At 50.1% G+C, this 143,283-nt stretch overlaps 1 protein-coding gene across 2 annotated transcripts; it reads right to left on the bottom strand.

Moving 5' to 3' along the window:
- Positions 1–43,931: 43,931 nt before the first annotated feature.
- On the bottom strand, positions 43,932–107,759 carry FAM241B (family with sequence similarity 241 member B). Of its 2 annotated transcripts, XM_064594742.1 has the most exons (5): positions 107,660–107,758; positions 106,276–106,424; positions 62,875–62,948; positions 53,673–53,789; positions 43,932–46,628 (listed from the first exon to the last, which is right to left on the bottom strand). In XM_064594742.1, the coding sequence occupies exons 2-5, from the start codon at positions 106,366–106,368 to the stop codon at positions 46,439–46,441; spliced, it is 474 nt and encodes a 157-aa protein (XP_064450812.1). In that variant the 5' UTR covers positions 106,369–106,424; positions 107,660–107,758; the 3' UTR covers positions 43,932–46,438. The 2 variants fall into 2 exon arrangements, with proteins under 2 accessions (XP_064450812.1, XP_045732180.1); XM_045876224.3 differs by lacking the exons at positions 43,932–46,628; positions 53,673–53,789; positions 62,875–62,948 and adding an exon at positions 104,784–105,584 and having other exon boundaries at positions 107,660–107,759.
- Between the last annotated feature and the right edge of the window lie 35,524 nt (positions 107,760–143,283).

Genomic DNA, 143,283 nt, shown 5'->3' with positions numbered 1-143,283 from the left:
TGATTAGAAGGTCCTTGGGGCATCAATGTACACATGAAAGAGTTACTTGTGGGTTGGAAGGACCTCCCCGGAGGGGGCCCAGGAGTCTCCTAACACCAAGATTCTTCCTGTTCTTTGAGCAAATCGGCTCCTCAGGGCACCCAGGCTCCCAGGAACTCAGCCCGCCCCTGGGGATTTCAACCCTCCTTTTGGGAGCACATCTGGACCCCAAGAGGCAGCTGTTTCAGGGACTCCCAAGGAGTCCCACAGACCCCACCCTGACTCCAAGCCCAGCCCTTGCCCCCGCTGGCCTTGCAGCTCCTTTGTCCCTCTGCTCAGATCCCAGCTTCTGGGGAAACACACCCATCCTGGGGTTTGGGAACAAGACGGCCTGATTCATGCCAGGCCTCTTGTGTTTACATTCCTCTGGTCTTTCTCCTCTTTGAAAAAGAAAGAAAAGAACAGAACAGAAAAGAAAGGAAAAGAAAGGAAAGGAAAGGAAAGGAAAGGAAAAAGAAAAGAAAAGAAAGAAGGAAGGAAGGAAAGGAAGGGAGGGAGGGGAGTAAAAGAGGGAGAGAGGAAGGAAAAGACTTGAGCTTTGGCCAAAAGAGTTTAAAATGGAGTTTTGCCTCTTTCTTTCTTCTTCCTTTTCTCCCCCAACAGCAAATTACCAGGCTCTGAAAGGAAAAGGTAGGGAGGCCCCTGGGTGTTAGAAGAGAGCCGGAGGCCAGCCCTGCCTGGGCTCAGGAAGGGGCCTGAGCCTCCTGCGCTGTCCCAGGGAGTGGGAAGTGACTGGTTTGGAGGCGCCCCCCTACCCCCAGCATTTTCAGAACCTTGCTACCACCCCTCACTTGTCATCCCTGCTGCCCTAAAATCAGGGGAGGGCGAGGACAGCGAGCTCCACTCCTCCCGCACGGCCCCAGGCACGGGGCCATGTTCTTCCTGTCGTGGTCTGTTCTCCAGCTCGTCTTGTTGGCAGACCCATGTGTCGCCACGGGCACCGGGAGTTGCACGAAAGAAGAAATGGGTCTTTCTCGTTCACATTGTCACCACAGCACCCAGAGCAGCACCTGCAAGACAGGAGGAGAGGGGAGGAGGCCAGCTCAGCCCACGACCCTCGGCTTGTTGCTGCCAACACCTACACTCGCAAGTCCGGGTCTCCAGACCCTTCCCCACACGTGTTCACACACACATGCTCACGCACACACTCAGGTGAGCACACACACAAGCACACACCCATGCACACGCCTATGCGCCGGCATGGAGAGGGTCTCCCTTCTTCAGAACCTCTGAGCTGGGGAGGGGGCGGCGGGTTTCTCAGCACCTTGGGAATGACCCTGAGGCCAAAGCCCCCCCCCCCCCCCCCCGTTCCAGACCTTTGCATGAGGAAGATGAAGGCAACTCCATTGTGCCTCCCTCGGGGTCCCTTAGCTCGAGGACAAAGGTGCAGAGCCATCTGAGCTGCTGAGAGTCTGACCAGCTGAAGGCCGAGAACGTGCTGGGGATGCATAACTCTATCCCTGCCTCACAGACGGCAAAGCTTTGGCGGGGAGACTGAGGCAAGGGCAGGCAGGAGCCAGGAAGTCTCCGTGGCGCTGTCAGCTCCCTGGCCCACCTCCTGCTGCCCTTGGCTGGAAGAATGACATTGTTCAGGGAAGAAAGCAGGGTCTCTGCCAGATCTCATCTGGCCTAGGCCCCCCGGGAGCACCCAGCCAAGAGGGGTCTGAGAAGCTGCCAGCTTTCACCACCAGGGCACTGGGGAGACTGGACAAGTCCTGGCCCCTGCTCCCTGTCCCTCTTCCCAGCCGGCCTCCGGACAGACCAAGCTTCCATCCCCAGGCTGAGCTGACCACACCCCACCGTCCGTGGTCCAGGGGCTCCCTGAGTGTCTACTGCATCAGGGAGATTTTCGAATCGCCCCAGTAGGAATGTAGAACATGCATTGCTTTACAGATAGTGAAACTGAGGCTTAGGGATGTTATGTCGAGTCCAGGGAGGTACAACTAGTGAATGATGGGGTCAGGAGTCAAGCCTAAGTTGGTGATGCCCCTCGGTCCGTTCTTCTCTGGTATAAATGCCTCCTGCCCTGGGGGATTTCACACCCGACCCTAAACTAAGACCTCACCAGCCTTCCTCGGCACAAGCTCATGGCCCTCATGCCCCCTCCCAGCCCCACCGGGCCCAGCAAACATCTGCAACTTGTCTCTCATCCAACCAGACACCAAGGTCCAGAGAGATAATCCTTTCCTCCTATGTCTACAAAACATACATTGCCTCTTAAGTTTTTACACCCAGAAAAAAACCGTTGTTTAGGCAAACAGACTGTGGCACACCCAGCCCACCACCCCAGTCTCGTTCCCGCTGGAGGTCACAAACGCCCTCCTCATAGGGCTTACGGCACATGCCCCATGGAAGGCTCTAAGGCTTGGCTCTGGATAAGTCAGTGAATCCCCACGTCATCATTGGACGGCAAGGTGGCACAGTGGAAAGAAGGCCAAGCTTCCAACCCCAGCTTTCTCTGTCACGGGCTGGGTCTCAGTTTCCCCACGTTTGAAGTGACGCAGGTTCGTCAGATGCTCCTGAATGCCCATTCGGTTCTACGCTTCCGCGTGCTCTGAGCTGCCCAAGGCCTGACCCTCCTAGATGACATGTATTCCAGGCCCTGCGAGTGAGCATCTGGTTTCCCACGTCAATGTTTTCCAGACACACTTTCCTCATCTCCACAAAGCCCAGGGGGAGGCAGGGACCAGGAGTTCCTGAGGACAAACAAAACAGACAGATGCCCAGAGAGGTTATGTGACCTGCCCAAAATCACACAGCAGACTCAACACCAGGACCCGGCTTCTTTTTATTGCCTTCCAAGGGACACAGTGGCTCCTTTCAAACTGAGCCACAGGAGAGGGCACCCTGGGGAGGGGAGAGCAAGGGAGCTGGAGATTGGGAGCAATGTTGGAGGGCCGAGCACATTCCTGTCCCCTCTGTCCGCAAGGCTTACCAGCTCTTTGAAGTAATGAGGGATAGGCGGGCAGCAGGAGAAACCCCCCGAGTCTGCAACCCAGCTTTCCCCGCAAACAGTGAGCAGAGAGTGCCTAATGACTCCAAGCTGTGCTGGAACCTTCTCTTGGCCCCAGGGAGCTGCCTTGGAGTCTGGCTGCTGTGTGCGGCCGCTGTGCGAACTGCTTGCCGGCAGCAAGCCTGGCCACCAGCAGCCACCAGCGGCCACAGCCACGGGGCCACTAGCAGGGGGCGGGGGGCGGGGGAGGGGCAGCTGCCTCTGTCCTCAGCACGGATCTCCAGAGTCAGCTGGCTTAGCAAGGAGCAGGTCTCCGTGGCCAAGGGGGCTTCGGCTCCTGCTGTCCCTCCTTTCCTGCAGCTGATGGAATGGACCCGGCCTGGGGGGTCAGAAGGGCACTCAGGGCACGTCTCCCATCCCTGCCAGGCGGTGCCTAGGGGTCAGGCAAGAACAGCTCAAGCTACGATGAGCCAAAGGCTCTAGTGTGTGAATGCCCGTCCCACCCCGCCCTCCCACCAGCAGCTGAGCGCTTAGCCCTCGGTGCTAACCCAAGCTCTGTCACTTATGGGCTGTGGGACCTTGGGCAAGTGACTTAACCACTCTGGGGAGGTTACTTAACCTCTGAGGCAAATACCTCTCTCATAGGGTTATTGTGAGGGTAACTAAGTAACACAGTTCTGGGCACTGGATAAATGGCTCTTGTTGGTATTGGTCCCACCATCACCTACCCCCCTGCTCTCCTCTGCTTCAGCCCACCCTGGTCTTGTCCCACCCAGCCCAACTCACTCTCTCCTGGTGTCACAGAACGGGCAAGACCGGGACCTGAGTGATTCAGTCAGGAGAGACAACAAACCACTTTCTGAATCAGACAGTTTATTACTCCCATAGACAGCAAATGGAAGGGCGGTCAGAGGTGCCAGCTCCCTGGGGTCCTTGTCCCACACACTAGAGGATGACACCAAAACAAAGGGGGCCCCATGAGTGCAGTGCGAGCTGTGAGATGCCCCGCTGCCGAGGAGCCCGCTCTACACTGCCCCTGAGCCGTTTTACTCTGCGCAGCTCTCCCCGGAGGGCGTGGGACGGAAGCCCCGGATCTCACCAGAACCCAGGCGGCAGTGAGAAATGTCTCATGGCAGCTGACCAGGGGAGACAGGGAGGTGAGCGGGAAATGGCCTCGCAGTGGCTCCTACCAGGGGAGGGTTCCGGGAGGATCGCAAGGTGTTCCTCTGACACTTGGGTGACAGGTTTGACCTTGGCTGAGTGGCCCGCTGTCTCCCTCTCCTCTCCTCTCTGCGGCGGTGGGGCCCCAGGCGTTCATGGCGATGCTGATGACAGCCAGCATTCGTTGGCGGCACTCTGTCAAGCCTTGGGCTGAGTGTTTTGCATGTCTTGATTGAAATGGGCTCAAACCACCCCCGAGATGCTACTACTTTCATCATCTCCTCATTCCCATTTTATAGAGGAGGAAACCGAGCCCCAGAAACACGAAGTAACTTGCTCAAAACTAGTGGTAGACCTGGGATTCTGACGGGCCGTCTGACCCCAGAGCCTTGAACTTTTCCTTCGGCTCATTTATACTGGTATCCATTCCGTAGTATTTCATGAATATCTGTCTCCCCCGTGAGGGGACGAGGGCCTTCCCCGGGGAGACCTGCTCTCCCTCCTTCACTCCTGGGTCTCCAGGAGCCTGGTGCGTGCAGGGGCTTCTGGTGGATGCCGCCAGTGCCCCCCCACTCCGGGAGCTCCCCCTGCCTTCCAGCGCCTGTGTCTCTTTGCCCAGGGCGTCTCTCTGGCTCCTGGAGTCGGCCCTGCCTGGAAGGAGCCCTCAACCACTGACCGACAGGAGCTGTTAAATGAACACCCCAGGTCCCTTGCCCTTTGGGGGAGATGACTCTGTGTCACGGGCTGTACATTGGCTCCCAGAGTCCCCCAGCAAGATGGAGCCCCCATTGCCCATCGTGGTGCCCTGCTGGAAACATACATCTTCCTGGCTTCTTCCATTACCCATCTTACTTCCCCATTCAACTACCAACTCATCCCAAATAAACCTCACACATAAGTTACTTGTATTACATCCTTATGTCAGAGTCAGCTTCTAGGGGAGCCCAGACAGAGACAGTGTTTTGTGTTTATAGAAGAGACACTGTGGGGTTATAGAGAGGTAAACCGCTAGCCTCACAGTCCTCTACAATTTTCATTGTTATGATAAACATTTATTTCTTTGGCCATTACATTAAAAATACATTTATTTAGGGGTGCCCGGCTGGCTCAGTCACTAGAGCATGTGACTCTTGATCTCAGAGTTGTAAGTTTGAGCCCCAGGTCGGGTGTAGAGATTACTTAAAAATAAAAAATACAATAAAATAAATATGTTTATTTAGAACACTGTAAACCCCACATTGCAAAGACAAGCTCCAGCCAAAGGGGAGGAGAAGCATGCCCTGGATCCCCCGGACAGGAAGGCCATGAGTGCGTGCAGGGGAAAGAGGATAGCACGAAGGCCTGGGAGTGGCAGGAGTGGTCAGGGAGGGCTTCCTGGAGGAGGGAGCAAGGGAGCTGGGCCTTGAGGAAGGTTTGGAATGAAATAGATGGTGAGTGGAGCTGTCAGGTGTTATTGAGAGTGTGAGCTCCCTCTCCAGGAGGGGGCAAAGGAGGGATGAGGGTTGCTTGTGGGGTGCTGGGAAGCCCAGCTCTGCTGTTCACTAGCTGGTGACCCTGGGCAATAACTCAGCCTCTCTGAGCCTCCCCTCCTCATCTGTACAGGGCATCACAAGCGTGCCTACCTGAGGGGGTGGCTTTGACGATCAGACAAGGTGATGTGGGCAAAGAGCCTGACACGGAGCGTGGGACCAGGGCCTAAACACTACCGATGCGGGGACACCGAGGGTTCCTGCCTGACTCACGGTCTGCAACCAGACAGCCCGGGAGGTTAGAGGATGACATCTGGAGAGGCACGGTGCCGGCTCCTCTCACTTCCGGCCTCTGCAGTCAAGCCCTCAGGTAATCTCATGCAAAATGAGATTTGCACCTCAGCTCCACTTGCCTCCAACGCGCTAGGGCGGAACTGGGTGAAGGGACAGAGGGGAACACGGTTTATAAACTGTTAAGTAACTGTACTTTGGAGAGATTAGAGTGATGGCACCAGGGACTCAAATTCAAGATGGGACTCCTCGTAGCAGAGATTTTATTACAGGGCAGGAAGTCCTGGAAGTTTCAAGCTGGGAGTGTTTCTAGATAGAGTAATCTAGTTCAACACCCCCACATGTTGCATTTTAAGAGGCTCAAACCAGCCCAGGAAAGGAGGACAATTTACCCAAGGCCAGACACAGCGGTGTCAAGACAAGGAACAGGGTAAGGACTTGAAGCAAGGACTCTGGTGGCCGGCCGGTCCAGGACACCTTGCTCCCCACCGAGCTTGCCAGGAACAAGGCCACCTTCGAAGCAACCCCCCTCCCCCCCACTTCCGTCTCCGCTTCCCCTTTCCAGGCTGTGCCATCTGTCTGGCTTTGCCCTCCCCTGCCACCTCCTGCCCCCACCTTCCACCCCGCCCGAGCTCCGCATCCGCACCACTCCCTCCGCTCCCACCTGGCGACTTGGCTCTGGGTGTTGATCTTGGAGAAGGAGCATTGGCATGGGTCTGTGTCTGTAAGATTCCCCACCTCTGTTTATTGGTGTTTATCCAGTCGTGTCCTGTCTGCCCTTCTAGCCTGGAAGCCAGCGCTGCTCATCCTGCCTCCTGGTACCATCACTCACTCCCTGTGGGCTCTGACCTCTGTCCACAGTGGGCACCAAGAGACGGCCACCAGCTGGCCGACATGGTGCCCAGCCCTGGGCAGGGTGCAGTGGCTGGCACAGGTGGGGATGTGAGGATCCCCCAGAGAAAAGGGGGCTGTGTTTCTCTAAGCATAGGAACAATCATAAGTTTTTAAATGCCAGTTTCCATTTATTGCCACGTGCTCTATGCAGGGATTATGCTAAGTCCTTCCACGTGCCATCTTGCTGATGTAGTTAGATGTAGTTATCTATTGCTCTTATTTTTCAGATGGAAAGGTTTAGAGAAGTTATATTTAGCTGCAGATCGCACAATGCGTGGGTGGTGGAGCCAGGATTCAAACCCAAGTCCTCTTGGCTCCCAGTCCACAGCTGGTCATCACTACACTATACTGCTTGACCCACCTACAGCTGGAGTCGGCCCCCGCACACTGCTGCAGAGGAGGGAGTTTCCACGATGCCTGGAGGCTCCTCCAGAGGCGAAATGGGTCCCAGCCATCTCAGAGCCATCTGCCAGGAAACCGGGACCCAGACAGTCGGGGCAGGGCTCGGGGGGCGGGGGGGAGGGGAGGACCGCTACCTCAGAGTCAGATATATGACTAATGAGAGTCTAAATGGATTCAGCCTTTTAGAGGACAATTTGGCAGAAGCTAGCAAAATTAAAACATGCCCCACTCTCTGACACAGCAATTCCTCTTCTAGAAACAAATCACCTGTAGGCACAATGGTACCCAGACACGGCTGTTCATCACAGAAGACCTACGGGCGTGGTGGCACCTATCCACAGATGTTCACTGCAGATGACCTATGAGTTCCTCCGTGGGGGGTGGGTGTGCAAGCTGCCGGGTGGCTGTGAGGCAGCCGTTAAAATGAATGGGGCAGACATATAAGAACTGATGTGGGAAGATCTCCAAGACATCTGGGAAGCAGGAGAAAACAAACTGCAGAACACTGTGAGGTGGGTATTTAAAAAGCCCCAAACAGATCCAGTGGTATGTAAGTGCAAATAAACGCTAAGAAAATGGGCTGCAATGATACATAATAAACCGTAAACACGAGTGACTCCAGGGAGAGAATAGGTTGGAGAGGGTGGACGTAAAGCAGAAAAGGTAGAATTGTTACCGTTTGCTCTGAGCACTTGTGCATTTTTTTCCTAACGAGAAGGCGTTCATGAGCCACTTGTGTGACTAAAATCCAAAGCCAAAGCCCAGATGCAGGCAGCTCTCCGTGGGCCGCTCAGGGCTGGGAGCACCAGACGCCGGCCTCCCTGGCCCCCTCTCTCCATCTCCCAGGTCCCGGGGATGATAGTAATGCAACTGTAATAGAGAAGGGTTTTCACCCTATGTGCGTGTTTCCATTTCAGCCAAACGACCGAGATATTTCCTGGCATCTGGGCCCCCCATTGCAGGCAGAGGGCGGTGCTGGTGGTGGTGGAGGAGGAAGAGGGAGAAAGCAAAGGCTGAGGCTTCCCAGCTCCACTGTGGCTGAGCCCGAGCGGCGCGGTGCCCTCTCCCTGTGGGGTCACTGCAGCCAAGACCGGCCCAATGATGCGGATAACCAGGGTGGCGGGGGCACTGCGTACCCGGAGGCAGGGTGCCGTCGGAGGCTGGGCTGGTCTGCACGGGACGGTCGGCTCAAGCGGAGGGCTGATTTTTTGGCAGCGGCAGCTGGATACTGTAGAGTCTCCTGGGAGGTAGACCGTGCGATGAATCCTCCCTGTGAGCCTTTCGGCCTCGGGAGAGTGTGCTCGGGTCCCCCTCTGGGGCCTGGGCAGCCTGACCTGCCAGACCTGCACTCCCCATGGGAAGGTCCGGGAGGCTCGGACACCAAGACCGGATTAAAAGCACCGGTCTTGTCCCAAGGGCAGCCGAGCCTGTGCCCCAAGCCTGCCGCACCACAGCACCCCGGCCCCCGCCGCCCCCAACGTGGAGAGCAGCCGTGGCTCAGCTCCTTCTGGGACATTGTGTCTCCCTTGCTCTACTCTGAACTATGAGCTGGTGACCCCTGACTAAGGTCTTTACTAACCCAAGTCCAACCTGCCCTCCCAGGCCCACCCACGTGAGCTCTGGCACACGGGGGCCGCTGGTGTGGCATGGTCTCTAAATTCACGGGCTCCGAAGTTCCGGGCCTGATTGTGGTACGCCCTGCTGTGCTGCAGACTTGAAGTTACCCGACTTCTCTGCGCCTCAGTTTCCTTGTCTACAAAGTGGGCACGCTAATAGTACCTTCTCACAGGCTCGTGGGAGCTAACCGAGCTCACTTACAGTAAATTCTCTGTAATCAGACAAGCCAAAGATGAACTTCTGAGAATCAACGGGACATTCTCCCTCCCTGTGCGGACGAGACTCCCTGAGATCCAGACAGGGGAGGGAAATCTGTTAGTGACGGAGCAGGGACAAGGTCCAGGCCTTCTTCTCAGGCCTGTCCTGCTCCCTCTCGCTCACCTCTGGCTTGAGTCTGTTCCATGCCTCCCAGAAGGCAGGTGCTTCGCCATCCCATGGAGCAGCGCTTACCTGCCGTTAAGTGAAAGCAAACAAACAAGTCTCTCTGAAAAAGTGGTACTATCTTTGAAAAAATATATGGATGTTACTTATGCCCGCACATGCTTAGTAAAAAAAGTCTGGAAGGAAATAAACCCAATTTAGCAGGGAATGAGTACTCATGTTTAATTTTATATTTTTTTGTCATGATAAATCTTTCCTTCTGCTTGGGCCAGCTTTGTAAGATAGATGGGTAGATGGATGATAGATGATAGATAGATGATATAGATAGATGATAGATAGATGATAGATATAGATGATAGATAGATGATATAGATAGATGATAGATGATACAGATAGATAGATAGATAGATGATAGATAGATATTTGCACATAGATATCCAGTTGTCCCATCTTTTGATGTCCTATCTTAGGTATAATGTGTTTATAATATTTTATTTTAAAATTAGTAAGATAGTAAAATTAGTAAAATTAGATAGATAGATAGATAGATAGATAGATAGATAGATAGATAGATAGAATGCAATCCTTTAGAAAAGCTTCAGGTGGCTGTTCACAGAGGGCCCAGCTTATAAGCATGGCCCAGGGGCCCCATGCCTACATTCAGGATCACTAGGATCAGAGAGGTGGTGAAGGCGGACACGACTTGGCAGGGGTAAGCCCAGGAGAGGAAAGGCGATGTCTAGGTGAGGAACTCCTGAGCCCCTGGGGCAGCATGAGCCGGTGCCCCGGCCTCTGGCTGCCAGCCGATCGGGTGTATCTGCAGGGCTGACTTAACTAGGGACATTCCAGAGCCTGTTCACCTCGGGGTACAGATGTCACGTGTTCCCACAACAGGGTTTGGAAAGCAGAACTAGACCGGGAGGAGCTGGTGAGGGGGTCCCTGTCCCTTGCCATTCTACTTTGTGGTTGTCTTAAATTATCTTTCGTTGTCTTCTTTTTTTGTTTTTTAATTATCACTTTATTGAGTTATAATGCATGCACTGTATAATTCACTCACTTAACGTGTACAATTCGATGATGTTTAGTATCTTCACAGAGTGCTGGAACCATCACCATAATCAGCTTTAGAATATGTTCATCACACCAAACAGAAACCTCATACCCAGTCACTCCCAATCTCCACCCACCTGCCCCCCTAGCTACCTTCCGTCTCTGTAGATTTGCCTCTTTTGGACCTTTTATATAAAAGGAATCACACAATATGTGCCTTTTGTGACAGGCTTCTTTCACACAGCAGAATGTCCTCAAAGTTCATCCACGTTGTAGCAGATGAATTCTTTATTACCAAATCATATACCCTTGTGTGGATAGACCACATTGTGTTCGTCCATTCGTCGCTTGACAGAACTTTAAGTCCGTCTCTACTCTTTGGCTCTTACAAATGATGCTACTATGCACTTTCATGTACAAGTATTTGTGTGGATGTCCATGTTTGTTTCTCTTGGGTATATCCCTAGCAGTGGAATTGCTGGCTCATATGGTAACTCTGTGTTTAACCTTTTGAGGAACTGACAGACTGCTTTTAAAAGTGGCTGCACCATTTTCCATACCCACCAAGAGTGTATGAGGGGTTCCAAGTTCTCCACCTCTTGGCTAATACTTGTTATTATCTGTCTATTTGAGTATAACCATCCTAGTCATAGATGTAAAGTAGTCATTTATTGTGATTTTTATTTACATTTCTTTGATGGCTAATGATGTTCAGCATCTTTTCATGGGCCTATTGGCCATTTACAGAGCTTTTTAGAGACATGTCTGTTGATATCCTTTAACTGGGTTATTTGGGTTTTTTTTTAATTGAATTATAATAGTTGTTTTATATTCTAGATTCAAGTCCCTTAATAGATACGGGATTTGCAAATAATTTCTCCCATTCTATGGGTTGTCTTCTCACTTTCTTGATGGTGTCCTTTGAAGCACAAAAGTATTTAATTTTGCTGAAGTCCAATTTATCTGGGTTTTTTTTCCTTTGGTTGCTTGTGCTTTTAATGTGATATATTAAGAAACCATTGCCTAATCCAAAGTCACAAAGATTTACAGTCATGTTTTCTTCTCAAAGTTTTACAGTTTCTAGTTCTTTAGGTCTTTGATCCATTTTGAATTAAGTGTTGTATATGGTGTGAGGTAGGGGTCCAACTTTCTCTATTTGCACGTAGATATCCAGTTGTCCCATCTTTTGATGTCCCATCTTAGGTATAATGTGTTTATAATATTTTATTTTAAAATTAGTATGTTTGGGATATTAACAAATCCTTCCATACTCCACAAGATCAGAGAGATATTCACTTATATTTTCACTTAAAAGTGGAATTTTACATTTCATTCATGTAAAATGTATTTTTGACATTTACATTTTTAAGCTTTTCATTTGAGTATAAGGTGGGGACTACAGATGGTTCCCCACCTTCTCCCATCACCACCCAGTTACTCTGCAGCATGTAGAGAACCACCACGCCCTCCCCCACTGTCCTGCTATGCCACCTGCATCATGTACCAGCAGGACCCTGGGGGTGGAGTCAAATCATGCAGGTTCAATTCTCACTCCAGCTACATGCCTGGCGGCAATCTTTGAACCTCTCCAGGCCTTGGCTTTTCCCAACCTGTAGATGGAAGCAATCATCTCTGCTTGTCTGTTTCACTGGACTGTTGGAGACAAAAGTCATTAAGAAGTTGTAAAAAGCAAAACCATGATAGTGTGATGACGGCAATAACAAAGAAGATTCTGAGTGGTCAGACGTGGGCTTCCCCCATTCTTGGCATTCGGGGGAATGATTGCTTCCAATTGGCTCACTCAGTGGAGCCTAGGGAGCCCCTGGGGCTATACAGAGAGGGGTAGGCTCTATAGGGAGGGGGCTCCGGAGTACAGATGCCACAGTGAGTAAAGACTAGACTGGGTGGAGAGTCCTGGGAGTCAGGGCAGTAGGGTCCTGGTGCTCAGGCTGGGGCAGAGGACCTGGAGTGGGCAAGAGGACCCACCCTGAATGTTTGGGTGGGCCATAGAGAGGGAGAGTTAAGGCCAGCTCGTGGGAGTCTAGGAGGAGCCCAGAGGCTGACTGGGTAGCTCTCTCATCCTCCGAAGGCCTCACGCGAAGCTGGCTGATGGACAGGCCTGACAGCTTCTGTCACAGCGCCTGAGTGAGAACTGATCTGCCCAGATTGTACTGCTCTGTAGTACTGGGAGTTTTTATGTAAGTCGGGCTCTCCCGCCAGCCTGGGAGCTTCCAGAGGGCAGGATGTATAAAGCCTGACACACAGTAGGTATTCAATAAATGCCTATGAGTGAAAGAAAGAAAAAAATGAATGAATAACTGTGCTTAAGCAACATGCATAGGGATTCTGCTAAGTCAGGCTCCCTGGGCCCCAGAACGATCCATCCTGCTTCTGAGGGGAGGTTTGCTTCTTCCCTGAAACACACGCCATCTCTAGGCTTTCTCTCCTGCTGTTCCCGTGGCACCACCTTCCCCAAACCCTTTTTCTCCTCAAATCTTGGTATCCAGCCTCCCAGAACCTGTTCTCGGAAACTGTCCTCTCCCCTTCTTCCTTCTCATCCAGAACCTCAGACTCCTTTCTCCAGAAGCTTCTCAGTTCTCCCAGAATCTCCTTTCCCTCCTTCCCAGAGTTCCTCGGAACGAACCCATTTAGCAGTCACTTATATGCTGAGCTGTGAGTTTGGCCAAAAGCCAGATCCTTTGGTTTCCCTTTGTGGGGGTGACATTTGATCACTGACCTTTGTTTTGTAGAAAGAAGAAAGCCTGAAATCCTCCTGCGAATCCCCACCCAAACCCTGCTCTTGCAGTACACGGACAACCCAGAACTCTTTGCAACAGACTGTGTCTGGAAAAATCTGAGCAGCCCCCACATAAGGCCAGCGTTCCAAACTGGGAAAAACAATTTCCATCCTGATGAGCCACAAACCACCCCCGGTGCACCCACCACGCACACGGCACGCAGACACCAGAGCCAAGGGCATGGCCCGGCCCAGGATACACTCCCACCTTGGCCTGGTGGAAGCAGAGGAGGATGGAGTGGAGAAGAGGGGGAGGTTGGGGGTGACAGAGCCAGGAAGGGTGGAGCAAGAGAGAAATGGAGAAACACACTGTGGCCCAGACTTGCAAATATCAAAACCCTGTCCTCACTCCCTCAGCTTCCACTCCCACTCTCCGAGGAGACTGGCTCTCTAACACAGATTCCCCCACATGGTAAGAAGTCCCAGAGGACTTCTCTTTTTTTCTAGGAGCTGGGTCATGCAACACGCGTCTGCTAGGTGCCGCAAAGTTATTTTACAGGGCACCTCTGATGGGCCATGGCTTCCTGTTCATAGATGGACCCCTGAAATGTAGAAACACAATTAAGGGAAATATGCTTCTGTTTTACCGTTAATTTAGAAACTGGTTCTAAGTACAAAAATCGAAAGAGATACTTTCTAGAATATTCCATGGGACCCTTCTCCCTGATTCCTCCCGGCAGCCACACATTCTGTTCATTTCCTCGTCGGGTCACCTGTGCCACCTCGGGAACCACAGCTTGACTTTAAGTCGGGACCTCCACCCACTTTCACTTAGGGGACCCCTGGATCACACCTATTGATTCAGCAGCTACCAGCGTGCCCTGAAATGCAAACCAGGAAGCCGAGAAACACAGTGATGTCTGCGGCTGTAGGAAATTGAGGGAAGAGGTTTACGAGCCTAGTGTTCTGCTCAATTAAGCTGCCGCTGGGTGTTTCAGAACTGTAGGGGCCAAACACAGAAACACACTTGTAATCACTTTGTGTTAATTCCTGGCCACTTGCTTTCCATATTCCCATTATTAAACGGGAAAATATTTTCCCCTTTAATATACAATTCAGCTTTCCTTTTAAAAAATGTCATTTCATTACATCTTGGAGTCAAAATTTTCCCTCCAGAGGAATCCATCTCCAATGTAACAATTAAAGTCAATGAAAAATTAGGATTCAATACAGGCAACTAATTTTGCATTATTTTCCCTCCCTGCTACATCTGTTGCAATCCTCCCTTCTCCCATCCATTCTCCAAGCCTTGCGGCTTTTAGGGCCCCTTGCAGTTGCTTTCTGTAGCTCTAACAGACAACCATGAAATCCTGAGCTTAACCCCTGAGAGAAGAATGGTCTGGGAAGGAGATCAGAGTCCATGATGCTTAAATACAGCCAGATCCCCAAACGTCGGCTCACGGGAACTGCAGTTATCGGCTCAGAGCTGGGACAGCCCTGGGAGCTCATCCACCTCCAAATTGACAATGATCTGTTTTCCAGAACCACCCTCTCTCCTCTTTTTGGAGTTCTCCAGAGGTAGACACTCCATAGGCACCTGTTCTAGAGTTTTGTGGCCCATAAGTCCTCTCTCTATACCTTACTGCTGTCTCACCAGCTCTGGCCACTGGCGAGGGTTGACAGATATAGTCAAAACAAAAACATCACAACAGGAAACTTTGTTCAGTTTTAATTTCAGAAAAAAGGAGGGGTAATTTTTTAGGATAAGTATATCTCAGGCAATCTTTGGGATGTACTTGTACTAAAAATAGTTTGTCATTTATTTAAAATTCAAAGTTAGTTGGAAACCCTTGGGTTTTATGCAGCAGCTCTTGACATGACTATATCTCAGGCTGATGTTGACCACGGACTGTGAGTGTCGAACCCGTTCCCAGCTGGAGACTGGCCTTGAAGCTCTGACTTCCCACTGCAACCTGAGCAGATCCGCCTTGTCCCGTAGGAGAGAAGGTGCCTTGGATACCAACCCCTAGGCTGGAGCACAGTCCACATTGGGGTCTGTGTGTTGAATTCAGTGTGAAAGGCCATGTTGTCTGATGACTGATTGCCATCCTGTGTCAGGAAGGATGGGAGAGGGTGCCCCCACCCACTGGCCAGGTACCAGCAGCCAGATTGGGACACGAGGCAGGGCCCTCCTTACCTGTGTTGGTGAGGAAATGCCACACAGAACACACTGACAGGCCTGCGGAAGTCAGAGCAGAGGCTGCTGAGAGAGAGGGCCAGGTAGGAAGCGGTAGCTAAGGGACAGATCCCAAATAGGGTGGAGGGAAAGGAAGCAGAGAAGAAGGCAGGGAGGCGGGGAGGAGGCGCAGAACCAGAGCAGAACCCGGACTTGAGCAGCTTGGTGAGTGGAAGGCATTTGCCAGGCAGAGCTGAGAAGCTGCCTGGTTGAAAAGGCCCAAGCGGACTGCAGGCCTGGAGGGCTCCCAGAGGAGGAGAGGAGGCCAGCTGCGGCAGATTGGGCCAGAGCTGGGCAGGTTGGGGCCCACTTAGGAAATCGATGTCCTACTAGCCATGGGCAGTTTGTGATCCTCTTCCCTTCTGGTCTGGCCAGGATGGGTTCTGGGACAGGTGAGGCCAGCCCTGCCCCAGCCCGCGGGTGCAAAGGGTCTCAGGAGGCCATGAGAGTGTGGGGCACTACCCAGAAAGGCAGGGAGGTTGCGGGCAGAGCAGGAGAGGCAGAAGCAGGAGGGGGCCTCCTCAAGCCCCAAAGAGAGAACGTCCTTTTACTTTTTTTTTTTTTTTTAAACACTTTCTATGTTCTGGCCACTGATGTACTCAGCATCCTCAGCTGCCAATAGAAGAAACTCAAGTCAAGCTGGCTTAAACCATCAGGAGAATTCACTGGCTTTAAGAGGCTGGGAGCAGAGGTTGCTTTATGTCTATCTGGACTGAGAGGCCCAAGCAATGTCAGCAAGCTGTCTCTTCCTCTTGTTTCCTGGATCTCTTTTTCAGCATGTTGGCTCATCACACGATGTTCCCTGTGGCTCTGGGCTTCCATCAGCCGCGGTGCTGGCAATGACCCCGGCCTCAGCCCCCTCGGTCTGGCTCGGTTCACACGCTCACTCCTGAAGTATCACTAGGCCAGGAGGAGAGAAGTCCCTGATGTAGCAGGCCTGGGTCAAGGGTGTGAGTCTGGGGGTGGGAGTGGGGGGTCTGCATGCCCATGTTGGGGACTGACTGAGAAAGAGGTTGTCCCTCAATGGAAAATTGGAGACCGTTAGCAGAAAAGGTGAGCGGTAAGACCTGGATGCCGGTCAGATTAAAAAAAATCACTGAGATCAATCAACGCTGATTTCATTTGCTCCTTGCAGTTGAGGGTGCTGGATTAGCAACTTATTTTATGGAGAGGGAAACTGAGGCTCAGAGGCCTTGTGACTTGTCCAATGTCATGGAGCAAGGTGCGAACTCAGGTTTCCTGGTCCTGACATGGCTTCACCAAGAGAGCTGGCCTGGGCCGCTGCTTTCCCAGTGGAAACATGGGGCCTGGCCCCTGACCCCCAAGGGCTGGGCCAGCCAGAGCCAGACCACACCCAGCACCGGAGAAGACAGCATCCAAATCCCATGTAAAGGAAGGAGAGTTTCTTCCGACTCAGCCCCAGTATATGTGCAAAGGGGGAAAAAGAGCCAGCCAGGGGCCTCAGAGAGAAGTGGGGTGACTACAGCTGGGTATTTACAGTAGCAGGAATGTTTACCAGAAGCAGCAAAGGAATGGGGCCCCCCTAGCTGGGGACCCAAGGAGCAGGGCTGGGTAAACAAGCAGCCCAAATGTGAACCGGCAGGAAGAGCTTCCCGTAACCCCTGCAGCCCCAGGAGGACCCAGCCCAGAGAGGCAGCTTGACCCACGGCTCCGGGATCGTCCTGGAGGTTCTGGCACACCCCCCAGCCCACAGTGAGACACTGAGTACGTTACCCCCGGGCCTCAGTCTTCCCATCTGTGAAATGAAGCATGCAGATCGAATCAGTGGCTTTCCTTTTTTTTTTTTTTTTTGAGCTGTAATCCAGAGTAAGAAATGCCTTGCTCCTGACTCAGTAAAAACACCCACAGATAAATTTCATGAAACAATACTGACCCTTACGACAAGCAGGATACTCCAAGATCTTCTAGTTTGTTTATTTCATTTTTTCAAAGCTGGTTTTGATCTGCCCACTCTTGAAAAACCATACTGGCCTACATGGCCTCCAAGGACCTTCTTAGAGGTCAAGTCTCTTGGGCAGGGGCTTTTGGCTTGGGATGTCTCTGAGGCGCCCCAGGGCACAGGGAGGAAACTGAGGCCTTGGAGGAAGGAGCCCTTGCTTGCGGATTCCCCCACCCCCAGTGCTCTCATTTGCTTCTCCAGCTTCCCTGGGGGCCCCTAACTGCGGTGCCTCTGAGATTGTCCGTACTGTGTGAACTTAGGCAGTTCCCTTCCCTGGAGCTTGATCTGTGAAAGGAGACAATAGAAGTAGAAGGGTAGACAGGGCCCTGAGCAAAGACCCCTCTGCATGCTGCCCCACGTGTATCTGGAACACTGCGGGCAGACCCAGTGACTCCAAGTTCCCCCAGCTCCCTCCTTGCTCCACTGAGGCTGTCGAACTAGCATTCTGTCCATAGGTCTGTCTGTAGGTCTGTCCCACCCCCTGTGCCCCAGAGCAACTCACGAGCAGATTTAAGGACAACAGCTGCGCCTGTCTGGGTTTGACAGGCAGTTGAATCAGAGCCTGCAGTTTCTGTTTGAAGAGCACGGGGAGACTCCGGAGGGAGGCCTGGAGAATGTGCAAGGAGATACCTACCAACGGCGGCGGGTTGACTTGCTGTCTGTCAAACACAGCCCCGCTGACAGGGCTTCGAAGCCTTAAGTGGTCAGCTCCCAACTGTTTCCATGGAGCTGAGTCACTCAGACAATTTCCTCCTCCTTCTCCGGTTCGGTGCTGAGTTGAACTCTTTGGAGTATCGGGCCCGGTGACCGCTGGGCTTCCAGAGTGTCGGCCTCGGGCCAAATGTGAGGGTGCCAAATCTGACCACCGATAGGATTTTTAGAAACTGACTTCTAAGTACACAAATGTTAAGTGAATACAGCCTCCTTTTTTTTTTTAGCCTCCCTTTTAAAAATTAAAGAACTGTGGGTAAAACCAAAGGCCCCGTTGAGCGCCCCATCCCAATGCATTCCTTACTCCCAGTCCCTCCTGCATAATGCCCCCCCCCCCCAAAGATATGTGTTTGGTACAAAGATAGGCAATGTTGGACACAGGGATGTGTTTTCTGTTCTATAGGTTGTGTCTGCGTCAGAGACTGTCCACCACCTACCCAATAACCAATGGCACCCCTTTCTTCCCTGCTAACAGAACCTGATGTATTCACGTAGTGGACAGAAATCTCTTGAGATCAGGAAGAATATATTCCTACCCCCCCCCCGCCCCCAGAGAATGAATCATGATTGCTCTAAACAATTTTTGATAATCTCATCCCTTTAACCAGAAAGGTCTAAAGGTTGGCAGTTGCCCCAGTTCTTCCTAATTAGATATAAAGGGAATTCTACTGTGGTGGGGAAGAAAAAGACAAAACTTTGTGAAGAAAAACCCTTTCACTTCTCCCTTCTTCCTGCCTTGAGTACAAATGTGATGTTTGGAGCCATAGTAGCCATTTCATGACCATGAGGCAATGAGCAGAAGAGAAAGCCAAAAGGATCTCGAAGGATGTATTGCTGAGCAGCTGACCTGCCTCCAGCAATTGCTACTTCTGGACTCCTTGTTATGTGAGAAAAAATAAACTCCTCTTCCTTTAAGTGATAGGAGAGTGGGTGCTTGGTTACTTAATGCAAAAATGGAAACCTGATTCAGAAGTACACTGTCTATGTCAATCTATGGCTTGCTTTTTTCCCATTCAACAATAATTCTGAGATCCATCCATGTAAGTGCATAGGGATCATCTTTCCACTAGTAAGTTGTGTTCCCTTGGGGAGGAAACCATTATTTCAGTTAGCTATTCCCGAATGGGATTATTTTGTTTCCTTCTCGTTTTTGTTTCACCATCAATGCTGGAACAAACATCCTGTCCATGTGCTACTGTTTCTTCAGGTAGGTTCCCTGAAGTGTGATGGCTGGGTCAGGGTTAATTTTGGCTGAATTTCTATGGAAAGCGATTGTAGCAATTTATACTTCCATCCTGGTACAGATGGGTCCTAGCGCCACCCCCTTGTCTACTTTTCTTGGACCATAATAATGCTTGCGGTTTTGCCACTCTGATGATAAAACTGTCATTGTGTTTTAATTTCTCTGATTCCTAATGAGGGTGAGCATGCGTGCGCGTATGTATCAATCATTTGCGTTTCTTTTGTAAGATGTCTGTTCAAAGTATTTGCCGTCACTTTTCCATTGTGTCATTTGTCAATGTTCTGTTTGTAGCATGGTATAACAAACATTTGTCTGTAAACAAAACATTACGGGTTTGTTAACCATTCCTGATATATTATGGATTCTGACCCTTTCTGGGCTGTGTCTGTTTCACATCTTTTCCACCAGTGAGTTGCTCGTCTTTACCCCAGCCCTGCGGCAGCCAGACTCTTGCGGTGAGTCCCGGGACACAGAGTGCGCAGTGGCGGAGCAAGGACTCGAGACCAGGTCACTTAACGTGAAGGAGAGTTTCATTTTTCTTCCTTCGGTCCTGCTGCCCCCCTGGTGTTCAAGGATAACAAGCTGCTTCTCCTCCTCCCACCACCTCCCTGGCTGTTCCCTCCTCCACTTTTTTTTTTTTTTTACATTTCTTTTCTTTTTTTTTTTTATTCTTATGTTAATCCCCATGCATTACATCATTAGTTTTAGATGAAGTGTTCCATGATTCATTGTTTGTGCACAACACCCAGTGCTCCATGCAGAACGTGCCCTCCTCAATACCTACCACCAGGCTAACCCATCCTCCCATCCCCCTCCTCCACTTTTGTCTCAAGTTTCCACCCTAGGGTCACTGCTCTGGGTACAACATCAAAGGAAGGACATCATTTCTGAGGTAACCTTGGGTTCCCCAGAAGAGGAGGAAAAAGCACATGAAGGGGTATATTTGGGGGGCGTCCTCTCTCTCTAGAGTCACAAGGATCTGGGGGGAGCCACGTGGTCTACCTCCCACGGTCCAGTGAAGATGGCAACTCCATGTCATCCCAGGTCCTTGACTGCAGCTCCCAGGACCACTGTTCCGGATGTCCACTCCTCCTGCCTCCCACAGCCTTCCCATCAGAGATCCTTGGGGATTCTCAGGGGCCCTGCATGGGGCTGGGCTCTGGTCTCCATAGCCTCAGGTCCCACACACACCCTTCTCTGCCCAGCCCGCAGGGCAGGGCGGTCTCTCCAAAGCTCCATCTCAGCAAGGGCTCCCGCCCGCCCCTGAGTCATCCTCTCTGCTCTCCCCAAGTCACAGCCACACACGGTAGTAAGCATGAGGATCCTCTAACAGCCTTGGCTTTGGAAACAAAAAGTCCCCTAACCCAGTGGCATTAAGCCCCCTAAAGGGCTTCTCCTCCTTGGCCCTGCTCGCAGTCCTCGCCCATAAGATTAGGGCCAGAGCTCTGGCATTCCCAGCTGCAGAAGCCCTCCATTCAGCCTCCCCTTGGTCCCAGATCTGCTGGGTGTCTTTGGGCAGGCCGGTTGACCTCTCTGAGTTTCTCTGCTTCTGATCTGGGAAGTGAGGTTTCTGGTCTGCTTGCACTACCCAGGAGCCTCCTTCCCTGGGGGTCCCCAGATGCCTGGGAATGGAAGCCAGGGAACACCGTAGGCTGTGCCTGCCAATGTCATGCTTCTCCTGTGGAGTCGAGTCTTTCCAGGTCGGCCTGAGACCCAGAGGCATCAGTGCCTTGGGATGTCTGCTCCTGGTCTGGCTTCTGGATCAAGTCCTAGTTCTTGGATCTTCCTCTGCCCCCTTCCTCTCCTTGCTGCCCCCAAGGATGCTGGAGCCTCTGCAGCAGCGCTCAGCCTGAATGTCAGTCCCAGAGGCAGCAGCTCAGGTCAGAGGCCTCAGGGCCCTGCCCTGCAGGAAATCCTCTCTGTCTGTTGTGGGGCCCTACCGGCAGCAAAACTCCTGACACGGGCCCCACAACCCCCTCGGGGCTCCCCTCTGCGGGGAAGCATGTCCAGCCACACCACACCATCCCCCGCTGTCCAGACATGCCACGTTCATTCACACCTCCAGGTCCTTGCAAGAGCGCACCCTCTTTCCTAATACCCTCTGACACCTGTGTCTACCTGGAAAACTCCTACTAAGCCTTTAGTACCTTGATTCCCAGTCTCCCCTCGCAACGGTCAGTCTGTCCTTCCTCAGCGTCTCCAGGCCAGTATGTAGAGTCACGGCCCTGCCCACACTGTGTTTGATCACTTGTTGGCTCTATGTCAACTCCAAGCTCCAGGACGAAGTTGGCAACTTATCTATCTTTGTACTTCATTGCTTTCAAGACTATGACACAGAATGAGTAAATCTCAATACATGGAGACGGGGGGAGAGACAGAAAGAGTGAGAGAGAGAGGGAGACAAAGAGAGAGGGAGAGAGAGAGAGATGATTCTTTAAAACCCTCATAAAGTGGGTAAAATATTCCCTAGTTTTCCAATAAGGAAGTGAATCCTAGGAAGGTCAAGTCCTATGCCGGACGGTCCCACTGCTTGAGGGTGGTGGGAACAAGGTTTGGGTCCAGACAGCCTGACTCCAGGGCCTAGGCACTCTCCCAGAGTGCTCTGTGGCTCCTAAGGGATAGCCTTTTGTGGACTTAGGACTCGTGGTCCGGCCAGGTTTCTCTGAAGGGGGCAGAGAGGGAGCCAGTGTGGTCAGCTGTGTGCCCTGGGGCGAGCCGCTTCACCTCTCTGGTCCAGCTTCTTCAGAGGCAGAGCGGCAGTACCCATCTTGCATGGACGTCTTCCCAGGGCCTTACTTGGTTCATCTCAGACCCAGGATGGGAGGGGGCTTTGAAAAGTCTGCAGGGCCAGACTCCTGTGTGAGATTCCTGTTCGTAAACACACAGAGCAGAGCCGGCCAAGCCCAGACCCCATTTCCCCTCGTGGGAATCCACCTCTCCTCTCATCCCCTGCCTGCTTTGGAAACAAGCAGGGTCTGGCCAGCCGCCTCCCTCCCTGCCCGGCCGCCTCTCTCTCTGCTAACGCACACGTGTTGTCACATTCAGGGATGCGGGCCCCAGGCACCCCAGAGGTTTCCATAGTCAGCCTGGATCCTGGGTTATCTAGCTGGTGAGTGGGGAGAAGGTGCCAAACAGACACACACCCCCTTGCTAAGGCCGACCTGCCCCCGGGAGGATCTGGCCCAGAAGGGAAGGAAGACGCGGGGACAAGGCCTGGGAGGGTGTTTGACTGCAGTTCTCTACAGCAGGGGGCCTCGGGTCTGCCTCCTGAGGAGCTGTCTGTCCCACGTCCAGCCTCCCTGCACCCTCAGGCCTGGGCTGGCTTATTCCAGAAAGGAGGAGTGAGGAAGCATGGCCTCCTCCTTTGGTCGGTGGGCTCAGGCTGGGCAGGGATGGGAGGGCGCACTCATTCACACAATGAGCAATTGTGGAGCAGACCATGTGTGTTAGGCTGGGTGCTGGGAGCCAGGGCACAGGCACGGTCCCTGCCCAGAAGCCGATCCTGACTCTGTGGGTTAACTCTCACAGATGTTTAGGAAGGGAACCCTATCGCAGCTCTGCATGCTCGTACCGCTTAGAAACAGACCCTGCATTTGGACTTGATTTTGGATCATGTTCCTTTCCTCCAGCTGCGATCTTATTTTATTCCCTGGGTGACCCTGGGAGGAAAGCAGGGCAGGGGAGAGTACACACCTGGTACTAGTTGACTGGAAACACTGGAGTACTATGTTCAAAGAGAGCCTGATGTTACATCTGAGCTCAGCGTGATAAAGTGCTGTGATTGATTAGCGATGTCTGCAGTGGATGCTAGAAACCGGAGGGATAGTATCTGCGCCGTGGAGAAATCATCCCTGTACCAAAGGATGCCCTCCTCAAGGGCATAGATCAACTCTTGTTCACGAATGTTCCCACAGCGCCTGGCACGTGCCTGGCACAAGGCTGATGCTCAACAACTATGCATTGCATATAAAAGAAGGAAGAGCAGTGAAAATGTGGTGACCCAGAGTGAGGGGTGGGACTTGTCCGAGGACATGTGGTGAGGGCCTGTCTTGTCAAACCCCATGCCATCCCCACCCCCAAGGGGTGTATCTGTATCTCCATCTCAGGACAGTGATTAAAAGCCTCCATTCCCCATTCTTTTTTAAAAAAGATTTTATTTATTTATTTATTTATTTGAGAGCGAGCGAGAGAGAGCACAAGCAGGGGGAGCTGCAGGCAGAGGGAGAAGCAGGCTCCCCACTGAGCCGGGAAGCCTGACACAGGGCTCCATCCCAGGACCCCAGGATCACGACCTGAACTGAAGGCAGACACTTAACCTACTGAGCCACCCAGGCGCCCCTGCATTCCCCGCTCTACACAGGACTTTGAAAGCCAAAGCTGCAGGTGACCCAGGCTGGGGGAGAATCTGGCTGGAAGAGAAGGTCGCTGTGCCCTACACTTTCAGGGAGGGCTGCTTGGATTGCACGTTGGGTCTGCTCTGGGCCAGAGAGAGACCAGAAACACAGAGTGGTTCTCTGCATGCAGAGAACTGAGAGGAAGGGGGGCCCATTCTCCTGGGGGTGTGTGTTGTGGGGAATCAGTCCCAGGATATACCATCTGCCCCTGGAAAGGAAGGGGACAGACCTTCTCTGTTTTGTACAGATGGCCAAAAATATTTCAGAGGGCATTGAGGCTTAGATCTGGCCAAAACAGTCCTAAAACAGACAGTTCAAGAATTTTTTAAAGAATCCTTCCTGGTGGCCAAGGGGTGGAGTGATCCCCATCCCCCAGCATTGTGCTAATGAGCATCTCTTGATGGGGTTCTTTATTCTTCTCAAAGTGCTCCCATGATTACTCTCTGAGCTAGAAGGAATCACAGAATGTTAATGCTGAAAGGATCCTTGGAGATCCTCAAACACTGAGACCCAGAGAGGGAGAGTGACTTGCTTGAGGTCACACAGAGAACTGGGCAGAGCTGGGCCAATTCCTGGCTGGGGCTCCCAGTCTTTCTTCACGTCTGTGACCAGGTGATGGTGCTATAGGGTTCAGGTCTCTCTGGGAAGGTAGGAAGGGCTGGGAGCTGTGACAACAAGGAGGGGGCGGCATGGTGCAGCTGGAGAGAGCCTTGGGGTCAGGTCCCAGCCCCACTCAAACGTTTAATCCCCAAGGTAGTGGCCGGTGGCTGTCCCATCTGCCCCAGATCCTACCCATGCAGCCCACAAATGCTTTCTCATTCATTCATTTATTTTCAAACATTTTTTGGGTTTGTTTTCCATCCTTTATGTTTACAAGGAGAACTATATAAACAATCTCAGAGAGAGGCCACCAGCTCCGACCAGCTGCTTGGGTTAAGGGCTGAAGTCAGTATTTTTGGGAAATGGGTCTTCCTCCCCGCTCCCTCCTCCCCCATCTGGACTGGAGGCCCTATGGTTTTAGTGGAACACTGGGCCAGGGCAGGGAGAACAAGGCAGGCAAGAGCGCTATGCTGTACACACCCTGGTTCCACTGGCCCGAGTCACCCAGTCCCCCATTTTGCTGAGGGGGAAACTCCCAAGCCCAAGGTCACATGATAGGCCAGTAATTGGCAGAGCCAGATTCAAACCCGAGCAGTTGAGAGTAAATTCTTGCCCCTCTGCTAACGGGGCCTCCTCAAATGGAGGCAGGCTACAGGAAGGAGGGAGATGGGAGGTGAGGGGAGAGGGGTGGGGAGAGCAGGGTTGCTACTCCCTTCCAAGGAGGGGCCTGCAGGGTGGAAACCTACCCCCACCCATGTCCCTGGGAAATATTGTGTGGTATGTATACACAGCGTGACACACACACACGGAAACACACAACCACCTTACAAGTATCCACACACGATCACGCACAGATACGGACCCCACGCGGCGGTGCAGGCCACAGCCCCGGGACATAGTCTTCACCTGGAGACTTGAAGCGGCTCCTAGACGCTGGCCCTAGCTCCCTGGCAGCCTCAGCCTGACTTCCTCCACCCTCCCCTGAGTCTGGGCAGGAAGCAGGACTCACATTATCATGGCCAAGAAGTGTCTCACTTGCCCTTTACTTTGGCAGTTCCTCCCTTTTTCTTCTTATGCAACTGCCCACTGGCCACGTGCAGGTGAGGAAACTGAGGCCAGACAGGGAAAGTGACTTCCCTGAGGCCACACGGTGGGGCTTCCGTTAGTCTATATTTCAACACTTCACTAGCTTGGGATCCTCCCTGGCCTTGATGAGAAGGATTAACAGAGACTCCCTGGAATTGGGGGTAAGCCAGGCCTGGAGAATGTTTGCTGAGTGAGGAAGTGAATGGATGGATGGGTGAGTGGATGGATGGGTGGGTGGATGGATGGGTGGGTGGTGGGTGGGTAGGTGATGGGTGGGTGGATGAATGGGTGGGTGGATGGATGGGTGGGTGATGGGTGGGTAGGTGATGGGTGGGTGGATGGATGGGTGGGTAGGTGGGTGGATGGATGGATGGGTGGGTATGGGATGGATGGATAGGTAGGTGATGGGTGAGTGGATGGATAGGTAGGTGATGGGTGAGTGGATGGATGGGTGGGTGGATGTGTGGATGGATGGGTGGATGGATGGATGGATGGATGGATGGATGGATGGATGGATGGAGGTGTGGGTGGATGGATGGATGATGGCTGAAGTGAATGTGGAGTGAGTGAATGAAGGAAGGGAGGGAGGACTGAATGAATGATGAATAACACATCCAGATCCTCCAGGGCTTGCAATTCATTCACGTGGAAATAGCAGACACAAGAGCATACTCTGCCCTCATGGACTTGTATTTTCATGGGGAAATTTGATAATATTTTTTAAATGCAAAAATAGAAAAAGGACCCACTGAGGAACCACACTCTACAGCATCCTTGCTGCCCAAGAGCCAGACTTTTGGGAAGATTACCGGGTAGTCACCCTGCCACCATGATGCTGACTTAGCGTGGGGGGAGGGCACTGTCTTCCATCTGGCATCTGACCCAGGGGTAGGCTCACCATCCCCTTTGCTTTCCTGTAGCATGGGTGAGAGGAGGCTCATGTAGACAAGATTTTACTATAGGCTTGAAGGTACTAATAGAGAAATAAACCCAGAGGCTGGCATGGACCTTCATTAGGGTTTCCAGGTTCCTGGCATTCATGTCCATTTTGTCCTATTCTGGTATCGATGCAGACATCATTAGTTGATCCCTGAGCACAGGCTCTTTCTCTGAACTATGATCCAGGCAGCCACTAGCAGTCAGTGGATGCTGACATGTAAATAATGCCTATTTGCCATCCTTTGGCTGAAGAATCTGGCCGTGGGGATGTTGCTGACATGTCTTCAGCTCAGGAAGTCCTTGGAGAGGCCTCCCTGCCTGCTTTTCCTCCTGCTCAGCACAGGGGCTAATATGAGAACCAGACACCAGGCAGGGCTTGGCCAGAGGATGAGACAGGAGCCCCATTGTTGGAACTGGAGTGCCCAAGACTGACATAGCTGGGTCTAAACCCCAAACCCTCGACTCTCACAGTCCAGTGCCCAAGGTCATCCATGGGTGGTGGGGCCGGGAGAGGAAGCCAGCCCCCCACCTCTGATCCTTCCCAGGGCTCTACTCTGCCCTCCTAGCTCTGGATTTTAGGGAGAGAGTTCTGTTTATCAGTCTGGGGCCTCTTGACCTTCATTTGCTGGTGAGCCCTTTAGCCTGCCTCCTTGTTTCTGAAACCTGGTGTCTCTTCACGAAGAGATCTTGCAGTAGAAGGGGTTAGGAAGTGTGCAAAGCCATCTCGTGTCTCCCCAGCAGGGGCAGTACTGAAATACTGAGGGGAGAAGAGGCAATTTTTTCAAGTGCCCAGCCCACCCATCTTGCTCCTTCAAGACCTGAGTAGAGCATACTTCTGACGAAGCTGAAGCCTCTGAAATGATTCTGGGAGGGCCCTAAGAGAGCTGGCAAGGGCACATTTATTAGAGCCTGGACACAGCTGGGTCAGGAAATAGTGGTACTGATTTATGAAACGGGGGTATGGCGGGCTGCATACTGGGGAAGTGGGCCGGTGGTTGGTCGATGCTGTGAATGGGGGGTTAAGGGCCACATGGGCGGGCAGAAGTTGTGGTGGGGTGGCTGGGTGCCGAGTGGGCTGGCCAGCAATCAGGGCTTGGAAGTGAACAGGCTTGGGAAAAGGTGGGTGGACGCAGCTGGAGATGACCTGGCTAGGGTGTTGTCTTGGGGTGGGCCAGGCAAATACCCCAGGCTGCAAGTGAGTGGGTAAGCACTGTGAGTCTGGATGGGGACAGGGAACATGTGTTCTGAGGGTTGGTGGGGCTGGGTATTAGCTGGGTGGGTTGATGGTGGCATGGCAGGTAAGGGTGGGCTGGCCAGGTGTGTGGGTGGTGAGGCCACCTGTTGGGAGGGGGTAGAGTACATAGACTGGGATCAGGCCTGGGAAGGCAGTTTTAGGCTGCAGATCTGGACTCTCCACTCCATCATCTCCTTGGCATTTGATATTTGGCAGCTATTGGGTCAAATGCCAGGCTCCCTTGCTTCCTGCTTCAACTACAGACCAGCTTGCAGCCCTCTGGACTCCCCACCCGCCAATTAACCCACTCTGGTGCCGAGGGAGTGGACCCCGGGGCAGGACGGTGGCTATTCAGGGCAGTGGTCAGGGCCCAAGCTACTTGAACCAGGCCGGCGTGACCTCTGGATGCTTTCCAGGAACCTCTGGCAAGGGTCCTCCCCTCTCACATTGCACAGGCTCAGCTGTTTGGGGAGGACGCGGAGTCAGGGAGGACGCAGCGGGCGGCCTTCCGCAGGGAGGCTGTAATCATGACTCCCGCAGAGGAGCAGTGGGACTGAGGGCATGGGAAGAGAGGTGCCAGGCTGGGGGAGAGGCCGGGGCGGCCACAGGGGAGACCCACAGACCTAGAAAGATCCACTCAGTGTAGATCTTTTGCCAGAGTTTGAATGTGAGTCTGGGCTGACACAGGCTTTTGTACCATCCCGGAAGAAAGAACCACATCAGCAGACCAGTTAGGAGGGAACGGGATGACAGAGGGACCCTTGAACCCCCTGAGAGTCCGGAGCCAGTTTGCATAAGTGCCGGAGAACAGGGGCCGTGTGGCCAGCCTGCTGACATCTAAACCCCACTTGGCTTTGTGACCTGAAGCAAGGCACTCAACGTCTCTGTTTCTTATTCACTTCATCAGTGAAATGAGAATAATATGACGATACCTACCTCACGGGGTTGTGAGGATTCAATGAATGAACGTCAGAGGTGCTGAACAGAGTGTCTGGCCAACGGCAACTCGCCATTATTGTTATTTTATTGGTAATGTTATGAAGGCAGACTAGCCAACCCCTTCTCATTGCCCGGCTGCCTACCTGGGCTTGTCTCCAGAGTCTCTCGTCTTTTCCTTCAAGGGGAGACCCAGGGACAGCCAAGGGCAGCTCTGGTGGCGCCCAGTCATGCCACTGCTGAGTTTTGCAAGGCAATGGAGGTGCATTCATTAATGTCCAGGCCCTCATCTGTATCAGGACCAACCCCATCAAGCCTAGTACCCACCCCAAATCAAGGAGCACTGGGGGAGAGGGGCAGGAAGAGAACAGTGCCTAGTGGAGGGAACCCCTTCTGGTTTAGGGAAGGCTAAGGAGGAGAGGAGGCTCCTGCCAGGCCCCCGGCCCCAGGCGCGCCCTGGGACAGGTGCGGAGACTGCAGGCCGCTGTGGACTGACTGCAGGGCAGATGACAGGCCAGTGGGTGGCCTCATTGCCGGGCCCCCTCACCCTGTGAAGGCGTGGGCATCAGCTGTCCCGCCAGGAGTGGCTTCTGTGGGAGGGGCTGGCCGCCGGAGAGGAAGCCCAGAGCGTGCCAGCCTCCCCAAGGTCCAGGTCAGGGGCCAAGGCCAGCTCTCAGGCCACAGCTGCTCCGCTGGCCCGCCCCCCAGGAACTGTCAAGTGCACAGCCATCCCAGCTCGGGGCCAGGTGCTCACTCTGGATCCCACTCGACTTCCAGCCACTTCCTGCTTCTGGTCTCAGCGACTTTTCTGTCCCCAGCCGGGTCTCAGACACAGGACAGACCCGGGGTCCTAACGAGCTGACTTAGGGGCTTCTCCAAGGCTTGGGGAACAGGGGCATGCATGGAGCAAGTGAAGCTCGTGGGGGGCGGCAGTGGGCAGCATCGCCCCCTCCCTATAACGGACCGTGGGACCCTGGGCAAGAGAAGTCAAGTCTCCGTGCCTTCTTGCTCTTAGCTCTAATGTGATGGACGAGCTTCTTTCCCTGGGAGGGCCAGGAGGAGATGTTAGTACTGTCTGAGAAAACTGAATCTAGGACTTAAAAAGGAGCTGATTACCAGGGCCATAAAACCACCACTTCAATTCCTTCTCTTCTGCACACCCAGGCCCCTCACGGCTAACACACGCGCACCCCGGACCTCGGCACAGCGGGCCCCCTCTGTGGCCTGGCCCGCAGAGCCAGCCACCTGGGGCCTCTCCTCAGGTCTCGGGCATCTGAAAATCCCACTGACATGGCAAAATTGGAGGAGTCGAAGGCAAGGCAGACTGGCGCTAGCTGTGTGCGCGGGCACGCGCCGTTGTGTGTGCGTGTTTGCGTGTGCAGGTGTGTGTTTGGTGCTAAAGGCAGATCAGAGGCTCTGGATTTCTCTGACGGTCCAGCACGGTTGGTAGCCCCTAACATTTGTATAACAGTTGACTGTAACTGCCACCATTTCTGTTCCCCTTCGGGGTGGGATAACGAAGAGGAAGAAAAACAAGAATTTTTCTTGCAGTTTTCCCAAGAAGAGACGTGGGCCCAGAGAGGTTAGGTGACTTGTCTGAGGCCACTCACTGAATCAGAACTAAATCCAGGCCAGGAAGTTGGCCTGTTCCCAGCGGAGGCAGGGTTCAAAAGCATCTCGGGGGTGTCCTCCTGCCCTGCCCTCCAGGGGACCCCCCGGAGGAGGGGCGTTGGCCAGCAGGCTCTGAGCAGCAACCGGCCTATGTGCTGGGCCCATCGCGCAGGACCTCACGGGGCAGGAACACTCTGTGGGCCTTGGCCTCCCAGAGCAGGCTGCTTTCATGGAGCTACCATCAGTTTCTCACTCCATGAGTCCTGCCCTGACTTTCCAGAATGGGCCAAATGGACAGGAGGAGTGAGGGGCGGACAGCACCCCAGGGGGGCCTGCGAGGGCAGAGCTCTGCCACAGGGCAGAGGAGGATGTGGGAGGCAGTGACCCAGCTGGTCCTGGCTGCTCTGTGGCTGTGGTCTTGTGCAGACCAGTGGGCCATCCCTAGTCACCCTCGGCCAGGACTGGACCCCCTACCCCCTCCCAACCAGCTGAGGCCTGCTGCAGCCAGAGCGTCCAGGTCGTGAGATGCAGAACAACAGGGCCCCTTGAGCTTGCCTCATGCCAACGATTCACTGTCCAGGGGAGGAAATGGGGCCCAGAGATGGGAAGAGGCTTCCCCAGATCACCCTGCAGCTGTGGGAGAGCCAGGCTTCCCATGACCCCCTCTCCCTGTGTCACCCCCCACCACCCCTGCCCAGTGCTCTTTCTACTGCAGCACCCAGCTTGGGTCTGACCGGTGAGCTGGTCATTTAAGGGGATAGCTGGTATCCCTGGAAGCCAGGTCACAGTCCTCAGGGCAAGGCACCCAGAGGATCCTATCCCCTTCCTTCCGGAACAGAGGACACCCCCACAGGCCATTGTGCCGGGGAGGACAGAGCCTAGACCTTTAAGTCTGTGGCAGTTCGAGTCCAGGACGGCAGCCCAAGAGGTGACATGCACGCCCGTCTGCCACCTCCCTTGGCTGGGGCAGCCAAGGCTCCCCCAAGATGAAGGTCAAGGAGTGCCAAAGAGAGGGGGGCTTCCCTTCCTCCCAGCACTGCCAGGCAGACAAGCAATTTTAAAGTCGAACACACCCCAGGTCCCAGCTCTTTCATCCCTTTGCTGCTTTGTAGTCCCGACCAGGGGGCCAAGGTGGGTGGGGGGGAGGCCAGAGCCTTGGCCAAGAGAGCCATGTGGACAACCTCACAGGAGGCCCCTCCAGAGGCAGGAAAACTGTCGGGGCCTGCACTGGTGGGGGTCTATCAAGCCGTCTGAGCGCGGGCTCAGCACCGACCTCACTCAGCACGGGACGACAGAGCCTTCTTACCCAAAGGAAGCTGAGGAGGCGTGGGGACGTGCAGGGGTCCCACAGGGAGTTGCTGGGAGGGATCCTCAGTCCCTTCTGGCATCAATCCCCTCCTCCGAGAAACTGCACCCAGGAGGAGGGAGTAACCCCAGGCACGAGAGGAGACCGAACTCAGAGTCCAGAGTTCACCTTCTCTCAACCCCCTTGCGTGCCTCAGTGTCTCTCTCTGGAAACAGAGCCACTTTTTCTTGTCATTCCCCTGGCTGAGAGACTGCAGGTTCTGGAAACGATTCATTACGGGCCCTGGAGACTGCCGCACCCCCGCCCCCAACCACACCGCAGACACACGATCTTCGCTTAGCGCCTCCGACTTGCCAAGCTCCTGCCCCCTCCCCAGCCTTCATGCCAAGCTCCTGCCCCCTCCCCAGCCTTCACGCGTGTTGCCCTCCCGACGCAGCACTCCACCCTCTTCGCCCGGGTGTCCCTGAAGGACGAGAGCAGTGGAGAGACAGACCAGGATGAGTCCTGGGCTCCCACGTGAGGTGGGAGAGATGGGGAAGAAGCAGCAAAGGAGGAGAGAAAGAAGAGAGCCAGGAGAGCAGGTCCCAGGAGCTAGGGAAGAGCGTCACAGGCTAACTGGGGGGTCAGTGGCAGAGCATGGACCTGAACCCAGACCCCGGGTTTGAGTCCAGCACCCTGTTCTCTATGTCCACTACCCCAGGCCTGAAGATGATGCCCATGGAGGGCCTCGGGAACATGCAAGGATGAAGCATCTCTCTGTGCCCATCATCTCTGAGCCACAACCCAGGGTCAAACCCCAGTGCCTCCCCACCTTGGCTAGGAGGCCGTCCTGCTCACCCACCTGATGGGACCCCTCCCTCATCTGAGCCTTCGCCCGTCCCAGGTCCTCTGTCCCTCTCCTCCGCAGCCCAGGGCCCCCACCAGGCCTGGCACAGGGGAGCTGCATAGTCAGCAGTTGCTGGCCAGAAGGAAAAGACCTGTGCGGCCCAGCTGAGCTATTCTGCCCCCGAGCACAACTGTTCTAGACCTCCAGACACATCTATGGAATGAAAGAACCAAAGCAGCATTTGCAAGTAGAGCCTGTCTCTCCAGGGCCCTCAGAGCCTAGGAAGGTCCACCCTTCCTATTCCTGGCCTGTCACTCCTACCTCACCTTCCCTGAGGATCTCCTATGAGATCAACAGGTTCTTACACACCTTTGTGCCTTTGTGCCACAGGGAGCACAGCCTTTGTGCCACAGGGAGAAAGAAGGAAGGTCTCCGGCTGTTGAGCGTTCTCACCAGGGCGTCAATGGCTGACATCCGCTGCGCCTGGGAGCCCCACCAGATGTTGGGCTGAGGAAAGGGGACGGAGCTAGAGGCTGTGGCCTATGAGGAAAGCTCCGAGGTGGAGGGGTGAGTGAGGAGGCATCGGTCAGAGGCTGACATGGTGGCTCCAGGGCCTTCCCACTTTCAGGCCCAGCAGGCCTGGGGGCTCTGGCTGACCAGAGCCCTGAGCAGTGTCCCCCCAGTGGCCCTATGATTCCCGGCCCCCAAGCCCCACCCTCCCACCACCACTAGCTCTTGGAGTCCTTGGCTCAGACGGCAAGGTCCGGTTGTAGGGCAGACACAGGGAGCCCAGCACCTTTCCTCCCTGGGTAAACAGATGACTTAACGGCTTAGGGGGAGAAAAATAAATAGCCCTGGGGCCAGAGCTGGACTCTGGCACAGGGAGCTCACTTTTCCTTCAAGAAGCAGCCTCTCCCTGTCCAGGAAGCCCTGGGACACTTGGCATCCCCTCCCCAGCCACCCACCAGCTGGGGGAGGGCCTGGCTTGGCTTCCTACCATTTCCCCTCCTCCAAATTCCAACCACAAGGAAAAGGGGCACCTCCCAGCTTCCCATCTTCTCAGTGAAAATTGTCTCATATGCAAATGATATGGGGGGAAAGAAGGGAACAAGGGCATGCTGGGACTGGTCCTAAGAAATCACTGGGGGTGCTCATGGGCCAGAAGAGGGTATGAGCCCAGCAGTACCACCAGCTCACTGGGTGAGCCTGGGCCAGTGACATGATCTCCCTGTGTCTCGGCTGCCCAGAGAAGGGGACAGTAAGAGTGCTCACCCCACAGTGTTGCTGTCAGGGCTAAATGAGATACTGGTGCAAGGCGCAGACCGGCATATACAGCAAATGCTCAACTAAAGTCAGCTAGTGTTGTTATTTTATTATTGTTTATGCCACACAGCTGCTGCCCTTGGGGTCTGGCTCCTACTCTAAGAGGCCGCATTGCCCCCACTTCACACACCGGGCTGGGGGGGACTGCAGTCCCGAGGCTGCACCCCCATCCCCAGCTTGGGCCAAATTACCCTGAATCTCTGCATTAAATACACCCTCTCCTCTCCAACATAAGCATCAGCCTCCACCCAGATGTCTGCTCTCTGCTGACACCCAGCATCGAGCTTTGCAAACATCTGGATGGTGTGTCTTGGCTCTCTGCAATTCCAGATGTTCGGGCAGCGTGTGGACTCCCTTTTCCGGCCTGCCCCAGGAGTGGGGTGGGGGCTCCACACGTTGTGGTGAACATGTGGGATTGTGGCAAAGCCCAGCCCCCGCCTTCCCTGGGCCTCCTCACCCAGGGGCCGCACAGGGGAGGGAGGGGAAGTGGGACAGAGAGAGCCCTTCACTCCAGGGCGCTGCCTGTCACGGGCTGAGCCTGGCACTGCTGGGCTCTGCTGAACGGGAGGGCCAGAGGGCCCCCTTGCCTGGAGGAAGGCCAGGAGGGGCACTCAGGGCCGGTAGGGGTGGGACTCTGCGGATCTGAAGCCCAGGGACTGGCAGTCAGGAGACCTGGCTTCTAGCCCTGTGCGGTAGCTGTGTGACCTTGGGCAAGTCACTCTCCCTCTCTTGGCCTCGGTTCTGCATTTGAACAGTGATGGGCTGGGTGATACCAGTGGTTATTCAATCCGACCAGCATCAGAACGCCCAGAAAGCCTATGAGAGGTCAGCCCTCCTACCAAGGTCACCTCTACCCTGAGATTTGATTTCACCAGGTCTGGGGTGGGAATGGGGCCTGGGAATTTTTAATTTTAAGGTGTGCCTCCAGGTATGGGAGCCGCTGGCCCAGATGGTGTGTAAGAACCTGTTGACCTTCTGGTGGCCTCTGTGTGATATCCCTTGGTCGCGGTTCTCACAGTCGCTCCGGAAGGCTGACATCAGCCTGATCTAGCCCCAGACAAGCACAGTTGAGCTAACAGTTCAGGCAGAGCCCGCAGGACGTGCATGTGTGAGAAGAGTGGCGCTGAGTGGGGCTGAGTGTGTGGCAGTCAAGGGGGACGCACTTCTCTGCATGTGTGGGGAGCGTGAACATGTCGATCTGTGCGTGCTGTTGGAGTATGTGCATGAGTATGTGTGAGCATGTGTGTCTCTGAGAACACATGTCATCACAGTGAGCGTGTGTGCGTGTGTGTATGTGTGTGTGTCCATTCGGCACCACTTGCTCTCCTATCACCCTCTGAGAAGCCACTGGGGAGGGACAGATGCTGAAATGGCCCAGGACAGATGCTGAAATGGCCCAGGAAGGCCCTCTTGCCCCCACTCTGCCCTCCCTCTGTGTAATGGAGGGGATACTTGTGCCCTCAGGGAGTGGCAGGGCTGGGCTCTGGCCCAGACACACTGCGGGGAGTGGCTGGGGAGGGGGCTGGGCTGGGTCACATGAGCCCGGAAACTCAGCTCACCCCCTCTGAGGTCTTGAGAAAGCTGGAGCCTTGGGGACTCCAGGCAACAGGTCACAGAGATCCTCCCTCCTACAAGACTTTTAGAACTTGAGGGTGGCCTTGAGCCTGGGCAGAAGTCCCAAGGACACTTTGATCCTGCCGATTTTCCTCCAGCCACCTCTGAGGGTCCAGGAGGTTGAGAGACTTGGTCAGAGGGGCAGGCACCCTGGTCACTGTCCAGGTTGCTGTGTGTAGGTAGCCTGCCCAAGGGCCCACGTGCTCTTTCTTTTCCTCAAAATGAGCCCATCTCCTCCAGCTGCATACGCACATGCACACACATGCACACACACTTCCACGGGGAGAGCGGGCAGGCCCAGGATCTCCTGGCTTCAGACCCCATCTCAGCCCCTGGCTGGGGAGTCCTTCGGCCGCCTCCTGCCAGGGCTCACATGAAGCCCCCACCTGACAAGGCACGAAGGCTCTGAGTCTGGAGGCCAGGTCTCGGCTCCTGGCACAGCCTTGGCCTTGCTGGGGGACTCTGGGTGAGAGCAGGCCAGGTTCAGTTGTAGGCAGACCCCAGTCTCCTTCAGGGAGATTAAGCAATAGGAAAAACAATTAGGATCTTACTTTATACGTAATGACTAATCTGACCTTCGCTAGGACCCCGAGGTAGATACTATTATGACCTGATTTTGTGGGAAGCCACTGAGGCCAGAGATAGGAAACAGCTTGTCCAAGGTCACAAAGGGTGTCAGTGTTGGAAACAAGACACAGAGCCTTAACTGCTGAATCAGGTCGTTCAACGCACCTTTTCCACTCCTGGGCGCTAACAACGTGCCAGGTGCTGTGCTGAGCACTTTCCATCCGTTCACGATTTTCTGGGGTCCTGCTTCTTTAAGGACCAAAGCTGGAGGAAGAGGAAGCAGGAGAGGGCATGACACGTGGTTTGGGAAGAGAGCCCCAGAAAGCTAAGGAGGGTCACTCGGGGTATGGTAGCACTGGCAAACTTTGTTTTATTTTTAATTATTTTTTGTTTGTTTGTTTATTTATTTATTTGACAGAGAGAGACACATCGAGAGAGGGAACACAAGCAGGGGGAGTGGGAGAGGGAGAAGCAGGCTCCCCGCCGAGCAGGGAGCCCGATGCGGGGCTCGATCCCAGGACGCTGGGATCATGACCTGAGCGGAAGGCAGACGCTTAACGACTGAGCCCCCCAGGCGCCTGCAAACTTTGTTTTAAAGAGCTGAACAGTGACTATTGTAGGTGATCTTTGTCACAACTGCTCAATTTTGTCCCTGCAGGGCCAAAGCAGCCAGAGACAAAGTGTAAGCGAACGATTGTGGCTTTGAGCCAATAAGATACTATTTATGGAAGAGGAAATTTGAATATCATATCATTTTCACATGTCCCAAAATATTCTTCTTTTGATTTTTTTCCTCACCATTTAAAAATGTAAAAAGCCTTCTTAATTTGTGGGCTGTTACAAAAACAGGAGGGCTGGATTTGGCCCAAGGGCTGTCATTTGCCAACTCCCAGAAGGGCTCAGCTCCCACTATGCTTTGCCTCTGGGCTGGCCCCTGCAATTCTCCCGCCTTTCTGGGTTGCTGCACCCTGACGTCATGCTGACCCCGAGTTCTGAAGGAGAGTCGGAAAATGGCCAGTCCTGACCCAGTGCTGGGATACAGATCTAAGCCAAGAACTTCCTTAGGGGTCTGTGTTTTCAGCACCACCATTTCCTGGCTCGGTGACGTTGAGCAAGTTTCTTAACCTCTGAATTAGCTGGGATTCCCTTCAGGTGCAAAGGAGAGAACTTCAACTCAATTGCTTAAGCTAGTAGGGAGATTTCCTGGCTACTGTATGGAAACGTCTAGAAGTAGATCTCATAGTTTCAGGTACAGTTAGATCCAGGTGCTCAGATGACATTGTCTGGAGTCTCTCTTTCCACCTCTCGGCTCTGTGTTTCCAAGTTGGCTTCAAGCTCCATTATGGTCTTTCTAAGGGGTGGCAGACATGGCCATCAGCAGCTGAAGACTTTCTGTTCAGCAACCCTAGTTGAGAGCAAACTCCACTTCCCCAAGCACTTAGTAAATTTCCAGAAGATGCTCATAGGCTCTCGTTGGCCAGGTTTGTGTCATGGAACCCCAGTTGAATTAATCACCATGTCCAGGGAAAATGGAGTGTCTGGTTCGCCGCTGGAGCTGTGGGGCAGGGTCAGCTCCCACTGGGTCAGCACACGCTGGGGGTGGAGGAGGGGTGGCTCCCCAAAGGAAAAACCAGAAGGAGGGCGAGTGGAGGCTGTAGGCAAGAACAGCGGCTGCCTGCCATAAAATCGGGAGGTCTGCATTCTCTTCTGTAAAAGGGGTAATGGCTGTACCTCACAGCCAGTTGGCAGTGGGTAACATGTGCACTCTGTCAGCCCCAAGCCACTGTAAAAAGGAAAGAGGAAAATTCGGGGCATCTGGTGGGTCTTTCATTTGGGGGACCTCTGATAGTCACACCACAACCTCCTATTAAAAGAAAGTCCCACAGAACATAAGATGGCACAGCTGCTATGGAAAACAATATGGAGGTTCCTCAAAAAATTAAAAATAGAACGACCACATGATCCAGCAATTCCACTTCTGGGTATATACCCCAAAGAAATGAGAGCAGACTCAGATATGAGTACACCCGTCTTCCCAGCAGCACTAATCACAATGGCCAAAAGGCGGAAGCAACTCAAGTGCCCATTGATGAACAAGTAAATAGACAAACAAAACGTGGTATAGTCAGTGGACTATTATGCAGCCTTAAAAAGGAAGGAGGTCATGACACACGCAACAACATGGATGAACCTCGAGGACTTGTCATGCCAAGGGAAAGTAAGCCAGTCATGAAAAGGACTCATATTGTGTGTTTTCACGTAGATGCGGTACCTGGAATAGTCAGATTCAGAGAGACAGGAAGGAGAAGGGTGATCGTCAGGGGCTGGGAGGACGGGGCACAGAAATCAGTGGGTCATAGCTACACGGTTTCAGTTTGGGATGATGACAAGTTCTCGCTGATGGTTGCACAACGGTGTGATTGTACTTAATGCCACGGAGCCATACATCTAAAAATGGTTAACATGGTAAATTTCATGTATGTTTTACCATAATTTTTTAAAAAAAATTTTAAGAAGAAAGTCTCACAGAGGCCAATTCCTAATTCAAGGATAATTAACTCAAAACTCCTTTCAGAAGCAATGGAAAATGCGGGGGCAGGGTGAGGGTGTCATTGGGGCAAACTCCTCCCCGAAGCCCTCAAACCATGCCAGGTCAACGCTGGGGGCCCCTGTCCCCGCAGACTAGTGGATGGGAACTCTGCCTCTGTGGGCCCGTGGGTGGCTGAGAGGCTGTGGCTTGTTTCTGTGACCCTGGCTGAACGCTCCTTCCCTCTACACAGACACAGGACAAAAGCAGTTGCTTCCATCACCGCCACGTGCCCATCCTGAGAGTGGGTGTCCTGCCTCCTGCACCCCGACACCAGGCCCTCAAGGGCCTCTTGCCTGGGAGGACGCCAGAGGTTCAGGGGGGTGCCTGGGGTTGCGTACCGTCGGTTGGTGGCAGAGCCGGACCTGGACACTGTGTTGCCTCCTAAGAGCCGTACGGACGCTGTGCTGGGTGGCGGCCATCTGTCCCCACACTGTGACCCTACTGACCTTGAAAACTGCACCTCGGCTAAGGTCACTCCTGGTGCACAACTTGAACGGCTCTTAGAATAAAATTCAAACTCCGAATCACCCCCAGGGGTCAGTAGGCTTGGCCCTCGGTGTCTCCAGACTCATCTTCTGGGTCCCTTGGCGGGCAGGGTTGCCTGCCACGTGACCCCCTGCAGGCCTCGGCCTGCTGGCTCCTCCTCTGGGAAGGTCCCTCTCCCGGCTGTCCGTGGGGCCTGCTCTATGCCCCACTCCAGGCCCCCACTCAAATCCCATTGCCCCCACGGGTACCCGATCTGAAGTGGCCTTTCTCAGTGGTTCCCTGGCTCTCCTCAGGTCATTTCCTCCCCAGCACTCACCAGCTCAGCTTCCTTCAGGGGGGAGGAGAGGGACCCTTGCATCATGCCGGCTACGTGGGACCCACTGAGCTCTGGCTTCCCCAGCAACTGCCTGGCGGGGGTGGGGGGCAGCCATCCAGTCCCGAATGACACCACACTTACATGGTGGGTGGGGAGGGACCAGCACAAACACTGTCTGTTCTTTCTCCCCACGTGGTGGCTTGTTCGGGACCCAGTGGTTCCGTGGGACCTTTCTAGGGACAGTCCACAGAACTGAACAAGTGGCTGCATTCTCCAAGAAGCTGAGGCCAGCATGGTGACATGTCATCTTGGTTTTGCTTTCCTTCCACCCTGCTCTATTTCCCTCCCCTCACTCTTGCTTCCTGGGGTTGCATCCCCCATTAAAGCATTAGCACACAAGCTTTGCTGCAGGCTCTGTTCTCTGGGGAACTCAAGCTAAAAAGTGTTGACTTTGGTTAAAACCAACACAACACCTAGCAAAAATAAGTGCTGGAGAAGGATGGATGGACAGATGGATGGATGGATGGAAGCCTTCACTAATGGAACGCAGCAAGGAACTGCCTCTTAGAGATGCAAACGTAGATACCTATATATTCAAGCTAAAAACATTGGTGCAGAAAGCCAGGGAAGCACCGCCCCACATATATGCCCCCCTCCCCGTTCCCCTTCCCTATACTAAAAACACACACTTGGATACTCCTCCTGACCTGCGTATAGCTCGGTCTCTTCCAGATCAAGCCTCTTATGAGCGAACCAAGAGATGGGAAAGAGGTCTGTGACACATGGATGAAAACTTGCCAGTGGCTAGATAATCCTCCTGAAAAATGAGAGCAGGGTGAACACACGTGCTCTTGCATACCAAACGCTGCTCTAAGCACTGTGTGTATAAACTCACAGGATCCTCACAGCCCCATGTGAGCTGGATACTATTACTCCTTGCCTCTTCTAACAAATGAGGTAACTGAGACACAGAGAGGTCATATAGCTTTCCCAAGTCACCCAGCCAGTAAGAGGCGGAGAGGGGGTTTGAACCCAGGCCCTCTGCCCCTAGCTGCTATGCTCCTACACACGCTTTTATAGAGAGTGTAGACAATGCTGGTTCGGATCTGGTTTTCCCGTCATCCCAGCCTGGGCTGCCACCAAGTAAGCCAGGCAGGCACAAGTGACCTCTCTTCCAGGTGACTCTCGCATATCCATGTAACAGCTGGCTTAAAGGGAAGACCCACCCCAAACAGCCACCCCCAGCAAGACCTGAAGGATTCCCTCTTCTCTGCTTGGGTCTGTCAGAGGAGGAAGGAGGAAGGGGCAGCTTTAGTCTGAATGAAGATTTATGAGTCTCCATCTGCAGACTTCTCCATTCTCCAGATGGAGGGCCCCTGGGGATCCCGTCTCAGAGGAAGGGAAGCAGAGCGATGGTGTAGAGAAAAAGCAAGGAGTGATGAAGAGAGGCTAAGAGTGTGAGGTGGCCTCACCCCTTCCCTGCCAAGCCAGTGTGAGGAGACCCATGTCCATGTGGCTGGCTCCTTGTCATTCAGGTGACCACTCAAATGTCACTTCCCTAGAGAAGCCTTCCCTCATCACTGTCTAAAGCAGTCCTCTCATGCCACCCTGCCCAGGACCCTCTGTAATTGTCTACACTGTACCCAACCTTCTTGGACACTGTCTTACCTATTTGTCTGCCTGTTTCTTCTCTGTTTCCTGAACTATAACTCATGCTCCATGAGAACAAGGACCTCGGTCTCAGCTGTACCCCAGCACCTACCGCGGTGCCTAGCCCACTGTAAGTGCTTAATAAATATTTGTTAAATGAATGATTGGAATGTCAACAAGTGCTTGTTTAATTAAGTCTCAGGCAAAAGAAACCAACAGTAGAACAACCTTCCCAATTTACAGAATAATAAAAAGCGGGGATCAGTGTATTTTGTTTACCATTCCTATTTGATCTGGGTGATGCTATACTTTTTTTTCTTCTTCACATAAACTCAGGAGATGGGATTCTAGGAACTTAGGTGGATCATAAACAGGCTAGGTTATACAGCTGAACAGGCTGTGCACTGCACAACTCTGGGGAGTGCCATCCACAGTGGAGTCTTGGGGAAGATCAGCCCTGATACCTATATGGGAAGGAGAAGATGATAGGGAGTGAGAGAGAGAGAGATGATTCCGTTCGTGGAGAAAAGGATCAAAACAGACCTGGAGGAGCATCCACATTAACTGCACTTTCTTTCATTTTATAAATAAGGAAAACGAGCCCCTGAAAAGTGAGATAACTTTACAAAGCAGAGAAGGAACAAAGCCAGCCAGAGTTCCACAAGGTCCCAATAACATCACTCTCGTCATGTCTCTTACTGTATATTTCATCACCCTGTAGGGCGTAAAGGAGACTGTTCACTCCTTGGAGAGAGAGCAGCGTCCTGCTCCAAAGCTGAAGTTGAGAACTTAAGGTCCTCACAGGCAGCACGCAGATCTCCAATGGAATAAGCCACAAGCGGTCAAACACCATGTCTGTCTAGTCCACCACCACCAGCCCCCACCCCTGCCCAAGCTCAAGGCTCGTATGCACGATCAAATGATACCACCCTTTGCTGAACACTAACTACCTGCCAGGTACTGTTTCAAGCACTTTACACATATTAACTTACTGAATCCTCTCAACACTCTTATGAAGCAGGTTTTATTACTGTCCTCATTTTATAAATGGGGAAACTGAGGCACTGAGCAATTAAGTAACTCACACAGGGCACACAGCTAGTAATGAGTAAATGAGTGAATAAACAAGCCTGTTATGTCATCATTGAGTCCTCCTAAAATACCCCACCCGGGACCTCAGAGAGCGCAGGGTCTGCCCTCAAGGGAGCAAAGGGTTCTTCTCCCTGCAGGAATCAGCATGTGCAATGGTCTGGAGGGGAGTCTTGAGAGTGTCCAAAGATGGGATGGGACTGGAAGGGCTTGGTGGGGCCAAGAATGGAACAGGCCTGTGGAGGAAGTGTATTTTGTTTGCCATTCAGAGGTGCTAAGTGGAAGGTGGTAGGGGCCCTCATCTACACACTCACACACACGCAGTGTCTCCAGCTGACAGGAAGAGGAAATGCCTTACATTTTCCAGCCGCTTGTCCCCAGGCCAAACCTAAATGCCAGCCCTAAAATAAAAATAGAGCCTGGAAGCAGAGCTATGCTAACAGCTCCCTCCTGTCTCTGTCACCCTCCTCCCCTCATCCCCTCAGGTTTATTTTTGAATGAGGACACTTCATGAAAGTAACTTGATGCTGGAGAAATCTGAGCCCTTCTCTTTCATGTTTCCTTCCATTCAGGTTTCTGGAGGGGGAAGAGAAGGAAGGAGGGAAGCATGACTGCCTTTGGTTTAGGAGGAAAACAAAGGGGATGCATACAGGCCCTTTCTGTGTGCTTCAGTGACCTGGTTGGCACTGAGGATTTGTCAAGCTGACCAACCATGCCAAGCACAGCACAGGAATTAGCGTCAAATATACCACCCCCGCCCTCAAGGCACTTGCAGTCGCCATGATGCATCGCCAAAACACAGGAAAGAAGAGCATACTGCCCAGGGCTAACTCCAGGGACCTCAAATCAGTCCTGAAAGGCCACCCCTTTGAGCTTGTCCAGAACTTACCAGGGCAAATAAAAGCCAAGGATGAATACCTTCTTACTATGTGTGACTGGAAACAAGGAAAGGAAATCCACTCTTGCTATTCTTCTTTAACATTGCACTGGGGTTGAAGCCAATGCAATAAGGCAAGAAAAATAAATAAAAAGCATCTCAATTGAAAGGAAGAAGCAAAACTGTCTTTATTTGCTGGTAACATGATCACCCACACAGAAAAACCTATAGCACCTACAAAAAAGTTACTAGAATAAGTGATTTAGAAAATTGTAGAATGCAAGATCAATATTCAAAAATTAGTTGTATTTCTATATACTAGCAATGAGTAATCAGAAATTGGAATTTAAAATACTGCCATTTACAATAGCATGAAAAAATATGAAATTCTCAGGGATAAATGAAAGATGTGTAAGACCTGCACACTGAAAACTATGAAGCATTGCTGAGAGAAATTAACCAAAAGAACCAAATAAATGTGGAGACAAGCCATATTCATGGATTAGAAGATTCAATATTGTAAGAATGCCAATTTTCTGCCAAATTGATGTATAGATTCAATGGAATCCCAATAAAAATCCCAGCAGGCTTTTGGGAGAAATTGACAAACTGACTCTAAAATTTTACGGAAATGTAAAACATCTAGAACAGTCAAAATAACTTTGAAAAACAACAAAACTGAAAGCCTTACTCTATCTGATTTTATGGCTAATTAGAAGACTATAGTAATCAAGACAGTATGGTATTGGTATAAAGATCAATGAAAATAATAGTCCAAAATAGGTTCACATATATATGGTCAATTGGTAAAGGATAATCTTTTCAACACATAGTGCTGGAGCAATCAGATACCCATATACAAAAACAACAACAACAACAACAACAAAAACAAAAACAACTCTGATTTGTAATTTGCACAATTTACAAAAATTAACTCAAAGGATCATAAAGCTAAATGTAGGAGCTAAACTTATAAAACTTCTAGAAAAAAAACACAGGAGAAACCCTAGTGACTTCAGGTTTATCAAAGACTTCATAAATAGGATACAAAAAGTACAAGCTATAAAAGAAAAAATAAATAAATTGAGCTTCATCAAAATTATAAATGTTTGCTCTTCAAAAGATGTGGTTATAAAAATGAAAAGGTAAGTCACACACTGGGAAAACCATTTTCAACACATTTATCCAACAAAGACCTGGTATCTAGACTGCACAAAGAACTCTGATAATTCAATAAGAAGACAACATACAACCCAATTTTTAATTTTTTTTGCTTTCTTTTTTTTATTATGTTATGTTAGTCACCATACAGTACATCATTAGTTTTTGATGTAGTGTTCCATGATTATTGTTTGTGTATAATGGCAAAAGATTTGAACAGACACTTCACCAATGATTTGGATAACAAAGAAGCACATGAATAAATGCTCAACATCATTAGTCATTAGGGAAGTGAAAAAAAAAGCACAATGAGATACCATACTCACCCACTCTGATGGCTAAAAATGATTTCAAAAGACTAACCACACCAAATGTTGTCCAGGATGTGGAGCAACTGGAATGCTCATCCACTGCTGATAGGAATGCAAAATGGTGCAACAATTTTAGAAAACAGTTTGGCAGTTTCTTTCCACTGCGAGGTATTTACCCAAGAGAGGCAAAAGCATATGTCCACACAGGTATGTATTCATGAATGTTCATAGCAGCTTTATTTGTAATAGCCAAAAATCAGGAACAACTCAAATGTCTATCAACAGATAAATGGATGTACAAATTGTGGTATATCCACACAATGGAATACTACTCAGCAATAAAAAGTAATAAACTATTGATACACACTATAGCATGGATGAATATCAAAATAATCTGGTTGAGTGAAAGAAACTGGACCCCCCCACAAGAAAAGTACATACTGTATGGTTCTACTACTAATATAAGATTCTAGAAAATACAAATAAATCTATAGGATCAGAAAGCAGATCAATTTTGAGGGCAGTGGCTATGTTCATCATCTTGATTGTGGTGATCGTTTCACAGTATATACAAACATCAAAATTTATCAAATTGGACACTATAAATATATAGTGTGTAGTTCATTGCCTGTCAGTTATAGCTCAATAAAGCTATAATAAACAAAGGTGTTTTTGAAAAAAAGCTAAGGATGGGCTTAGATAAGGATTCTTAGCTTTTTGTTTGTTTGTTTGTTTGTTTGTTTTTGGTTATGGCCCTCTGAGAATCTGATGAAAACCACAGAAAGCCCCACATGCAGAAATCCACACAGCATTCCAGGTGGGTGTGTTGGCCTCCAGAATACCTGTGAAGCCCACCCTCAGACCTCAGCTTCCATGTCCCTGGTCTACAGCAGCATCCAGTACTCTCCACCCAAACATAATGTTTGATAGACCCCTTCCCCTCAGTATCGCCCACCTTGGCCTGGTCTCAAGCATGTGTTTGTGACAAAGCCAGTGGTGGTTACAACAAGGCATTGACCCCTGAGACAGAGCCAAAGCATTGGGCCCTCTATGGATCATGCCCAGGGGCCTGGCCGCTGAGGCATTGTGCGTGGACGCCTGGACTCTCGGCCCCCAAGAATAGCAAAGACTAGGAGCAGCCATCCCTGGGGGGCTGGAGGAAACCAGGGCTGCCTCTCTTTCCACCATCTTCCTCTCCTGCCTGGGTCTCCCAGACACCGACCTCCATCACCGTGGGCAGACACGTGGCCATAGCCTGTAACGAGATGGGCCTGGCCACTGGTGCTTCCCTGGTTCCTGAGCCTCGACCCTGGACACAGCTGACCCCTGACTCTGCAAGAATGACCCCAGACCCCAGCCACAGGCTGACCCCTGGCCCTAGCCCCGGCCCCAGACTGAATGCTAACTCCCATCACAGCTGATCCTGACACTGACCCCTCACTGACCCCACAGGGGTGTCTAGACAAGGACCCATGGGTGCTCAGGGCTGAGCCCCTCTTGGGGACACACAGCAAAATGCATGTTTTCAGTCCTGTTGCCTCTAAACATGTGGCCCAGTGACGTGAGAAGGAAAAGGTGGGGTGGCAGGAAGGGCCTCAGCGCGACTTGGCTGCATGAGCGAGTATTCCCCATCCTGGAGTCGGAAGACCGAGACGAGACACAGAACAGCCGGCCCTGCCTTGATCTTGCCCCATTTCAAGGGGTGAGGAGAAGTGGTCTCAGGGCCCCTCTTCACCCTGGGAGTCCCTGGGGACAAGTGGCTCTAATGCCCAGCAGAGGGCGCCACGTGCCTGCTGACTGGACACTGTGGCCTGTTTCCTGGGTGCAGGGGTGGGGGTGGGGGGCCTTGTTGTGCACTGGCCCCACCTGGCAGCTGCAGGAGGAGGGAGCTCCTGGCACCCGGCTCCAGGCTCCCCTCCCGTCAACCAGGCCTTCCCGAGTCCTGCTCTGCCCACACCGGGGGCGGGTGGTGTTGGTAGGTTCAGAACCCTCTCTGGGCTGGGCCATCAGGTGTGGGTGCTCCCCCTTGATGCCCTCCAAGTGCCCTGACAGTTAGTAGGCACCCAGCACGAGATGAGAGGGTGCTCTGGCCTCCAGAATCAGACCCCGTCCTCCAAGGGCTTTGAATCTACACAGCCTGGGTCACAGCGCTGGCCCCGGATGCCCATTGGAATCACCCGAAGAACATTTCAAAAAGACCAGCGCCTGGCCCACCCACGGCCATTTAAAAGGCGGTCTCGGCTGGGGCTCAGGCCCAGACGCTGTGAGAAGCTCCCGTGGTTGAGAACCAGGGGCTAGAAGCTCTGACAGATACCTCAGCCCTCACGGCTCCGAGAGGGGCCCCATAGCCAGCCGCATCAGGGTCACCTGCGAGGCGGTCAGAAAGGCAGAGCCGAGGCCCACCGTCCTAACGAATCCGGATCTTGGCTTTTCAAGATCCCCAGGTGAATCGTCAGCACATCCGAGTCTGGGAGATAGTGACTTGGGAGCAACTCGACAGCTGCCGACATGAAGACGTGGCTTTTGTGATTGCACTGCTGGGAGGCAGATGCCTGGGTCAGATGCCACCTGACACGGGGACAAGAGGGAACAGAATGAGGGTAGTTGGAGGACATTCAAAAGTGGATGCCCCCCGAGGGCCAGAATAGTCTGAAGGCTTCTTGGTGGAGGTGGCAGGGCGAGGAGGCATTTGTGGAGGGACAATGGCTGGTGGAGGCCACGGAGGGAGGCCCAGGGGGGAAGCAGCCTGGTGGAGAAGGGCCTCCCTGAGCAGGGCGAGGGGGGTCTACCTGGAGAGGGAGCTTGGAATTGGTCCTAGAGAGCTGTGCTGAGCAGAGAGCAAGTGGCGTGTTTCCTACAGGGACAGGGGAGCTCCGGAAGATTCTTGAGCAGCGCAATAACCTGTAAATAAGAGCTTAGAAAATCTGGAAGAGAATGCAGGGTGAAATGGAACAGAATGGCCTGCTTTCCCCAGAATCCCGGGGATATGAAAATAATGACAAGGAAAGGAAGAGCCAGAAAATGTTTTGGTGCCTAGTCTCTTCCCTGCATGATTCCAAGTACTTGTTTTGGTGATGAGTAGGGTGGGTGTTCAGCTGGCGGACCCCAGCAGGCTCCTGAGTGGCACTTCACTGATGGGCCAGAGACCCCAAAGCATTCAATATTGCGTTGAATGGCATCCCTGGTTAAATCCAGGCCTTTGCCAAACAGACCACGTGTAACTCCCAGCGCAGTCAAATAACGCAGCCACTGGGAGCCTCCATTTCTCTTGTGTTAGATGGAGTGAGTAGTAGCTCCTCCTCACGGAGCTTTAGGGAAGGTTCAATGAGATCGTTTATGGAGAGGGCTTAGCCAAATGTCTGGCACACCGTCGGGTCAGTAAATGGAGCTATTGTTACTTGGCGCAGAGACTCAGGCCTGGGGGTGACACTGGAGACTGCAGACGGGGTGTATCATCTGGGTCTCAGTTCAGACTCCTGGACTGCCCGCCTCCCCTGCTGACGCCGCCCCCACCCCAGCCCCTTGGCAGACCCAGCTCCTCAAACACAGCCCCCCGCTCCGCGACACAGCCCCCCTCCCGTGCTCTTCCTTCAGTCTGAATCCTCGACCTCCTTCCTCTTCCTTTGGCCTAATTCTTCTTCACCCTGGAAACCTAGCTCAGTGAGCAAAAGAGAAACTGAGTCTTGGGGCATCGTCCCTTGCTCTGTGACTCCCATCACCCCATGGCCATTGTCCCCAGTGCAGAGGGGACACTGGTGTTCGGTGTCTGGCGTCTCTCCCTCCTACCCCTCCCCGAGGCTGTTCAAGGGCTCCCTGGGGCCAGGAGTTCCCAGGCTCAGGCTGTGGCCTGAGAGCTTGGCACGGCAACAGGCAGGGGGCAGGCAGGCAATAATGCTGAGTGATTAAAGGAATGAATGAATGAACATTCCCTCCCAGAGTCATTCCTCCAAACCCAGTGTGATCCACCCAGAGTCTCTGCCTGATGGGGAAGGTCGTGTAACATCATGAAGAGCAGTCAGACAGCTTGGATTTGAATTCTGGCTCCCTCCCCCATTTACGAGCGGTGTGACTTGGAGGATGCTACGCAATCTCTCTGTGCCTCCATTTCCTCAACTGTAAAATGGGCTCATATGGTTGTGGTGAGGAATAGGCTGAATAATATGCACAGAGCACTTAGCACAAGGTCTGCCACTGAGTGTCAATGAATAGAATCATTCTAATAATTATTACTAATCCTTAGCTTCCCGGGCTACCAAACAAGCTTAGCTCCTCAGAGTAGAGGCATCTGGGGTACAGGAGCCCCACCACCCTCATCCTTGGCATCTGCGAGAGATTTCACGATCGGCATTAGGCCTGGTCTGCCGCCTGGAACGGTGTGCTGCTAGGAGGAACCCCTCCAGTAGCCCCCTGTAGCCCACCCACACCAACCCCTCCGGGAGGGGATCGAGCTGCGTGGGGACTGCCCTTGCCAGGGATCTGAAATCTCTCTCACCTCACAGCTGGAACCTGGGCAGGGCCCCCTGACCCTGCTACCCTGCTGCAAATCCAGAAGAGGTCAGACCAGGCAGATTACTCCTGCCCCTTCTTCCCTCACCTTTCCCTCCAAGTCATAAATCAGTGTTCCCCAAAGTGCCCTGTCAGACACAAGCCCTCAGAGCTATTCCCAGTCGAGTGTTTCAGGTTACATTTCCACCCGCATCCCCAGCACTTCCTCATGCACACTAGTTACTAAAGGCCCTGACAAGTCCTGCGATAAAGAAATTTGTTTTCCTCTTGCGTTAGTTCCCTGGGGCTGCCATAACACAATACCACAAGCTTGGTGACTTAAAACAATATACATTTATTGTCTCACAGTTCTTGAGGCCAGAAACCCCAAATCCAGGTGTGGCAAGGCCATGATCCCTCTGAAGGCTTTAGAGGAGAATTCTTGCCTCTTTAAGTTTCTGGTGGCTGCGAGGCCTTCCTTAGTGAGAGGCTGCATGGCTCCCCTCCTCCTATGGTCTTCTCCCCCGCGTGTCTGCCTGTCACATGTCGTTGGACCTCGGGCCTACCCTAGTCCAGGGTGATATCATCTCAAGTCCTTAATTACATCTGAAAAGGCCTTTTCCCCAAATAAGATCACGCTCAAGGTTCTAGGGATTAGGACGCCGACATATCTTTTTGAGGCCCCCGTTCCACTCTCTACACCTCTGTTCAACCCAGAACTTCCCAGATTATGGAACCTCACCTCCCCACACACACCTTTTCATGAACATTTGCGAATTTATAAAACTCAGCTTGGGAAGTGCCGTCACACATCCCAGGGCCCCGGAAGCTGGAATCTGACGGTCCTGCCCGCCCTGCCCCCATGTTAGAGAGGAAGACACTGAGGCCTGGAAAGGTGCTGTCCCTTGTCTAAGGCCACTCGAGGTGTCATGGAGCCCCGAGTGTAGACTAGGACTCGGAAGTCCCCATAGCCGGCCCATCCCACCCTCGGCAACTCTGACTCCTGTCACATCACTCCTGGGCCCCAGACAAGCTTCCTGTGGCCCGTCTGACCCAAGCCCCCTCACAATGGTCCCCTCTGAGGACAACGCCAACCGGGCCATCCATGTAGCAGGACATCTGCTGGCCGGGCCTCGAGGAGACCCAGAAAATAGATGAGGAGGGTGAGCTGGGGGCTCGGACCCCCAGCGCTGGAGATTGATGTGGCCACATCCAGAGCGACATAATGGGCCCTGCGGGCTGGCTAGGCAGGAGATAAAAGGCAGGGGACATAAATAACACAGAAATAAAGGGTGGAAAGCTGGCCCAAAGGAATAAATCCCTGCTCCCCGACAGGCTGTGTGGGAGTCAGAGCAGTGTCAGTGGGCAGGGAACAGGGGGTATAGGGAGGGCAGCGTGGCGGGCTGCCTACTGCCCCCCCGGGGCCCCCTGGTCACATTCACCCCACATGCCACACTCACAGAGGAGGGGGTGAGGGGGTGAGTCCTGTTTCGATCACCAAGTCACACAACTGGTGAAGTCACCCTCTCTGCCTGCTTCGTCCTCAGTAGAATGAGGTGAGGACCAAGCCTGTGTTTCCCGAGAGGGTTCAAGGCCCACCTACATCAGCATCACCCAGAAAGCTGGTTGAACATGCAGATTCCTGGGCCCCACCACAGACCTGTAAATTAGGACCTCTGGGAGGGGGTCCAGAATCAGCATAGCTAACAAGTTTTCCAGGTGTGAGACCTAGCAGACTCTTTCATCATAAAGGTTAGATACATAGCTACTGGATGGATGGTTGGATGGATGGATGGATGGATGGACAGATGATGGATGGATGATGGGTAGATGGATGGATGGGTGGATGGGTGGATGGATGGATGGATGGATGGATAAAAGGTGTTTGTCACCATTTATTAACTGTTGGCCACATACTAGGCTGGGTGCTTTTCTTGTATTTACCCAATTCAGTTTTTACTTTATTACCCTCACTCTGCAGAAGAAGAAAGGGGCTCAAAGAGGTTCCATGACCTCTAGTCAGTGAGCATTACAAGTTTGTTGTCTTTATGACACTGATATTCCTTATAGTAGACTACAATCCCAAGAGTCCCCATCCCTATCCCAAGTGGCCCTGCTCTCTCTGTGCCCAAGGGCCTGGGCGAGAGCAAGAAGCCCCCAGAGTTGTGGCAGCCTCCCCCTCGCACCAGCCTGATGGCAGCAATGAGGGTGAGGAAGAGCCTTGAGCTTTTTGAACGCTGGCTCTGGATCCCCTCGTGGGCAGTCTTACAACCTGGGTAAAGTATACACTCCTTTTCCCTGATGTTCACGTGCCCTTCCTTCTCTTTTCAAATGGCCCCAAACCTTCCCACTTCCCTAAGTCTCCAAGGAACCAGTACTCCTGCCAGCTCCACCCTTTGCCCTCCCCTCTGGCATGGACCCACCGAGGGTGTCTGAGGAAGGGTTCTGGGGGATTTAGTTCAGGGTGGCCTGAACCCGCCTGGCCTTTGGACCTGATGTTCCAAGAGATACAAAGAGAAAGGCTCTGCTTCAGTTGGGCCTGCTGCAGAGGGAAATGGAAACCAGATGTGAGGTGCTTGGGGGAACCATCTACTCAAGACTGGGAGCATTAGCACCTCATTCCCACTGTCTTCAGCCTTGGTGTGGGGTCACTGGAGGGAGCACAGCCTTCTGTGGGGAGGGGCCTCCCAGCTGCCTCCTTCACTCAGATAAGAAGAGAGGAGAAGAGAACCCTCCCGAGCTGTGGAAAGCCGCAGGACCTCTGGGAATTCTGGGCTGAACAGACAGACCAAAACAGGAGGTCTACTGGTCGGGGCCAAGACGCAAAGGTCCCAGGCATGAAATCGCTGGAATGAGATCATGTAGCACTGCCATTTGGGCAAAGTATGACCCGGTCATTTATTCTCCTGCTGGAGGTCTGCCACTGTCATTTCTCTGGGGCAAAACAGGCCCCCCGTGAAAATGAAGGTGCTCCTGAGAAGAGGACAATGGTAAACCGTTTCCAGCCATTCCTCCCTGAGTTCAAGTTAGTTGGTCATGGCCTGGAATTTTAAGGTGGGGGCTAATATTTCATAATCCAGTTTAATGGTTCTCAATCCTGGCTGCACATTCAAACCTCCTGGGGAGCTTTAAGAGAGAAAGCACACAAGGACCCCAGTCCCTGCACAGAGATTCTGATTCGGTGACTGGGGTGGTGTATTTCAGATTTTTCCGGGTGATTCTAGGGTGCATGTCCACCCACGGTCCAATACAGTGCAAAGCCCATGTAGGCTGGCAAAACTCTTCAGCCTCACTACTCATGACCTCTGGACCAGCAGCATGGGCAACCCCTGGGAGCTTACCAGAAATGTAGCCCACCCTAGCCCTCCTGCATCCGAGCCTGCACCTGAGCAAGAGCTCCAGATGATCCGAAGGTGCACCGCAGTTTAGAAAGTGCTGGCTTACAGGACGAAGGACTTTGCTCCCGCCTTCCTTCTCAGGCCTCTGGGCAGAGAAGACTTCAGCTGACTTGTCTTCCCGTTCATTCATTACCATCCCCAGAACCCCACCTCTCCCCCAAATCCTTGTCAGCCACCGAGGCTGCTGGTCTGCAGTGGGAAGGAGTGCAGGGTGCTTGTGTAGGAAACCGTCTTTCTGCTCAGCCCCAGGACATCCTGAGCCCTCTCCTTTGAGGGAGTGTGGGTGATTTACTGCTTCAGACACTGGGACGGAGGGGCGGGAGTGCTGCGAGACAGGGTGAGGCCTGGCAGCCAGCCTGACCAAACATGCTAGTGTCAGCAGCCGCCTAGGCCCGTGAGGAGCCCCAACCCTCAAAGATGCATTAACTCTATGCGGAGAAAGATGGGCTGTTTTGTTTTTCTCTTTTAACAAGCAAGGCTTGTTCCAGGACTGTGAGCATATGTTGCCATGGGCTGGGCTGGCCCAGGCTGCACCTGCTAATGTTGTTCTCAAGACCCAAACACCCTCCAGTGTGTCTCCCACCCTCATGCTCCCCATCCCTGCTTCTGCCCCCCTTTCTCCACATGCCCATCAGCTTCTGGAGTTTCAGGAAAGAAAGGCTGGATTGGAACTGACATAGCAGGTGGACTGGTGACCACATAAAGGAACAGGGTAGGCCAGAGGCCATGGGTCCAGAGTGGCCCTGGGCCTGCTGTCCTCAGCCTTGGTGTGGGGTCCCTGGAGGGAGCACAGACTTGGGCCTGGGCCCACTGAGGTCCAGGTCACAAGGGGAAGCCAGCAGGGAATGTCCCCCTCCTCCCCCTGACCCTGACTAGAAGCAACTAGAAACCCAGTCCAGCAATGCCAGGGTAAATCCATGCGGGAAGGAAGAGCTTGCAGGTGAAGAAGGGACATTTTTAATGAGGGGGTCCATGTGTTAGAGGTGTTCTCTCAACTACGTCACTCCTGATAGGGAAGGACCTTCCCCTGTCTTCCGTGAATCATCTTGCAGGGGGCTGGGAACAGCACTGTGGTCAGTGGAGAATGAGTAAGGGATGAAGGAAAGATCAATGGAAGGACAGACGTAAGGACGGATAGAGGGTGAATGATGGAAACTTCTGGTTCCAACATCATGGCAAACTAGGCACCTGGCAAGGCCTCCTCGCTAAAGAACTCAATCCTGGATAAATTACAAAACACATTTTTAAACATGTTTCTGAGCTTGCAGAATGTTTGGGAAATGTCCGTAAGAGGAAAAAACTCACAAGAAGCTGAAACCCGAAGGTGATATTGACCTGAGGGTAAATACGTTTCCTGGCAACACCAAAGACAGCCACCTTCCGGTTGAGGGAGCTGAAACTGATACTCCTATGTTATATCCAGGGCCCTCAAAAGGGCTCACAGGGATTCCTAGTCAGAAGTACCCCTCCAGCTCCCAGCCAAGCACAAATTCTCTCTGGGGATGCATTCCCAATGTAAACCCTCACAAGACCCAAAGATTAAGTTTACCAAAATGTCAACTTACAATCAAAAATTACCAAACACCCAAGGATATGAGTGACCACAGCTTTAGTGAGGACTGCAAAGGTTAGAATCCTCAAAGATAGACAACTAAACAACAGTTTTCAGACATTGGCCAATAGGCAACTCAGGACTGAGAGAAAAGAAACAAATGAGATCAGACCTTACCCCAATTTTCTGCATGGAGGGAATTTCTGGAATGCAGAGCTGGATAAGGGAACCCAAACAGTGGCCAGCAATCTCACTGAGTTGAAGAGACACAGGAGTCTGGGGAGGCCAAGGTGCCTAGAATTTGCAGGACAGAATACAAGAGGAGAGGGAGTTATGCAGAGAAAGGGCTTCTAAAATCTGCCTGGAGTCCCCTTGAATCTTCGGCTGATGCCCAATCTGTGCAGCATGAAGTAAACACTCAAAGGTGAGCAAAGAACAATATCTGAGAGAACAATTACCAGGGAGCTACAAGCTGAAAAATTCCCAGAGCCCACACAGGGCTAGGAATCACTGGAGTTATTTGTTTTTCATACCGCTACCCGATTGTTCTAGCATCTTCTGTTGAAAAAGATGTTTCCAAACATTATTGCTATTCTAGGTCCTAGCTACTGCTGTAAGAAGACATGAAAGCATCCACATTGGAAAAGAAGTACAGGGGCACCTGGGGTGGCTCAGTTGGTTAAGCACCCAACTCTTGATTTTGGCTCAGGTCATGATCTCATGGTCGTGAGATCAAGGCCTGCATCAGGCTCCGTGCTCAGCCAGGAATCTGCTTGTCCCCCTCTACCCCTCCTCCTGCTCATGCTGTCTCTCTCTCTTAAATATATAAATAAATCTTTTAAAAAAAGTACAACTGTCTTTATTTTTAAGCAATGTAATTGTATAAAAAGAAAATCTTACAAAATCTATAAAGAGGTTACTAGAATGATAGGTGAGGTGAGCAAGGTTACAGAATATAAGGCCAATATATAAAAATCAATTATAATTCTATATACTAACAATGAACAACTAGAAATTGAAATGGAAAAATACCTCTTACAATAGTATCCCAAAATGCTTAGAAATACATTTCATGAAATATGTCCAAGACCTATATGCTGAAAACTACCAAACAAATGGTGAATACATCAAGCTCATGGGTCAGAAGACTCAATATTGTAAATATGTCAATTATCACCAATTGATTTACAAATTTTATGCATATCTAATAAAAATCCCCCAAAGCTTTTTTTTTGGTAGAAATTAACAAGCTGATTCTAAAATTTACATGGAAATGCAAACAACCTAGGATAGCCAAAACAATATTGAAACGAAAAGCAAAGTTAGAAATGTACACTACCTGTTATCCAGACTTATTATTAAGCTATGGTAATCAAACTATGTAATATCAGCTCAAGGATAAAAAAAATAGATCAGTGGTACAGAATGGAGATTGCAGAAGTAAATCCACATATATATGGCAGTACATTGATTTGACAAAGATACTAAGGTACTTAATTCTCCTCTAAAGCCCTCAGAGGCATCATGGCCTTTTCAACAATGGTTGTAGAACTAGATAGCCATATATAAAAAAGAAAATTCAACCTCTACCTCACACCATATACAAATACTCAAAATGGGCAAAGACCAGAACATAAAAACTAAAACTTCTACACAAATATATAGGAGACTGTCCTTGTGACTTTGAAGTAGGACACAAAAAGCATGACCCATAAAAGAAAAAAATTCATAATTTGAACTTAATTAAAATTGAAATTTTCTACTTTTGGAAAGACACCATTGAGAAAATGAAAAGTCAAGCCATAGACTGGGAGAAAATATTTACGATACATCTATCTGACAAAGAATTTGCATCCAGAATATATAAAGAATATATATATATATAAAGAACTATCAAAACTCATAAGAAGACAAACAACCCAACAAAATATGTGCAAAAAAGTTGAGCTGTCATGATCTGCATGTGAACATTAAGGGCATCTTTATTCATAATAATTCCAAGCTGGAAACAGCTCAGATGTCCACAGCAAGAGGATGGATAAACAAATTGTGGTATACCCATACTATGGGAAGTATCTGATGGAAACAGTAGTGCCTCAATAAGAAGAGCAAAATACTTACACATGTAGTGGCATGAATGAGTTTCTGATTGTTACGCTGAGAGCTGTGTGTTGAATTGTTCCTCCAGAAAGATGTGTTGGAGCCCTAACGTTACCCTGGGACCTGTGAGTGTGACCTCATTTGGAAATGGGGTCTTTGCAGATGTAATCCAGTTAAGATGAGGTCATACTGGAATAAGGTGGGCCCTAAATCCAATATGACTGGTGTCCTCATAAGCAGAGAAGAGACGCAGAAAGATGCAAAGACACGAGGACGAAGGTCATATGAAGATGGAGGCAGCAGTTACAGTTGCCATAAACCAAGGAGCTCCAAAAACTGTCAGCAACCACTGGTACCAGGAGAGAGACTGGGAACAGATTCTCCCTCAGAGCCTCGGGAGGGACCCAACCCTGCCAACATCTTCATTTCAGACTTCTGGCCTCCTGACCTGTGAGAATATAAATTTCTGGTACTTTAAGCCACCCAGTCTGTAGTGCTTTGTAAGGCGGCCCTTAGGAAACTGATAGTGCGCAAAAGAAGAGAGATACAGAATACATACTGTACCAGTCCTGTTTTTGCGAAACACTAGAAAAGACTAATCAACAGTGACAGAAGGCAGGTCAGTGGTTGTCGGGGCATGGGATGGGGGTGTGTTGGAAAAAGCCATTAAAGGAGCCTTTTGGAGTGACTCTATCTTGACTGTGGTGGTGGTTACATGGGTGTATAAAGATTTGTTAACACTCAACAAATGGTACCCTTAAGATGGGTGAAGACTTTGCAAATAAATCAGATTGAACTTTTGGAAACAAAAAAAGTATGTGTAATTGTCCAAATTCAAAACTCAACGTATATACCCTGTTGTGCTGGGTATTGGTATGAATGCACACTTATTTTAAGATAGATGATAGATAGATAGATAGATAGATAGATAGATAGATAGATAGATAGATATGTGTATATACACGGGTTAATATACACACATACATTCCTAGCTCTGTCCATTGAAAGGATCTAGAAGCAGTGACACCCAGTAGCAATAAGCACACTTTGTGCTCAGACCTTGGTTTCTAAATACCATTGTCCAATAAAAGGAACCAGTCTCCTTGGTTAAATGACTAATTCTATGACTGGGGCAGAGTAAATATAAGATGAGCCTAAAGCAGCTTGTGGTGCCAAGAAATAAGGAGGTGCTTTTTTAAAAAAGTCAAAAGGCAGAAGAGCCAAACTGAAGGAATTTCCAATGGCCGAAGCTGCAACAATTTGACCAACAAAACAAATCCCCATGAAGCTATCGTGATATAAATAAGTGACTTAATAAACAAATGGTGGAAAAGAGAGAACTCTTTCCTATAGAAGAATTCTAATTAATAAATGGGGGAGGACTAAGGGAAAAAGGAAACCACTATTAGAACATCACAATAATATTTCACAGGCAAGATCTACTGATGGATGCTAAAATGAGTGGGCAAGACGACAGGAAGAAACAAAATATTTGTGTAGCTGCAAAGCAGCTCCCCCAAAATACTTATTAATTAATTACTATGGTGCTTCTAACACATGTCCACAAATTCTTTGATCCTCCTCTCTCTGGAAGGTTAGCTTAACTCCCCTCTCGGTGAGTGTGGGCTGGATTTAAGCCTTACTTAGGGAAAGGGAAAACCGTAGCATTGATAGAAACCTAGCCACCACTGCCTTAACCACGTTAATCAAAGTTGACATCACCAATGATAAGATATATTGATATCACATACCCTCTGAGGCGGTGCTATAAGAAGGGCATGTTCCCCTGGTGAAATTCTCCCCCATCCGTAGCCCCAGTCTAATCATGAAAACACACCAGACAAATCCAAACTGAGGGACATTTTACAAAATGCCTGACCAGACTTTAAGAAAGCTGCTCTTTCTTCTCCCCATGCTACAGTACCCCACGGCTTTTATCCTACATTGTATCTCAAATTGTCCTTTCATCTGTCATTTTCCAAACTTTCAGATTCTTAGACTGTTTTCCCCAATATATTTTGCCTGGAGATCATGTTTTAATCGCATTACCTTCTCTTATTTTATTATCCAATTATTTTTAAATGTAGCTCTAGGTCCACACCTTTTATGCCACTAGACAATGATAATCTTGCAGATGCCATGTACTAAAAATCTCACTTTGGTTTGCACTGTTCAATGGACTGAATTGTGCTTCCCCTCCTGCCCCAATTTATAGGTTGTTTGGGATCAGTTTTGCTTTTTTCTTTCACTTTTCTCACATCTCTTTCATAATGAGCGTATCACACTTAAAAGAGATTGCAACCAGGTAGGTCCCAAATGGTGCACTGAGGCATCTGGGTGCAACAACGGATCCACAAAGACCCTGCAGGGATATTTTAAGTTTTGAGGGAAACACAGTGACTGACATCTGTCGGGTGCTCTGCAAACTACTAGCTCTCGGAGTCCACAGTTTCAACATGAGATCATGCAACATTCCTTTCAACAATGTCATAACTTTATGAAACCCAGTTTTTGATGGTGGTTGTGATAAAAAGCAAATACCATGTGAAAATCATTGTGGTACAGGAAGTGAGGTGATGGTGTCCGACACAGTTCCAAGGTCTGAGAGTCATGCGATGCCCAACACGTATCCCATTAGTAAATAGCTGTGGCTAAGAATGAAATATAAATGGTTTTTCCTTTCTTCTTTCAATTTCATGTGTTTTTTTGATGACTACATAATATGCTTTGAGTTATTTAGACCAACCACTTAATCCAAGGACTTTTGGGTATTTCTTTCGGCCTACAGGACCGTAAAGACATCACTGACACTAAATGGGCTACAAACAGAGAAAGTTTGGGGACTTCTGTTCTAGGGCATCTGCTTCTAGTTTTTTGGTATATAAAAAGAAATGTGTATATCTTCTTCAGACTTGAGCTCGTATGGATATGCAGATTTATAATGGGTACTAGGATCCTTCATTTTATAGTTGAAGAAGCTGAGCTCCAAAGGGAAGTAGTCACACAGCTAACCAGACCCCTTTTTGTCACACCCTGCTGTTTCCTTCTCTGAGACTCCAAGATGGTAGACCCCTAGGGTTCCATAAGTACCAGCCTCACCAACCAATATTTGCAGGGCCTTAAGATTACTCTGCCTTACTCTAAGCATGGTATGGTCCCTGATTCAAAATAAGAAATGTCCCAGTCTTACCTCATTACCACTTTACTGAATCCTAAAAATTCATCTACCCTTTGACATAGAATTTTCATAAATAGTAGATGACTCTGGAAAAGGAAAAACCATTGAGCTGTTACCAATCATTGGTACCTGCATGTGACTGAGCTTATCAGAGCCTTTCCTGAAAGAAGGTTGGATAAGAAAAAAAAAAAGAGAGAGAGAGATCTCTGAGAGAAGTGGGGAAGGAGGGTATCTCAGATGGGGTTCGGTACAAACAGACTGATTCGGAGAGCTGTGTGCAGAAAGTACGTAAAGGAATGCTTGAAGGAGCTACAAGGAACCAAGGAAGTCAGGCCTGGGAAGGGAGGGGCTGGCCTGCCATGCGCTTATAATCCAGGCCTCAGCCATCCTACAAGGGCACTGGAGAGCTGAGATGGCCCTTCAGAGTGGTCTCAGATTGAGGCAAGAGGGCCAGCTCTGCATACCCCAGCATTAGCCAGTCACTGTCTGTGAGTCGCCACTGGACGGAGGTACCTGGAGCAAGCAGCTCCCTGCAGATCGGGCACGGTGTCACAGTGCGGGGTGCACCTGTGAGCCATCAGAAGCCAAGAGTGCCAGCAGCAGAAGTTCGTTACAGCCGTGCTGAGGGCCCTGAAGGAGAATTCTAAACAGCTTGAGTGTAATAAAGGGGACGAGCAAGTCCCCTAACCTCAACTGGAAAGGTGGGGGGTGCGGTGGGGAGTGCACAGCTTCAAGGAAGACTCCGGAAGAGTGACATTTAGACTGAGGCCTCTGGTTTGTGGAGAGGTAAAGAGCTGGGGAAACAATAATGGGCAGCCTGTGCAAAGGTCCAGAGGCAGAAGGAGCAGCCTTTAGCGGAGCTTGGAGTGGGAGGGACCATCACAGATTGAGGCTGCCATACAGAGTGGGTCAAACAGGGCAAGGGTGTAGGGAGAATTGGGGACCTTATCCTCAGTGGAAGCTACTGACCAGGGAGGTATGTAACATGATCAGATTTCTCATTTCCTTTCTGGGATCCTTTCCTTCCCCTGAGGCTGCCATTTGATGATCAGCTTAACCAATTTCACCTGGATGTACACGTGGTTTACCCTAAGCCTCCCTGGGCCAGGGTCTCTATGGCAGCCAGGTTCTCTCCTGGAACCGCCGAGACCCGGGATGTCCCACACACATCTGAGGATCCTCACAGAAGAGAACAGGGACAGGGAAAAAAATCATTGTCCTCAACCTCCTCCCAATGCATGCTCCTTCCTGCCCAGAACAGACAGAGCTGCCCCCTCTCCAAAGAGCCTTGTGGGGGAAGTGGGGGGGGAAGTGAATAATCCCTTTGCCAAGCTCCCCCAGAAAACAGGGTGGAACAAATTAGCAGAGCTCAAAGGTCCCATCTGGGAAACCACTCAGGGTTTCCAGGATCTGACCCCATGGCAACTCTGAGGGCACCGGAGCAATCAAGGAAACACTGGCGGCGAGTCCTCCATCCCATGTCTGTCCACCTCCGTGGGAACTTCTCCCGGAAGCCTGGGTGGGGGCCCGGAAGTGGATCTGCACACACCCGGTGCAGAACCGCAGAGGTGGCTGGTCACCCTGTGTAAAACAATAGCATCACCCAATCCCAACAGTATTTTTTGTAAAAACACTCCAAACAGTTCAATTCAACCTACAAATTGCTTTGACTGCTTTGCTTTCTGGGTCATTAGGATGAGACCATGGAATCAATCTCTTTGCCCAAGGCAACCATTTAAATCAGCTGACGCATGGTCTAGTCCTCCAAACACAATCAGGGTGGTCCAGTGAGTGACACTGACTTAGTTAGCCCTTCTTATGTGCCAGGTGTCCTTCTCTGTGCTTAACAGACATTCGCCCATTTGATCCTCACAACAGCACTGTGAGGCGGGTAACATTACTGTCCCCATAGCACAGATGGGGAAAATGAGGCACAGAGAGGTTAACCAACATTTCTGGTAAATGACAGACCTGGGATTTAAATGAGAGTGTGGTTCACAGTTTTTGTGGGTTTTTTTAAGATTGTATTTATTTATTTGACAGAGGGAGAGTGAGAGAGCACAAGCAGGGACAGCAGCAGAGGGAGAGGCAGGAACAGACTCCCCGCTGAGCAGGGAGCCTGATGTGGGGCTCGATCCCACGACCCTGGGATCATGACCTGAGCCGAAGGCAGACGCTTCACCAACTGAGCCACCCAGGCGCCCCTGATTCATGGTTTTTAAACTAGGGCCCAGAGGCACCCAGGGGCTCTGTGGAATCCCCTTAGAGCAACAGGGTGGTGGCCTCCAGCCCCTTCGATCAGGGCAGAGGATCTGTGTCATTGGTTTTCTCTGCAGCATAAAGATTTTTGGAATATAAGTTTCCTAGGCTTCAAACGACTTTGTAACTCATTGGTGAGAGAGTTTTGTCTGAAGAGGCGGGCAAACTGCCCTCTCTTCTCTGAAATGCTGGTTTAAAGATCTGAATTAGAACCCAGGAATCAGGGAGCCCTGGCTAGCTCAGTTGGTAGAACATGTGACTCTTGATCTCAGGGTCATGAGTTCAAGCCCCATATTGAGCATGGAGCCTACTCAAAATAAATTAAAAAAAAAAAAAAAGAACCCAAGAATCAGTATTGAATAAACGCATCAGATGATTCTCATCTTCCAGACAATTTGGGGAAGATGGAGGGACGTGCCTTTGGGTTCCACCTTCCTGTCCTTAGGGGGGCCTAGGTCAAGCCCCACACCTCAGTTCCTCGCACGCCCTGCCTCCCTCCTAGAGGTACCGTGAGCTATAGAAGGTAAGGGACTGTCACGACATCGATGATGTGCTCCTTCCCAGCTGTGGGGTAAGGACTGCTCCTAAGCTTGTAACGAGGCAAAGCAAGAAACTGGGTGGGGAGGGAAACTCTGGGGTTGGGTTTCTGGAGAACGGACACACCCCCAGCCCCCGATGGGGCAGTCCAGGGAGGGGAAGGGAACCCGCTAAGAGGGAGGTCAGGGCTTGGGAATCAGACAGACGCGGGTCCGCCTCTGACCCCTCCACACGCAATTCTGTCACCTCGGGCAAATTGCCCTTGTACCTCCGTGGCTCTCGGTTCCTTATCTGTAAGATGGGAGAACCACAGCGTGTGCGTGGAGCTCGTTGTGAGGATCACAAATGTTGCCCAGGACCTGTCGGTAAGTGTCAGCGCAGCAGGTACCATGCTCGGGCTGCAGCTCAGCTGTGCAGACAAAATAATTCATCTTTCCATGGCAATTTCATCCCTGGCTTGAGCTCTCCATGCACAAACTCAGTGAGTCTGGGGCAACCCTCCCTTTCTGCCAGGAGGAGTTGGAGTTACTTATATAAGCCTGGGTGCTGCGGGGAGCTGGCATGGCCCTGAAGCACTTGGTGGAGCCCTTGAGACACAGGCATCCGTCCACGAAGCTTATCACCTCATTTCTGCCGCTTGCCTGCAAGGTACCAGGACCCGGGGGCCCTTTCGCGGGTCTGGGCCTCTCCCCGGTGTGGAAGCCAGACAGCCTGGACTTGCCCCCAGGCCCTCCCTCCCAGCGTCTTGCTGCCTCCCAGGGCTCTCCAGGGAAGTCCCCTCCTCAATGGCCAACGCCTGCTCTCGATCCAGACCTTGCTCCCACATTTCCACGAAGCCTCTGAATTCTCTCATTTTTTCTGAGATCTGGCGTTTGGGGGTCCGAGCCAGGCAGACTCCTTTGTTTCCATTTGCCATCTGTCCCATCCCTCTTCCTAATCACACAGGCTCTATGTCTTGAACGCAGGGCTCAGAGTGAACTCCCAGGAGAAAAATAACTGTTAACATCTCCAACAAGTTCATCCCGCCTCATTCACTGGATTCTGAGGGTCGTGACTAGCAGAGGAATGCAGTGCGCGGGGAAATGGCACGAAGGTCGAGGACCAAAGACCCCAGCAGGGTCTGAGCTGGGCTGGAGGATGGGATGTCCTAAGACATCTACCGGAGAAGAATCTGGTGAGCAGGATCCAGATGCCGGGAGATGGAAAAATTGCTAGATGGATTCAAAGTGGCCCACTGTGACTGGGGGCCATGTGGCTATGGACTACTGGAAAGCCCCCCACCCCATGCCCCTCCCATACACTCACTCGAAGGGCTCAGGCTTCCGGAGCTGGCTGGAGCCATGACTGTCTTTCTTCCACCCTAGACTTGCAAATAGCATCTGAAAGGAGAAACAAAATAAGCTCGCATTCTCTCCCTGTGCCTAGCAGTAGTTTGAACAGCTAAAGAGAGCAAGAGGAAGGGAATAAAAAGACAAAAAGTGGCACTGAGTGAACTTGGGCTCCTCTCTCCAGGATCCTTCCCTTGTGCTGGTGTCCAAAGTGCCTCACAGGCCATGTTCCCATTATGCCCTCAAAACTGCCCTGCAACCTCCTGTGGGTCCCCCTGTGACAGCATGATGTCCCTGCACCCCACAGATTCAGAGAGGTGACAGAAGCTGTGACCCCCATCTCCAAGGGGGACTTGCCATCCCTGTGACCGTACTTGCTCTGGAGGAGAGGGAAAGTTCTGGCTTGGCTGAGTGGCCTTGCCCACTCCCTTTGCCCACGAGGATGCTGCTGGGGAAGTCCGTGGGGCCCTGGGTTCCAGTCCCAGCTCAGACACCAGCTCGATGGCCTTTCCCCTCTCTGAGTCTCCACATGGAAAATGAGACGGCCAGGATGGAGATCCGAGGCCCTTCCAGGGCTGAGATTCTAAATCACCACCTGCTGTAGCCAGATGTCATCACTGAGAGCAGACAGGGAGCCTGCTTTGATCTTGCAAGGGGGTGGGACAGGGCTCCCAGGGCTAGGCCAAGGGTGTGGCTGGTGGGGAGACTTCCCAAGTGCTTAGCACACCAGACATTCAGGCCAGCTCCTGGGCATGGGTCTACAACAGGATGGAGGAGGATAAGAGTTAAGAATCCCCAGGACACGGTTCAGCCAGGGGCTCAGAGGTGGATCAGCTGTGCCTCTATGTCCGGACGAGCCTCTGGGCTGGACTTGGTGAGGCTGGGGCAGGGGGGCAAGGGCAGGCAGAGCTCCAGGGTGGGCGCATGCTTGTGGAGTTCCTGGGCACTCTGCGTGCCCGGAGAGGTCTCTCTTTCTCTCTCTCTCTCTCACACACACACACACCCGCTCACGCACTCGCGCACACACACACATGCACACACACGCAAGTGTGTATGGTCTTCAGATTTCATAGTCAACAGATGCCTTTCCAGGGAAGACGGCAGAGCCAGAGTTGAGACGGGCTCCAACCCATGGCAAAGGCTCAGCCGGGACCTCTGGGACAGTTGAGCTGGCTGTTAAATTATTAACTACTTGAATATCAGAAACACTAGCTGTGCTCCCAACTGCAGGAGAGCCACCCACCCCACCCCACCCTCATGCTCCAGTCCCAGGATCTCAAGACTTCCCCACCGGCCTGCGATGGGCACCGGACACTGAGGGACAGATGCCAGGCCCAGTCCAGCACCAGACCTGGCATCCCTCCGACTGGGCAGCCCATGTGTTACTGACAGTTACATGTACGGACTAGCCTCCCCGCCACCCCATCTCCCCACACATCCCAGTGCCTTTCTCTGCTTTCATCATATCCTTCTTTGCTGCAGAAGGAATTCTGGATTCAGAAGAGAGTCAGAACTGCTGGGGTCCCTGCACGTTCCCACCTTGAGACTCGGGGTCCCAGTGCCCAGGCCAGACATTCAGGAACTGCTCTAGGCGCTGCAGCTGGGCCAAGGGGACAGTCAGAGGTCTCTCCCACGCTCAGGCCACCTGCCCCCCTCCACACCCCCTCACCTAACAGCCCAGGAACTCTGTCCCCTCCAGCCAGCCTTCTGATGACTATTCCACACCAGCTCAGCCCCCCAAAGCAGCAAGGAGGCCCCTCCCTGCAGCCGTTTACTGACAACCAGGAAGGGATTTTAATCTCAGAAACAGTCAAGGTGGGGATGGGGAATGAGGGGCGGCCGGGAGGGCCATATGGAACCTGTTGCAAGAGCTGGGTTGGAGCCCAGCTACACCTCCATGCGCTGGGGCACCAGGCCAGCTCCTGGCTATGCCTGCTCAGCTCCCGCCAGCGAGGGGAAGGAGCGTGGGAGAACAGACAGGCAGGCATGCTGCATGTGTTCACCAGGCTGCCCTCCTCCTGGCAGCCCCGTGGCTGGATGGGGGGCTGGCTCTAGAAGGCCTGACAGCTCTGCCCTAAGCCAGGGTCACAGGGGTCAACAGAGTGGCATTTGGGGTCTATTCAAGGCAGTCTCAGGGGCTTGTCTGGGAGCAGCGCTGTGGCTCAGCCCTGCCATTTCCTCCGCCTGGCTCCTGGTGGAGATGATTCTGGAAACCTTCAGACAGTACCACTTTGTCTCCAGTTTAGCTCCCCTGCCTATGCACACAGCCAATCTCTTTCTCTCTGTGTTTACCGGTTACTAACCCAGTCCCACAACGGGATGTCGGGCCTACGTGATGCCAAGTGGTCCGGCAGATGTTACGACCTGTGCACCAACACTGTGTGGGCTTTGGCCTCACTGCATGGAACTCTGGACTGATCCGGATTTGGATTGACCTTGCTGGATTTTGGACCAACCTCACCAAATTTCCAGCTCCCCACCTCAGTACATGAGAAGCCTGCCTGAACTTCTGTCTAGACTCCCAGGGCTTCAGGATGAACGGGCCGAGCTTCTGATTGATTTTGCAGAAGTTACAACGAAACTTGACTGAAAGTAGCGTCGCCTGGGTTTCCCGAATTTTCAACGCACCTGACTGGATTTCTGACTGGTTTGACTGAAAAGTTTTAACCCACTTCACGGATCTGTTGCTTTAAAAACAAAACTTCCCAAGTGTTGGACTGAGCTCTCGGGATTCTGTTGCCCCGAGTTGGCCAGATGATGGGGTACTCTTGGAACAGACTGAATAACAGGAAGTGGTGCGGGGGGCCTCGCCTGGCTGGCCCTCGGCCTGCCCCCGCCTCACACTCGCCTCACCCAGAGCCAGCCTGCGCACCTGAAGAGGGCGTGGGGCAGGTGGCGCCCGGCTGCCAACACTCTGGAATCTTCTAACATTCCAGCACCTGTTTATTGCATTTCCATCACTTTCTGCCTCACTTCTTGTCTCCAGCATTGCCCCACTCTCGGGGATGGGCATCAGCCGCTCTAGGAAACAACGTTCCTGAGTCCCTCTGACCTGAGCTCCCATTTCCTGCCAGGAAGTCCTATAAAACGGAGCTCAAGAGGGAAGGCTCTGGGTCAGCCTGCCTGGGCCCAGGGCTCACTCCCGATTCTAGCTGTGTTGCGTGGATCGGGGACGTGTTAATGAACTTTTCTGAACATTGGTTTCTTCACCTCCCAAATGGTTGTGATTCTCCTCCTCATCCCTTAGGTTTGTTTGGAGGTTTTTACCAAGAATACTAAAGATGGCTAATGTTTGTTGAGCATGGACTCGGAGCCAGTCTCTGTTCTAAGGCTGCATATGGCCTTCGGATCCCCGCCGAATCCTCACCAAAGCTCACAAGTCTAGTAAGCGGGAGAACCAGCATCATCCAAGTGGTTGCCCTCTACCTCTCTGCGATCCTGCCTCTTAGGCTTTGCCTTGCACCGATGGGGAGTCCAGCAAGCGTCGGCGAGCGCAGTCTTCCTTGTCACTGTAATTATGATACTATTACCAGTGGTCTGTTTCTTGTTGGGAAATTGGGCTGCTCTTTGGCTCCCATTTTGATGAGGCATTGGTCATTTGGTGGTGTGACTTGATGTTCTTTCGGGAACACTGACGTGTAAGGGTCTTCCCTGCTGCCCCCGACCCCCACCCCAACACCAAGGGAGCCGTGGGTATTTTCAAACCCTCCAGGCATGTCAGAAACACGGGGCTAGTTCTGTTTCGGGGGACCTTGACTCTACTCACATCTGGTCTGATTTTACCGTGAGGACCTCCTGCGTTTCTTTACTGGCACCTTAATGGGAACCAGATTGGAGAGCATTCGCCAGCCCCTGGTGCGAGGCGGCATTTGCCAGCCATCAGCTGTGAGCTGGGGACAGTGACAGTGGAGACACTGGACCCTGCTCCTAAGGTCGCGAGGGGCCTGTGGCCACACTGGTCTTCTTGTCTTCTCCGGGCTGGGAGAGAAAGCTGGCGCCCGGGAGGATATATGAATGGTAAGTGTTCATTCCTCACTCGAAAGGAAGTTCTTCTTTAACAGGAAGAGCTGGTGAGAGGGGCTGGGGGCTGCTTTCTTCAGTCTGTCTTAGGGTCCTGTGTGCTTTCATCTGGGTTCTGTCCAGAAAAATGCCTCTCCTCCCCTTCATCTCCCATCTTCTATGCTTTTCCATGTGCTGTTCTCTGCCCCGTGTGCCTTCCTCCTCCTTTATGTACTTATTCAACATTTATTGAACATCTTCCATATGTTAGACGTGATTCGGGAGCTGGAAGCAGGAAGAGACAATCCCTGTCTCTGTGGCTCCCAGTGGCAGAGACATGCGGAGTATCAGGGATCCCGGGCCCGGGACACCGAGGTCAACCAGGGCCAGACAAGCGAGAGCATCAGGGAACTTGCCAAGGTCCTGTGGGAGTTTAATAAATATCTGTTCAAAGTAAGTCTGTGTATATACGTGTGTTGTATCCATAAGAGTATGCACATATGTATGTGATCCCATGTCTGTAAGTGAGGACATGGTAGTCATGGGCCAGGGAGGGGAAGGGTAGTTCTTGGGTCTCCTCACCATGTAGACAAGGGAGATGGTGGGCTCCTTGGTGTTTAGAAGCTGAAAGATTGATTCTGGGGGAACGGGTTGGGGGGTGGGCGGCAGGAAATGGGGGCAGGACTATGAGATACTGATGTGTCAGCCTCCCTCGGTACATCCCTCACAGCCAGCTCAGCCTGGCCGCCGGGGCTTGGGGAGCCCACCAGAGACAGCCAGCCCACCTCAGCCAAAGGGACCCTCCTCCTGACACCCTACATGTTTGCTCCCAGAAAATCCCTCCACTCATAAAAGAGCCCTCCACTCCCCCAGCCTACAACTGGAGCTTGGTGGAAGGGGAAGGGTACCAAGGGGCCCTAGTGTCCTGACCACTGAATGTGTGGGACAGAGGCCTAAGGTTGGATCACAGGTTAATTTCTGTCTAGAAGCTCATATCCCAGTTGAACCCTTTCCTGTCCTGGGGAAAGGTCAGTCACATGGCTTGTCTAGACCAAGGTGAGCCCCTACCTGAGAGGCTAAGAGGCAAAGAGAAGGTCCCCCAGGTGGAGAGACCCCATGTGCTACCCGAAGTGCCCCATTGCCTGGGTATGAGGATAATAATCCTGGCATCTATGTAGGCCTTTGTCACTTCCAAGGAAACTTCCACACATTGTCCACTCAATTACCATTTGTTGAGCCTTTACTTTGTGCCTGGCATTGTACCTCACTGATAATAACATGAACGGGCGCTGTGCTAAGCCCTTCACATGTATCACCATTTGGTTTGTAAAGATGAAGACATGCATCGCTTCTCGGCCTTTTGGCTAAGATCAAGTGTAAAGATGAAGACATGCGACTGTCCATTTTGTAAGGACACACGGTGCTAAAGAGTAGCATGGGAACCTGAATCCACCTCTCAGATGACTCAAACCCTCCCTCCCTGATCCCCCAGCAGGGAAAGCCAATCTGGCTTCAACACCCATGTTGCCCACCAGAGAACACTTACTGCCATGCTGCCCCTAGAGCTGAGCCCATCTAGAGCGTCCACTCTGCCTGGTTTTGCCCCATACCCCTGGTCTCCCTCCCAGACTCTGCCACAGAGGATGCCATGACAGGCAGGAGACAGGCTCTGAGGAAGGAGAATGGTCGTCCACCACAACTAGTTCGTGAGGCATCAGCCCTGCTGGCCAGATGGGCCTGGCAACTGCCGACCCCTTGGGGCTCATCTCCCCCGGGCTCCCTCCCCCAGGGCAGGAATGGCCCAGCATTCCTCATGGCTGAGGGAGAGGAGCATTCTTTCTGAAACGTTCTTGCTTCACCCCTGCCCATCCAGCCAAGGGCTTTGGGCTCCGTGACAAGGTCAATAGTTGCCCCAATGTCGTCAGATGAGATCTATTTTCAGTTTTCAGACTGGCCAAACCGAGCATGTTTCTCATCCCCTTCTTCCTACGGGTTCCATGTCAACTCATTCCCTAAAATGCTCATGTCTCTCACTCAGAGCTAAGGGCTCTCCCAGGGTTCTGCGACATACTCAGGGGAGAAACTGCCCACCAGAAGCAGCATGTGAGTTACCAAGAGGCAAACACAGGGCAGAGTTTCCAGACCCTTAAATTCCACCCTCAAACTATAAGATGGTTAGGTGAGCCCCAGGTAACCCCCAAGCCCATGGGTCCTTGCCCCCCTTGTCCTCCAGGCTAGTGCACAGAGGTCACCTTCTCTTGGGACTCGGAAGTTTGGGAGGTCTAATTATTCAGAAACTGGAGGACCAAAGAAGAAAAAGAGTTGCAGTAAGAAAACTTGAACTCAAGCCCTAGCTCTGCCTACTCATTGTGTGGCCTCGGCCACATCGCCAGTGGCTCTGGGCATCAGTTTACCCATGGTGTTAAGGAGAGGGCTGGACTTTGTCTCTGAGTGCAATTCTGGCTTTGGAAAGGGTCATGTGTTTTAGCATGACCAATTGAGGAAAACCACTCTGATGAGAAAGCTTTGTTTTCAAGGCACTAGTCTCTCATTCCATCTACTGTCACATTATCTCTGGCAACACCTGGAATTAATTATCCAAGTGCAACTTACAGTGACGATGAGGAGGAGAGGAAATCTGACATTTATGGACCACTTACTATGAGCCAGACCCCTTCTAAGTGTGTTCTCCATGTACGAGCTCATGTAATCCTCCGACGAGGCTGTGGGACAGGTGTGATGGTTACTACCACCCTCCTCCATCTTATAGATGAGCAACGTGAGGCTCACAGAGGGAACATTGCGTGCCAGGCTCGCGTGGCTAAAAGGCAGCCAAGCCCAGCTTTGAAGAGGCATGGCTGTCTCCAGAGCACACACATTCCACGACCGTGCCACAGGGTCACAGCCGGGTGAAAGAGGACCAGCCCAAAGAGAAGATGGGGCTTGGACGTAAATTCTCCTACTGTAAGTTGGGGAAGTGGTAAGTGACCAAGAGAGAAACAGATGATATCCCCTGGGAGTTCAGATGAGGGAGCATTGCTTCCAGCTACAAGGAGAGGGCGGTTTCACGGAGGAGGGAACGTTTTAGCTGAAGGACAGGCAGGATTTGGAGCCTGGGAGATCTGGGGAGAAGGAAGAGTGGGGACTGCACTTAGGGAGAGCAGCGGCACTGCCAGGGAACCACAGGCAACAGAGGAAAGAGGCGGGTCAGAGAAGAGAACACCAGCCCAGTCGCAGAGGGCTGTAAACTCCCCTCTTCCACTGAACGAAGATGATGGAGGGATGAATATGTTTGTGATGGGAGACGCACAGTTAGGGCTGCGCTTTGGGGGTCGTGTGCAGTCAACAGAAGCAAGGAGGGGAGAGCTCCGGCCGGAGACAGTGCAGCTCAGGGGCTCAGTCGATAGGTAAATGAGCCCACTGCTCATGGAAGGGTGGGCAGAACCAATGAGGGGCGGTGGAAAGGCCCCCAGAAATGGGCAGCAAGAAGCTTTAACCAGCATTAGGCCTGCCAGGCGAGGGCAAAAAAAAACTACCTGTGGACCCAGGGCGAGCCAGAGGCGTGGACCTTTGGAGATGCAGTCACTGCCCAAACCATGGCCCAGAGCAGGGACGGGGCAAGAAGCACCAACCCTCAGATCTCCTCCTGCGGCTGTCTGCAGACAGAAGGCAGAAAACAAGAAAGTTCCCATGAAGGACTGCAGGGGTCAGTGTCCAGGGACACAGATCAGAGCGGAGGAAGATAGAAAGTGAATGGGGGTGGGGTGGGAGAGAGGCAGAGAGAGAAGACTCTGCAGCCTGGACCAGATTTCGAAGCTGTTGCGATGCTTTGGGAAAGAGATGCTGAGACACTGACCCAGGGCAGTTGCGGGGGAAAAGGAGATGTTGGGGACACACGTGCAGGAGTTTAAGGCAGGAAGATTGACAGAACATGCCAAATGCTTATCTGCAAACAAAGAAGAGCTGGTGTGACTGCTAGGTGCCGGGGGGACCTGTGGCAGAGCTTCTATATATATATTTTTAAAGATTTTATTTATTTGACAGAGAGAGACACAGCGAGAGAGGGAACACAAGCAGGGGGAGTGGGAGAGGGAGAAGCAGGCTTCCCACAGAGCAGGGAGCCTGATGCGGGGCTCGATCCCAGGACCCTGGGATCATGACCTGAGCCGAAGGCAGACGCTTAACGACTGAGCCACCCAGGCGCCCCCAGAGCTTCTATATTAACTAAAAAACAGAACAAAACAAACTCACAAGGATCTGCTCTGGCAGGATTTAAATGCAAAACTTGAAATCAACCCATGGTGATGAATTCTAGGCAGGTTACCATGGGAGGGCCAAGAAAGCAGGATCTTCTCTGCCTATCACAGTCACCAATCCCCTGGCACCTCTGTGCACCAGCTTCTATGGTGAATCACCTTCCCCGTTCTCAAGGGGAGAGAACCGAGGCCCGGGGAATGCAGGGGTTTTGGGGGAAGGTCACAGAGCTGAAACTAGACATCGTCATGACAGATAACCGGCTGATCCAGTCCATCCGGGACTGGAGAAATCGGGGGCCTCGCTTCCATCACCCTCTGCCGAGGATGGGCCTCATCCCCTCCGTGCCTACCCTCTCTTTATCCAGCTCCTTTGCAGCCAGAGCCTCAAGGTGAATATATCTTTGCCTTGGAAAAGACACAGGAGCTCATCAAAGATGGGGCCTGGCCAGGCATCCCCCCTGCATGAGCTCTTAGCTCCAGGATTCCACAGCACGGTCCGCATCCAGTGGGTTACTGGGCAGGGGATCACAGTGACAGATCGTGAAAACGGCGATTACCGGTCAAAGCCTTGTAAAGCAGTTTCATTATCCTGCCACGGATTTTTGGCAATTCCTCAAGTCTGGCTCATTTTATGTCTAATTACATATCGCTGTGCATATCCGCCCCCCCCATGTTATGTTTCACATAATAAATACGTGGAAAGTTTCTCTCTTTTTCCATTAGCCCCTGCCCAGAAATGAACAGATTGCTGGTGTGCTCTTACACAAGAAAGAAGCCGTGGTTTCAGACACCGTGACACTTCATAACCCGAACTTTACCGGCGCCCGTCGCTCAGATTCAGAGCCAGAGGGACCTGGGCTTTCCGCACGTTGTTTCTGCCCTGGAAGCAAAGGACGCTTGTCAGGAGCAACGATGTCCTGGGCCGGCAAGAAAGCCAGCCAGCCCCTCAGTGGGGGGTCACAGGGTGTCAGGCTGTTGGAGGATGACATGCCAGAGGCAAGGACTGGCTGTAGAGGTTTTCCTGTAGCTGTCGTGTTACCAGAAATGCCAGGGTCTCGTGAGTGCTGAGCTGTCACCCGGCACCTCATCTAACAGTCAGTCCACGTGCATGTATTAAGCACCTTCTGCATGCCCAGGTCTGTTCTAGAGGGGCGTGTCCTGAGCCCAGAGCCTGCACTCAGAGCTCTCCTATCACCTACTGGTACCAATGTTCTCTCGTCATCTACCGTGAGGCTGGGCAGTGGTGGATTGGGGGCACAAAGAAGTAGAGGATGTGGCCCCAAAGTTCACATTCTGGATGTGAAGCCTAGCCCATGGCTGGCCGAGAAGGAGAGCCCTGGAGGGCACACAGGGGGCAACTGTGTTGGGCTGGAACTATGTGTTGTCAATGCAGAAGGGGGTCCACAAGGGCAGCAAAATATGGGAAAAGGATAAAGGGGAGCACGGCCAAAAGTAGGGGGGCACAATGTTTTGTGAGAGCATAAAACCATTCACCATCAAGGCCTCAAATGCCTATGGAGCATCTCTTGTGGCAAGCACTAATTAAAGAATGCCAGGCAGCTTTTAGGGCACAGAACGCAGAGTTCCACCCTCCCTGGCTAGTGGGGCCATGTACCAAGGGAACTACAGCACGGTGTGCTGGTGTAGGCAGGCCAGAGCTGGGGACCCCCAGGGGGTCCTGCAGGACCAGCCCAGAGGGTCCTTGGCTTTGTGCAGAGTAGAAGTCAAAGGCGAGCCAGGAGGGAGTGAGAAACAGGGTTTATTGAAGATATAGAGAGGGGTGCCTGGGGGGCTCAGTCGGTTAAGTGTCTGCCTTCGGCTCAGGTCATGATCTCGGGGTCCTGGGATTGAGCCCCGCATCGGGTTCCCTGCTCAGCAGGGAGCCTGCTTCCCCCTCTCCCTCTGCCCCTCCCCTCCACTCATGCTCTCTCTCGCATGCTCTTGCTCTCTCTCTCAAATAAACAAATAAAATCTACAAAAAAAAAAAAAAGAAGAAGAAGATATAGAGAGAGGGTAGGTATGGACAGAGTGTCTGGGAGACTCAGAAAGGAAAGAAGAGAGTCTCCTCTTCGTTTGGAGTCCAGGGTTTTAAGATTTTTATTTATTTATTCATGAGAGACAGAGAGAGAGAGAGAGGCAGAGGGAGAAGCAGGCTCCCAAGGAGCAGAGAGCCCGATGCGGGACTCGATCCCAGGACCCAGGGATCATGACCTGAGCCGAAGGCAGACGCTCAACCATCTGAGCCACCCAGGCGCCCCGGAGTCCAGGGTTTTTATTGAGGATTGTGGTCTGCTGTATGTGTCCTCTCGGGCATCCAGGAACCAGTTGGAACAAGGATGAAGGTCTAGGTGTCATCCATAAGTCACTTATTCCTTGGAGCCAGGGGGTCTTGGGATCAAGACCCAAGCGAGGATAGCCTCGCCTGGTCATTCCTTAGATGTTACCTATTGTACTAGAAGACTCCAAAGAAATCACTAACCCCTTGGTCCTTACAAGGAAGACATTCATTTCTTGTATTCTGAGGCATGTGTAAGGCAGGGTGCAGGTCCTAGCAAGAACAGGAGCAGGAAAAGGAGCAAAAAGCAGATTTTTATGGAATCCTGCAGTTTCCCTGTCTCACTATGCTCAAGTAAAGCTTCAGAGTGCCGAGTGGTAGGATGCATCATAGTCAGGGTCACAGAGAAAGGGGCACAGGTATGGTGACCTTTGACCTGGCCCACTTGACAAGTGATGAGACTGTGCATTGGGGGCTGAGGGAGGTCAGGGTGGGCAGACAGTCCAAGCTAAATGGCCATTCCAACTTTGGGCCCAATAGCCCTGATGTCACACCTAATACCATAACCCACTGAATGTGAATTCCATAAAGGCAAGAACTCTGTCTGCTATGTTCAAACATGAGATAGAACATCCTAGATGTTCAAAAAATATGCACTGAATGGAGGAATTAATGGTAATTAAATCATGTCCAGGGCCTTCTGTCTGCCCCTCCAGGTCCACTCTCCTCCTGTCTCCACCTTGCTCTCTGCCCAGGAGACTCTCAGGCATGAACTACCTCAGCAGGCTCTCCTGCCCTCTGGCGTGCTAGGGTTTGCCCAATGGGAAGCCCAGGGTAGGAGTCCAGGTACGTGGCTCCCTCCCTCTAGGCTGTCCTCTGCAGGCTGGGCCCTCCACAGAAGTTCCTCTCAAGGCAGCCTCCGTAACACATAATATGATCTCCCCAGGTGCTGGCAACCTCTCCCTCTTGTAAGCGAGACTAGGGATGGGCCACCCAGGTCCCTGCACCATCCATTATGGTTCTCCTTCACCCTGGCCACGTCGCTGTAAATATCTCTTTATAAATTAAACCTCCTCCAATTCCCCTAATTTGAATGTGCCATCTGTTCCTTTTCGAGACTCTCATTGACACATTTCCCAATTTCATATTTCTTGTAGCAAAGTTCAAATACAGCGCTGTCCTCATCATCACAATTCTGGGGATTTGGTGGAAGATGGAGATGTCTCATGGATGCTTGACCAAGCATAATTTCTCTAATTCCACCTTTTTTCCTACTCCATAAATACTGTAAAACAGAAGAGGATCCCCAAAATGCAAATATAGAACTTGCAAAGAGAGTTCAAGTGAGTGAAACTGATTGGTGATGCCAACTGTGAATCTTTTCTCCCTTTCCCCTTTGTTCCGCTGGTAGCCTCAGTGGACAACTACTGCCCACACAAACGGCAGCAGAAATCAAAGAACATAGAACAGTAGATCTATAGGAATCTAGAGAGCCATCTAGACCAACCCTTCCTTCACCACCACCTCTCCTTCCACCTCCACGCCCACCCCCACCAGCACCACCATGCCCACCGCCATCATCACCAACCCCCACCACCTTCTCTACAACTATCGTCACCGCCACCACCACCATAACCATCAAAACCATGCCCACCACCACCATCTCCACCACCTCCATAACCATCATATCCAAATTAACTCCAGCACCACCATGCCCAACACCATCATCAGCACCATCAGCACCAATGTCTACAACCACCAAAACCACCATGGTCAACCCCACCACACTGCCTCCAGTACACCAAACACCACCACTGTACAGAAAGAAGGAAGGAAGGAAGGAAGGAAGGAAGGAAGGAAGGAAGGAAGGAAGGAAGGAAGGAAGGAAGGAAGGAAGGAAGGAAGGAAGGAAGGAAGGAAGGGACAGGAAGACATGGGATTCCCGAAATAGGGCACTTAGTTAGGGGTTTATACAGACTAGAGCTCAAATCTCTTGTTTTAATCCAAGGAGCGGCGTCTCAAGTAAACAGTGACTTCAACCACAATTTAAAATTTAAAACAAAAGGAAGTCTTTAGAAGGACACTCTGGTATTGGAAGACAATATTTGTCTCACATTGATTTTCTTGAGCAGTTTCATTTTGGGGGCAGTTTGAAGTTCACAGCAAAGTTGAGCAGAAAGTAGAGAGATTTCAGAGTATAAACCTCCTCGAATTCTCCATCAGAGAATTCAGAATCAGCTCCATCAGAGCTATCTTGCAAATATTTTCTCCTCGTCTCTGAATTGTCTTCTAATTTTCTTGTCAGTCTTTTGCAGAGTGGGAGTTTTTAATTTTAATGAAGTCCAGCTTATTAATTATTTCTGTCACTGATCATGCTTTTGGCGATGTGTCTAAAAAGTCATTGCCAAAACCCAAGGTCATCTAGATTTTCTCCCTTTGTTCCCTTCTAGCAATTTTATACTTTTGCATTTTACATTTATATCTATGATCCATTTTTAATTAATCATGTTGGGTTTTTTTCAACAATTTACCATCAAACTCTCTTTAAAAGACAAAACTGATATGAAAAACCACAGAGTCCTGTGTTTTGGTTCTATGTTACCAAACTCTGGTAATCTTCTGAATAACAATCACAAATTGGTACATTATTGTATTTATGTTCCAGTTTCCAAGCTGAAGCTTTATTTTCTTTAAATTCATTTTCTGCCTTGATCACAAGGGTTAGCCTGTGAGAGCAAATAAAATGTTTTCCCTTGGGTTGAAGAATGGGCTATAAAACTCACACACAAGTTTCCATCAAGAACGATCACGGTCACAAACTTCAGAGGTGAATTGTGTTTGGCTTGCTGTGTAAGTGCAAGAAAATTCAACAATTTGCCAAGTAATAATACCCCTGGCTTACTTTTATGTTTTTCAAATAAGGTTTATATCCATTATTTAATTTGGTCTTCAAAATACCCCCAGGGGATAGCATCACTGTCATCATTGTACAGGCGAGAAGCTGAGATGAGAATGCTCAGGGTCACAATGTGACTAAGGGACAGAGACAGGCCAGGTGCATCCTCTGTGCTAAAACATAGGCCTCTTTGCAGTTAACAAGGACCGGGTGGCTTGTCTTTCTTAGTTGTCCTAAACCCATATAACAACTGTGATCCACTGCCATTCTTTCTGCTAAACCAGGCTCAGCCCAGCTCCTCTAGATCCTGTGAAAATAAGCTACAAGGAGCTCATGAGTGGACAGCAGGAAAGTAACAGGAGCCCGGTTGATGCTGCTTCTTAAACAGGTCTCAACTGTGCTTTGCCAGAAGAGATATCTGCTGGTTCCTCTCAAAGGAGCACTGGAGTGGGATCCAGGGCTCTCTGCCACCTTCCAGCCATGGGACAAAGGACAACATTGACGTTCAGGGCTCTGCTTCAACCCTATATTGAAGGGATTGGAAGAGAGCATGGGTTTTCAAATCATGCTCTGAGGAAGCATGGGGTCACCCCAGAGGCACCTTGGGGGATACGAAGGGTGGGGCGGGGAGAGCTCGGGAAGAGTGGGAGAAATGCTCATGGTACGTAGACGGGAGGGATCCCTGGAGTCGCAGCTGCCCACCTGAGTGCCCTCAGCAGGGAGGGTGACTACGAGCATCACAGCCGGGGCCAGGCTCCACCGCCTGCCTGCCTCGGGTCTACCGCTCTGGCCATGCACGACGTATCCACGCTGGACACGGCAGCCGGACCTGCCCCACACGCACCAGGCACCATGCTAATCCCTTTGCATGCCTGTATGGCAGCACCAATCTCACACAGTCCATAATCCAAGTGTGAAGAAACAGGACTTTCTTTACTTTCTATGACTCAGCCTAATTTTCATTTTGGATCCCCGTGCCAGCGGTGGCCATGTCTTAAATGGCGGCAAGTCTCATGCCATCTTCCCCGGGAAGATGTCCCAGCGCCCATGGGTGGGAGTGGGGTTGTCCAGAGAGACAAGGCATCAAGTGAGACCCCTGATGTCATGAGTCCACTCGGTCACCACAAAGGTGCCCTGTGATCCTATCTGCGGGATCCCTCCGATCTGGAAGGGGGATGGAGGTCTGTCCACTTTTGGGCCACTCTTGCACCTAAGACCCAAGTGCTGCTTCCACAGCCTGAGGGGGTTAGAAGAACTCCTAATGGTGCTGTTGAAGAACATGACCTTTTCATGCCAACAGCACTTTCCTTTCTGTGGGCTCTCCCCCAGAGGGAAGGCCTAGTCTTCTCTGCTCCCAGATTCCGGACCTCAGGTGGAGCCGTGGCCCTTCCCCAGCACCCAGCCACGACACTGTGCTCACTGCCTCTTCCCCCTTGACCCTCTGCCACCTTCCTCTTCCTCCCTCCCAGGGAGTGCTTTCTAGTGGGTGGGGGTGGGGCATCCTTACTCACTCAGGATGTTTTTCTCCTACATCTGTTCCCTTTGCCATTTCCCCTACAGCCAAGGCTTTTTTGCACACAAAAGTCCAAAAGAGACTCCTTCTATCCCCTTTGCTTCCTTCTGTCACATCCTCTCCCTGAGGCAATGAGCCTGGAGGAGGCTGGCTGCAGGAATGGGAGCCAGGTGGGGAAGGAAGGAAATACGGTGGGGAAAAAAATACCAGTCGATTTTCTAGAATGGTACGCTGTGGATGGTAGGAACCTCACTGATGCTGGAACCTAAGTACTACCGTTATGCACGCTTTGTACAGATGAGACCAAGGCTCGGAAAGAGTTAGCAACATGCCCAAGGTCTGAGAAGGGGCCTTGCTGGCCTTTGAACCCTGACACTTGCCCAGCTGATAGCCCTAACCCCATGGCATGTGTCCTGCCGGCCTCCTGCTCTCCTGCCCCCTCTGAGCCTGCATGAGCAGCGTCCACGGGATGTCTGGGTCCCCCCAACTCCTACTGACTCCTGTAGGCCCTGACGTAGCCCCAGCGTCGCACCCGGTTCAGAGCCCAACCCACAGGCATTACAACACCATTTTTCTTCAGGAGCAGATGTTTGATCTGACTGGAATGGCCAGTAATCAATAAAACAAATATTAGCTCTCATTATGTGTAACCTCCTTTGAGCCTCACGACAACCTAGTGAGCAAGCTACTCCAACATTTGGTTTAACAGAGGCGAAACCACTTACCCAAGGTCCCAGACAGGGTGGCTGCACTGAAACCCTCTGGCTCCTTGGTGGGAGCTGCACCCACCACATGGCAGCATCCAGACATGCAGGCTCTTGGGGTTCTCCCTCCTTATGATTAAGGCCACAGAGCTGCCCCCTCGATGGCCCTGGATAAGGGAGGGTCATCTCCCCACATCCCATATCCCCCACCAAGTTATTCCCTCTCTGGAAGCCTTTGTTTTCCATGGCCTTCCAGCAAGGACAGGCCCTTGGAAACAGGACTGTTGGTGCCCGCCCCCCTCGGGTCAGAGAGATTCTCCTTCAGCCTTAAGGGAGCGTCCTCCTACCCCAACTTGCCCAGGGCTCTGGGCCCTTTGCAGACTGACCTACAGAAAAACCAAGTTTGCGGACTCTGAGGAGGGAGAGTTGGCAATAATGGGGCATGGAGGAAGGGGAGATGGGGAGGGGCGCTGCCACCTGACCCCTCTTAGACATCCCAGCGGCCCCCCACGTGCTCGTGACAGGGCTTCCTCATGCACGCGGGCTGGACGGACAGACATAGCAATCAGAAGGGTCAAGCCCATCTGAGGCCCCAGGCCACAGCCCCACGCTGGAAGACTGGGGTCCTGGTACAAAGGACGCTGGTCTGTTTTCAGGCAGCCTGGCAGCTCAGGCAGGACATGTGAACACACCGGAGGGCCCTGCAGTTCCTTCTGTAAACCCAAACCCTGTGGACCAGGAGCTGGAGCTCTTTCAGGGAGAGCAGGACAGAAGCGTGCTTCTGAGGAGCAAACATTTTCTGCTGAGATTCCAGGTCCTTACAAACAAGATCCTCCAAGGGAGGATACTTGGAGATACTTTTAAGCACTCTGATCCCAGAAAAAAGGCTCAGTGTACCTTCTGATGGGATCTTTAAGATGCTAATGACAGCCAGTCTATCCTTCTGTAGGTCCCTCTGAGGCTTCTAGGGTCTTCTCTGAATATATCATTCAGTGCATTTTCTTTCTGCAGGACATTTTCTAATTCAGACTGGCCTTCCTTTCTGTTAGTCAGTCAACAAATATTTATGGAGTCCCTCCAAATGGCCAGCGGGCTAGTCTACTTGGCAGAGGCTTGTCGACCTACCCACCCTGGCACCCTGGGCCCACTTTTCAGAGACTTCCCACCAGTCACCTGCAGAGAAGATACATATGGTTTTGGAGCCTGCCAGGCCTCCACCTTCTGCAGGCCCTGGAAAGCTCTAGAATCCCAACCCTCCAGCCAAGAGAGGCAACTGGGAGAGCTGGCTAAGCTGTTCACGAGAAGCTGACAGCTATGTGGGGCTGACATCTGGGTGTGCCCATCCAGGTGGCCGGGTACCACTCGGTCCTGGACACAGCCCCTCAGGAGGCCCAGGGCTGCCACCCCCGTGGGGTCTTTGGACAACACTCCACCCATTCCTTCTCCCTTGACCAGCCCTTGGCTACTCTGGCCACCAGCCTACGCCCTGTCTTGGCCCACCTCTTTAAGTGCCTGGAGCTTTTTGCCCATTTGGGCCTGAACCCCATTGAAGAGAGCCCAGTGCTAAGCTCTGATGCTGATTTGGCAAGGCAAAAGGTGATCCAGAGTCTGCCCACCTTGGGGGACCCACTTCCACTCCCCAAGGCTTTATTATGGGCCTCATGACCAGATTTTGGGCATCTGGAAGAGCGGCCTCCCGGAGCGGTTAGCAGGGCCGCACCCCCTTGAGGAATCACGAAGATCCCCGGGGGAGGACTTGGTGGGAGGCGGGTGGGGGAGGGCACGTGCTACCCACCCCACGCCCCTGGGGCCAAGTGTGGCCGGCCCAGGGCCAGATGGAATAGCTCCTGCCACGATGCTCATGTGCTGACAGCATCTCGGGGCCTCTCAAGCCTCAGCTTCCTCATCTATAGATGGGAGAAGGTCTGGAACGGCGGGGCAGACCTCGGCGGTGGAGCCAGACAGGCCCGGACTGGAACCCCAGCTCTGAGCCGAGGTCTTGGGTGAGTTCCCTAACCTATCCAAATCGCAGATGCATCATTTGAGGCGGGAAAGGGGAGCAGCGCCTGCCCTCCGTGGCTGTTGACAGAGCTACAGGGAAAGTACACCCAGGACCTGGCAGAGAGCAGGGCTTAGGAAGCAGGAGTTCTCATACTTCGTGGGCCTGTTTCAAGGATTAAGTCCAAGGAGATAACGTGTGTGCAACGGCCTGGCGAAATAGAGTGTACAAATGGTAGCAATCACCACTTATGGGTGCGACCTCTGCTCCCTGGGCCTCATCCCCGCCTTCCCCCCTTCTCGGTCTCGTTTACTTTTCCTTCTCTGCCTTCACCTCCTCTGGGCCCCTCTTCCGCCAGCCCCCCATCTCGTCTCCTCCCGTCCCCATAGCCCTTAGCCAACATCCCACCTCAGTTTCAACTTCCCCCCAGTTTCAACCTCACCCCAGAAACTACATGGGTTCCCCATGGTCCCTCATGTCCAAAGTCAACAGCACCAACAGTGACTGGCTTGGGGCAGAGGTGGCATGCAAGGTGGCTGGACAGGTTCATAGGACGAGTGGGAAGCAGTTCATGAGGACACAGGCCCCTGGGCTGGCCCAGAACCCAAGGGGCAGCTCGGTAGACTGGGACATGCCCTCAGCTCTATCCGCAAGACCTGCTCTATCCATCCCTGGGGCTTGTCTCTTCTCTAGGCCCCAACTCATACCCTCTCCCCCGGCTCTCCCTACCCCAGCCAGCCTGGCCGCCCTCTGTCTGGTCAACAGGGACAGCTCTGGCCTGGCTCAGTCTTTGCACAAGCTCTTCCTTCTGCCCAGGAAATGCTGTCCAGCCCACATACCCCCAAAGGTGGGAGAGCCCCCGCTAGAGCCCGCCTCCTGCCAACCTGGCGGGAGGCTGGGCTTTCTTTTAAGATATTAGGAAGAGAGGTCAGGCTGGGTGTGAATCCAGCTTTCTCACCTCCCAGCTGACCTTGAGCAAAGTGGCAGCCCCTCCCCTGCCCCAAGGAGCCCTGTGACTGCATGCATGAGCACATCCAGCACATGCGGGGGGCCTAAAGCAGTGGCTAATGGCAGACAAAAACACACCCTCATTCAGAGGCTGGAAGGATAGGTGGGAGTCAAGTGGCTGAAATGCAGGCAAAGCGCTGGTCCTTTAGCCCAAGCCAGAGGGGAGCAGGTTGCACTGAGGAAGGTCAGTCCGGATATGTGCAGGATGGACTACTAGAAAGAGCAGGCCTCTAACCAAACCCTGTCCTCCCTACGATTCATGGGCCCTGACCTTCTGTACCAGGTGAAGGGCAACTTGGGAGCAGAGCCCCAGCCCCACGCCTCTGAACTTGAAGCTCTAAGGCAGGCTGGGTACACAGGAGGCACTCAGCGACATCCCTAACTCTCCCGCCTAGCATCCCTCCGGTTAAAAACACAGTCCTGCCTCCCTGCAACCCCACCCCTCTGCTCCCCTCAATTAGATTATGTCTGTAAAGCCCCCTGGAGCTAAGTACACTATAAATACAAGACATTTCTATTAGATCCAGGTTGAGGGAGCTGCGAGGAGCCAGGCGAGGGACAGGGGCTCCGACAGGGGCCAGGAGGGGGGGGGGGTGGTCTGCACCAGCTGACCTGAGCGAGGTGTCTCATGGCCCAGATGCTATTAGTCAAAACTGATGGCTGCTGCCGGCTCCTCGGAGTTACGAGGAACCAGGGAGGGCAGAGTTGGCAGAGACTTGAGCTTGTTGAGCGCTTGGGACTATTCATCTAATATTTGTAGGTTGGAGTAAGCCCAGAGCACATTCAGCTGAGCCACTTTTTAAAATTTATTTTTCAGGGGCGCCTGGGTGGCTCAGTCAGTTAAGTGTCCAACTCTTGATTACAGCTCAGGTCATGATCTCAGGGTTGCTCTGCGCTGGGCATGGAGCCTGCTTAAGATTCTATCTCTCTGTACCCCCTCCCCCCGCACTTGCACACTCTCTAAAAGAAAAAAAAAAAAGAAAGAAAGAAAGAAATCATTCTTCTGGCCATGTGAAGTTAAAGATTGAGGTTCTCCTGGTTCTCACTTGTTTGTGCTTGTTTGGGGTCTGTTCTCCGAGACGCTTTCTCAGAAGGGACTGGGATGTTTTGCACTCAGAGCTCAAAGGCTCCATGGGCTGGAATGGGACCCCCGCAGCCGGGCAGTTCGGGGTCTCTGAATGCTGTCGGACACGCTCCTCTTTGACAACACCCTCCAGGACATGACGGGAGCCACAAGCCTCATCTCTCTTTTCTTCCCGTACCAGCCTGTCAACATCAGTGTGGCTTTTTATTCCTGCGGGTCCGGGTCCCCACTCAGGGGCCCACAGCCCATGGCAGCAGGAGGCAAGCGGGTGGTTAATCCACCTTGTCCTCGAGTAAACATGCACACTAGGGGATCCCGCCAGCAGGTCACCTGCACTGCGGGGTCTCTCAGATAATCAGCCGCTCTCTATCTGATCATGCCAGTGCCACCATACCCCCGTCACCCCGTCACTGCTGGCATGCCCACACCCCACCACAATTCCCCAATCCCCCGTCACTTGCCTCCAAACTCCCACCCTCAGAAACCGCCCAAGATGCTGCCCAGGAGCCCTGGTCAGGAAGACTCCAAGGAAGAACATCTGGACCAAGAGACTGCATGCAACCCGCGGGCCGAGTGTCCCTGGGAAGTGACTTGGGGTCTGCGGAGGGTGCTGGGTGGAGCCGGCCTCGTCTGCAAGTGGAATGAACTCAGCCCAACCATGGGCAAAGGCTGGCCCGACTGACCCATGAACACCCATTCCCAACCCGTCTGCATTTCGAGCAGCCCCGTGTCATGTAAGAGGGAGAGTGGCGGGATATTCACGGCAAGCCCAGAAGGAAGCCCTGTCCGTACGGAGCCCATAGTATCTCGGAAGAGACAGTAAAAAAGGAATCACAACAGGAAAAAGTACAATGTTGAATGAAGGAGAGGTCGGGGGTGCTGTGGGAGACGGGAAGGAGGGGGTTCAACCTCGAGGTGTGGGAAGGCTCGGTTGAGAGGGTGTGGGGGCTGCCTGCTCCAGGTCCCAGTGCCCTGGCCCTTATCTGAGCGTGTGGCTCCATGTCCCTCCTTCGGGCTCTGTCTGCTAGTAGGATGCCCACCGTGGCAGAGGCCCCCCTCCCAGCTTCCGGACCCCACACCCCTCAGACCTCAGCCCTGGAAGAGACCTCAGCAGCCTCCTGCTCATGATGCACCCCTGGAAAGGAGCCCCAGGGCGGCTGACTTGTCCAGCATGAATAGAAAATGAACAGACTCCCTTTGCATCACGGGAAGGCTGTGATTAACTCCCTTAACCCCTCTAAGCCTCAGTGTTTTCATCTGTGAAATGGGCCTGCCTCTGCCAATTTGTTATGAGGTTTAAGCAAGACAAGGGCAGTGAAGGTCCCTTTGTGAGCTGGGGGCATCCCGGACACAGTGTTTCTGAGGTCCGAAGGGGCAGATCGAGGCTGGGATGACTTCCTCTCAGACAGCTCCACCCCCAGAGACGCCGGTCCCACTCAGGGATATCTCTGACTCAGCAGTGACCCAAGTCAATGGAGATGCTGGAAGGGTCTGGGGAGGGTGGGGAGGAAGGGGTTTGTTGCCATCCTGGGAGGGGCTGGTCCCAGGCTCCATCAGTAACAGCTTCAGGGCGCAGACAACTGGAGACGGCGAGGTGGGGGCGGCGGGGAGGCTAAGGGAACACAAAAGGACAGGAAGGTTCATGCTAAGATGGGAGGGAGAGGGGCCTACGAGGCGGTGTGCACGGGCCCCTGAGCCCGGCCCCGCGTTAAATATATCCGCAGCCCATTGTTTCCTCGGTAATTGTATTTTGCAGTTTTCCCTCTTGAGAGGCAGCCTAAATGAGGAGCTGGCCAAGTCAGGGGCCGCCTGGAAGTTTTAAGAACACAATTGTTGTCGTGATGAAAATTAAAATTGTATATTTTTTGTTAAAAAAAGCAAACACTCCAAGGTCATACGTTGGCCCCGTGCCTCCTGGAATCCAGGCCTGTTTGCTATTCTTCCTCAAGGTGCCTGAGTAGGGGGGCCCAGAAGCACGGGTCAGCCGGGGGCCATGGCTGAGAATCACACACAGTGGGACACTGGAGTCCTTAAGAAACAGCCCACCCTCGGCCACCCAAGCCCCTGACAGCCCCCAGGTCCCAAGGGAGGCTCAGAGGACCAACCCAAGGGCTGTGTCCACCTCACGGTCCAGAGGCAGGGAGAGCCACGCGCAGCCTCATGGCAAGGGGCGACGACTGGCCTAGACACAAGGCTTGCTGGCCTGGGGTGACCAGGCCCTGGGGATGGCAGGGGGAGACATGTCTACTTCAGGGTGTGAAGCCCAGAGCTCCCCTCTCCTGAAGCCAGCGTGCTGTGAGGGGCAGAAGTATACACACAGCTATGCTCCTTTTGCCTTTCTATGTCCTCCCTCTCTCCGATCCCCCAGCTCTCTCTGCTTCTCTCTGTCTCTCCCTCTGTGGCTGTTTCTATCTCTGCTTCTCTCTGTCTCTCTCTCTGTCTCTCTCTCTCTCTCTCACACACACACACACACACACACACTCTTGCTCTCCTTCTCTCTCATATTTTTGCTTCACAGAGAACCTCTGCTGAATTAAGGAGCCTTAGTCCCATGCAGGCAGGTAGGAGCCCTGGGGGATCACTGAGAGACCAGCTTGGGGTCAGCGAGTGGCAAAGCTGGGATACAATTCTGCGGTTTGGGTGTCCCAAGCGGGTTGAGCACTTCACCTCCCCACCCACGGGCGATGGCCTGGAGGGGGCTGTGGAGACCGCCTAGTGGGTCTGAATCCGCCAGCCAGAGCTCTCCATGGCACTGCCCTCCTGGCCGCCCTGGTGCCCTCCTCCCCCTCCACTCCCTGCACCCGCTCCATCCTCAGCTGGGGGCAGGGGGGCCGGCCTACACCCTTGCCTCTGACCCTCTCCCTCACAACCTTGGCAGCCTTCCCCACCTCAGCACTCCAGGGAGAAGGGCTTAGTGGTCAGACCAGCAAGTTTATGAGGCCGAGTTCCCAGCAACCACAACTATGTGGTCCTGACAGGAGTGGGTTCGGCTCACTGGCCTGCCTGTTCTCAGGGGAGACGAGGGGTAGAGGACACCCAGCCCAGCCTCTCAACATGGCAGATCTCTTGGTGTAACTGAACAGCCAGAGCGTGGAAGGTGCAGCTGGGAAGGCCCTGATGCAAGCTGGGAAGCTGGAGACAAACTTTCACCCTAGAAGAGTGTGCAGGTAAACAACAATAGCAAATCCTTCTATAACAGGTTCCCAGCAATTTACACATGAACTGACTTAATTTCTACAATGGCCCTATTATCATTCCCATTTTATAGATGAGGGAACCAAAGTCCTGGGAGATTAAAGGACTTGGGTCACAGAGACCCCAGCATCTAGCGCAGGCTGGCTGCCGAGACTGCTCCCGGGCACGCCCCAGTGCAGCTCACATGCTTCCTAACGGCCCGAGCACTTTGCCGCCCGGAGATGGTACAAACAGGGTCGGTGACGCTGCATCCACACTGGGTTTATGCTCTGCAGTCGCCATCTTGCCATTCTAAGTGACTCGCGAGCTCTGCTCTTCTGCTCCATCTCCTAGACTGGTTTCATTCCTGCTGAAGCTGAGAAGCTGCACAGGACAAGGGGAGGTCCTGGGCACATGGACAGACGGCAGGGACAGGCGAGACCCCGTCACTCCATCCCAGCTCTGTGCTGCATACAGGGGGACGTGAACAAGTGAGCAACTTTCTGGGCCTTGTGTTCTCATCAGGAACATTAGTGGGTTGGACCTGAAGGGCCTTCTTTGAGGTCCCTTCTTGCTCTGAGATTCAGTGGTTTGAGAACTCATGAAGATGAACATATTCCAACCCAAGCGGTAGATCTTGGTGTTTCTTTTAAAGCCAGCACGCTAAGATCAGAGTTCTTCTGGTTGGGAGGAAAGCCTGAGATGATCCCCAGCCTCTATGAACATCCTTTCATCTCAGCAACTCCAAGACTCCAGCACAAGCCCAGGTGACTCTTTCATTCATTTGTCTACCTTGGGGTCAGAAGCCAGTCCTTGAGTGATTGGTGTGGGCAGAGGGAAGGAATGTTCTGGCTGATCCTGCCTGGTCCCCCCGAATGGCCAGAAGTGAGAGTTGGCCATGGGGCAGGTAGGCAGCGATCAAAGGAAAGCTGGGTCAGGTCATCACGACAACCAACACCTGCCCCATGGAGCCTCACTGACTCCCACAAAGGGGCCGCCCCCTCCCCTCCGGGGGCACTGAGCCCTTCATGTAGCCGTCTGTTGCAGCATGGCAGATGGGCTCATCTGGATCCCCTACAAGGGCTGAGTTTCTCCGGGGGGACCCCGTCTCATTCGGGTCTCCCAGCATGCTGCTGAGGACCTGGCACACATAGTCACCACTCCGCACACGTGCCCTGAAGGACAGCTTAAATCAGAGGCTCCAGACAAAAGTGCTTTGGAACGTTCTACACTACGTGCTTCAGGATCCATCTCAAGTGTCAATTTCTTCCAGGATCAAGAGCCTGCCTCCTTTAGGACTTTGTGTTGGAAGAAACAACCACAAAAGCCATTTCAAATGGATTAAACCAAAAAGGAACGTGCTGCTCACAGAAGGTGGTTAAGTTCAGAAATGAAGCAAATCTCAGCATTGATCTGAGCCGGTGGCTCAAAAATGTCACCAAGGACCTGCTTGCTTTCTTTCACTTCTTTGCTTTCCATGATATTATTTTTCCTCCAGAGGCGACTTCCTTTGTGAGCTCAAGGTGGCTTCCAGAATCTCCCCTGACTACATACACTCTGGCCCGGGAATGGAACATGATGGCTTGCTCACACCCAACAGGGTGGCTGAAGCGAGAGCCCTTGTGTCCACGGCGTAAAGGTTCTCTTGTGGGAGCTGTGGAGGCCCAGTCAAAGATGGGGGGCCTGTCAGAAAAGCAAAAAAGGCAGGCAGAGGCAACAGCACAAGCCTCCCACCCCTTCCCTAACTCTGGTCACCCCAATTCTGAGCTCCCAAGAACCATGTTTCCGACTATTCATATCCTTGTCACCCGAGAACTTCTTGAAAGCCCGGACCATGTCTTGTCTGGTCCTGTGTCCCCTGTGTCTCAGGACCCCACTTAGGGCTGGGTCCTCCCCAGCACTCAGCTCATATTTGCTCAATGACAAAGTTCCCAGAGCAGGACTCGCATGAAATAGACATCTCTCGGCCCAAAGAGCCATAATATAACTTCCTGTTTGTTTTAAAATAAGTATGTGTAGTCTTTTCCTAGCATGATATCTTACTTTTATCTCTTCCATCTGGAAGGGTAGCGCCCGTCCCTCCAGGAAGCTGGTCTGTGTGCGCCATGCTGCCTGGGCTTCCTGCTGGGGCAGGGATGGCAGGGAGGGGGGTGCAGGTCCTCCAGGTGCCTGTCTCCCCTTCAGGGTGAGATGGATGTGGACGCGGCCACGCCCCGGTCCAGTCACGACAGCCGCTCAACGGAGGCACTGGAACAGTCACAGGAAACCCAACCGCTCACAGTTCTCTGCATCACAAGCCTAAAGCAGGGGCTAAAAATGTCCTCAGAAAAACCGGCCACCATGGATCAAAGACTTCTTCCCCCTTTGGAGGAAACCCCCCGGAGCATGAGGTCATCACACGATGTTCCCAGAAGGATTCTAAACCTCCAGATGGGAGGCAGCCTGGTTGGCCAAACTGCCTTGTCTCCTTATTTACGTTCTTTGTCTAACCCCAGGGGTTCTCATCGTGACAGGAGGACTGCAGCCTCCCCCTGCCCGCCAGCCCCGCCAGGCCTGCCCCAGGGCCCAGAACAGTGGAAAGGCCCTGTGTCCAGCTCCCAGCCTCGGCCAGCCCATCAAGTAAGGGCCCCACATGCCAGCAAGGACACTCAGCCATGTGTCCAAGGGGACCTGGAGCTTGGGACGGGCCACTTCCTAGAACTCACTAGAGTCAAGCAGTTGTGTGAACCTGCCCCTCTGGAGCTAGCTGATGGAAACGGGGTCAGAGCACGAGAAAGCACTAGGAACTAAGCAGTATGGGGCCCCAAGACACACTCCTGCTCTTCCTCAAGGAGGCTTAAGGCTCCACCCCATGTTCCCCAAACTTCATTTGGAAAGTTCAGACAGGGAAGAACACAACCGTGCAAGTCCTGAGGGAGACAAGCAAGCAAGTACTGAGTCTGCAGGAGCCCCGCGGCTGGAGAGTCCGGGGAGAGGACATCAGCAGGCCTGGCAGGTGGCCTCGCTCTTCCACACCTTCTAGGCGTTTCCAAGGGCAGGAGGGGATGGAGCTGGCTAGAAGGAGAGGGAAGCTTTCTGCATTCCAGGGTTTAAGACAGAGCCCTGGTAAGCAGGAGGAAAGTCCACGTTCTAGTCCTGACTCTGAGCTGAAGTAGAGGCAGAGGGACGAGGCTGGGGGCACCCTCCCCCCAGCCAAGACCTAGCGAAGCCACTGCAGGACCCCTGAACGAGGAGGGGAAACAGGCATCTGCTGGGAATCAGTGTTTGCAAATCCCCATGAGAGCATCCCGAGGGGCCCCTCTGGCCTGGAGGCCCCCGGACTCTCAGTGTGGCTGGAGGGGGTTGTTGCAGGGTGAAGGTTGGGCCAGGTGCAGCCTCCAGGACGGCGGAGGCACGGAGCCTCTCCCCACAGGCCCCATCCTGGGAGAGCTTGGCATGGGGCAACAGCAGACGGTGGTGAAGGACTCAGGCCAGATGCCATGCGTCCGAGAGAAGGAGGCTATGTACAAACCCCACCTGCTTGTTTGGCTGTAACTGACATATAACACACTATGAGTTCAGGTGTACAACACAGTGATTCGATACTTGTATGTATGACAACATGAACATACAGTATTATTAACTAGAGTCAAACCCCGCTTGTCAAAGCCAGTTTCAGTTTTGGACTTTGACCTATGGGGTCTGGGTCTGTTGGGGCTTTGGCCTGAGGGGAGCTGGCTGGAGATTCCCGGTAGGGTCAGGCTTCCAGCTCACCCCCTCCCCCAATCCAAGCAGGCGCCTTCCCCTGCAGGGCCCCCCTTCAGAACTCCCCACAGCCAGGGTTTCTTTGGAAAATTCTACAGGTCACATTGCATTGACCCCCACAGGCTGCCTGCCCCCCACACACTCAAACACACACACATGCCCTCATAAAACACAATCATCAAACATACCTAGGCCCTTTGTATACCTCTGTGGCTTCCTTTCCATCCTTCCTAGCGTACACACATTCCCTTTCGGACCATTTTATGTACTATGTATAAAAATTACATAGGTATTTTTATTCTGCCCTGTCCACCGACTATATCACATGCAAGTTTTTATGGGTAAACCTCGTTTTGTAGCACTGGCTCTTTTAAAAGAGAACAAGTGCAGTAGGCCATGCCTTAGCTCCACATGATTCTTAAATGGGACCACTCCAGGCATTGTGACCTGACGGTAGGGAGGGGCAGGGGGAGAGGGAGGCTGTTTCCTGCAAATCCTTAGGCACCGGACCCACCGCGCCAGACGCGCCCAGCTAGCCCGGGTCCCAGGCCACGGGCCTGCTCCGCCGCCTTCCTGCCCTACCTGCCTCAGACAGAGGAAAGGCTCAGGGAGAAGTCTGGGAAGTCTCTGCGACCTCTCTGTTCTGACCCCGAGGACGCCCCCTTGGTCTCCCGTTCAGCTCTGGCCATGGAGGATGAGACCGACAGCCCCCTCAGCCAGGGGCAGATCCCAGATCTACGGTGCAGGGCATGGGTTCCTTAAGCCAAAATAAGACAACGCAGAGATCCAAAGCCAAAATTAGGTACAAAAGTGAACACGTATATAGAAAGAGAAAAATCAAAACAAATCACACATTTTAAAAGCTGACAATTTCCACAAACGTCACAAAATCCAACACACTATTCCAGACCAGCTTCGGCCTTTGCTAATTCAAACCTCATTTCCCCTCCACGCCCCACCTGTCGAGCAGCCTTTCATGCCCCCCCACCACCACCACCAGCTACTGCACCTTTTTGCTTGGCAAAGGGGAAGACACCTAGGAGCCATTTCCACCCCAGGCCAGCCAGCTGAACTTTGGCCACACTTGGCGCGCTGCAACCGCAAAGTGCATCTCCTTAAATCCGAGCGGGCTCTCTCCAGCTAGGCATCCCGCTCACCTGGCCGCTCCCAGGGACAGTGGAGGGAGAAGTCAGTGGTCTTTTTTTTTTTTTTAAAGATTTTATTTATTTATTTTAGAGACAGAGCACAAGAGGGGGGAGCGGGAGAAGCAGACTCCCTGCTGAGCAGGGAGCCTGATGCGGGACTCGATCCAGGGACTCCAGGATCATGACCTGAGCCGAAGGCAGTCGCTTAACCAACTGAGCCACCCAGGCGCCCCGAAGTCAGTGGTCTTAACAGAGTACAGTGAAAGTATTTTATACGCAGTTTTTACATATCATGTGACCACAGGGACTCTCTGTCAGGTCCCCTCCCGGGGGCCTTGGAAGGCTCCAGAACACTGAGGGGCCCTGGGGTTGAAGCCCCCTCAGATTGCAGTGGTCCTACCTCTTCTGGGTGCTTGCACCCTTCACTTTGTCTGGGTGACTTTGTCCACATGAAAGTCATTTCCTCCTGACCTCAAACCAAAAATAGGGCCTTGCCATTTTCTTCCATAGAACCTTGCTTTTCCCTCTGCTTCATATTTTTCACAATTTGTAGCTGTATTTGCGTGCGTGTATACTGATTGGTCCGTCTCTCCAGCAGACTGTCCCTCCCCAGAAGCCAGGGAGCACATCTGTCTTGTCTGCCATGTGTCCCCAAAGTCTAGGACCCATAAGGCCCCTACCCGTAATAACAGGGTGAGTCAACCATGTGCTGCGTCATGTGACACTGAGCAGGTGTCAGAATATAAAGCATATAGAGCATCTAGGAGCTTCTCCCATATCTCTCATGCCTGCCGAGTTCTCTTCCTGCAACAGGAAGGGTTAACTGCCTTTTAGGGCACAAAAAGACAGAAAACCTAAAATATAACAACAGAAAGGAGAAAAAGATACCAAGGGGAGATGATGTAGAGTCATATATATGGAAAGTCACATCTTTTATAATGTTTATTAAAAATAAACATTATAATTTCATATCAAAAATATGAAAAATATCATTCGAAATATGAAAACACAAAAGCAGGGCTTTTGAAAAAAATCAGAACATCTGGAAGGCTCAAAAGCAAGCAAGACAAATACAGAATGGAGGGGCACCTGGCTGGCTCAGTCGGTGGAGGGTGTGACTCTTGATCTCAGGGTTGTGGGCTTGAACCCCACGCTGGTTGCAGAGATCACCTAAAAATAAAACCTAAAAAAAAACAAAAAACAAAAAACCCCAAACAACAAAAAGAAACAGAATGGAATGAGTTGAATCCATTATGTCACATATGAAACACATTGCATTATATGAATATTTCCTAGAAGTACAAAATTAGGCTGGAAAATAGGTTGGCCAAAGGAAGAAGAGAGAAAGAAGGAGGGAGGGAAGGAAGGAATCATTAAGACCTCATAACTTGGCAAAATGAAAAATGCACCAGTTCTCAGCTGAGCTAAGCCGGGCCTGTCACACCAGCAGCGTGGTACAGCTGACGAACAGAACTTTCAGGCTGGGTCCCGTGGTGAGTTGCTTTTAGGTTGGGGGACCGGAGCTGGCCGTCAGCAGAAAGGCCTCCTGACCATGCCCACCTGGGCCACACACTCACAGAGGACAATCCAGGAGGGGGGGCCTCCCATACTCCTTCTGGCCCCCAGGCCTGTTCCCATGGCGACAGAGCCCCTGGTGCTGCGTCAACCAGGAGGGGAAACCCATCCCAGGTTCCTGGAAGCCCAGCAGCTCTGCTCCCTGCTGGGGCCTCCCCATGGGCCTCTCCCAGCCCCCGGCCCCTCTGCCCCCTCCAGTAATGCCCTTTGTGTCCAGCTGTGTCTGTGAATGCCCCTCGGCCCCCCAGCCCCCTTCTTCTGTCTGCAGTGCAGCACGTGTCCCCCACCCCGCCCTGATCTATTTGGGGAGCATGGGGGAAAACGACTCTTTAATTAATCTCCTGCCTTAATTAATTATCGTAATGGCTTTCAACTTGGGGGAGAGAGGGGCACAATGTGCCTAATATGTTTTTATGTCAACAAACACATTCTCTACTTGGCAGAGAAAGAGGCCTGTGTGGGGTTGGGGCTGCAACGTGATTTATAAGGAGATGCTCCTGCTACAGATGCAAGGTGGCTCTCCCTCTCTTCCTCTCCCTGTAAGACCCCGGTCTCCTTGCCTCACTTTCCCCCTTTTCCCAAAATGCCTCCCTCTCCCAACCCACCTCTTGTCCCTGCTCACATCCCTCATTTGCCCCCACTCTCGCTGCCTCTCTTTTCCTCTCCACAGACTCGAGGACTCTCAGGGAAAATGGTGCCGAGCAGACCCTTCAGGGTTGCCATCCACCGGCTGCGTGCGGCAAGGCAAGGGGCCTGACGGGCATGGTGGGCAGAAAAGGTGGGGACCCAGGTCAGCTTTTGGCCTGTTCCTCTGTGAGGCCTCTCATCCAGCCTTTAGGGACACCTCCTTTGTCCTGGGAGAAGGGGGGAAACTTGTGTGAACAAAATGTGTTCTAGGTCTTAGTGGCCCTGGGTGGGGAAGCCCTCTGGAGAGGCTTCCACGTCTGCTGTGAGAGGAGAAAGGCAGAATTTCTGGAAAGAGGAAGGAGATGAAGTTAAGGAAAAAAAACAAAACAAAACAAAAACCAGTCTCACAAATCACTCTTCAATGAGGTGAGAGTCTCCACGGCAACCTGCCCAGGGCTGAGACCCTTGGTGGGGGAGGGGGTGGAATATGCACTATTGCCATGGAAACCACATCCTAGAAACCCACTGGTATTGGTCCCTGATTGCCTTTGCAGATGAGTGCTGGGAGCTGGGGCTAGACCTGCAGGGTCCCTCAGGGGAACTGGGATGAGGGAGAGGAAGGAAGGAGGGAAGAGAGGAGGCGCAGGAGAGGAGACAGGGGGAGGGAAGGAGGAGGAGAGGACAGCTCCAGGAATCAGACCCCCTCTCTCAGAGGAATCGTGAGTTCTCTGGACTTTGCCTGGCGGAGAAGGAAGTGTGCTGTGTGCACAGTGTGGGCATGTGCCAGTGAGTTGAGGAAAGAGGCCTGAGCAGGAGCCCCAGGCTGTCTCATGCCAGCCGGAGCCAAGGCACCCACCTGTCCTCGCCGCTTTTATCCCCTCATTATTCAAGATGAACAAATGGAGCACAGCCCGGGGTGCCCGTTCACTGACCCCAGAACAAGCCCCCAAAGGGTCTAGAACCAGAGGAACCCAGTTTGGGGCTACCAGTACTCCCCTTACCCCAAGATGCCCAAGCACAAGGGTTCCAGAGGGAAAGTGATTGGAAGCTGGGCCCCAAAGCCTGCCTCTTGCCCTGATTACTCCCAGACCAGGGTTTGTGGTTCCCTTCTTCCGGGAGTTGGTGGCCACTGGGTGCCTAGCGCCACCTGCTGGTGACCACTGGAAGCACGGCAACAGTGACCAGAATGGGCAGGTCTTAGTGTGTCCTCCAGCGCTGAGTCTCAGGGACCTCATCAAGCCAAGTGTCAAACGGGGATCCTCCTCTAAAACCCCTCAGGTGGCCTGTGGGCCAGATGAACTCTTCAATCAAGTGAGTCACAGAACTCATGAAGCATGAGCCTTTGGCAAGTCAGTTCCCTTTACGGCATGGAAATTCTGAGTCCTTGACTCAAGTTGGTGCCCACGACCTCTGGACACAGAGGAGTCCTCCATTTCCTGCAGGGAGCCGCCACTCTGGGACACGGTCCAAATGGATGACGTTTCCCACGAACCTGTGATTGCATCTGTGACTGCTGAGCTGTCAGCTCACGATCAGGAGAGCTGGCCAGGGCTGCAGGAGCAGGGGTCTGGAGGGAACCGTGGGCACCCTGCTGGCCCAGCAAGGCAGGAAGTAAATGAATAGAAGCTTTGAGACAGGACAGCCAAGTTCAAATCACAGCTTTGCCGCTTAGCAGACCCATGACCTTGTGCTGCTTTCCCAATTTGCTAATTAGAGGTAACACACTATCCACCTCTCAGGGTTCCAGGGAGGATTAAATGAGATGATACATATGACGCCCTCATCATCATAGACTCAATTCAGAAGACTCTGGATTTGGGTCAGGCTAACTCTGATTCATTATAATATCAAGAACATGTACAAAGTGTTTCTTCCATCAGTAACTATTCATTGAGCCCCTCCTACGGGCCAGGCACTGTGCTAGACAGCAGAGCTAGAGTGATAAAAGAGATAGATACAATGCCAGACTTCATGGAGCTTCTAGTCTGGTGAAAGGCAAAGGAAAGTGCTGGATGGACATCAAACAAATAATGACACAAAGAGTGAATTACTCTCCATTTTGAATAGGAAGCCAAGGTGCCCGGGGAGTATGTGACTAGGGAGCTCACCAGATCTGCGTGGCTAGGGAGGATTAATCTTTGCTTCTTCCTCCTTCCTGCTGACTGGAATGAGGGCACGATGGCTGGAGCTTAGCAGCCATCTTAGACCAAGAGGCAGAGCTGCTGGATAAGAGGGGTCTGCATCCCTGATGACTCTGTCAAAGTGCTGAACCCCTTCTGTGTTGTCTACTCCTGACTTCTTCATCATCTCCTTGAGAGAACATGACTTTTCTCTTCTTTAAGAAAAGTAGCGTTTTAGTTTTTTCTGTCCTTGTCCTCAAAAAGCTCTGAACCACCAGACCAGAGTTAGTAATGAACACGCTGCCTCCGTATTAGACCATAAGAACCTTGGGGGCAGAGGGAGTGCAGTGCCCAGCACTGGGCTTTCCTCATAGGAGGGAGTCTCAGCAGCCATTTGGAGCATTGGTGTGAGCGGAAAGGTGTGACAGAAGAATCACGGGACAGAAAAGTCAAGGTGGATACAAATCTAGGGCAACAAGCATGAACCATTTCCAGAGATGCCTGGGGGCAGAGTTAAAGAAGATGGAACAGAGGGGCGCCTGGGTGGCTCAGATGGTTAAGCGTCTGCTTTCGGCTCAGGTCATGATCCCAGGGTCCTGGGATCGAGTCCCACATCGGGCTCCCCCTGCTCGGCGGGAAGTCTGCTTCTTCCTCTGACCCTTGCCCCTCTCATGCTGTTTCTCTCTTGCTCGCTCTCTAAAAAATAAATAAAATCTTTAAAAAAAAAAAAAAAAAAAAAAGAAGATGGAACAGAAACTCAGCAGCCACGGGGGCAGAACCTACCGGAACAAGAGCTGAAGGACTTGAGGTCAGGGAGAGAACTGACCTCCAAAACAAAGTGCCTTAAGGTCTTAGAGGTCCTTGGGGATGGCTTCAAGTTGGCCCTGACTTTGAGCACGATGGCGAGGGAAGACCCGAGACCGGGCCAGCAGAGAGAAATGGACTTAGAGCCTGCTCTGTCGCTTGCTAGCTGGCTGAGTTCAGGTAGGTCTCCTGGCCTGAGTTTCAGTTTACCAATAAAACAATGAAAATTTAAAAAAATAATAAATAAATAAAACAATGAAAATAGATGGAATTATATGTATGAAATGCTCCACACACTGGTACGTGGTAACCGCCCAGTAATAATGGCCAACAAACTTTTGGGTGCTTTGGTGGATGGACTTTTTCAGGGGCGCCCAGGATCTCAGTCTCCTGGTGTTCATGCTTTTCTGGGATCCCCTCCCCTTGGGTGTGGACGGGAACTATGGCTTGCTTCTAACCAACACAATGTGGTCAAGGTGATGGGATGTCACTCCCGTGATTATATTACATTATATAAGACTCAGTCTTGCTAGTGGACTGGCTCTACCATCTCTTTCCATTGCTGGCTTTGACGAAAACTCTGCCCTGAGTCCTAAAGCTGCAAGAAAATGAATTCTTCCAACAACTAGCCTAGGGGGCCGTTCCTACTGGAGCCCCTGGATGAGAACCCAGCTCTGGCTGACATCTTGTCTGCAGCCTTGTGGAGGACCTGGCTAAGCGACGCCCAGAAACTGTGCAGTAACACACATGTGTTGTTTTAAGCTGCCAAGTTTGGGGTAATTTGTCCCACAGCACAGAAAGCAAATAGAGGTGCTATATCAAGAATATTTTACAGAATACTTAAGAAATATGTCACCTCATTTTGTCTGCACATCAACCCTCAGAGGTGGTATTTTTACCTGCATTTATAGAGAGAAAACTGTTGTGGGGCTACATTGCCTGAGGCCACACAATGACTGGAAGAGGGGGACAAAGGCTCCAGAGCCTGCGTGATGAACAGCCTCATCACTGGCTCCAGGTGACAACATTAGCCTTAGCCTGCCCCATGCTATGTAGCAGCATGAAGGCCTTTGGGCGGGTGTGCTCTGCCCAGTTCTCCACAGGCCCCACCCCTCCCTATTGCCTAGTACCCAGCTGCTCTGCAGGGCTCTCTCCCGAGTCTCCAACCTCACAGAACTGAGGCACTGGGAGGTAGAGGCCTGTTTCCCCAAGGACTTGAGAGCAAAGGGCAAGAGCCAAATTCTCCTGGGAATGAAGCTCAGGAAGGAGGCAGCCCGCACTCCAAGGGCCCTGCTGCACATACTTCCTGAGCCAGGAGGCCACAGTGCATCACTTCCATGACATCTGTGTACTCCAGGGTCACTGCACCCTCCGTACCCCAGGGCTGGGCCTGGTCTGATGGCACAATCCCACGTAGAGCAGAGGAGGGGCAGGGACACACCAGGACCAAAGCCTTAGAGGTGACCTCTCCTAGCTCCTGGAGCAGTGGCAGGTAAGGGGCCCGGGGAATAGGGGAGTTCTCATGTGATGATCTCCAGAGGAGGGTTGCTGTTTCACATAAGAGAAATGCAGGGATGTGGGCAGATGTCCTGGCCAACTCTGGGACCCTAACTTGGACTGCATTTACACTTTCAACCAGCTTCTTTCATATCTCCTTCCTCCCTCCCTCCCACCCCATTTCCTTAGCCCCGCCCCCTTCTTCCACCATCAGCCAAAGGCAGTTTCTTGGGATTAGTTGAGCTCAAAGTGGCAAAGAAATGGCCTCCCTGGGCCACTGAGGGCTCTAGCACAGGCCAGTGCCTCAGAGGGAAATGTCTTAACTATATTATACTGGTTAGCAGCCATATTGGAAGATTTTTCAATTTTGTTCTCCCAGAATTTCAAAAGCAAATTACATTTTAAATATTCTTGGCTCAGGGCAGCTGATTTTCACTAACGAGCGCTGCAGGAGGTGATCTGGTACAAACTCTCATCCCTGGCACACTGTTCCACACCCAGGGACTGTATGCACATCTGCCACTGGACCTCACAACCACGCTGGGTGGCACCTGATCCTCATTTCACAGGTGAAGAAACTGAGGCATGGTCAGTAACTTGCCCAAAGACACACAACTAGCATGTGGGAGATCTGACTCCTCTGCTCCTTGCTTCCTCTGAAAAGGACAAGCACTAGGCGAGGGACACTGTCCCGAAGGCCGGCCAGGTCACAATATCACATTAATCAGCGGAAACCGGGATGAGCGCAGACAGATGAATGTGCAGATGGGCAGGGCACTGGCGGGGCTGGCTTGACACAGTGCCCCCAATCTAGAGAGAGTCTAGCCTTAGAAAATGGGTGGGTCCCTCCTGCTGGGGCCACCCTATGTGATGACAGCAAGTCTGGATTGAGAAACAACAGAGAGTAAAAGATTTCTCATTCCGCCTCTGACCCTGCAAGCTCAACTATGGGAAGGGGGGCGGTCAGCTTAAGGACCCCGGGGCCTCCATCTCCCTCCATCTGCTCCTGTCCCAATCTGAACAGCTGAGTTGCTTTCATGTCCTTGAGCCTCAGGTTCACCATCTGTGCTAAGGGGATGACATCTATTTTTCTCTGTTTGGGGGAGGATGAATGAGACAAAGCTCTTGGCATAGGGCTTAGCCCAGAAAGAGACATTAATAAATGAATTCTAGTGGAATTCATGCTCCCTCCATCAGAAACTTGAGTTCTCTTATCACTGAAATAGAAGGCAATGGTAAGCCAGGGCTGGGTGAAGATGGAGCAGGGCCGTTTATGGACAGAGGTCGTGCTCCTGCACAAAGATTCCACCAGATGGCGCCATGGGACAAAATTCACAGCCCTTCCGACCAAAACATGGGGATGCAGGGGTTTCCAGGGTCTTCCTGCACAAGGGGAATGGAACTTTATTACCCAGTTCAGAGCTAAAGAAAGCCTGAGGCTATGTCCCTCTGCATGATTTTCCTCAATCTCCTTAATTTAGATCTTCTTAAAAAATGGGGCAGGGCTGGGGGAGCGGGGGCCAGGAGAGGATGCGGGTAGAGATGGTGATGCTGACTATACCAAGCCACGTCAGCAGCAACCACCTCGCCTGCTCCCGGAGCCAGACAAGGCCAGGCAAAGGCAGGAAAGGCACTGCAAAGCCAACTGCAAAGGGAACCAAGAAAATCAAGTGTGATTCCAGAGGCAGGCTATTCCTACCTCGACATCTCCTGGTGCACAGCAGACTCTCCCTGAATGTTTGCTGAACTAACTTAGGACTAGTTAGACCACCCACAGAGCTTCGCCCCTCAGGCCTGGAGAAGGGAGCGAGTTCTCTCAGGGTTCCCACATTTCAGGGAAACAGCCCCATGGAATAGTTTGGGGTCAGAGCTACAAGGCCCTTGGGGGTCAATTCTGTCAACACGGTATGGTACAGATCACTCCATGGAGGCCAAAGGGGTCACCAACTCACCCAAATACCAAAACGCTACGGAATGAAGACACTCTCTATGCACTAATATGAAATGTGTTCAGCGCAGGATGTACTGTTAAGTAAAAAAGTGAGAGCAGGAATGGGGCTATTTTTCCATTTGCATTTAAAAAGACAAAATTAGCAAATTTGTGTTGCTTACACTTGTGTCAATAAATTCTGGAAGGATTGAAAGGACACTAAGAACAATATGGAGTGGAGGGGCATAGAAGAATGGATGGATGGATGGACAGATGGACGGATGGATGGATGGATGGATGAGGACAGGAGAGGGAGTTGAGACTCTCCTCTGGATACATTTGAACATTGCTTGACCTTTAAACCATGCAAATGTATTACCTTTCAAAGACTAATCTTTAAAAATAGCTTGCTCAAGATCATACAGTGTTTCCCACAGTCATAGGATGCTTTTACCTGGCTGTGTATGAAGTGATTTGGGTCAGTGTGCAAGATGCACAAACACAGCACCCAATCATACAGTGAGAAAACCCGTCATTTCTGTTCAGTCTCTGTCTCCATCAAGGAGAAGGTCTCATTGAGATGCTAGTGGGTCTTCAACACCTCTCTAAATCCTGGTAAACTGCCTTCTAACAAAGAAAGCAGGCATCAGGCTTTGGGGCTTGGCGCAAAGCAGTGGCTAGCTAAAATGGAATGTTATTTTCTCAACACTGAATTTACTTACTTAAAGTAGATATTTCTACTATGAATGGCAAGTAACGCTGGCTCTCCGTTTGCACGGGTAATAGGAGGCTTCCTTTCAAAATAGATGTAAGTAAAATGGGAGTTGCTCTACACAAAAATATTAAGTAAACCCTAATGCCATTGTTTTGTGCTAACCTTGTGCCAGAAAGGGCTAAATGCTTCCCAAGAATTAATCTTTAATCCCGCTGCCGCTGTGAGGTGCAGAGGACAGTGGGGCAGAGAGTGCATGGACTGTGTCCAAGGCCACTGGATAACTGGAGAAGGAGCTGCGAATTTGAACTCAAGCATTCAGCCTCCCGCAGGGCCCCCCACACCAGAGGGACCAAAGCTGGTGGCCCAGGGCCGCCTGGGTGGCTCAGTCGGTCAAGCTTCTGCCTTCAGCTCAGGTCATGATCCCAGGGTCCTGGGATCGAGCCCCGAGTCGGGATCCCTGCTCCACGGGGAGCCTGCTTCTCCCTCTCCCTCTGCTGCTCCCCCTGCTTGTGCTTGCTCTTAATTTAATTTAATGTAATTTTTAAAAGCTGGTGGCCCAGGGAATGCAGACCAGCCCTCCTGCCTCTAGCCCCAGCCCAGCTCAGTCCCAGCACTTGAGGAAGTCACCCTAAAGGCTCAGGCTTCATTTGGGACAGCTTCATCTTCCTCTTCCCAAACTCTGGGTCCCTAAAGCCAAATGGTTTGCGCTCTCCCCCCACCCCCAAGCCAGAGGGTCTCTCTCTCTCTCTCTCTCTCTCTCTCTCTCTCTCTCCCACACCCACACACTGCCTTCCCACTTGAGGCACTCACTCAATCTGCTCTAGAACTTTCTCTCACTGTTCTGTCGGGCCCTGAGCAGCGGCACAAGGAAGCTGGTAAGCTTTGCTTCTGCCGCGGTCGTGCCCTGCTGGACAGGCCAGAGGCTTCTCGCTCCAGCGAGTTTGGGCCCCAAAGCCCTCTGCAGCCCCTTCCCCACCCTCACCAGCCCTGCACAGCCCCTCAGGGACCCTGTGCGAGGTAACTGGATTTCTCCCCTTGTCAGTTTGCAGTGAAAATGTCATGTATTCGGGAACGCAGGGAAGAGGGCTACACCCCCATTCGGCGACTGCAGCCCAGAGCTCGAGCCCTGCGGAGGCCACCCAGCCCGGCAGCTACGGCCAGCGTCCTCACACCCACCCTGTGCCCTCTGCCCTCGCAGAGCTGATCTGACGGTCACAGTGGGTCCCAGCAGGTAGTGAGGCCTGCACCTGCCCTGCCTCCCTCCTCTGTGAGCGAGCTGAGGTGGCTCCCCTCCTCTCTCTGGGCCTCAGGCACCCTCTGCACAGTCCGGGGCTCAACTACCCCTCTGCTTCCCCAAATCTCGCCATCAAAACCGCCTGCTTTGTGAGAGGCAGGCTCTGGGTCACTTCCCTTAGCACGCCTGATAGAGCCTGGGGGGGGGGGGGGGGGGCTGGGGATCTGCATCTGCAACAGGGCCGTAGGTGATTCTGACGGACAAAGGGGCAATAGAGGAAGGGTCCAGAATGTGGGCTCTGGCCTCCGTTTGATCCTCGCTCCGCCCCCCAGCTCACTCAGGGTCCCAGGGCAACTTAGGAAGGGCCCACAGTGTGCTCCGCAGGGGAACAGAGATGACAGTGCCAGTACCTAAGTCACAGAGTTCTGGTGGCTTCTGAATGACATCGAGTGCCCAGCACAGTGTCAGGCACACAGCACGCTCCGCAGGTCCCTCCTGTCCTCACGGGAGATGCACAGGAGCAGGTGCCTTCCCTACCAGGCGGGGAGGGGCAACACTAGTCTTCAGAGCCCCGCACTAGGCCCGCTGGGGGGCCCGGGGGCCCGGGGCATTGTGGCCGCTCTAGGCCAAAGTCCCCAGCACAGGCACTTGGTCCAAGGCGCAGCATCTATGGTGGAGGTGTGGGGGCTGCTGCGGCCCCTCCCTTCCATGCCCACATCTCTCAGCCGCCAGGCAAGGGTGAGCCCGAGGCCCCGAGAGGCGGGATGGACCGGATCATCACCCCTTCTTGGAGTTGAGGAACAAGGCTCTCGAGAGGTTAAGTGAACCATCCAAGGTCACAGACCCACCAAGCAGAGCAAGGCCTGCACCCGGACAGGCTTCCTCTGGGGCCCAGCTGGGGCCAGGGTAGGGTAGCCTTCCCTGCCCGCAGGGTCAGGCATCCGAGGGCAGGGGCTCTTCCTCAACTCACAGAGCCAGAGTCCCCAGTCGGGGACCTCTGCCAAAGGGCCGGGTTCTGGTCCCAGTTCCAGAGAGATGGGAGGCAACTCACAGAGCCAGAGTCCCCAGAAGAAGCTGGCAAAACTGGAGTCGCTATTTTGCCCAGTCTCAGGCTTGGTGTGTCTGGTGGGAAGATGGAAACATGGCCTCCACCTGCAGGCTAGCTAGAGGGTAGGGTGAGGTAGGGTTTGGAGAGCCAAGGCCTTAGAACTTATGGAAGGAGGGCCCAGGCGACTGGGTAGTCAGGGAGATGGAGCTGGAACAGGCATTCAGACCGGGCAGCTCCACTCACCAGGTAGCCCCAACCAGAGAGGCAACATGACTCCACGGGAGAGGGGGAGCTCCCCTTTCCAGCCCCACAGAGGCGGCAAAGGCCCAGTGAGATCCAAGCTGTGGCTCACATGCCGGGGGCAGAGGGGAGGGCAGCTCTCCCCAAGGCAGCCAGGCCGAAAATCCAACCTGACACGGAGATACAGGGCTTCGAGGATTATCCCTGGAGATTAAGAGAAACCTTCCCTGAAATCTGCCCTCAAAGCAGCCCAGTCTGGGGGGTCCTGTCACACAGCAGGCGGTGGGGGGCGGGAGGCAGAGGAAGAAGGGCCCACCCGCCTCAGACAGGAGGACTAGGGCCAGGATGTCCACCAGCCCCGGCTCATCGGGCTCTGCATTGGGCCACTGGGAGCAACAAGCCTCTAACTGCTCAGAACTTTCTCGCGCCGTCGTGAGTTCTCGTGATCTCTCGGTGTGCACAGGTGAAAGCCTCACTGAAGGCCATTCAGACAAAAGGCAGGGAAAAGGCCCCCGGACGCTTCCTGCTACACGGGCTGCACAACCCAAGGGGGCACTTCCGTCTGCACACCGCCCCTGCCTGGGGGCCGGACTGGCACAGCGTACTTCAGACCGGGGCTTGACGGGAAGCACAGCAACAGCTAGCGAACTCTGCCCAGAGCCCAAGGGGCACAGGGAAGACAGAAGGGTCGAGAGACGGGCTCCCCGTTCAACCAGAGCAGCTCTGCTGGGTCTGTGCTGTGTGTGTTGGACAAGAAATAGCACTTCTTTCTCAAACAACCCACTTCAAGGCCCCAAGCCCTCCCCTCAGGCTGGCTAACAAGTCTCTGGAGGGGCCTCTGCCCCGGGGTAGGTGTGGCCCTGGTGCCCCGGCTCCCCCCACCTCCCAGGGCCTGCTCCACGCAGTCTCCTTCTAGTCCGGGGCAGGGAGGAAAAGCCTGGTCTCCCCTGCCTTCTCTAAAGGACCCTCAATTCTCCTCAGAAGGCCCAGGCTTTGGGAACAGAAACTAAATTCTAGAAAAAAGACAGTTCTCAGCCCTGAATCTGTGGACCCGGACTCATACCCCTTAAAGGAACTTTACATATTGGGGGTTCACTCAAGATTTATTTCTTCAGAATCCCATAGCTTTGCAAAGGAAAAAGAAAGGGAAAGCCTCGCCCCAGAGGGCCATGCAGGGGTGGGTGGGGGGAGTTTGAGGGAAGGGGGAGTGTGGGGCAGGGTCCTTCCTTCCCCACAGCTGTCAGGCTGGAGCCACAGGAAAGTGGAGGCTGGGCAAGCGTGTGGCAGACCTGGGTACCACCTCCCCTCACCCAGGCCCCGCGGGAGCTGCTCCTTTCCCTCCTTTCCCTTTCTGCAACGCCCCCAAGGGCCCAGCACCCTCCCCACCATATGCACATCATTAAGGGAAGCCATGTTCCAACAGCTGCTGAAAAATCAAGACACAGAGAACACGGAGAAAGCAGTCCTGTTCCAGCACCACAAAGCTTCTTCACGACTGTCTGTGATCAAAGCCACAAGCCCCCTCAAGGGCAGTGGCGAACACGCGAGCACAGGAGCACCGGGGTGTATGTGTGGGGAGAGGGGAGGCGGGGTCCTGTTCCTAGGCAATATGCCCAGGCTCTCAGGAGGAGGGACAGAATCAATCTCGATCTCAAACTCACCCCAACCTCCCCACATACACCCCATGATGGTTTGCTCCAGAGCCCTGGCCTTCAAGGAGCATCTCCCAAACCTGCATTCCTCCCCCAACCCCAGAAGAATCCTAAGAAGAGGGTGAAAAATCTGGTCCCCAGACAAAGAGAAGGCCTCAGGCTCACCCAGCCTCCCCCTGACCACTGTGAGCCCAGAGCCCTCAGTCATCCTCCAACAGGGCCTCCACGCAGACCCAGGGCTTACCAGCCACAACTCAAGGCCTCCACTCATCCACACGCCCTGAGTAGTCAGTGCCAAGACCTCCTGCCTTTTAGAGAGTGTGGCATAGCAGGGAGGCTGAGCAGCCTCTAGTCAGAGCCCCTGGGCAAGGGGCCCTGCACCCCAGCTGTCCCAACCCCATAGCCTCACTGGCCATTCTGGCCAGAGGACCCCCCCACCCCCCACGCAGGCTGACATCTCAGTCAGCCAGAAGTCACCCAAGCATCAGACAAGGGGCCCACATCCAGGCTTTACCTGGACCCCCTCCAGGCTCCCAGCCCCCCACCCCGTCCCGGGTCAAATGCCCACCTCCTCCTTGTTCCCAGTTCCAATCACCCCCAACCACCTTCCTCGTGTCTTCCAGATGTGCACGCAGCCATGCAATTACTTATGAATGTCTTTACATGGATTCATTTTTAGTTAAATTTATTTATTGAAAAGGCCACCACAATTAGATGCCTGTACGACTTGTCATAAATAACAGGTAGCCAATTAAAATATACCATTAAAACAAAACAGAGCTATAAAAGTCTGGAACTTTTCCCAATGGCTTTAAGCCCAAGGCCTTCTCCCTAGTAACAGGGGAAGTCAGGCATGAGTTCCGGAGGCATGAGAACATACTGGCACCAAGCTGAGACTTTCTTCTTGGCATAAAAGGATTGGAAAAGAATTGGAAAGGGAATCCCTTTCTTACTCTGACTCTGTGCTTAATGCAGGCCCAATACTACCTAAAAACATCTCAAGGGAATGTGGGTATCCACCCAATACTTTGGGAATGCAGGACAAGAGGCTTCCTCTGCCTCGTGCTTCACGCACCGTGGAATGCCTTCTATGAGCACACCTTCAAGGCACCACCAGACCCCTTCCCAAGACCCCAAAACTCCCTCTCCCGCATGCCTGCCCCGCGCACTCCCAGAGGTCACCGCTGACTCAGGTGGGACACCAGGTAAACGAGGCCCACCAGCAGGAGTCCGCGCACGCCGAGCATCATGAGCAGGAAGAGGAGCAAGATGGAGGTCACTGGCTCCACAGCATGGTTGCCCAGATGCCACTGGGGGAAGCCCATGTTCACCAGCTGCCGGTTGAGGTCATTGAAGGGGGACGGAGCAGCACCCAGCCTAGCCCCCGCCTGCTGCTGGCGAGGGCCCGAGCCCCCCAGGGGGGCGCCATGGCCCCTATTGAGAAAGCTCTGGAAGGTGAAGACAGAGAGAGAGGAATGAATCCAGAGAAAGCGTCCCCGGAGATGAAGTATCAGGCAACAGGGGAATCTTCTAGGCTAGGCCCCGCCCTCCTCTCCAGCCCCCAGAGGGCCACACCTTCCCCAGATGCCACCCCACAGGGATCCCCGTCACTGAGTCACAAGCTCTCAGAGTACATAAAACGCCAGGCTATACTCCTCACATCCTGCCAGGGAGAAGGTGCCCAGGTCCGAGAAGAGGAAGGGGGCAAGGAGGGCTGGACTATAGGGCAGAGCTTGGGAGCAGCCATTTCTAATACTCCTCACTCCCCCCCTTTAACACCATCACTGGGTGGCCATGGGCTCCTCTTCACTTTCTCCCGTTCTCTCTCAGCCAACAGACTCTTAAAAGAAAGATGTAGGCTCCAGCGGGGATAGTCAGGTCAAGGGAGAGAGGGCTCTTGGATTCCAGGTCCGGGAAGGCTGCCCGGAAAGATGAGAACTGGGGAGGCAGGCGGCTCCTATTGCAGACTGCAAGAAATCTGCCATTTTCCCCAAGTCTGGACCCGCATGCTCCTTAGCCCGGCTCTCTGCAAAGAGGGCTCCTGGCTAGAGAAGGCGAATGACTAGCCAGAGAGCTTCTGGTCGCTAAGGAGTAACGGACACGGAGGGCAGGAGGCGAACTGCTCCCCTGGGCGCCTACCTGTCGGGGGGTGCTACCGCGCGAGGGGAGACTGTTCCTCACGCGGGGGTCGTCATCCTGCACAATTTCCCCATTGGCCAAGATCCGCACCATCCTCCCAGGAGCGATGGGTCCCTGCTGGGCTGCGCCTTTCCCCAGACCTCAAAAAGCTGAAAGAAAACAATTTATCAGAGATAAGGAGATGCTTGCCTTCAGTGCGAGCAATGGCAGTTCTGGGTGCCCACGCTGGTTACCCGGACTGAGCAGGCGCTGCGTCCGGTTAATTACAAGGAGAGAAATCAGTGCAAGTTATCCGACAGTTGAAAATCTTTCAGACACTGAGTCCGCTGGGAAAACTACCAAAGGGAGCCTTGTTGCTGGAAGTTCTGCGACCCAGCAGCGCCAGCAACCGCAGGGATGAGAGCCTTGCTGTGCGGCCCAGGCCCATCTCACACCTCCCCACACTCTGCGGAGCTGGGTACAGTCAGAGACCCAGAGGGGTCTAACTGGCTTGCCCAGGACCACTCATCTGGAGGCAACAGAGACATACCCTGAAGCCAGGAACCCTGGCGCTAGGCCCTTCTCTGGGCTCTAAACAGGGAGTCCAGGGCACCCAGATCCCCAGTGTCGCCCTTTCCCGTCCGTTAAAAAGGGCCCATTGGGAGTAAATGCCAAGGACCTGGGCCTTCTCCGCAGAGAGGATCTGGGCCCACTTCAGAGCTACTTTAGGTGCACTGCCTGGCAGCAGACCACACTCAAGGCCACAGGGCCACCGGCGCTGGGTGGAGGAGCGGACCCTTCCGGCAGGGGGCACGCCCCTCGCCTGCCCCTCACCTCTCAGAGGACACCAGTCCCGCCTTTGCTATCGGGGGCGGGGCCAGCCTGCCCAAAATAGCGGATGGCTCTGGGAGGGCCCCACTCCGCAGACCCCAAGGGTGTCCGTGGGCTGGAGGTGGGGGTGGGGTCCTTCCATGGCTCTCCCCGAGTCTGTGTAAAAGCCATTTTTTCTCAGGAGACAAGCCACAGTTTTCACCTAAATTCTGAAAAGGACTTGTGACACACACGCCAAAAGGGGTTAAGAGCCCCTGTTCTGTTGCCCTTGGCCTAGAGCCTGGGACAGGCGGGGTCCCCTTTCTGAAGCCCGCTGGTCCCTGCAGAAGGCCAAGCGGGTCACGGAGCTCCGCAGTCCCTCGGTGCTTTGTCCCCCAGCGCCCCCTGGGTGGGCTGAGGCCGCAGCCGGCTTGGGGACACCTGACTCGGGGAGGGGGGCGGCCGCGGGGGGCGTGCTGCAGGGCAGGGGCGGGAGGGGCTGCGGGGAGGGGGCACCGCCCCAGCTGCCGAGCCCAGCCCGGGGGAGGAGAGGGATACGCGCCCGCTCGCCCTCGCCCCGGGCCCGGACACCCACCTGCGGGCGCGGCTCCGGGCCTCCGCTGCGTCCACTCCCGGCGGCTCCCTGGCCGCTTCCTCCCACCTGACCTCACAGGAAGCGCGCGCCGCAGCGGCGCGGCCCCCTCTGCAGGCCGCCGGGGGAACTGCAGCTGCCGGGCCCTGGGGCGGCGCAGGGCGGGGAGGAGGGAGAAAGGGGGAGCCTCCGGGAAGGGAAGGGGGAAGGAGAAAAGAGATGGGGAGGAGGGAAAGAAAGGAGGACAGGAAGGAGGAGGGAGAAGAACAGGACGAAGAAAGGGTAGTGGAGCCCATGGAGGAAAAACCCAGAAGGAGGGAGTCCCTCTGCCCTGGGTGGAAAGACAGCACGGGCTCAACCCACCGATGAGAGTTTGCTGAGCCTGCTGGGGGGATGCCTTTTGAGTAGGACCCAACCCTACCCTCAAGGAGCTCCAACTCCAGTAGGGGAATGAACCACAGGCGGGTGTAAATAACTGTAACTTGAAGGAAGGCAGGCTTCCTGGAAGAGGTGGTCTTTGAGCTGGGGCCAGAAGTTTAAGTAGGATAAATAGGGAAGAGTGCCACCTGTCAAGGGAGTGAACAATCAACCTCAGCCCCTTTCCTGATGTTTTTGTATCCCCACCCTCCTGCCAACTTTCATAAGCTGTTCCCTGTGAACCCATTCACCAGTGGGAAAGAAATGAGCTCTGTAGTCCCACAATTTGGGTTTCAGACACTGGCAAGTTACTGGGCTGCTCAGTCTCCTCCTTTGCAAAATGGGGATAATCATACCTCACAGGACTGTTGCAAAGATTAAGAATGAGAGTTGCCGAACCTAGCAAGTGTTGATAAACCTTGGCTATGATTGTCAGCAGATGTTTCTGGGAGTAGGCAGATATGTGTTGAGTATATAGTAGGACCCAGATGCCTACTGGCCCCTAGTGAGGGAGACAGAAAGAAGGGTGAAATTTAGGGCTTGCTTTAAGGACTCATCACCTGCTATCATGGTTTAATTCTTTGATTTTGAAACCTTATCAGTAAAAAATGTTGAGCAGGCGCCCCTGATACCTGTATCTCATTTGTGTATTATTTATTGGCTTGTGGATAAAAGGTGGCTGCTAGAGCCAACCTGGCTTGAATCTTGGCACAGCTGCTTTCTAGTAGTGTGATGGGCCAGTTATTCAACCTTTCTGGTATGAGTTCCTTGTTCTGTAAAATGAGAATAATACCAGTACGTTTGTCATTGGGTTTTCATGGAGCACCGACACTTCGTGTACAGCCTGGCCACCGTTAAGTGCTCTGCCCTGCTGATCCTTATGTCATTACCATCGCTCCGCCACAGTAAGTCAGTTGTAATGCATGGACTCTACACAAGTTTAGGATTTCAGATAGATACAAAACTCAAATCCTAATGCTTTTTTCCTGTACTCTGACGCAGGGGTTACTGTGCATATGTGGAAGGGGTGATCCCAGGGCAGGATTCCTGATTGCCAGAGGTGGTCTGCACATCTCAAAAGTGGCTGCACATTGGAATTATCTGGGATGTTTAAAAACAATCCCAATGCCGGAGTCCCACCCCAGAGGTGACAATGCTGTGGATCTGGGATGCAACCTAGGTATGGAAATGTTTTAAAAAACAAATTCTAGGTGATTCTAATGAGCAGCCTGAGCTGAGAACCACTGCCTTCCATGAACAGAGCCTCACAAGTGGGGCTTACAACCCACAATCCCCAAGGAGGAAGAGACCTCAGCAGGCTGGGGGACCTGGGGAGGAAATAAGGGATGTGTCCAGGAAGGCTTGAGCTGGTGCAATGGCTGCCAAGAGACACAGTCCAGCCAGAGATAACCATGAGAGCCCAGAGGAGGACGTCTCTCTAGGGAAGGTCAGGAACAGATTTAGGAGGCAGTAACATTTGACTAGACTTGGAAAAGACCTATCGGTACCAATTAAAACAGCCTCAGGAGGCTGTGACTCACTTTTCCTCCCTCTCCACTTCCTTCAGCTATCTCCCTTGCTTTGGAACCTGCAATGGCTCCCTATTGTCTGCTCCAACAAGACCCAACTCGTTGGCAGTCTCGGACAACCCTCCAAACCTGGCCCAGCACACTCTTCGCAACTCCCCGCCTCAGCTCCACCCACCTGGTCCTGCCGTACATCACCCAGAGTCCTGCTTGGCTTGGACCTGTCTATCCGCCTGAAGGCCCTCTCCACCCAATCTCAATCCCCCTACACTTTTATGCCAACAGCACAAACTTCAGTTCTGAGTGTCCCATGTAATAATAATAACCCCTGTGTGTGCAGAGTCCCTATGCTTTCCAAAGTGCTTTTCCAGGGACCACATCATTCTTTGTTGTATTGTGACATAGGAAGCATAGGTGTTATTGTTCATTTTTGCTGATAAGAAACTGAGACTCAGATAAATGTTACATGGCCAGCTCCAGGTCAACGGTAGAGCCAGGATTCAAATGAATCCAGATTCCCCCTCCCTTCAGGCTTTTCCCCTCTCTGCTGCCTCTTTATTTTGTGCTTCCCACACCCAATTCCATGAGCATGAGACTGGGCCCCTCGTCATGCCTTATTTCCAGCAGGTGCCCCGTAAAAACATGCTTTGGGCTCTGCTGGTCATCATTGCAGTTACTCTTGCACACGCTGAAGTTTGGGATGCCCTGCTTTAGACCAGTGGCTTTGCAAGCTCTTTTGGTAGCAGTACATTTTACATCACAACCTAGTAGCCACACTCCTGTGAAACAGAAGTTTCAACAACAGTATTTACCCTTTCTACATGAGCTATACCGTGATGTTTTCTATTTTTTAAGGGAAAAAAGTGCTAATCAAGATCTCACTCTATTTCACTATCCATGAATATAGTGGTTCTCAACCCTGATTGCACATTAGAATCACCAAAGGGAATTTTCAGAAACTATTGGTGCCCAAACCAATTGGATCAGAACCTCCAGGAGGTGAAGCGTGGACATCTCCGTGCCAGTTTACTTAATAAGCACTCAAGCTTGTAGATACTAATGCATGGTTTTTAAAAAACTGCAGTAGATGCTCCTCCAGGCCAGACGGCTGCCCCTAAACTTAGAGTTCCTTCAGATACAAAGCAGTAAGTTCCACTTGGCTAACAAAGATAAGCTTGTGTAATAAGCCCCAAGCCCCAAACAGGAAACGCTGCCCAGGGCACATCATCACAATGACAGTCCCTTGCCTCCTTTGAATATCCAAAAGTCAGGAACAAAGACCAACACAGAGCCTCCTATATGGCACCAATCCTCAAAGAAACCTTCTGACCACTTGGTGGCAAGTTGACTTCATTGCGCCCCTTCCACTCTGGAAGGGCCAGAAATTCATTCTAGCAGGGAGAACCATCCATTCCAGGTGTATGTTTGCCTTTCCTGCCTGAAGGGCCTCACCCAGAACCACACATCTTACAGTGTGTAACATTGCATTAGACCCATAATCTTGCACAATTGCAGTGTGCCCGTAACCATAGGATCCACTGGTTACATCACATACGACACCAGCTGGCCTAATAGAACTTTAGAATGGCACACTGAAGGCCCAGCCCAGTGCCAACTCGGGGACAGCACTCAGCAGGAATGGTGTGCCATCCTCAAGGGATGCATTCTGTACCTTAAATCAAAGGCCTGTACCAGCTATTGTGTCTCCAGTTGGAAAACACTTGGATTCAGGAACTCAGGGCGGGGAGCAGCAGTGGCCCCACTTACTATCATGCCCAATGACCCTCTTGGGCAATTTGTGCCTTCCATCCCCACAACTCTGGGCTCTGCAAAGCTAGAAGTCCTGCACCCCAAAGGGGGAACACCAGTACCAGAGAACACAGCAAGAGTCCCATTGAACTATAAGTTAAGGGTGCAGCCTAAGTACTTTGGGTTCTTGTTTCTGGAGATTAGCAGGCAAGAAGAGGAGACATTGCCCTTGTCCAGGAGTAACTGGTCCTTGTCACTGGGAGGAGGTAGGACTGCTCTTACATAATGGAGACGGGACAATCATATCTAGTGCCCAGATGGTCCATTTGGATGCCTCTTGGTTGCCCTTTACCCAAGTGTAGTGGTAAAGGGCAATGCGACAACTCCGTCCTCAAAAGGCCATGTGACCAGAACTTAGAGCCCTCAGGGACGAGGGTCTGGGTCATGCTTCCAGGTGAGTCACTGAGACCATTAGAGGTGACAGCTGAGGGGTAGTGGAGGAGACAGACGACGATCATTTGCAGCTGCAACGGAGGGAACTGTAGTTTGTCCCACTAGTATTTCTCAGGGAGAGTGAGCCACTGGAATCCTGAGAAAGTGGATCTGAACGGTGTGAAGCGTGGGCTATAGGAGACATGAGGATGTGCTGGCCAGACTCCCCTCCAGGGAAGGACTTTTGCTCTAACTTCTGGAAGAGCATCCATGGAACCTTCCGCTGTCAGTCCCTTCACACAGGTTGCTCTGCTGCAGAGGGACACTTCGCCCAAGGTCAAGCCCTTCCACAGGCTGCCCACATTCCATGACTGAAGGACACAGGAGATATGCATGGGCTGTATCAGCTCCAGAGATCTTCTTGAGGTTGGCTGAGGTGGTCAGGTTTTTATCATAACTTAGTTTTCCCTTCCGCTCAACACTATTTGCTCTGTCTCCCTCATCAATCCACTGAACTCTAAATTCTGTCTCAGAGTTAGCTTCCTGGAGAACCCCAAATGGAACAAGTCCCCATTCTGCTGGAGTGGGAGAAAATTTAATCTCATTTACTGTGAGATAGCCACTGCCTCTGACGTAGCAGGCACAACCAAATGTCCTTCAGATTCACAGCCCCCTTTTGCCTTTTCATTACTGAGCCCTCCCCTCCACCAAGGTCTGACAGGTAACCAGACATCCATCTAGGTAGCTAGGAAATCCAAAATACATGATCGGAATTAAGAAGACATTTTAGTAAGATTATTGTCTATAAATCAATTGTATTCCTGAGTACAAGCAGCGGAGTTAGAAAATTAAATTACAAAAATAATACCAAATGAGATATGACTTAAAAAATATATGTACAAAGCCCCTAGGATTAATCTAAGATTAAAGATGTGCATGGGAGGTGGCTCCGTGGCGCAATGGATAGCGCATTGGACTTCTAAAGATGTGCACAGGGTCCTCTATTCTGTTCCACTGATCTATGTGTTTATCCTTCAGCTAATGTCACAGAGTCTTGATTATGTAGCTATACCATAATTCTTGAAATCGGGTAAGAATGATTCTTCCTCTTTTATTCTTCTTCCTCAAAATTGTTTTAGTTTTTGTAGCTCGTTTGTCTTTCCACATAAAATTTAGAATAATCTTGTCTATATCTACAAAAAATCTTACTGGGATTTTGATAGGAATTGTGTTAAACCTGTATATCAATTTGGGGGACATTGGCATCTTTTTACTCTGTGGAATCTCCCAATCTGTGTACACAGTTTGTCCCTCTGCTTATTTAGATCTTTTTCTGTTTCTTCCACCAGCACTGTGTAGTTTTCAACATCTAAGTGCTATACATATTTCACTAAATTTACACCTAAGTATTTCATTTTTAAATGATTGCAAACAATATTATATTTTAGATTTCACTCTCCATATGTTAATTGCTAGTATATTAAAACTACAATTAATTATTGTATGTTTGTCTTATATTCCACGACCTAGCTGAACTCACTTACTAGTACTAGGTATTTCTGTAGATGTATTGGAATTTTCTGTGTAAACAGTCATGTCATTTGCAAATAGAGACCATTTGATTTCTTCCTTTCCAATCTTTATGTCTTTTATTTCCTTTTCTTGCCCTAATGCATTGGCTAGAACTTCCAATACTACATTGAATAAGAACAGTGAAAGTAGACATCCTTGCTTGTTCCCAAACTTAAGGGAAAAAAATCACTACTTTTCACCATGAAATATAATATTAGCTGTAGGCTTTTTATATGCATATACAGATGCTCTTCATCAAATTGAGAAATATCCTATTTCTATTTTTCTGAGCATTTTTATCATGGATAGGTATTGAATTTTGTCAAATGCATTTTCTGTATTGATTGATATGATCATGTGATTTTCCTTCTTTAGTATGTCAATGTGGTAGATTATACTGAGTGATTTTCAAATATTGAATCAGACTTGCATGTCTAAAATAGTGATGCTGTATAATTCTTTTTATAAATTGCTGAATTGTATTTTCCAATATTTTGTTTAGGATTTTTACATCCATTTCCATGAAGGATATTGGAGGGTTTTTTTTTTCCTTTTTTGTTGGGGGGGGCGGTGTATCTCTGTCTAATTTTATTGTCAGGGCAATACTACCTTCATAAAATGAGTTAGTAAGTGCTTCCTCCTATTTTCTGGAAAGGGTTATACAGAATTAGCATTAATTCTTTAAATGTTTGGTAGAGGGGTGCCTGGGTGGTGCAGTTGGTTGAGCATCTGACTCTTGGTATAGGCTCAAGTCATGATCTCGGGGTTGTAATCTCATGGTCATGAGATAGAGCCCCATGTCACGGAGTCTGCTTGGGACTCTCTCTCTCCGTCTGCCCCTCCCCCTAAAATAAATAAATAAATCTTTCAAAAAAAAAATAAATGTTTGGCAGAATTCACCAGTGAAACCATCTGGACATGGAGATTTATTTGGGGGAGTTTTAAAATTATGAATTCAATTTCTTTGATGGTTATAGAGCTGTTCAAATTATCTATTTCCTATTGAGTGAGTCATAATAGTGTGTTTTGGGGGAATTGGTCCACTTTGTCTACATTGTCAAATATACATTTGTAGAGTTGTTTGTAATATTCTCTTATTGTCTTTGTAGTATCTGCAGGGTCTGCTATGATAGCCCATGTTTCATTCCTGATATCGCTATTTGCCTTCTCTCTCTTTTCCATTCACTCTTGCTAGAGATTTGTTAATTTTAGTGTTCTTTTCAAAGAATCTGCTTTTATTTCATTGCTCTATTGATTTTTTGTTTTCAATTTCACTGATTTCTGTGCTTTGCTATTCCCTTCCTTCTGTTTGTTTTGGATTTATTTTGTTCTTCTTCTAAGTTCTTAAGGTAAGAGCTTAGATGATTTGTTTGAGACTTTTCCTGTTTTCTAATGTAAACACTTACTGTTATATATTTCCCTCTCAGCTTTAGCTGTGCCCTACAAATTTGGATATGTTGTATTTTCATTTTCATTTAGTTCAATGAATTTTTAAATTCCTTTGTTATTTCCCCTTTGATGCATGGGTTATCTAGAAGAGTGAATCTTCAGGTGTTTGGAACTTTTCCTGTTATCTTTCTGTTACTGGTTTTTAGTTTGATTCTACTATGGTCAGAAAACACTCTCTGTATGAGTTCAATTCTTTAAAATTTGTTGAGGTTTGGTTTATGGTCAAAAACAAATCTTTTTTTTTTCACTAGTGTAGTTAGAGGTTGGCAGCATGAGAAAGGGGAGGACCAGGTGGAGATTTGGGGTGCCTGGGGAGAACTAGGTCTGCCTCAATCCAAGAGGAATCAGAAGCTCAAAAGCGGTTTGGGAATTCCAGCACTGTCAGGGATGGAAGAAGGAGGAAGGTCCAGAGGGTGAGAGGAATGTTTGACAACTAGGGTGAAGGGATTGCCCTCTACCTGCTGGGATCCCCCTCAGCCATTCTGGTCTGGCAGGAAGGGGCAGCCTGCAACCCCCATGGGTTGGTCTGGACTCGCAAAGGCTTGCTCTCCAGGGAGATGATGTCACTGATCCCCAGCTTTTCTGCCAGGGAAGCTATCTTGGTGGATATTTCATAGGTGACTGAAAAGAATGTGTGTTCTGCTGCTTTCAGGTGGAATGTTCTATAAATCTCAATTGTATACTGTTGGTTGATGGTGGTGTTGAGTTCTTCTATATTACTGCTGATTTCCTATCTAGTTGCTCTGTCAATTATTGAGAGAGAGGAATTGAAGTTCTAACTATAATTGTGGATTTGTTTCTCCTTTCAGTCCTACCAGTTTTTGTTTCACATATTTAGAAGCTCTGCTATTTGGTGTATACACTTTTAGGTTTGTTACATCTTTTGGGTAGATTGACTATTTTGTCATATATAATGTCATTCTGATACTATTCCTTGCTCTGAAGTCTACTTTATCCCACTTTCTTTTCATTAATGTTTACATAATATATCTTTTTCCATGATTTTACTTTCAGCTTGCCTATATTATTGTATTTGAAGTGAGTTTCTTATAGATGACATACTTTAAACCTACTCTGCCAATCTTTTATATGATGTATTTAGATCACTTACATTTAATGTAATTATTGATATGTTAGGGCTTATGCCTGTCAATTTTATTTTGTTTTCTGTTTGTTTTTCATTTTCTGTTTTTGTTTTCCTGCCTTCCTTTGGGTTACTTGAACATTTTTTAGAATTCCATTTTTATTTATTTATAGTATTTTGTTATATCTCTTCATATAACTTATTTAGTGGTTACTGTAAGTATTACATTACATGTACATAACTTATCATAGCTGACTAGTGGCATCATTTTACTAGGTTGAGTGAAGTATAAGAATCTACTTCCCTTTATGTCCCTTTAATCTCCCAATTATAGTGTAATTGTCTTAAATATTTCCTCTACATTTATTTAGAACCACATCAGACAATGTTATTATTTTAGTTTCAACTGTCAAACATAATTTAGAAAAGTCAAGGGAAGAAGGAAAGCCTATTTTATTTACCCATATCCTTGGTTATCTTGTTATTTCTTCCTTCTTGGTATCTCAAGGTTCTTTTATTTTTTTCCTTTCTGTTTGGAGAACTTCTTATAGCCATTCTTTTAGAGTAGGTTTCCTGGTGACACTTTTTTTTTAATTTTCTTTCCTTAGAGTGTCTTCATATCTTCTTGCTTCCTGAAGGATTTAGGATTCTGGGTTGACAGGTCTTTCTTTCAACACTTAAAACAATGTTGTGCCATTTCCTCCTGGCCTCATGGTTTTTTGGTGAGAAATCTGCTGTCGTTAGAATTGTTATGCCCTGTGGGTGAGGTATTGTTTTACTTCTGGCTGCTTTCAAGTTTTTTTTTTCTTTGTCTTTAGTTTTGAGAAGTTTAATTATGATGTGTCTTGGATGGACTTCTTTGGATTTATCCTGTTAGGAATTCATTCTGCTTCTTGAATCTTTAGATTTACAGCTCTTATCAAATTTGGGAAGTTTTCAGCCATTATTTCTTCAAGTACTTTTGCAGCCCCACTTCCTTTCTTTTCTCCTTCTGGGACTTCAATGATATATATACTAGATCTTTTTTATTATAATCCCCACTGGTCCCTGAGGGTCTGGTCTCTCTCTCTTTTTTTCCCAGTAGTTTCTCTCTACTATTCAGATTGGGTAATTTCTACCCCAATTGTTCTACCTTTCAGTTTACTGATTCCATTCTGCCGTCTGACTACAATGTAGATTTTTTCATTTGATATCTTCCCTTCCTGGTTCTTGGTTTTAAGTGATTTTCAAATGAAATCTGGACATTTTCGTATTATGGTATGAGACTCTGCCTCTTATTTAAACCTTCTGTTTTAGCTGGCTTTTTCTGACACGACTCCAGCAGGGGAAGGAGGGACACTGCCTCATTAATGACAGGTGGGAAGTAGAAGTCCATGTTTCCCACTCACCTTCCATTGGCACCCAAGCAGGGGCCTGAGGGTGGAGAAGCGACATTCTTCATTACTGCTGGGTGAGGATGGGGGTTTCTATTCCCCAAACGGTCTCCACAGATACCATGGTTTGGAGGTGGGGGGACTCATTACCAGCCAGTGAGGATGAAAGTGACTCCCTACTTGGCCTTCTCTTTTTTTTACAGCATCATGAGGGCAGAAGTCTAAGCTCCCGACTTGGCCCTTGCAGGTATGGATGGGACCACAGTTTTTTTCCGTGGTGTTTGGCTAGAATACTGCAGTTTTTGTCTAAAAGTTTTCTGTCTTGCTAGGTATCTTTCCTAGTACTTTGCTAGAGAGAGCAATCTCCCTCGGGGTTTTTATGGTCTGTACCTTTAACTGTTTCCATGTTTCCAGCCTCTGTAGCTCCTATCTGGGATATATAAGACAAAAGGAAAATGCAGGCAATTTACCCTGTGTTTTGTCATTCCTCAGAGCCCAAAGTCCCCAACCAGTCTGCCTTCTTGTCTCCATCTTTCAAAGTCTCCTTATGTTGGTTTTATACATAATATCCATAGGAGAATGGGGAAAAGCATATCTACCTTGTATTCCCAGAAGCAGGCATTCAAGACCGGTTTTAAAGTTATGGAAATGAAAACATTGTGATCTAGGTATAAGAATAATAAGGTGACCAATGGATAGATAGAATCTAGGAGCAAACGCATAAACTGGGATTTGTGGTAACATAGAACTGCAGAACAATAGGGAAAAGATAATCTTTTTAGTAAGTGGTGCTGTGGTAACTGGGTACCCATAGAAGAATAAAATGAAATTGGACCCTTACCTCACATATTTATACATGTACCAAAAACAAATTCTAGGTGTATTATAGACCTAAATATGAAAGGCAAAATGATAAAGAATCTAGAAATATATATACACATACACATGTTCTAGAACTCAGAGTAGGGGAAATTTTCTTAATGTGTTATAAAAAGTGATAACAATAAAGAAAATGATTGATAAATTTTACTATACTAGATTTACATTAAAAGTAAGAATTCCCATAGATCAAGATACTATTTTTTAAAAAGTGAAATGTCTAGTATGCAAGAAAAGTTTTCTGCAGTACATATAGCCAAAAAGAACTCACTTCCAGAATATATAAAAAACCTTTAAAAATGAATAATAAGATAATCAATAAAAATGTGGGCAAAGGATTTGAATGAGCACATTACAAAAGAAGAAATCCAAATGGCCAATAAACTTTTGAAGAAGTTATCAGTATCACTGAAATTCAGGGAAATGTAAATTAAAACCATCATGAGACACTACCACACCCCCATCAAATAGACTGTAATTAAGTCTGACGACACCGAGCATTGGTGATGACGGGCAGCAACGAGAGTTCCCACACATGGTGGATTTGCAGACTAGTTCAGCCACTTTGGAAAACCATTTGGAATTGCCTAGGAAAGGTGAATATTTGCATTCTTTATGATCCAGGGCACAAAAGTGAATGCTCATATGCACCCGGTCATGTGCACAAGCATTTTTCATAATAGAAATTGGAAAATATTTCAAGTGTCTATCAAACTAAAATGGAAAAACTAATGGTTGTAGTGTCATAGAATGGAATACTATACAGTAAGAAAGAGTATGAACTCTAACTACCTGCAATGTAACTGAATCTTAAAAATGCTATATTGAAAGGTCATAGCATAGAGAATATAGTCGGTGGTATTGTAATAGCATTTCATGATGACAGGTGGCAGCCACACTTGCGGTGAGCACAGCATGACATATAGAGATGTTGAATCACTATGTTGTTCACCTGAGACTAATGTAACATTGTGCGTCAACTCTACTTCAATTAATAAAAAAATACTATATTGAACAAAAGAAGCCAGAGCAAAATAAATCTTACTGCATGGTTCCATTTCTATAAAGATCAGAAGAGGGCAAAATTGAATGATATTTTTTTAGGGATGAATACTTGGGTGGCAGAAATATAAAGAGAAGCAAAGAAATTATTGCCCAAATGTAAGGGTTGGCTCTAGGGGAGAGGAAGGAATTCTGTCTAGCTGAGAGCACGCACACAGTAGGCGGGGAAGCTATGAGGTCCCAGCAGTGTTCATTGTCTTGATCTGGTTGGTGGTTTCATGGATGTTCACTTTATAATAATTTGTTAAACTGCACAGGGAAGAGGGAGAAGCAGAACTGAGGAAAGAGGTGGTTTATCCAAGTGGTGGTCAAATGGGTCTAATCTTTCATTAGAAATAGCCTAGGTAGGGTATTCTTTCATTAGAAGCATACCTGGAGGGGCACCTGGGTGGCTCAGTCGTTAAGTGTCTGCCTTCGGCTCAGGTCATGATTCTGGGGTCCTGGGATCAAGCCCCGCATCGGGCTCCCTTCTCCTTGGGAGCCTGCTTCTCCCTCTCCCACTCCCCCTCCTTGTGTTCCCTCTTTCACTGTGTCTCTCTCTGTCAAATAAACAAATAAAATCTTTAAAAAAAAAAAAAAAAAAGAGGCATACCTGGATAGGGTATGGCCTCTGGGGCCAGTTGACTTGGATTTGAATTCTCTGGCTCTGCTACCTACTTGCTGTGTGACCTGTGCAATTTACTTAACCTCTCTGTGCCCCAATGGTCTCATCTGTGAAATAGGGATGATAATACTACCTAATGTGAAGATTTATAGCTCTTAGGCATACAGTAAACAGCATGTGAGCTTTGTTAAGTACATAAAAATTCATAGATTCATTCAACATAAAAATTCTTTATGTGTGTGTGCTGTGTTGGGCCCTTTGAGAAGCCTTCACAAGCCCATGGACTTGGGCCTGAGTGTGAACTACAGAGTTCTTAGAACTGGGGCTCCCCCGCTTAGAGTCAATGCAGCCACCTCCCACTAAAATGCAGGTTGGACTGCAAGCCTAAGCTAGGTGAGCCCACAGGTTAACCAGGGGGTCCTGGCTATGGCAGCCCTAGGGAGACTAGGAGCCAAGCAGGTCCTTGCTGGCCGCCTGTTTCCCCAGCTGGACCTGGGGGCTTCGGGAGGTCTGGCACCAGGACCCGGATGGCCTCTCCTCCACCAGGGCTCAGAAGAGTAGAGGGAGGTCAGACTATGAGAAAAGAGGAGCAAGAAAGAGCCAGAGCGGAGGGTCTAGGATGCCTTTCATCCCATCCACAGAGGGAGCAGCAGAAAGAAGTAGGGGGGCGGGGTGAGCGGAAAAAGGAACCGAGAGCAGAAAATGAGGCCTGCCCAGCTGAGGGCTTTTTGTGGGGTCTTAATTAAGCCCGGAGGTCCTATTGTTCCTTTCATGGTGGAACATATGTTCAGAGCCTGGCTGAGGTTTGGGAATGAGATTTCAATGGTGCTGGGCCCTATGGCCTGCCAGGGAGGGGGGCTAGGAGAGGCGGCCGGGAAGGGGGTACTGTCCCTAAGCCTTACCAGACTGATACCATCTCCCAGAGTCGCCTGGTGGGACAGGACGCTTCGAGCATTGTTTGGGTCAGAATGTAAAACATAAGCAATGCAGACAAGCCAGGACTCTGGGCATCTCTATAACCTTCGGATTAAAGCTCAGTCTATTAGTGGGCCTCCGCCCCAAGGGCACTGGCCAAGGGAAGAAAAGTAGAATGTGCACAGGCAAAGGGTACGTGAGTCCCCCTGGGTCAGATGTGGAGCCTGAAGAAGGAAGCCAGGCTGGGTCACCCTAGGAGTGTGGAGGGACTAGGTGACTTCCCAGAAGCTGAGGGGCAGAGAAGGGACTTACACAGAAACAGCAAACGAAGACAGTATCTGTGCCAAGTCAACTATAGGTGACAAATCCTTAGGGATACGGATGGTCTCCAGAGAACCCAGGAAGCTACTCCTAGAGTAAGACCGGCAGCATTTGGGAAGAGCCACACCCAGAAAGCCTCAGCACCAAGTGACAGCTACAGCAGTCAAGAAAGAACTTCTCTGATTCTTCCCACCCTGGCGTACAAATCAGCAGCTAGGCAGGTGCGCAAGAGAAGGAAAAGAAGACAGAAGTGGATCACACCACTGCAGGGGTCCCAAGACTCTGGGGTCTGAGCTGCGGGAAGGGAGAAGCTCTAAATAAAGCTGGAGTTTTTATATTCCCCTGGAAATGGATGCTATTCGTTACCCACTAGTGATTGGGGAAAGCCCCGAGAATGGCCAGAGATTTCACCCAGGGGAACTGAGGAGTAAGATGGGAGAATCAGTAGGGAGAAATCATATAGCTCTCACTGTTTGCGTCCTAGCATCCAGCTCATTCAAAGTCCAGTTCCAGATAACAGCTATGGCATGATGATTGCCAAGTGAGAAAAGCAAAGTACAGAACAAGGCATCGGATGGTGTCTCCTATCTAAGAAAGGGAGAATATAAATACGAACAACTAAATAAATAAGTTTGCTTATGTTTTAAACAATGAAAGGATAAACCAAAAACTAATAAAAATGGTTTCCAATAAGGGGAAGGAGGAGACAGGATTGGAAATTAGACTTCACTGAAAGTACCTTGTTTGATGGTGTTGGGTCTGGAGCCATCTAAATGTCTGACATCATTATAAAACAAAATTACATCAGTACTTTTAAAAGTAGCAGTTCAAAATAAAACACAAGGGACGCCTGGGTGGCTCAGTCAGTTAAGCGGCTGCCTTCGGCCTGGGTCATAATCCCAGGGTCCTGGGATCGAGTCCCACATCAGGCTCCTTGCTTATCAGCAGGGAGCCTGCTTCTCCCTGTCTCCCTCTGCTTGTGTTCTCTCTGTCAAATAAATAAAATCTTTAAAAAAAAAATTTTTTTTAATAAAAAATAAAAAAAATAATAAAACACAAAACGAAGTATATGAACTTAACTATATATCAAGGTTGTGGCTTAAACACAGAGAATTATTTTAAGTGATTTTAAAGCACAGACAATATGTAACAGGGACAAGAATGCAGACCTTTGGTATGGAAAAGCCTCTGGACTCCCAAGGGAATTTTTCTTAGATCTTTACCTTGAGAATTCACTGGGATTCCCAAAGGTAAAACCCATGAGAGTATGCTGACTCCCCTCATCCTGGACCCTGCCCCCAGCCACCTGGAGTGTCTCACTCTCAAACTAATCCATACTTAGCCTCCGGCAATTGGTCAAAATGACCACTTAAACGTAACTACCGGTTTGTAGCTCTAGCAGCTTCTATTCCAGGTAAGCTGATTCTTACTGTTCACCTATCTCCCCAGATTCCAGGGTGGTGGTTTGCCCTGGGACCTCAGTGCTCCCATGGGTCGAAGAAAAGTGGTTGATTTTCAGTTTGTTCGCCTTTTGTCTCATTTTAAGTATGGAATGATGACTTCCAAGCCCTTTACATGTTGAAACTGAAATCAGAAGTTCCATCCATAAATCCATTAGTTATTTTTTTAAAAAAAAACAAGTCACTGATTACTTTGGTGGTTGCTAGGAGTATCTGTCAGAATTCAGTCAGACAGGTAGAACCCACCAGGAAACATTTATAATGAAGGATTTACTATTGTCACCAAGTAAAAAGGTGTGCATGGGAGGAATTTGTAGTGATTTTACAATCTACTGTAACTATCCTGCTAGATCCCCAGTAAATTCAAGCAGATGTTCTGTTTTTTTTTAATTAAACCTTATATATATATATTTTTTAAGATTTTATTTGTTTATTTGACAGAGAGAGACACAGTGAGAGAGGGAACACAAGCAGGGGGAGTGGGAGAGGGAGAAGCAGGCTCCCCACAGAGCAGGGAGCCCGATGCGGGACTCGATCCCAGGACCCTGGGATCATGACCTGAGCTGAAGGCAGTCGCTCAACCAACTGAGCCACCCAGGTGCCCTTAAACCTTATATTTTAAAATAATTGTAGATCAATATTCTGTAGTAAGAAATAATACAAAGATATCTCTTACATACTTTATCCAGTTCCCTCTAATGGCAACATTTTGCAGAACTCTTGTACAATATCACATCAGGATACTGACATGGACATGGTCAAGATACAAAACACATCACTACAAGGATTCTCATGTTGCCCTTCTAGAGCCATACCTCCTCTTTCATCTCCTAGCAACCACTCATCTGTTTCCCATGGCTACCATTTCATCATGTCAAAAATCTTATATAAATGGAATTGTGTAGAACATAATCTTTTGGAATTGGCTTTTTCTGCTCCAGAGAATTATCTGGAGCTTCATCCAGGTTGTTATGTCTATCAATGATTCATTCCTTTTCATTACTAAGTAATATCCCATGGTATGGATGTACCACAGTTTGTTTAACCATTCACCCACTAAGGACAATTCCATTTTTTCCAATTTGGGCTTTTAGGAATAAATCTATTTGTGATATTGTGATTTATAATAAGAAACATGTATTTAGTCTTCATATTCTTTTCTGATACAGAGCTCTTAAAACCCATGGGGTTTCGTAAGTGATAAGAGAGACACAGATGGCTCAGTCGTTAAGCATCTGCCTTCGGCTCAGGTCGTGATCCCAGGGTCCTGCTCGGTGGGAAGCCTGCTTCTCCCTCTCCCTCTGCCCCTGCTTGTGTTCCCTCTCTCACTGTCTCTCTCTGTCAAATAAATAAATAAAATCTAAAAAAAAAAAAAAACAAAAAAAAGAGAGAGAGACACAGGTGTCTTTTGATATTTATAACAAGCTCCTTTCAACCACACCTGAGTTTAGGTAAAGGAGGTGACTTGTGGAAAGCTCCTAAGGATGAAGGCTAGTTGCCAGTGGAAAAACCATGTGATTAGAGGATTGGAACTTTAGCCCCAACCCCTCCACCACCAGGGAGGGGACAGGGGCTGGAGGCTGAATCAATCACCAATGGCTAATGATTTGATCAATAGTGCTCATGTAATGAAGCTTCCTTAAAAATCCAAAAGACAAGGTGCCTGGGTGGCTTGGTCGGTTAAGCATCTGCTTTCAGCTCAGGTCATGATCCTGGGGTCCTGGGATCAAGCTCCGCATCGGGCTCCCTGCTCAGCAGGGAGTCTGCTTTTCCCTCTGCCCCTCTGCTTGTGCTCTCTGGCACGCATGTGCTCTCTCTCAAAATAAATATAAAATATATTTTTTTAAAAAGTCCAAAGAACAGGATTTGGAGAGCTTCTGGGTTGATCAACAGGTGGAGAAGCTGGTAGGGTGTAACACCCAGCGGGGGCATAGAAGCTCATGCCTCTTCCCACCTACTGTGCCCCATGTATCTCTTTTATCTGGCTGTTCCTGGAATGTATCGTTGTATAATAAACCAATAATCTTGCAAGGAAACTCTTTTCCGGAGTTCTGGGGGCCACTATTGGAAATTAATGGAACCAAGAACCAGTCAGTCACATGCACAGGTAACAACCTGGACTTGTGATTGGCATCGGAAGTGTCAGGGGGCAATCTTGTGGGACTGAGTCCTTAACCTGTGGCATCTGATACTAACACTAGGTAGGTAGTGTCAGAACTGAATTGAATTCTAGGACACCGAGCTGGCGTCACTCCATTCCGGGTTCTGAGTGGCCCCCAGAACTCCCGAAAAGAGTTTCTTTGCCAGATTACTGGCTTATTATAAAAGGATACAACCCAGGAACAGCCAGATAAAGGAGACACATGGGGCACAGCAAGTGGGAAGGGGCATGGAGCTTCTGTGTGAGAAAACCCACAACCACGTTTGGTGACCAGAAGTATCAGATGGGGAGGAGAGTGTTCTGTGGGGAGAGAGAAAACAGAGGAGTTTTCCCATACACTACTATAAGGATTCATGTACAAATTTTTGAGTAAACATAAGTCTTCCTTTCTCTGGGAGAAATGCCAGGAGAGCAATTGCTGAATTGCATTGTAGTTGCATGTTAGTTTTATAGGAAACTGCCAAACTGTTTTCCAAAGTGGCTATCCCATTTGACATTCCCACCAGCAATGTATGAGAGACGAGTTTCTCTACATGCTCACAGAAATTTAGCATTGTCGCTCTTTTTATTTAGCCATTCTGACAGGGGTGTATATTTCATTGTGGTTTAAATTTGCATTTCCTGATGGTCAGTGATGTTGAACATCTTTTCATATTTTTGTGCCATCTATATATCTTCTTCAGTGAAATGTCTGTTCATGTCTTTTGTCCATTTTCTTTTTCTTTAAGATTTTATTTATTCATTTGAGAGACAGAGAGAGAGAGCACATGAGCAGGGCCGGGGTGGGGGGAGCGCAGAGGCAGAGGGAGAGGGAGAAGCAGACTCCCCCCTGAGCAGGGAGCCCGATGTTGGGCTCAATCCCAGGACCCTGGGATCATGACCTGAGCCGAAGTCAGACGCTTAACCTACTGAGCCACCCAGACCCCGCACTTTTGTCCATTTTCTAATTGGATTGTTTGGGTTTTTTACTGTTTAGTTTTGAGTACTATATATATTCTAGATTCTAGTCTTTTACTGGCTATGTGTTTTGCAAATACTTCCTCACTCCATAGCTTGCCTTTCATCTTTTTCACAGAATCTTTCATAGAGCAAAAGTTTTAAATTTTGATAAAGTCCAATTTATCCATTTTTTTTTCCCTCTTATGAGTCTTGCTTTTAGTGTCAGATCTAAAAGCTTTCTGTCTAGATTCTGAACCTAGATCTTGAGGAATTATTTTTCTGTAAGTTTTATAATTCTGTATTTACATTTAAGTCCAGAATTCATCTTGAATTAATTTCTGTATAAGACATGAGATCTGGGTTGAAAGCTTTTGTTTGTTTGCTTTGTTTTGTTTTGCCTATGGATGTCTACTTATACCAGCACATTTGCTGTAAAGGCTGTCTTTCCTCTACTGAATTGTTTTTACGCCTTTATCAAAAATCAGCAAGGCATATTTGTGTGGGTCTACTTCTGGGTTGTCTATTCTGTTCCCTGTGTCTCTGATCTGTGCGTCTATCCCTCCACCCATACTGCACAGTCTTCGTTACTGCAGCTATATAATAAATCTGGAAATCAGATAGAGTTAATATCAGTCTCCCTTTTCAAAATTGTTTTAGCTATTCTGGTTCCTTTGCCTTGTCATGTAATTTTAGAATAATCTTGTCTATATCTGCAAAAAATCTTGCTGTTTTTTAAAAGATTTTATTTTTTAAGTAATCTCTATACCCAATGTGGGGCTCAAACTTACAGCCCTAAGATCAAAAGTTGCATGCTCTACCTATCAACCCAGGCAGGTACCCTAGCTGGGGTTTTGATGGGAATTGTGTTAAGCCTGTAAATCAATTTGGGAAGAACTGACAACATTACTATGTTGAATTTTCTGATCCATAAACATGGTATATGTCTCTACATTTATTTAGGACTTCTTGGTTTCTTTCATCAGCATTTTGTTGTTTTCAACATACAAGTCTTGTACATATTCTGTTAGATTTATACCTAAGTATTTTATTTGTGTGGTGTGTGTCATGTAAATGGTATCATATTTTTTATTTCAGTGCCTACGTGTTCATTGCTAATACATAGAAATACAATTGACTTTGTATGTTTATCTCATATCCTGCAACCTTGCTGAATTCACATATTAGTTTTAGGGGTTTTTTTAATATTTCTTAGGCTTTTTCTATGTAGACAGTCATGTCATCTGCAAATAAGGACAGTTTTTATTTTTCCTCTCCAACCTGCATGACTTTCCCCCCTTGCCTTATTGCAGTGGCTAGAACTTCCAATACTATAGAGAGTGGTGAAAACAGATATCCTTGCCTAGTTTCCAATATTAAAGGGAAAGCATTCAGTTTATCACCATTATGTCTTTCATCATTTAATTTTTCACCATTAAATATGGGTTTTCCATAGATGCCCTCTTTCAACTTAATGAAGTTCTCTTCCATCTTAGTTTGCTGAGAGTTCTTATCATGATTGGGTGTTGGATTTTGTCAAATGCTTTTTCTGCCTTGATTGATATTATCATATGATTTTTATTCTTCAGTCTGTTGGTATGGAGGATTATATTGATTGATTTTCAAATGCTAAACCATTCTTGGATACCTGGTCATGGTGTATAATTTTCTTATACATTGTTGGAATTAATTTGCCAAATTTTTTGAGGATGTTTGACTTTAAGTCATGAGAGATACTGGTCTGTAGTTTTGTTTCAGTTTTATACTCTTTTCTGCATTTGTTATCAGAGTAATGCTGACCTCTAAATTGAGTTGGGAAATGTTCCCTTTTGTATTCTCAAGAAAAAATTGTGTTAAGTTGGTGTTAATTCTCAAAATGTTTGATAGAATTCTCTAGTGAAACCATTCGACCTGGAGATTTCATTTTCAGAAGGCTTTTATTTATGAATTCAAGTCTTTAAGTTAGTGTAGAACTATTCAGATTATGTATCTCTCTTGGCTGAGTTCTGGTAGCTTTTTGTTTTTAAGAATTGATCTCTTTCTTCTAAATAGTAGAATACATGAGCATAACATTGTGATATTGCTTTATTAACCTTTAATGGTTGTATCATGTAGAGTCACATCTTTTTTTATTCCTGCCATTGGTTATTATACTCTTCTCTCCTCTTACCTTTATCAGTTTGCTAGATGTTTATCAGTTATATTGATTTCTCCCCCAACAAACCACTTTTTTGTTTTATTGATTTTCTCTATTGTTTTCCTTTTTTAATTTTATTGCTTTCTGCTCTGATTTTTATTATTTCCTCTCTTCTTCTTGTTTTGGGTTAATTTTTATTTTATTTTTATAGTTTATCAAGGTAGGAAAGTAGATTGTTGATTTGAGACCTCCTACTCGTTTCCAATATAAGCAATTAATGTTATAAATTTGTCTCTTAGTATTGCTTTAGCTGCACCCCACATATTTTGATATGTAATATTTTCATTTTTATTCAGTTCTATGTACTTTTATTTCCTTTGCTACTTCCTCTTTAACCCATGGATTATTTAGAAGTGTGTTAATTTCCAAGTGTTTGAAGATTTTCTTATGTGTCTATGTTGTTTAGATCCTTGCTGAGTTTCTGTGTAGTAGTTTTATCTGTTGCTCAGGGTGGAGATTTGAAATCCACAACTCTGAACATGTATTTGTCCATTTCTCCTTTAAGCTTTATCAGTTCTTATTTCATGCTTTTTGAAGCTCTGTTATTTGGTGAGTACACATTTAGGATCATTACGTCTTCTTGATAGATCAATGTTTTTATCATTAAGTAATGCCCATTTTTGTCTTTAGTAATTTTCATTGCTCTCAACTCTTCTTTATCTGATATTAATATTGCCACTTCTCCTTTTAAGAAATTAATGTTTGCATAGCATATTGCTTTCCATCACTTTACTTTTGACCTACCTATGTTGTTGAATAGTGAGGTCTTTGTAAACTACATGTAGTTGGGTCTTGTCTTTCTTGTCCACTCTCTCAACATCTGCCCAGTAGTATATCTAAACCATTTACACTTAAAGCATTAAATGTAAATGCTAATAGTATATTTAGGCCTTTTATATTTAAGGTAATTATTGATACATTAGGTCTTACTCTGCCATTAAAAAATATTTTCCTGCTTATTTCGTTCTTTTTAAAAAAAAATGTTGGGGCACCTGGGTGGCTCAGTTGTTTGGGCATCTGCCTTTGGCTCAAGTCATGATCCCAGGGTCCCGGGATCAAGCCCCGCATTGGGCTACTTGCTCTGCAGGGAGCTCACTTCTCCCTCTCCTCCCTGCTTATCTCTCTCACTATCTCTCCTTCTCTCTCTCTCAAATGAATAAATAAAATCTTAAATAAATAAATAAATAAATAAATAGTTTATTTTTGAACCTCAATTTCTGTTCCAGGTAATAAAAATATAAGATGTAGGGGCGCCTGGGTGGCTCAGTCGTTAAGCGTCTGCCTTCGGCTCAGGTCATGATCCCAGGGTCCTGGGATCGAGCCCTGCATCGGGCTCCCTGCTCTGTGAGAAGCCTGCTTCTCCCTCTCCCACTCCCCCTTCTTGTGTTCCCTCTCTCGCTGTGTCTCTCTCTGTCAAATAAATAAATAAATAATCTTTAAAAAATATATATATATAAGATGTAATACCAAACATTTGCCTTTGCTGACTTAGGCAGGAAGCCACAACTTTTCAAAGGAAGCTATATTTCTCTTTCCTTGCCTTCCTGTGGGTTACTTGTACATTTTTTTAGGATCTGACTTTATTTATTTATAGTGTTTTTGAGTATATCATTTTATATGGTTTTCTTAGTGGTTGCCCTGGACTTAAACACATGTGACTCACCTCAGTCTATTGCTATCAACATTTTCCCACTTCAAGTGAAATGTAGAAACCTTACTTCCATTTAGATGTCTTTACCTTCCCCACTTTTAAATATCATTGCTTTGAATATCAAATGTGCTTATAATTTTTGTTTCAATCCTTATATATTATTTATAAAACTCAGAAGGTAATCTATTGTATTATATTTCCTAATGCTCCAAAGAACTTCTTTTATCATTTCCTTTCTGTTTGAAAAATTTCTTTTACCCATACTTTAAGAATAAGTCTACAAGTGATGAATTGTTTTAGTTTTCCTTTGTCTTATTCCTGAAGGGTAGTTCCACTGGACATAGGAATTATATTTGAGTTTTTCCTTCAGCACTTGAAAAATGTATGCCATTTTTTTCTGGCCTCCACGTTTCAAATAAGAAACCTGCCTTCATTAGAATTCTGTTCTCATATATGTTAATGTGTTATTTCTCTCTGGCTGTTTTCAAGACTTTGTCTTTGTCTTTAGTTTTCAGAAGTTTAGTTATGATGTATCTTGACATATTTCTTTAGGTTTATCCTATTTGGAGTTAGCCCAGCTTCTTTAAACTGTGGGTTTATGTCTTTTACCAAATTTGGGGGATTTTCAGCCATTATTTCGTTGAATACTCTTTTAGCCCCACTCTCTTTCTCTTCTTATCTTTGACTTGAATGATATGAATGTTGGATCTCTTGTTTTTGTCCCACAAGTTCCTGAGACTGCTAAGAAAGAACACTTTCTTTCCCCATCTCTTTCTTTTTTTTTAAAGATTTATTTATTTATCTTAGAGAGGGAGCATGAACAGGGGGGAGTGGCAGAAGGAGAGAGAGAGAATCTCAAGCAGACTCTACATTGAGCACAGAGCCTGACGTCAGGCTCAATCTCATGACCCTAAGACCATGATCTGAGCCGAAACTGAGTCAGACGCTTAGCTGATTGAGCCACCCAGATGCCCCCTCTCCCTTTTATTAAATTCTGTTTTGTCTCTGTTGTTCAGTTTGGGTAAATTCTATTGAGCTGTTCCCAAGTTCACTGATTCTATCCTCTTCATTATACTATTAAACTTACCATTGAGTTTTTATTTTCTGTTATTGTCTTTTTTTTCAGTTCTATAATTTCTAGTTGTTTCTTTTACTTCTTTGCTGAGATTTTTCCAACTTGTTTCAAGATAATTTACAATTGCTTGGTGAATCATTTTTATGATGGTTGCTTTAGAAATCTTCATCAGATAATTCCAACAGCTGATTTATCTTGGTGTTGTTATCAGTTGATTATCTTTTCTCATTGAAGTTACTATTTTCCTTGTTCATGGTGTGGTTTGTAATTTTCTCTTCTTTTCTTTTTTTACTATTTATTATCTTTGGCCATGAAAAAATTTCATTATAACATAATCACAGGTGATAACTTTTACCAAGAGTGGCCAAATATTCCCTCTGTTTGGGGATATTGTGCCACATCAGCAATAGCCAAGGAAAGATAAATAAGTGAAAGTGGATCCATAATAGCCATGGAGAGCAGGTTTGTAAAGGGCTCCAGCTAATTGTGGCATGAGAGAACAGTAGCCCAGCATTGTTATCAATATTAATTCTTCAAAAGAAGCTCAAAATTTAGATTTTTAAGAGAGATCTCTTATTTTTTAAATATTGAAAATTCATTTTTTCCCCCCAAGAATTTTCTGGCCAAACAAGATTGGATTAGGCTTTTAGGAAGTCCATTTACCCCTCAGATTTAGAAAGATTCTACAAGAGAAAAGGTATAGAAAATGCTAGGTATGTAATCAATCAAACTGGAAATGTCACCCACTGAGTACACTGACATGTCCAGTTCATTAAATGTACAATGCAACCTTCAGGGATGCTGCTGTGAACTGAATGTTTGTGCACACCACCCCCCCAAATTCATATGTTAATTCCCTAAACCCAATGTGAAGGCATTTCTATATCCACCAAAAACATCCTTCAAGTTGAGTATGAATTAAAGATATTAGATAAATGAAATCTGAGATAATTTTTCTCCAGTGAATCTGGGCTATAAGAAATGCTAATGGAGGGCGCCTGGGTGGCTCAGTTGGTTAAGCGACTGCCTTCGGCTCAGGTCATGATCCTGGAGTCCTGGGATCGAGTCCCGCATCGGGCTCCCTGCTTGGCAGGGAGTCTGCTTCTCCCTCTGACCCTCCTCCCTCTCATGCTCTCTGTCTCAAATAAATAAATAAAATCTTTAAAAAAAAAAAAAGAAATGCTAATGGAGGCTCTTCGAACTAAAGGAAAATGACACCTATCGATAACTCAGATCTACAGGAAGAAATGAAGAGCACCAAAAGTTATAAATAAATAGGTAAATATAAAACACTACATTATTTTTTATTCTTGTGATTTCCTTAAAAGAGAATAGACTGTTAAAGCAGTAAAATAATAATGTAAGAAAAGCAAAAATGATAATAATGCAAGGTAGATTTATAACACATGTAGAAGTAAAATATATCACAAACAGTACACAGGATGGAGGGAACAGGTAAATGGCTTCATATTGCTGGAAGGAAAGAATTAAAATAATAAAAAGATACAGAATTAAGAAGCAAATAGAGGAAGTTTGATGGAATATTAAAAATATTTGACCCAAAAGAAGGCAGAAAAAGAGAGATGGAGTAACAAAAACTTGAAGGAACAAATGAAAAACAAGTAGCAAGATGTTAAACTTACACCCAACCACATCATTAATTACACTAGAGGTAAACATATTACAAACTCCAATTAATAGGCAGAGATGTCAGAAGCCCACCTATATACTGTCCATAAGAGAGATCATTTAAATATAAGATACAAATATGTGAAAATTAAATAGATGGAGAGATATACCATGTAAACTCTGAATATAGAACATCCGGTGTGGCTATATTAATGTCAGACTATGTAGATTTCAAGAAAGCTTATTACAAAAGATACAGAAAGCCATTTCATAAGATTTTTAAAAGGACAATTAATTAAGATATAACAATTCCTAAAATGTATGAACTTAATAATAGCATTTCAACATTTATGAAGCCAAACTGAGAGAACAAAGGAAATAGACAAATCCACAATCATAACTGGAGATTTTAACACCCTTTCTCATTAACTGATTGAAGAAGTAAACAAAAAAAAAAAAAGAAAAGAAAAAATATAGAAAATCTCAACAACACTATTACCCAATTTGACTAAACTGACATTTATAGACTAACAACCACAAAATATAAATTAATTTCAAGTGCATATGGAACATTCAAGAAAGACCATATTTTAGACCATAAAATAAGTTTAAACAGATTTCAAAAGGTTGAAAATTTATAGACTATTTTTCTGGTCATGAAGGAATTAAATTAGAAATCAATAAACAATGAGATATCAGAAGGGGGAAAATAGAAATTAAATAACATACTTCCATATAACTCATGAATCAAAGGAAAAAATCACAAGAGAAATAAAATATTTTGAACTAATAATGAAAACAACATATCAAAATTTGTATTATGCAGATAAAGTAGTGTTTAGAGGGAAATGTACCACTTTAGATGCCTATATCATAAAATAATCAATTACCTAGGTTTTCACCTTAAGAAGCTAGAGAAAGTAAATGGAAGAAACTCAACCCTATGTAAATAGAGAACAAATAATTAGAGAAAAATTCAATGAAATAAAAATAGACAAAGAAGATGACTAGAGACAAAAGTCTGTTCTTTGAAAAGGTTAATAAAATTGATAAACCCCTGGCTAGACCTATCAAGAAGAAAGAACACAAAATACCAGTATCAAGAATGCAACGAGTGGTATCACTAGAGATCCTACAGACTTTAAAAGAATATTAAGGAAATATTGTGAACAGCTGTTAAAGATGAAATACCAATCTTAAACACTCCTTCAGAAAATAGAAGAGGAGGAAGCATTTCTGTATCATTCAGGGTCCAATCAGGAGACAGAAACTACACAGTAATTCAAATGGTAATTGGAAGTTTCGTATAAAGAACTGTTAACAGGAGATTGGGGGGAAAAAGGGAATTGTCTAGTAAGAGTCAACAAGAGACCTAAAGAATACAGGAATAGCAAACATAAGGAGTAGCCACTATCTCTAGGGGTTGAGCTGGAGTGATCATAAAGATCCCCCTCCTTGGGTTGAGACCCAGACCTCACTGGAGAGGACATGACATGACTCACTGGATGGTAGAGAGGTGGCTGGGGTGCCCGAGGTGCCATGCTATTGTGACATCTGGGATGCAGAGGGAAGTCATTCACAGTGAGCTATGCCTTGGAGCTTGCTACCAAGTTGCTGGGGTGACCATTGGTGGAAACGGGCCACACCAGCAGCACGTACCGCCCCGCCGTCTGAGAAGGGACGGTTCCTGCAGCGTGCGGCAGTCGGCAGTCGGCAGCTGGAGGAGCCCGGGTGCTCATCTAGTTAAGCCCTAGAGAAAGCTCACTCTGCAGGAAAAGTACCCCTCCCATGTCCCACCAGCACCCCCTACTGACAAAGCTTCATGTGGTGCCCGCTGTTAATTATTTAATTACACGACCCACCACCTCCCTTATCATAGAGCGGGCAAAGAAGAATGGTTTTGGAGTTGAGAGGCAATAAACTGATAACTGCCACAGCCTCCCCTTTCATTTTATGTGACCAGAAAGACTCTGATAACACAACCTGACAAAGACTACACAAGAAAATTACAGACCAATATCCTTCCTTGAACATAGATACAAAAATCCTTAACAAAACAATTGCAAATCAATCACAGCAATGTCTAAAAAGGATAATAATACATCAGAACTAAGTGGAGTTTACCCCAGCAACACAAAGTTGGTTTTAAATTTTTAAAAACCAGTCAGTATAATTCACCACATTAAAGAATAAAAGAGGAAAATTATACAATCATCTCAATAGATGCACAACAAGCATTTGACCAACTGTGACATTCACTCACGATTTAGACTCTGAGTGAACCAGACACTGAAGAGCATTTCTACCTGACAAAGGCCATCAATGACATGATGCATGGTGGTAAACTAGAGCCATGGAAGAGAAGTTTAAAAACTTAACTGATAAATGTGGTGCTGGAGATGCCACCTTAGATGGACAGGAAAGATGAGAAATGGCCTGATTCCTCTTCCTCCCACCCTTTCACCTCCCACCAGTGTCTCCTATTGACTGATCCCAGGCAGAAACCGGTTCTCCTGAGAGCCCAGAAACAGGCCATGGGAATCAGCTCCCTGCAACGCAGAACAGAGCCAGCGAAAGGCAAAGAGGAGATCTGAGGGAAAACAGGAACTAGTTCAGAGATGCTGCCGGGAAATCTCCCATATCTCTTGGCAGAAGAGGGAAGGCTTGGCCCATCACAGCCAGGGCAACTCATGGTGGTCCAGCCACATCTTCCTTCTGTCTCAACTCTGGAGGGCCTTCTGGTGCTAGTCTGGATTCTCTTCCTCAACCTATAATCCCCCTTCACACAGCGACCTGTTGAGTCGCCAAGCATACCTAAGTCTGATATACTTGGCAACCTAGCCCCACCCTACCCTATGCCCCTTCCATCTTGCCTGACATTGAGATCACCCAGTCAACCACATCGTCTTGTGAGTCTGTCTGAACTCTGGGTGCCTTTGTTCATAGGGTCTGCAAGCCTAACATGGTAAGGACAGAGAGCTAAATTCCTCAAGTGGGTCACTGAGAGTGATAGAAAGTGGGGATACTCTTGCTTCCTCCCTCTTGATCCCTGGACTCATGTGTTCTACCCTACTGAGTACACAGCACCATAGAGAGTGTTGATCTTAGTATGTATACTATGGTCCAGAGAATGGTCTCCCATCCTTTCTGACTTCGCGGTGCCTTCAGCTGGTCATTCCAAGGCTCTCTTAGACCAGCAGCTAGTGTCCTTGCAGCATCACTGGAGTGTAAAATATGGACCATCGAGGACCAGCTGAAAAATAAGATCAGGTGGGAACTCCACAGTGTCTCCCTGCCCTGCACTCTGAGGTCTCACCACCCAGTCCAGGTGGGTAATAATCTAAGTCTCATTTGCAGAGCCCTCTACCGCTTGTGGAGCACTTTCGCCCACACACTACATTTGTAACAATATCGCTTTCTTACACCTATATGAAACATCCAACTCCTCTCATCAAGCTGCTTCACACATGATGTCCTACTCCCGCAGAATTGAGAGATCCTTCCCTTGGCCTTCAGGATAGCACACCCTTCTGGTGGTCCTCCTCCTCTTCTGGCCCCTCCCCCTCAATCTCCTTAACTCCTCCTCCTCCTTTCTGCCTTTAAAAATTGGAGTTCCTAAGACTCATTCCTCAACCCTACTCTTCTTCATGCCATGCTCTTTCCCTAAACTAGCTCATCTACACCCAAACTCTGGCTATACCCGGATGGCTCACAAATACACATCTTGAAAGACAAATACCATATGATTTCACTCATATGTGGAATTTAAGAAACAAACAGATGAACATGGGGTTAGGGGTGGCAGGAAGAGAGAGGCAAACCAGAAAACAGACTCTTAACTATAGAAAACAAACTGGGGTTTGCTGGAGGGGAGATGGGGGCGGAATGGATTAAACAGGCAATGGGTATGAAGGAGCGCACTTGCTGTGATGAGCACTGGGTGTTGTATGGAAGTGATGAATCACTAAATTCGGCCTGAAACGAATATTACCCTGTATGCTAACTAACTGGAATTTAAATAAAAACTTGAAGAAAAAAAACCCACAAATACACATCTTCAGTCCAGACCTCCACCAAGACCTGTGGCCAATAGTCCACTCAACATCTCCACCTGGATGTCTGAGAGGCACCAAACGCAACGTGTCTTCTGGGGAACTTCATCTCACTTCAGGCACCCACATCATTTCTATCATCCCTTCACTAATGCCCCATAGTCCATCTATTGCCAGACTCTGCCCACTCTCCCTCTCTCAGCTAAATCCACTCATCTCTCTCCATGCCCTGTCCCCTGGCAAGCCCCATCCTCTTTCACCCAGACAAACCTCTTGGTTTCCCCTCTATTGATGCCAATTTTCTCTTCACATACACACTGATCTTTTCATAAATGTGCATTATGAACATGTCAGTCCTCAGTTCATAACCACTTCCTGTTGCTCAGGGCAAAAACCCACAAAGCTCTGCTGGGCCCAGCCCAACCCTATCAAGTGGAGCCTGGCCAGCCCTCCAGCTTCACCTTGAACCTCTCTCCCTCCTTCTCAGTGCTCCCTCCACGGGCCCTTTCACTTTGTCAAAACGTTCAATGCTCCTTCCTGCTTCAGGCTTTTATGTATGTTGGTCCTTTCTCTAGGACACCTTCCCTGACCCAAGCTTTCATTGCACCCTAAAGCTTGTCCTTCATAACTCTCACCAGGCTCTGTTGTCATCTATTCATATGACTGCTTTGCTTACCATCTGCCTCTAGAGACCATGATGTTTTGCTCTCCTACGCATCTCTCTCAATGACCCCGTGGCCAGTAACAGTAACCCTCAATAAAGCACTACCCTTGCTATGAGCTGGGCACTATTCTAAGTACTAGACATCTATTAACTCATTTCATCCTATAACAACCCTAGAGGTGAGTACTATTACTGCCTCCATTTTACAGATAAAAGAATCAAGACCAGAGAAATTAAATAATTTGTCCAATATCACAAAAAGCATAAGATCCATACATAGCCTGGATTCCAATCTACCTGGCTGGCTCCAGAGTCTGCTCCTGATCACTCCCTATTTGCCTCTTCATGGATGAGTGGGTGATGATTCCTACCTAACAGAGAAGAGCAGTCTACAGTTCCACAGAGCTGGAGTTAGAATCCAGAGCCCAAGATTTATCCTGCCAACCTTGGTTCCTGCATCTTGGCCTGTAGTGACCTCATCAAAACTTGAAAGCTAGTCATCTCTGGTCTGGCCCCAACTCTGGTTTCGTATCAAAAGCACCTGAGGGATTTTCTAAATGTGCAGACTCCTAGGCTACTAGGAGGGTGTACTCTGGAATAGCAGGCTCAAAAGGGTTCTGAATTCCTGTAAGCGTCATTGGGTCCATCTCACCACTAGACTCTGGACTCTTGAGGCAAGGACTGGATTTAACCCCAGGGCTGACACCAGTGCTTGGTGCAGTATTCCTCAGGGAATACATGCTAAATGGCTGAAAGGCCTTCATTTTGTTCATTTCATTCATTGACAACTTTTACTCAAAATCTGTCATTCACTCAAAGCCCAGGCACATCTCCATAGAAGATAATTTTCAGAAAATCCAGAAAGATTGCATGACTTGCCCAAAATTGCTCAGCAGCCTTCAGACCACGAAGTCTTAGTATTTGGGGAAGGGCACCATGAACCCCTTAGATGACTTAATGAAACGGAATCTTCCCCTCAGAAAGATGTATGCACACACAGAATGTTGCCTACCATCTTCTGGGATTCACAATCCATGAGTCCCCTAAACTGGAGTGACAGGGGTGGGGATGGACATTACACTGAAGATTTCCACTCTCGTCCAAGGAAAAGTTCATATTTTCCAATAACTAAGCGCGATAAGGACCATTGCTAACAGATTTCCCATTGATCGCTGGGCATATGGTCATCCAGGCTTCAGACTCCATTTCCCAGCTCCCCTTGCAGCTAAGTGAAGCCATGTGATTAAGCACTAGCCAATGTGCAGATGTATATAACTTCTAGGTTGTGCCCTCAAAGGGAAGATGTGCCTCCCCTTCTGTTTTCATTAGCCCCACAGTCTTAGCTCCATCATCAGAGTTTACAGCAGCCATATGGGTCTGATCAGCCCCTTCCACTCATTCCACATCCTGCCAGCCTCCTGCTGGCTGCCCAGATGCCCAGATCTCACGTAACCTTCATCTTCCTGGACCCATGAAGCCAATCTCTATCAGACACCCACCATTTTCAATGTCCCTGCTAAATGCTCAACATGACACAGCTCCTGATCTCAAGGACCGCATCCTCTTTTGAGGGAAACACAGGACAAAGGACCTCCACATACCAGGCAGAGAATGTTGGCTACCAAATGAGAGCAACTCAGAGCAAGAGCTCTGGGGCTTGATCATGGACTAATGGAAAGAGACTCAGGTTCTGACTTGGCCACCCTTGCAGCGTGGCCTTGGATAAGACACGTTTCTTTCTGAGCCTCAGTTCCCAATCATTTGTCAACTTAGTGTTGAGGACTAGAGGCCAGTGAAGGTCTACCTCAGCCCTAACCTTCTGGTTCTCGATGTTTCTCACAATACCTAGCACATCATGGGTTTGTGCTATTGTGCTATGATTCTTTAAGAGGGGACTGGTGTTCCTTTCAAGTCATCCACGTTAAGAACTGTAGCAGTGAATTCCACCCATGGTCTTGAAGGCCTTCTGACTCCCCAGATATGTTCTACACAACTGAATAGTCGTCCTAAGCCCTAAATAGCCTAAATCCCTGCTTTTCCAATTGAAACCACTTCCCACAGTCTAATCTCTGTGACTGTGGGGAACAGCTGGCCACCACCTTCTCCTAATGACCCTTCATAAACATTTATGAGACAGAGGTAAGGTGTGCCCAATTGACCTGGGCCATCTTGGTATCTGGGCAATTGCATTGACAGGAATTTGATTTGTAGTTTCCTGTGCAGACCTGAAGCTCTGCATAAAAGTGCTCCCTTCCACGCTTGCATCTACAAAGTGTACCCCACCCATCATATAAGGTTACATGCCAGGTTGCCTCCAAGCCCGCTATGGTTTCTGGTGGACAAGAGTAAATGAGCCATATGCACACACCACCAGCTGGCTTCATTAATTAGTCCACACCCACTTTTTTGGTAGTTGTTCTGCAAGAGTCTAACTGGATGGGTGCTACAAGGTGGGGGACCCACAACATAACAGAGAGCTAGGGTGGATGAGGCATAAACTTGGGGTCAGAAGACCTAGATTCTTATTCCCTCTCCACCATAAAAACTGGGTGCCCTGGGGTGAGTCACGTCAGCTCTCTAAAGCCTCAGTTTGTTCATATGTAAAATGGGCTGCTGATCTCTGACCATGTTGCCTGACTTGTTTGATGAGGAATATTAATGGGTGAGAATGTGCTGAACACAGACCTGTGTCCTAACTGTTGATGACCCTGCCATGGCAGTTGCTTAAGATGGCAGGATTCAAATCGGGTTGCCCGGAGGGGAGAGCGCAAGAATAGTCACATATTAGAACTTTTAGTTATATTTATTTTTATTTCCTGGATGCAAATTTCTTTGGAGGTATGTTTTATAATGTCTATATCATCAACGATTGTATTTGTAAATGGCTGAACACTCACTACATGTTCATAGTGATTGCTTTACAGGAATTAAATTATTTAAGCCCCATGAGGTAGGTACTCTATTATTATCCTCCTTTTTATTTTTTTAAAGATTTATTTATCTTAGGGCAGGGGGAGAGAGAAAGTAGGGGAAGGGGCAAGAGGGAAAGGGGGAGAGAGAATCCCAAGCAGACTCCATGGCACTGAGCATGGAGCCCAACGTGGGGCTTGATCTCATGATCCTGAGATCATGACCTGAGCCAAAACTAAGAGTCAGATGCTCAACGAACTGAGCCACCCAGGCACTCCTATCCCCCGTTTTATAGGGGAGAAAATGGAGGTGCCTCAGAGAGGTTGAGTCAATAGGCCAAGCTTACACAGCTACCAGGTGTGGAAGTCCAATTTGGAACCCAGGGCGCATGGCTCAAAAATCACATTTTCTTCTCCACTACTTTTGCTGCCTGGTACAGAAAGACATCCACAACTTATAATAAATCTTATTTTGCATATGTTTTATATTGCATGTAATATGTGAAGAATAATGAACAGCTATTATAACATATCATTATACATAATAACATATCATTATGTTTTTGAAGGGTGTGCCTAAAATAGTTTTCTGCTAATGCCACCTAATCAAAAAAATTGGGACCACCTGCTTTCAGGTCTAAGCAAGGGGCAATATGAAGCTCATTACCCTCAAAGCAGAGCCGGGGCTGGAGTGAGGCAAGTGGGGTGCCTTGGCTCCAAATTTAAGAAGGTCCTCACTCTAATTGCCCTGTAAATCTGGATGGGGAGCTAGAAGCTTGTGGAAGCCATACGAAGAGAAAAACAAGAGAGAAGGGGAAAGTCTCCATTTTTTATTGCTCCCAAACCCTTCAGCTCCTCTACTTTCAAGACCTTGACAGACCTGCCCACCTCCACAGGGTTCCAGAGGGTGGCAGGATGGAGATCCTGGAGTGTGGGCAGTGGGTAGGGGGCCGGGAAGGTGACAAAATGAAGATCCTCTGCCAGCGAGCTGGAATGGACACAAGGGAAGAGGAGTTCCGATCCTAAACGCTGTGACCTTGAGCCTCAGAATGCTCAGGAGTAAACTGGGAATTAGGAAAATCCCTTCCTGGTTTCCCTTCAGGTTGTATGAGAGGGTGATCTGCCTCCTTCAAAATCTTATATGGACATTAAAGTTACTAAATACTGTGTGGGAAACCACATTGCATGACATTCTATTGCTTCTCCACTGAGTTAGTCTAGAATAATTCTTGACCCTCCCCACCTTGCAGCCCTGTCCCCTTTCTGCCTTCCCAATCTGATAACTGGAAAGTGGGTGAGTATTTTTCATCCAGGGTGACCAAAAGAAGTGAGGTGGATAGATTTCTCCTGCCCTCACCCCCAGCTCATAGCAATTCTGACACCCTTTGGTTTTATTGCTGCTGCCTAGACAGAATCCCCATGGCCCTGGGAATGGGTGGGAAGGGGGCATCAGGGCAGGAAACAGAGGGACCACCAAGCAGAGGGCTCCCTGATTTGTACAGAGGAGACTTCTCCCAAAGAAAAATGTCCCCTGTCCTGGGCCAGTGGATCTCAGAAATGTCAGGACCACATTCGGTCAAAAACACATGGAAAATAAAAATAATTTATGTAAGGATGAGGGAATGAGCAAAGCTCATCCAAGGTCACACCACGGGTAGGAGGGGCACACTTTCTCGTGAAAGAGGCCTGGAAAGAGCCACACACCCACCACCCAGCTTCCCAGCTCCACCTCAGCACTGGAAGAAATGAAGGGGTGAAAGCCTGGCATCAGTAGGCATGCTGTCACCGAGTGTCACAGTGTCCCATAGGTTGCCTGTGCCCCAAGAGCTGGAAGATGGAGGGGACCGAGAATAGCTTCCTAAACCCCTCAGTGCCTGCCTTTCTCCATGACCTTCCCGGCTCCCAGCACCTCAACTGTTGGTGAAAGATCCACTGGCCAGAAACTCAGATCTGGGAAACCGAGTGTGGGGATTAGGGGAGGATTAGGGGAGCGGATGCTCTCTCCCCGGGTTTCCTCCTCTCACAGCCTAAAACCCACTGATCTCCAAGATTTCCAAATTTTGCAGAACTTGCAAAGAAAATGACAACGTATTTCCTTCACAGCTTTTTCCTTTAATAGATAAGAAGCAGGTCCGGGTGAAATAATTTTCTTAGGGCGGCACAAGGACAGTGGCAGAGCCGGCCCCCATCCAGTGCTCTTCTCATCACGTTCTGCTGGTAAAGTCCAGCTCCGTGAATTTGCATGCGCCAAGGAGGTAAGTGGGCAGACGTGTGTGAAACGGACTCCTCCAGGGGTACGGGCCTGCCCCCAGCGCGCCTCAGGTGGTTGTCCACTCCTGGGAATCCCGGGAAGCCCGAGGCATCTTCACCACGCAGGAATTGAGAAGCCCAGAGGTCAAGCGAGGGCCAGAGGTCAGGCAGTGCCCTACCGGCACCTCCGGAGCTTCTGGCCCTCTCCGCTCCTGCCAGAGACCCCTTTCCCGCCGCCTCGCGGTCGGCGCTCTGCGCCCACAGCGGTGCGTTCTCCTGGCTCCCAGCCGCGCGCCCCGCCGTGCGCCCTCGCGCCAAAGGGCAAAGCGCGAGGTTGGAGGAGCCTGGAGGTGGCCTCCCCGCCCGCGGCGGCTCCCGTCTCTTCCGGGCTGGGGAGAGAAAATCACACAGTCCTGTTTGTTTCCCCAACCCCGGACGGGCGCGGAGCCGGGCATATGGACATCTTGCGCTCCGCATCTGTGTCACCGGTCGCGTTTTCTGTGGATGCCTGCGTGTGCGCGTGTGTGTGTTTGAGACCGGGCGCTGGGAACAAACGTGCATCTGTTAAATTTGACAATAACGTCCTACAGCGAAGCCGCCAAGATTGGGGCGGCAGGTGGGGGCGGAAGGCAGAGGGGGTGGGGGGAGAGCTGCAGTCTCAAAAGGCGACGCCAAAGCGCCTGGCCCAGGTATTATGTCGGGAGAAGGTGAGGGGAGCAGCTGCTCCTTCTCGCGGGGTGTGTATGGGAGCGAGGGTGCGTGTGTCCCTGTGAAGAGTACACACCAATCTGCTCAACATATGTCGCCACAAATCACAGTATCTCTCCCTCCTCCCACCCCCCACTCCCTGCTGACCGAGGGCAGAACAGAGAGAGGCGCTGAGAAGAGGCGCCGCTTCAACAGGTGTCTTGGTGCGCAATGCACCTTTTCACGCATTCACTGTCTCCGTTGGCGGCTGGGATAATGTGGACACTTTGTTTCCAGGCGCTGCGCGCGAGCTACCAACATCCGGGGGAAGGCGGCCCTGGGCAGGGAGGGGGATCTGGAAATAAAGACCTCGGGCGCTCCTGAGGTCCCGGGCCCTCTCTTCCCTTTGTTCGAGGGCTCCCGGGGCTGGAGCTCCCTCCTACGCCCCGGGGGGCGGCATATGGCGCCCTCTCACCTACCCAAGAAAAAAACCCAGCCACCCATTCAAGAGCGCACGAGGTCTCTGCGCCCCGGGAGGAGGAGTCTCTGAGGGAATGGCTTCTCTCCCAAAGC

The sequence above is a fragment of the Mirounga angustirostris genome, unplaced genomic scaffold (assembly GCF_029215605.1).
Source record: "Mirounga angustirostris isolate CCGP_5_RB_7025 unplaced genomic scaffold, mMirAng1.0.hap1 SCAF_6, whole genome shotgun sequence".
Classification (NCBI taxonomy): Eukaryota; Metazoa; Chordata; class Mammalia; order Carnivora; family Phocidae; genus Mirounga; species Mirounga angustirostris.
The sequence above is the reverse complement of the archived record's forward strand: the minus strand, read 5'-3'. Positions and strand labels throughout refer to the sequence as shown.

What these genes read in the sequence shown, in the direction of transcription:
- FAM241B (XM_064594742.1), bottom strand. Translation starts at nt 106,368, where the DNA reads ATGGTGCGGATCTTGGCCAATGGGGAAATTGTGCAGGATGACGACCCC. An exon ending in GCGGTAGCACCCCCCGACAG is followed by an intron (nt 62,949 to 106,275) that starts GTAGGCGCCCAG and finishes TTCTCCTTTCAG; the next exon opens with ATGCTATTTGCAAGTCTAGG. An exon ending in CGGAAGCCTGAGCCCTTCGA is followed by an intron (nt 53,790 to 62,874) that starts GTGAGTGTATGG and finishes TGCAAATTCTAG; the next exon opens with GCACCTTGGCCTCCCCAGAC.